The sequence below is a fragment of the Schistosoma haematobium genome, chromosome 1, assembly GCF_000699445.3.
Source record: "Schistosoma haematobium chromosome 1, whole genome shotgun sequence".
NCBI lineage: Eukaryota > Metazoa > Platyhelminthes > Trematoda > Strigeidida > Schistosomatidae > Schistosoma > Schistosoma haematobium.
In genome coordinates, this window is record NC_067196.1 from 39,761,350 (window position 1) to 39,904,615 (window position 143,266).

At 35.3% G+C, this 143,266-nt stretch overlaps 3 protein-coding genes across 6 annotated transcripts in view; 1 reads left to right on the forward strand and 2 right to left on the reverse strand.

The window, feature by feature from the left end:
* Positions 1–37,135: 37,135 nt before the first annotated feature.
* Positions 37,136–81,762, reverse strand: APAF1_1 (wD repeat domain; the record flags this gene model as incomplete). 2 transcript variants are annotated; one of them, XM_035732079.2, is made up of 20 exons in its annotated part: positions 37,442–38,120; positions 42,394–42,557; positions 43,057–43,593; positions 46,902–47,159; positions 48,961–49,314; positions 50,936–51,355; positions 51,453–51,644; positions 52,405–52,551; positions 53,299–53,784; positions 56,232–56,661; positions 57,592–57,680; positions 58,757–59,042; positions 61,248–61,691; positions 62,591–62,856; positions 63,615–63,791; positions 67,390–67,485; positions 68,857–69,171; positions 70,759–71,186; positions 78,712–79,058; positions 80,725–81,019. In XM_035732079.2, coding segments are annotated over 20 exons (6,408 nt in total), but the record flags the coding sequence as incomplete, so codon positions are not given. The 2 variants fall into 2 exon arrangements, with proteins under 2 accessions (XP_051074025.1, XP_035588882.2); XM_051218188.1 differs by having other exon boundaries at positions 37,136–38,120; positions 78,712–81,762.
* Positions 81,763–94,704: 12,942 nt separating this feature from the next.
* CBR3_1 (Carbonyl reductase [NADPH] 3) lies at positions 94,705–115,133 on the reverse strand. Of its 2 annotated transcripts, none has more exons than XM_051218190.1 (13): positions 114,608–115,133; positions 114,464–114,576; positions 114,306–114,431; positions 112,459–112,597; positions 107,526–107,589; positions 99,391–103,623; positions 99,249–99,342; positions 99,037–99,218; positions 98,888–99,000; positions 98,590–98,855; positions 98,220–98,541; positions 96,536–96,599; positions 94,705–95,707 (listed from the first exon to the last, which is right to left on the reverse strand). In XM_051218190.1, the coding sequence occupies exons 6-10, from the start codon at positions 99,403–99,405 to the stop codon at positions 98,726–98,728; spliced, it is 534 nt and encodes a 177-aa protein (XP_051074027.1). In that variant the 5' UTR covers positions 99,406–103,623; positions 107,526–107,589; positions 112,459–112,597; positions 114,306–114,431; positions 114,464–114,576; positions 114,608–115,133; the 3' UTR covers positions 94,705–95,707; positions 96,536–96,599; positions 98,220–98,541; positions 98,590–98,725. The 2 variants fall into 2 exon arrangements, with proteins under 2 accessions (XP_051074027.1, XP_051074026.1); XM_051218189.1 differs by adding an exon at positions 114,209–114,264 and having other exon boundaries at positions 98,220–98,358; positions 98,730–98,855; positions 99,391–107,371; positions 114,311–114,431; positions 114,464–115,133.
* Positions 115,134–131,445: 16,312 nt separating this feature from the next.
* The window catches only part of CBR3_3 (Carbonyl reductase [NADPH] 3), a 24,249-nt gene continuing 12,428 nt past the window's right edge, over positions 131,446–143,266 (forward strand). The window contains exons 1-6 of one of the 2 annotated variants that reach the window (XM_051218191.1): positions 131,446–131,503; positions 136,819–136,859; positions 136,908–137,001; positions 137,032–137,213; positions 137,245–137,357; positions 137,390–137,515. In XM_051218191.1, coding sequence (XP_051074028.1) covers positions 136,845–136,859; positions 136,908–137,001; positions 137,032–137,213; positions 137,245–137,357; positions 137,390–137,515 — 530 coding nt within the window. In that variant the 5' untranslated portion in view covers positions 131,446–131,503; positions 136,819–136,844. Of the gene's footprint in view, positions 131,504–136,818; positions 136,860–136,907; positions 137,358–137,389; positions 137,516–143,266 lie in introns of both variants that reach the window. The other variant, XM_051218192.1, reaches the window with a different exon arrangement.

A 143,266-nucleotide genomic window follows, 5' to 3' on the forward strand; every position in this document is an offset into this window, starting at 1 on the left:
AAGATCAGTTTCAATCATAAACGGTTTTTTCGATTGACTACACAAAGAAAATCATTTTCTGCTTTTCTGCTTAACCGTAAGTGTAGTGCAAAAAAATAAACATTTTTATAAATGAGTAGCAAATAAATAACTAAACAAAATGAAAATAAACTATATCTCGTCCCGATAATGTCAGAACTATCGTAAATAAAACTAAACATTTTATGTAGCTTTAATATTCAAGCTATATATGTTGAACATCAAGATATGAACTCGTACTAAACGTCTACCAATGAGACTGACATGCTTATCTACCCATCGATTCCTCCATGTAACATAAAAGTATATTTAAGATAACATGCACTTTATGCTTTAGCTGTCACAATAATGACATATATATATATATATATATATATATATATATATATATATATATATATATATATATATAGTAGCAATAATCTGATTATGAAACAAAGTACAGTGAATCATGAACAAAAAGTGACAGTGTAAACCAAAAATAGTTTACACAAAAATGCATGATACTAGTAGATTAAAATGACGTTTAGCGATCATCCACGACCATCAGGCGCTTCAAATAAGCGTTTCATACATAAACAACCCAGTAAGCTATTACTTAATAGTATTCATGTTACAAATGGGATAAATATCCATACGTTTTAATTTGTTATTAGCCTCTAGCTTGAATTCATAGTGAACTTTAGGCTACAGACAAACGTTTTTTTGAATGACATATTTTTGAAATAATTGTGTTTCTGTTTCACGTTAATCTTGTTCAAACGTCGCATTTAAATCAAAATTTCCGTTAACAAGTAAGGAGAAGTGATAAGATCCACACCTTATAAACCCATTCAAAATCCAAGAAATACGTGACAATTTGCAAAGAAAAGGGAACTATACCTTAGAGAATAATTATCAATACTATTTTAATGGTACTCAAAACATAATTTCAGAAATGATTATTTACAAATAGCTTTAAAAAATTGTGTACATAGATAACATATAAGTCATCAGTGAACAAGCCTTTTAAAATGAATGCTTTCTACATTGACAAATGGTTAAACTCCTCTATAGTATCTCGTGATCAAGGTACATTGTATCGTCAAAAGTTAAATCATATAAAATGTTATGTACAGTGGGAAAAACTGCTTATACCTAACTAATTTAAAAGATGGTTATATCAGGTAATTCGAAGTTAAATAAGGTACTTGGAGTTTAGAATAAACTGTTTTACTCTGTAACTAACATGGTGGTAATATAATCTAAAATTTAATTTTTCATACAGTGCGAATGTACACATGCACTATTTCGAGCTTATAAAAAAATAAACCTAGTTAAGAATGGCAGATTTCACAGCTCCAGGCAGAATGCCAGATAACTCTCTATTTCAAAATGTTTATATAACTGGTAGCTCTACACCGATAATTCTGAATAGTTGTCACGTTCTGTTGTTTATCAGTTAAAGTTTATAAATCAGGATCAATAAACTAAGAGCTTGAGATTATTCACTAGAATCCAAAGTGTCACATTTGATTGCACCTAGGGATAAAAACTTCTCATTAACTCTAGATTCTATTGAACACTCAAATGATGAACCCCTAGACATGTGCTTTAGCTAGTTAGAAATACTTTTCGCAAATCATGTAAGATAATTCGACTCAATGTTTTAAGATTAAATGACATTTAAAACATTCAACACAACTGTAAATCAGCGTAACACTATGACAGCTGATTTTTCAAAATTTAGATATCAGAAACCATTTGTTGTTGTTTTTGCCTTTTGGTCTGTAGTTAACAGTATGGCAAATGTTTACAGTTAAAGTTGAAGTAAATAGTGAATAAGCCTAGTTTTATTATAACAAACGATTAGAATATAAATTTTGCCGTTACACATACATTAATTCACATTTATAACTTCACATCAGCTTACTTCCTTGATTTTTCAAAATAATATTAACATAAAATCAATAAACGTAATAAATTAGTCCTCAATTTGTTGACATTACACACGGTTGGTTAGTATTCGATGAATGATGGACTAAGTTAGGTCTTTGACTATAAACAGATTATTATTATAATTGTTGATGAAAACAAAACTGAAATATTTTATCAATTAAAAAGCATTGGATTCAATAAAGCTATTTTAATGAAACAAAATGTATTAAACATTTTACTTACGCTTGTTACTCCCAAAAATGCATAGGCCGACGACCAGCATTCTCCAACACACTCACACTGTCCTGGGCCTTCCTTTCTAGTTCTATATAATTTTTGTTCATTCTTCTCATGTCTGTCTCCATTTCTCGGCGTATTGTGCACTTTGGTCTTCCTCTCCTCCTTTGACCTTCAGGATTCTATGTGAGAGCTTGTCTTGTGTGTGTCCCATCAACTTCCAACTCTTCTTCTCAATTTCTTCCTCCACTGGAATCTGCTTTGTTCTCTCCCACAGTAGGTTGTTGCTGATAGTGTCTGACCAATGGATCCGAAATATTTTGCATAGACAACCGTTGATAAACACTTGTATCTCCTGGATGATGTATTTCATGGTTGTCCAAGTTTCTGCCCCATACAGTAGAACTGTCTTGACATTTGTATTGAGACTCTTGAGTTAAGTGTTGGTTGAGAGTTGTTTTGAGTTCCAGATGTTGTTCAGTTTTGGATATGCTGCTCTTGCTTTTCTGATCCGCGCCTTCACATCTGCATGAGATCCGCCGTGTTCGTCAATGATAGTGCTTAGGTATGTAATTTTTTTTACATTGAAAACTAACTCGCTAAAAAGCGCTAACCAGAAAATATAATTCAAACCATTTAAGCTCTACCCTGAGGAGTTAGAAGGTCTTCATTTACTAGCGTTATGACGTCTCATGACGAAAGTCGAATTCTTTCAGAAGTCACGACGATGAAGCCCCATCTAACAACTAGAACAATCATCAATTTAGGTACATGGAATGTTCGTAAAATGCGGGATATCGGGAGAGTCATCCAAGTTACTGCAGAAATGAAAAGATATAACCTGGAGGTGCTTAAGAAATGTATTCAAACTAATATAAAAACTTTATTCTTTAGTATAAAATACATCTAACTAAATTTCTTTTCAATCAATTATTCATTCAATCTCATCTAAATAATTTATTATCCTGTTAACAACATTTTTATTACTGAACTTGTATCTACTGTATTTAGATGAATATCATGGTTGTAAAATCCTACGTTACGACTTTTGATTAAATGTACCTAATCGTCTGTTTACTAATCAACATAAATAGTGCAATTTATCATTGTGATATAGACTGGTTAACCCTCAATAAGTCAATTCACTTTAATGTAGTAAATAGTTAAACAGAATATTTGTATTACTATCTACAAGATGAATATGTGTGAAATAATTAGCGTTTGATTAATCATGTTAACATTCACTTATCGTATTAGATTTCTCTAGTAAACACTGAAAGCTTGTATCGTACAATAATATCGTAATGATACTTTGATTAAAAAATATCTATTTGATAAGAGAATATTACCACGAAAGAATATTTTGTTGTGAAGTTATATTTAGAAACTTTCATGGATTAAATAGAAGTAAATAACCCCTTCTGGTTAGAAATGATAATGTCAGATACGTTTTAAATAATTAAAGTTTGTCTGAATTTCGAAAAGTTTATTTTCGAGATGCTAGATGCATAAGAATAGCTTTATATAGAAGTCCAAATAAATATCTGTTCTATAAACCATGGAAATGTTCAAATATTTACAAAAACAATTATGTAAGCCTCTCTTAAAGCTATTCTTTGAATTCCTTGTGTATTATAACGTACATCAACTGACATAAAATATTACATACATGGCAAATAACTTTCAGTTTTTTTTCAAATCGACCAGTGAGTGAACTTATCTGAAACAAATGACAAATCGTTCTAACAATGTTTTTATTTTGAAACAGAAAAATTATGAATTTTGTTTACCATAACAACACGTTTTCAAAATAATTATCTTCTCAACAGTACCGTAGATTAGATATATGCTTTAAATTATAACTATTGATAAGGTTCGAGATGAAATTATAATGCTCTAGTGTCAAGACAGTGCTTATTAGGTCTGCCATTATGAAAGAATCACATTTTTTTCAAAAAGCAAGTATAGCATTATGTTGTTTAGATGGTCTGACGGTTAACTCTACAACAACAAGCGTGAAAATCATAGCATTGATTATATATGAGTTTGCTGGTATATACTACAAATTTTTTTCCAACTCAAACTAAATAGTTTTCTAATGTTGTAAGATTTCTCCTGATTTTTTAATTGATCACAGATTACGATGACAATCATTTACAAGTTTCTTCATGAGCTGTAAAATGAAGAAGTTAGAAAGATCATTTCTAACCCAGTTTATCTGTCATATGAAATTTATCCCGCGTACAGTAATAATATAACAACACAACGATTAGAAGAACAAATAACTTTAATGCATTCATCCTACTACATCTTTTGTTTGTTGTCGTTATATACTTGATTATATATACAAGTGAAAGTGTGCTTTGAACGAGTTACATCAATTAATGTGTATATGGTTAACTTATAAAATATTGCAATAGTTAATTATGTAGTTAAGTAATAAGTATACTATAATTAAACAAGCAAATTACTCAACAAAGTGTTTTTTATTGTATTAAAAACATTTATACCTCGTTAGTTTTTGCCTCTATCTAACTCGTTTTCTCTCCTCATAACTAATTTTAATAGACGACTATTAAAATCAAAATAGGGGTTTGTGGGGATTGTAGTAGTTTTAATAGTTAAATTCACAAGTCGACTTAAGATAAATTACCATTAGAAACCTAGAAGCACTGAACGTCTGTTTCGTCTCATGCTAAGACGAAACGGCCGTCTACTGCTTAAAAGTTTTTGATGGTGGTCTATCTTAGAATGACTCATGAATTAGACTTTTAAAATAATTAATATTTTAATCCATTCATAAATCCACCAAAGAATACGTCATCCAGTACTATAAATTCAATTACAGGAAGTTCAAGCAAACTTATTTATCTTTTTCATCAACACAATTACACAACAGTATAGCTTAAAGTATGTAGATAGAATTTCCTAGAGTTTAATTCACAAGATGATAGTGTGAATTGTAAATAAGATATCACTAGGTGGCTAGGATAGTTAGTCCAAGTAGGATGTATGGTAAGGCCTTCTTTTCTATTGAGAGAAGTAGGATTAAGCATCATATGGAACGCTTCAGCTACTCTCCTTTCTTTGTAATTGTAAAAGCCTTTTTGCAGTATTTTGATATTTTTGAAATCAATTTGGTAGGCGTTGAAAATCGCATGAACTGGTATTGCCGATTTAATTTGAAGTTTATCTAGTTCAACGGGATTGTTAGGAGGTTTCTTTGTGTACCTAATATGTTCTTTGGCTCTAGTCAATATTTCGCGAGATGACTCTCCAATATAGAAGGCATCACAATCCATACAACCTAATTTGTGGATGCAGTTCTATGTAGATATAAAAGGGATTTTATCTTTTAAACGAAATAAAGTATTTCGACGTTTGTTCGTTGTTTTGTAATATACTTTAATTCTGTGTTGTTTTATGATCCTTTGGAGTTCTTTTGTTGTGCCATGACGGTATGGTAGAACTGCAGTACCAATCCATGACATTTCAATCGAATTATTATTATAACGCACTGAACCGTCTTGTTTTAATATACTTCTGATAATCTTCATAGGAAAATTAATAAATTGTAAGATACTTGTATAGCATCTCGTTAAAAGTGTATAGATTCGAATTTAAGCACAGTTTTAAGGATCTCATGATTAGACTGATGATCAGCGGACATCTGCCAGAAAGAGTATTGTCGTTCTCCCCAACAATTCTCTAACGATTAAAAATAACGTCAAATCAGAAACAAGTCAACTTTTGAAAGAGCTAAAATCAGTCATTGGTGTCTCGCTTTGGTTTGCTCTGCATCCCAAATCACGTAATGTTTCACGGTTTTATTACTTACTTAGGCCTGTTACTCCCAATAGAGCAGAGGCCGACGACCAGCATTCTCCAACACACTCACACTGTCCTGGGCCTTCCTTTCTAGGTCTATATAATTTTTGTTCATTCTTCTCATGTCTGTCTCCATTTCTCGGCGTAATGACTTCTTTAGTCTTCCTCTCCTCCTTTGACCTTCAGGATTCCATGTGAGAGCTTGCATTGTGGCGCAGTTGGATGCTTTCCTCAATGTGTGTCCTATCAACTTCCAACTCTTCTTCTCAATTTCTTCCTCCACTGGAATCTGCTTTGTTCTCTCCCACAGTAGGTTGTTGCTGATAGTGTCTGACCAATGGATCCGAAATATTTTGCATAGACAACCGTTGATAAACACTTGTATCTCCTGGATGATGTATTTCATGGTTGTCCAAGTTTCTGCCCCATACAGTAGAACTGTCTTGACATTTGTATTGAGACTCTTGAGTTAAGTGTTGGTTGAGAGTTGTTTTGAGTTCCAGATGTTGTTCAGTTTTGGATATGCTGCTCTTGCTTTTCTGATCCGCGCCTTCACATCTGCATGAGATCCACCGTGCTCATCAATGATACTCCCCACTTATGTGAAGGTTTGTACAACCTCCAAAACCTCTCCGTCAAGTGTAGTTGGATTGTTGCATGCTGTGTTGTATCGGAGAACCTTGCTTTTCCCTTTGTGTATATTGAGACCTACTGCTGCTGAGGCTGCTGTCACACTGTTCGTCTTCTCCTGCATTTGTTGTTGCGTTTGGGATAGAAGGGCCAGATCATCTGCGAAGTCTAGATCGTCCAACTGCATCCTAGATGTCCATTGTATCCCATGCTTCCCCACAGATGTTGACGTCTTCATGATCCAGTCGATCACCAGGAGAAAGAGAAAGGGTGAGAGTAAGCAGCCTTGCCTGACACTGGCCTTTACTTCGAAGGAGTTTGTCAACTGTCTTCCATGCACAATTTTGCAGTTTAATCCAACATGGGAATTCCGTATGATATTGACTATCTTCTGAAGTATGCCGTAATGTCGAAGAAGCTCCACCTGGGGTCCCTCCGGGGGCTACTGCCGGTCCCAAGCCCGGATAAAGGAGGAGGGTTGGACATGCGGTTAGCGTCCTCATCCCGTAGAAAACCAAATCGCGGATGGCGTGATCGTGGATGCACACTGCTGAGGTGTCCCATACTAGGACGAAACGGCCTTCCAGTGCTTCCAGGTTTTCCGTGGTAGTCTAGCTCCAATTGATTCATGGTTTCGACCAGTGAAATCCTACTTCTCTCAATAGAAAAAAAGGCCTTACCATACATCCTACTTGGACTATCTATCCTAGCCACCTAGTGATATCTTATTTACAATTCACACTATCATCTCACAAATTAATCTCTATACTTTCTCACCATAAAGATCACAAAATTTTTCATCCTTAAATAGAACACACACATACACACGAATTTACACTTATGAATCACCTTGGCCGAAATGACATGATATTAACTTGTTCAGACCTGTTTTTTGATTGATCACATATTATTCTTATTGTTCCGTTATACTATTTAAACTTGGATTACATTTAATTTGGTTATTTATTCTCTGAAGAAGTGGCTTACATTAAGTCACGAAACGTCAAAAAATCTAATTTTTCTACTCATTGGAATATTACAAATATACTTATTTAAAACTCAGTCAGTGTTTGTCGTCATCAGTCTCAAGAACTGTAAATCGTAGGCAAGTCTTTTTTTAAAAAAAAATCTTTTTTTTTCATACACCTTAAAAATTATCTTGTTTTTCCATGTAGTCCTAGTTAATTTACTTTTAGTTTAAGTAATAATCTTCTAAAACAAATGAATCACTTTTTTTTCTACCATTCATCTACCACTAGTCTTTTTCTGTCATTCACTTTTAAAAGTAACATTTCATTTGTTCAACGTGTCCTTAAAATATTTTACAAATCTTAATAATTACGTAATATGTTTTTTCTAATGAAAGACATTAAATCATGTGACATACTAAACAGACATTACTCGTTTTCTGCTTTGTTCACAAAATCTTCAAAAAATCCTCTCTTTTAAAATAAAAACAAAAAATACTTCATGTTAAACCTAGTTACCCTCAATTTTACAATTAGCCAAGTAAATCTTTGTAAAGATATCCCTATACTCAGAGAGGGTTTTTTTTCTGGAGATTCTAGTTATTTATTAATTGAATTCATGCGTTGATTGAAGCTAGACTACCACAGAAAACATGAAAGCATTGTATGGCCGTTTCATCTTTGTATGGGACTTCTCAGCAGTGAGCATCTATGATCCCGCCTCTTGAGATTCAAACCCAGAACCTATCAGTTTCGCGCGCAAACGCTTAACTATTAGACCAATGAGCCGGCATTCCAATACATTGATCAGGATTCAAACAAAACTTTATGTTTTTTGCACTAGATTTTCCAAGTGTTGGTCAGTAATTAGATAACCATAGTGAAGAGTTTAGCATATATATATATAAACTCGATGATATATATAGAAAAGTTAGTCTTTCAATAAAAAAAACCTGATTAACATATGTCACAAATATCCGTAGAAAGTCAATGATTTGTAACGAACTTCTTGTATAGTAATGTTTTTTTTCGATCGGACAACCCTTATCAAAAGAACCTACTTACTCCTGTTACTCCTCATGAAGGAGCATAGGCCGCTTACCAGCACTTCTGGTTAGCGTTTTCTTAGCGAGTTAGTTTTCTACGGGATGGGGTTGCTAACCCCATGCCCAACCCTTCTCCTTTACCCGGGCTTGGGACCGCCAATAACTCTGGATGAGCTACAGGTGGAGTTTTACCAAAAGAAACAGATTAGTTATTAGTAATAAAAGGTTCATATAATACATTCAAAAACATTGAAACAGATTAGTAAGTGATTTTGTTGTAGAAATATAAACAATTTATTTGCTTACATTTAATTTTGAAAGAAAATTTTCATAACACATCAGTCATTCAATAAATCTCTATGATACATGTCAATGCCTTGAAATCATTCAAGATAATAGACAAACATCCAAGCTAAAATCTCCTTAACTTGCGAGATAACTATAAACCTATCTCTTCTTCGGAAGAACATGCATTTTATAATAAGTCAGAAAAATTATATATAACTCTTCTTTTCATTTGATAACATGTTTATGTAGTTTTTAGATTCCTTTCTGAATTAATAACTTTATTTTAACTAGTTAAACCTCGATTACGATATATCCGTTTGGCATAATATCGTTTTGGCATTATAGCCTATGTCAGTTCGTGATGAAAACCTCAAATCTAATTCCTAACCTTAATCATCAACTGTAAATGATAATTTTAATTCCTCACACCAATTCATAACCCTCATTTGGTCCTAGTTATTAGATGGATACTCTCAAGGTCAGTTTAGCATCACTCAAAGGTCGTCCATAAATTATAGTCTGATCGGATTTACTTCTTGTTTACCAAACTATATCATGTTTTTAAGAAAACAAAAAATGTATAATTGAATGGTTTAGGAAGTGAAAGAATTTTCTCACTTAAGCTATATCTTTAAACATTAGTAATAACTAGATTTTTTGCTTCATATAGCATACATCTAAGTAGTTTTGATGATTTCAACTAAAAGTATGGTACATAGTATTTTATGTCACTTTTAATTATGATATATCTTCAATCATTTTTTTCAAGTAATACAATATCTATATAACCTTTACATATACAGAAGGAATAAAATTACATTTTTTGTAAACTACATCAAAAAGTTTATTTTCTAGGAACTATGTAACGAACTTTGTGTTGACAAAGTGATTATTCAAAAAAAAAAACAATCAATATTAATTAAATAAATTAACCTTTTAACAGTTTTCTTTTTGAAATTAACTTGTTCTATTATAAATGTAAATGAATTAGGCTTAAATTAATGATAAAAAGTTTCCATTTATTCTTTTAGTGAACTAGAAAAAAAGATTATTTTATTCCTTATATCAATATCAACTATACAACTATTAGATCTGTCCTATCTATTAGTCATTACAACAAAACAGGTGATACCAATGTAATAGGGAAATTTCCTAAAAACACAATTTCTTCTTTTTAAAGTGTAATTTTACATTTTACTGTGTCGAGAATCTTGCAGACGGCTAAAGATCGAAATGCTAGAGCTTTGTATCCAAAAGAATTATGTTCAGTCACTCCTTTTGCCCTGGCCAAATTTGGGGCCAACTAGTTAATAATCAATTTTATAATATGGTGATGTAATTTGATTAATGTTCATTTCTATGTCCCAAATTTATCATTATTATTATTATCTTAACCATTGTTATTATTATTACACTTGATAACATTTTTGAGGGATTTATTCAGCATTCACCCCTATCTACTATATCTGGCCTAAGTCATAATATTCAATATATTACGTAATTTCATACACATAGTTCCCCTTATCATTTTGAAATGAGCAAGAACAAACATTCTAGAAGAATAGCGTGAATTCATTTTTATTTATACGAATATGTCTTCAATATAACTTCCAATCAAACTCTTTCATGTAAGCAATATAAACCCATTATGTAATTATGATGTTTAAATATCACAGGTTGTAGGCAGCTGACGAGAACCAACAAAATAAAAATGAATTCATGCTATTCTGCTAGAATGTTTGTTCTTGCTCTTTTCAATATTACGTAATTTCCCATTTTTATTCCATTATTTTCTCTCTCACTCCATGTCAACCATATTTATTCTGATCATTATTTATCTCATAATTTCATTTCGTCTATAAACTGATTCAAGTTAACACTTCATATTAGTCAACCCCAACATTAACGATTTGCTCTGCTTTTATATAACAAACAATAATTCTTGATTCACATATTACAATTTCTAAATGATGTACTCTGCCTTCAAACTGGTCAATTTTATGGATTATTAATTTGGGTATATAATTGTAGAACCTGATGAGAAATTCATTGAAAAGAATATTCTTTGTTCATATGAATTGTGTTTTAAATAAATAACTGTCAATAAAAATAATCAATTTTTTCTGATCATAGATAATCGATAAAAGAATTTCATCCCAATGATTTTGATTGTGAAATCAATAAAAGTAGATTAAATTAAAGATAAATGATGTAAAATTTATTATGAAAATAAATCATTACTCTTAAATCTTCTAATCTAAAAAATAAAAACGTTACTTTTTTCTAGAATCTGTATTGACATATAGAATTTAAATTAAGATGAATGAACATCCATGTATTAAAGCAATACATTTTAAATAACTGAAAAATTAGCCTGTAATATTAGAGATAAGCGATTTACTTATCTACTAAACTGACAAATATTTAACTGATTACCATTATTACACTCGAGGGAATAGCTGTTTCTTCAATTTATAAAACCGTATCATAGTTACTGTGAGTGATGGGAATTTTTGATTACCTTATTTTCAAAAAAATGATTGGAATTTGGACAAAAAATATGAAAACTTAATTCTAAAGTGTTTTTAAAAATAAATATGTTGATAACCCTATCTTTTGAACTAATGGGAAATACATAAAGGATTCTTAAAGTAACCTCAAATGCAATTGGGCAGTTTCTCGTATATTATATAAGCACACTTTTTCGGTAGACCATCTATTATTTGTAAAGTTAACATCTTAATTCGCCTATAACAATTTCAAGCTAAAATTGTTCTACATTGATATATTAAGAAATCTAAGAAACAAAAAATCAAAGGGAATTATAACCACAGCGTTTTCTGCCGACTATCTTCAACCCCCCAATATCATAGTACATAGAACACACGACGTCAAATCATTTTGTTTAATAGCTATACTGTGAATTTGTCAGTAATATTTAGGGCTGGATAAATATGATATCGATCACTACACAGTAATAAGTCAATACATATATCACAAACCTATATGAGGTCAGTTGCACCACAAATAGCTTAGCAGTGACATCTTAGAATGTCATGCCGAATGGAGCAGGTTACCATCCCATACGAAGTATTGGCTATCTCGATGTCTCGTTACACTATGCTAACAAATATCAACTACCACGAAACCTAGATACAGAGTTCACTGGGTACTACGTTCAACCACTTACCACTGAATCTACAGAAAAGTATAAATGACCAACCATTTATGCATATGAGATAACTAAAAATAACTTTATGAGATATATTTATATTAATTTATTTGTTCACACTTTAAATGGTGGTTACCAGTGGTATTTAAGATGAGCACTTTTTAGATTTGTCAAATAAAAGAATCTAGATCTTAAGATTAATTTTCACGTTGAAACCTAAACACATTTGTCATCACAACAAACCTGATCATATTAATGACTACGGCGATAAAATACAATTGCTACTAACCTGTCCTACGGGAATGAAATTCAATTGTTAGCTATACCTTTAGGCTTACCCGTTATTGATATTCAACGATTCTACATAGAACATAATCACTTTGTTTCTATAGGCCATATTAATACATCTGGTAAACAACCTACATGTCAACAAAGATCAACAAAATGAATTCCTGAATTTGAACAACAAAATGATACAAATCTATATAAACAATAATGAAATCTAAGTTCATTTGTTGTTTGTTTATTATCTTTATAAGAAAAAAAACCTTAGCCAAAAGGCATTATGAAATATAAACAAACAAAACAAAAATTGACTTTATGTTTATATATTATCCTATAGAACTAAAATTTCAAAATAAATAACAGATAAATGCATGCCAGAGAACAAAAAAGAAGGAGGAAAGATTTATGTAAAAGAAACTAAAGTACTGTTGAAATAGAACTAAAGATGTTGGGAAAAATTGATTTATAATTATATGCAATAAAAAATTCTTGTTTAAATACTAAAAAAATAGTCTGTTTTAAAAATATATGGTCTTTTTAAGCAAAGATGAATAATGGCTAGCAGTGGAATTTAGGACGCACGTTTCGCCCTGCGTCTGAGTCCCAGAGTGAACATCAGATCTGAGATGCAGGTACATCCAGCTGACGAGTCCCGAATAAGACGAAATACTCATTCTGTATTCCACTGCTAACAACTATTCATTTTTGCTTAAAACGCTTGTAACTTAAGGCTATATCGAAGCAATCTGCGAAATATGCACATATGCCAACATGAGACTGATCAATTTCAGTCCTGAATATCAATGGGAAGATACAAGTAAAATAACACCAAGTGAATTTATATAGTCTTTCATTAAAAGTATCTTCTAATAATGCATTCTTTATCAACATAAACATATTTTTCACAACTAATATTAGCTAAGTGGGAGAAAAAATAGGATGTGATCATCATTATCATTTTAGAATTCTGAATGAGAATAAAACTCCTTTGATAATGAAGATGAATAGAGTAATTATGCGATTTAAAAGAATATATTATTCATCAAATTGGTTGAAGTAACCTACTAGGAAATTCGTTTATTCACTAGTAACTATTAAGAGAGTTAGAAATATATTGTCAACTTGTTCAAATATTATTAAAATTTAAACATGGATTAAAATGTCAGTGATGGTTTACCAATGAAAACATACTACAATTATAAGTTATTACAAATCCTAAATTGTTAAAACGTTTCTATAACCTAATTCTGAATAGACATTTAAAAAAAAATAAAGATGGTTTTAACAATTAACCGTTAGTAAACCATGTGATGATTTCAATAGAGATTGAGGTTTGAATGACCAATAGGCTTTAATTAATAATAAATGAGTCTAAAAATTCAATTATGAACTGTTTACTTTATCTAACTAATCAGATATACATATGTAGTAGAACTAAAATATCCATTAGAAAGAATAATTCTTAGTATTGAATCTCTATTTGTAAGTATTAGGATACAATAGTCATACAGTCAGATACATAGTGTATGATTTTTCTATTGCTTTCCATGTCTAGTGAGCTTCTGTTTATTTAAATAATAATAACAGCAACTCAAAACTCGACTTCGAAGGATATTGTTTTACCAGGAACTATGAAACGTGACCATTAAGGGTAGGAGATACTCGTAAGCTACTAGTATTTGACCACAGATGTCTCAGAAATGCTGCTAGCATCTTCTGGGATCACTGGGTACATAATAGTGAGGTTAGACGCAGGGTATTAGGGAATGATAGTAAATCAATTGATGAGGTTGAAAATCTTCATCGACTGAGTTGGTTGGGCCAGCTGCTACATATACCTGAACACCGATTACCACGGCGCTCAATGCTGACTAGTTTTGGGGATGGTTGTAACAAAGTTAGGGGCGGCCAAACCAAAACGTGGCATCAGTGCTTGAAGTCAATAACTTGTAGTCTGAGCCATGTTGGTAGATGCAGATTACTTGGTTGGGGTCCGCGTGACTATCGTAACCAATGGCTGAAGACTCTTTGTCTTCACTTAAACCATGGGATTAAAATCGCTTGATGTCTTTCTTTCTATACTATGTCTTTATACACAATCTTTGTTTTATATATTACCACCACTGAATTAACTACTTCTATGAATTCGGTGTTCATATTGATGTGCTAATGAATTGTGGCATCTTAGATAGATGCATATATATGTGCCTGGTCCCACGTTGTAGCCGAGTGACTGATGTTTATTCGTTGTCAACAGAGTTAATACTTATATATATATATACGACCATACAAATTAATAATCAATTCGTTGAAAAAATATCTCTTCACTGAACTTCTCGTTTTTGATATTTCAGTAAGAGAGAGATATTTTCAAACATATTGCTAAGATTTCTATTTGAAAATAATCATAATAAAACTTTTTTATTGCCAAGTAAACGATAGAATTATGTTGAAATGACTTTTTTTTAAAAAAGTAAAATTTAAATGAATTTCATCGGAGTTAACTAAATTGTAAATCTTCATTATATCAGTAAGACGCCTGTAAGTTCATTTATATCTAAAATGTTATCATAAAGTATTAACAACAATTCAGTTATTTTAGCTAATAATTTCATATTACTAAAATGCAGTAAATATATTAACAAAGTAATAACTGTTCAACACCAACAACAACAAATAAACAAACAACCAGACAACCAAACATTATTGAAAATAAAACTTGTGAAATGAAGATATTTCTAGGACGAGATATCTACATGGATTCCATCATAAATTCAAAGAAAAAAATAAAGAAAGAAAGAAATGCATCTTGGAAGATATAAAATACAGTCTGTTTCTTTAATTTTTCGAAGAACAAAAACATGTAGCAGATTGAATTTTAAAATATTTTTTAGTAGACAAGCTTTTTTTCCCAAAATATTATTATCTAAGAAATTTAACTTTCTATTTTTGTAGATTGAAACTCACAATGACAAAATGTATTTAGAGGTAGGTGCAGGTACAAAACAACTGACGAGTCTCAAATAAGACGTAACTCACGTCCCAGATTCTACTGCTAGCCACTGTTCATATTTTCTTATAAAGCTTGTGAGTTAAGGTAATATCGAGGCAATACGCACAGTATGCACATATGCCAATAACAGATTGATCAATTGCAGTCTTAAACCTCAATGGTAAGATTCAAGCAAAACAGTACCTAGTGAATTTGTATTTAGAGTATTTATATGAAAGGTAAATAGAGAGAAATAAATCGTCTTTTACATCAGTGGTATTAACTATTTTAGTAAGAGAAATCTAGATGTTTGAATGTACTTGTCTTATTTAAATAAAAGTTAGTATGTTCATAATCTACTCTGCTTTGCCCAGAGTCATTTTGATATTATAAACTCAACATTCAATGGCAACAGGAGAAAAATGTTCTTTGGACTAAAATCATATCTGTAATAATGAAATTGTAAACAAGATGCTACTTAAACAAATGGAAAATGAATCAGTACCCTTCTAAGATAACCTCTAAATATGTTTACGAATTTACATGTACGTGTGGAAGCACATAAGGAGTGCTGAAAGAAGGACATATACAAGGTTTTCGAAATATATTTCCTGGAAGTTGTGTATGAAAAGTAAAATATTAATATGCGCGATCACTGGACATTTAGTGGATGTTAAATACTACATGAATATCGCAAAAACATTTAAGTTATTAACTGTCAGTGAACATCACTCTTGTTATATTTTGTACCGGCCATTGTCATCGAGTGGTTTTGAGCTGTCCTTTCTATACAAAAATAAAGTGTGATAATGCGGTGTAAGCTTCTTATGCAGACAGACATATGTTGTATGTAGCAGGATCTGGAAATGAAATGCTTACCAACAAAAGATTGAAATAAAGAGAAGAGAAAGAAGAACAGAAGAAAATAGGAAAAAAAACAAGATTGGAAGTATGATGGCGTATGTAATGTACAACTCAAAGAAAGATATGTAAATGATGTTTTTAATGAATGATTTTGCTAGTTTACAAAGGCACTAAGTTTTCGTTCACTACAATGTATATATATATATATATATATATTGTTTATTCTATTTGTTTTTATTGTTGTTTCGAAAACTGATTACGGCACATAAAACCTTAATAGCAATACTACTAGTGTAACTTAAGGTCGTTTACAGATAATGGAAAACCTTGAAATTTATTGAATTCATGTTGTTCTATAATTCTTGTTCTTCTCACTTTATCACACTTTATCAAGGGATCGAAGTTTACTATAATTCGAAACGTCCTAGTTCATTACAACTAATTAACATACTTGCTGATGAAAGTAACAAACATTTTTCAGAACATTACATGTTTATTACGATTCCTCAAAATCACAAAAATAGATTTATTTCAAATATACTCTTGTAATATTTGGCTCAATTTGACCTCATCTTTGGTTAGCAGTATAGTGGTCGTTCTTATAAAGTTTTCCCAATGAAATAAACATTGTGATCATTAGTAAAACGGCCTTTTTCAGTCTGATCATGATATACCAGACTCTTTACTTCAAATGAAACATTAATTTTTATATAGTTAGATTTTCAGACTTAGTCCAAATTAATATTTCGGATGCATAAAAATAAAATCCTGGTTCCGGTAACCAACTTTTATCATAGATAATTACTTATATTATGATCTTTCTTTGAAAAGAAACCTTTTTAGTGCTACTTTTTATCAATCTGTTATATAATTACACAGAATAGCTCATGAAACTATCTCTTATATACCCAAAAATATTGTGATTTGTCACATAGCATTTTCATCCTATTTGGAATGGTTTCTGAAACTACTCAGTCATTCGAATAAATTACAATAAATCTCTTCAAATTTGAGATGGTGAATGTTTGTAGCTCAGGTAGATGATCTTGATGGAGTTTTGTTCTCTAAGTTGGATGGTTTGGTCGTAGAGCTTTCATTGTTCTTCTAAATGTTCTGCACTGTATTAAATATCTTTTGGTAAGTGAATTTGATACACAACAAACGAGATGTCAACTTACTGAATAAATGGAAGAGCAACTAATATAATGACCTAAGTTAAGTGGGGTATACTTTATGAATACTACTTTTTAAGCAATTTATTCAAATTAGAATAGTATGTGAAAACTTTACTATTAACAACTTCAGTATGATGAGGTTGACAATCTACTTACAAATAAGAGATGCTAAGCTTTGAATTTAGCTTTAATAATACATGTTATAACGGATTATATTTTATGTCGCCTTTTAAAATAGTTACCAAAGTTGGATCATACTACTAAATGACTCTAAAACGAAATAAATAAGGAGATAATTTATAAATATTTCTATTGTTAAAGTCCCAGACATAAATTCGTCTTTTCTATTCTATGGTGAAATTGAAAAAAATATCATAGAAAAATGTATGTGAAACGAATATGAATATTATCAACTGTCATATTATTATGATTGATTTAATGGTCGAATTAATTCTTAATATTGATTTCATTGTCGCCTTTAAAAAAAAATAGGACTTCCTTTACTCATCAAAACTCTCTATGACATTTCCCGTACAGTAATTTTCATCGTAATATTTTCCATATATTTTAAAAACTTGTCTAAACCCAATAATAAAATACTATGAATTTTGAAGGAATATGAATAGATATAATAAATACACGAGATTAAATAACAAATATAAACATTCACAATTGTCATCAGAGAATTACTATTTCACAATAGACCCGGTTGAACTCCACTGGTCACTGCTTCTCGCTAGAACTCCAGAATATACACCATGAAGCCAGTCACTAGTGTGCATATATTGATTAGTATCAGAAGGGGTTTTGTGGAAGCTGTATTAATCGTGAATGCGCACTGCCGAGAAGTCCCACAATAGAACGAAACGGCCGTCGAGTGATTCCAGGTTTTCCATGGTAGTCTAGCTTCAGTTAACTCATGATCTCAACTATTAAAATTACTACAATCTCCACAAAACCTGTTTACTGTGTAAACATGTAGAAGAGAAATTTAACATCTCTACTATGAACATAGGTTAACTCTATAGAACTCACATATGAATTCTTCTTTTTGTCACCCAAATTTTTTTAATCTCATTTATTGTTACTTACTTTGATAATAAGAAACAGATTAAAGTCCAAAAAATAAATAAGTTTTACTTCCTAAAACGTCCATGTTTCATCACACTGATAATTCACTTTTCTATCTATCTATCTATCTATCTATAAATCCATCTATATTTCTAATTCAGTTAGACGGTTGATGGAAGTATTTAATTTTCTAACAATAAACCATGTTACATGTCAGTAATTATTCTGCATGATTAAATTAAAATTCATTAAAATATCAACAAAAATAAATAAATTTATTATTTGCATAATATTGAAAGTTCAAAAGTTCTAATATCAATACAATAGTTAATATTCATTATATTAAAACAAATTAATCTTTAAATTAATTTTATTGTTTAATCATCTGCATAAAGTACATTTATTTTCATCATAGAATTTTCTTAATTTTAATTTATCACTAAGGAAAAATATTCATCATCAAAAAAGAAAAAAACTTATTTTTTTTTGGTTGTTGTTGTTGTTGTTTTTTATTGATTTGCGGTAATAATTTAATAAATAAAATTACCAGTACTAATTATTCTTAAATTATTTATAGAAATGTATTATGATCTATTTGATTCATCAATAATATTCAATTAAATGTCAATTATCAATAATCAATGTGTTTATAGATTAATTTATCTCATAAAAACAATCATTAATTAATGATAAGTAACTGTATACGATTGGTAAATTTACTCAAATTTTGACTTGTACAATTTAAGTATCAGTTATACTTTTGTGTAAGTCACTTTTGTTTGTAAACAACAACAAAAAAACGTCCATCCTTAATGATGTGTAGAAAACATATACATATATCATAATATGGAATGGTATATAGTTTGGAAAGACATTTCATTACAATCTAATTTTAATGATACAATAAAACTGGAACATTTGAGATTTGACAAAGTATGATATCATGATTACTTAATGTACAAGGATATCTGAATAAATGAGAGAAGAAAAAAGAAATTATTTATAAATCTAATATTTTCACTAGTATTTTGACTAAAATCAATTTCTGGTGAAAATATAACATCTATAAATTCACTTCGTATTTGATTGAGATCATGAACCGATTGATTTTAGACCACCATTAGAAACCTGGAAGCACTGGACGGCCGTTTCGTCTTGTTGTGGGGCTCCTGACTTCGTATTGTTAACTTGAATCTTCCCGTTGATGTTTGGGATTGCAATTGATCATTCTCTTATTAGCATAAGTGCATATTGTGCGTATTGCCCCGATATAGCCTTAATCACCTGTTGCCTCCACCTTTGCTTATAATAACATATATAGTTACTTGCAATTTATTTACATAAACATTGGCATTTGAATTCTATATTTTGGTTACAGATTCACAACTTTCGAGAGATTAGAACTCACCTAACAATATATCTTATGGAAGGGGATTCCAGATACTCATTTGAGCCTAAGCAGTCATCATATTCAGTTGAATAATCCTCTAAATCACAGTGAAGTTTACTTTTATTTTTAATCTGATAGGATAAAATCAACTTTATAAGGTATGATTATGAAATAATGTGAAAATCATAAAGTTGATTAGAGTTTTAATTCAGTTTATATCCAAACATTAGTGGTTTATGACAGTCAACATAAGAAGTTTGAAACCATACTGCCCCTTGATGTGTCAGATAAGAAGGAAACTATAAGTTTATCTGTTTCTCGTATTGATTTATTTCAGCTTAGTCGAATTCTGTTGGAATGAGATCACTTATGCTAATATGATTATATACTAGTGTTTTAAGTCGTATGTGTTTTAAAATAGATTGTATACTAATCAACTGCTTCCTTTCTAATTGTACAATTTTTTAGGCATGGCATTCACTAAATAAAATATATTGGAAATCTAGTTTGCATTTGAATCCTGAACTTAAAATGATACTTCATTAAGTAGGTTACTCATTGTCAAAAATCTTGAATGTTACTGCAACTATAAATTTTATTTCTATTGCAACGTTTACTACTGATGTTGACAGATATAAGTAGTATGTATCACTAGCCAAAAGTGAAATGTCTGGCGGCAAAAGATCAAGAAGATCGAATGAAAGAGAACGAGAACAGAGAATGATTGGTGTGGAAACGAAAAAAAAATAAAGTTTAAAACTATTGATTGACATTTTACGAATGAAGAATTTTCTGTACTGTTCTCAGACCTTACTAAAAGATTCTGTAATTTTGTGTTGAAATACATTTGGTTGTCCCCATTTGTGTTCTCGTTCACTACAAATTTTCACCCAAAAGCTTACATAATTGATCTCGTTCATTGAGTGAATTATGGAATTACTAACTTACAGATATTAAATTGTTGTGTTTCAGAGAGTTAACAAGTTGAAATTTTCTCATTTATAACTATAGTTATCTAGAACAACAATTTGACTTATCACTTTAAGCGCAATTTCTGTATAATATATTTCTATAATTATTATTTGATTGAAATTCGATAATATATTATCAATCTGGATATCATATCCAATATTACTCCTGTCAAATAAGAAACTGTTTTATCTATACATTGTTTATTTGTAACTAAGTATTCTCTATGAAAATATGAGAGAAATCCGATGATTATTTACATATTAAAAACTTTACCATTTAAAATATACAAAGTATTATACAACATTGAATATTAGATGTTGATTCGAAATCGGTCTATAAAAAGTTTAGCATATAAGCATATCGTATATTCATACTTCGTTGAAGTATTTCTAGGAGATATTTTTATCTACTAAACAAAAAGAATGAATTTCAATGGTTGAGATCATGAGTCAATAGAAGTTAGACTACCATAGAAAACATGGAATCACTGGACGGCCGTTTCGTTCTATTGTGGAACAACTCAGCAGTGCGCATCCACGATCCGGCCTCTCGAGATTCGAGTCCAGGAACTATCGGTCTGACGCGCGAACGCTTGATCTCTAGACCAACAGCCGTTCAGTGCTTCCAGGTTTTCCATGGTGGTCTAGCTTCAGTTGACTCGTGATGTCAACAGTTAAAATTACTATAATATCCACATTAACCCCTTCTGATACTAATCAATATATGCACGCTAGTGACTAGCTTCAAGAGGTATTTCCTGGAGTTCTAGTGAGAAGCAATGACCAGTGGAGTTCAACCGGGTCTGTTGTGAAATAGTAACTCACTGATGACAATGGTAGATGTGTAGCTCAATTTCGTAAATTAGTTGAAGTTAGATATTAACACCATTGGATCCTGGCTGAGTGGTTCAGAGATTAAGCGTTCGCGTGCCAAACCGATAGTTACTGGGTTCAAATTTCGATAGGCGGGATCGTGGATGCACTCTGCTGAGGAGTCCCAAAATAGGACGAAACGGCCATTTAGTACTTTCAGGTTTTCCATAATGGTCTATCTTCAATTGACTCATGATCTCAACTATTGAAAAAACAAGTGAACTCTATAATAAAGTTCACTATCACATATATCATTCAAAAAATTTCCATTTCAAGTAATTTGTTCTAACATTTCTGATAATACTGTAAACAATAGAGTTAATATTAATTGTATCTAAATAAACAACTTGAGTCTCGATAAGATTACTCTAGAAAATCTGTAACAGAGTTATTTTGAGAACATAATAAACCAAGTAAAATGAGTTCGAATATGTTGTGAATATACCAGATTTATTGATAGAGACACTTAAAAAATACAAAAGATATTAAATTTTATTTATTAAAATTTGAACAACTGTAATTAGACAGTACATTTTTAAAATATGTACCAATTGATATTGCTATAAAGTCATTTACAATATTTGATGATGGCTAGTGATAGAATGGAGTAAACTAGAATATGTGACATAGAATAATTCATTATAACAAATTAGAGTACTAAAATCAATTTCTTATCATGTTCATCTTTTAAAATGAAATTAGAATCAGCCTATATCACATTTACTATTAATTAATCAAAAAATTATACAAATGAAAATATACTGAAGAAGTAGTCTTTACATGACATTATTCTCTAAGAATGTACTCATATCAAATACCAGTCATCTCCACTCTGCGTCGTTTCTCTTCTCTCTATTCCATTCGCTTTATATACAAAATATATGTATTCACGAATCCATTCTCGTTATTCGACTTATTTAATTCCGTTATTGACTAAGGTGATTTAAGTCGATGATTATATACGAGAATAGGCGACATATATACTTTAATAACAAACATTCATTACGATATTCTCGGAGTCAGATCCTCGGGCCACTAAAGTAGAGAGCCCTTTCGAAAACATCATCCGATCTAAACGACGACAAAGTAAAGAGCCCCACAGTATCTCATCTATTTCATTTCGAATATTATCGTTATCATTACTATTACTATTATTATTATTATATGTCTATCAATAGTATTACTAAAAAATAAAAAAAGAAAAGAAAAAATTGGTCAGCTGTCAGTTTATATTCAATAGATTTTATTTTATATGACTATTAAACATTTTCTCTAAATTTTTTTCTATTTTCCTCATTATAATACATAGAATCAATAACTCAATAAAATGTTTGTTACCAAGGAAGAAATTAACTAAATCAATGAAAATGTTGAATTATTAATGTAACATTTAATTTTCTTTTTATTTATTTAATATTATTATATTTTATCAATTTTAAAGTATCTTATGAAATACTATTTTAAGATATAATTTAATGAATGAACTAATAGACATAGACTTCTTATTATATATAATAAACTAATATTGTTTTCATTAATTTAATACAATATCGATTTTTGTAAACATTATTAATATTTTAAAAGTTATAGTATACAAATATTTGTCTAGACACCTTAGTAAATAAAAACCGATATTGATCATTTCCTTTTTTTGGTTCTATACGATTGAACATTTATTAAAACAAAACAAAACAAAAATTAATGAGTTACTTTATAAATTGAAAAGTTTGTTTGATTAGTCATATGGAAATTTTTGAATAGATTTTAATGAAATGAATTTTTTAATTTAATTATTAAATTTTTCATGGTTGAGATCAATTGAAGCTAAAGCGTCATGGAAAATCTGGAAGCAATAGATAGCTGTTTAGATCTATTGTGGGATACATTAACAGTGTGCGTCCACGATCTCACCTCGTGAGATTTCAGGTTTTTCATGATGGTCTAGCTTCAATTGACTCGTGATTTTAACCATTAAAATTATTATAATATTCATTAAACTCTTACTGATATTACAATTGTGTTCAAACTTAGACATTTATAGATAAATTGATTAGACGTAGGTAAGAAAACTAAACAAACGAAAATATAGATGAAATCTTGAATATTTCGTTTATTTTAAAATTACAGAAAAGTGATTTTGATAAATAGACTTTTTGTGGCCCGGGGATCTGACTCCTATTTAGATCGTATGGATGTTTGCTATCGCCTATTCTCGCATATCATCGTCGACTTGAATCGCGTTAGTCAATAACGGAATTAAATAAGTTGAATAACGAGAATTGACTTATGAATACATATATCTTGTACACGAAGCGAATGAAACAGAGCAAAGCAAAATGACACGTATGGAAGATGGCTGGGAAGCCAACTCCATTTTAATCAAGCGTTACTAAATGTTTATAGTCAGACAAAATAAAGCTACAGACATGTGATTAATGGGATAAGAAGGGCACACACATATACGCTCATATAAAAACAGTCAAGACTGATAAGCGAATAATTGACAAGGTCAAAATATGACTCAAGTAGAATAAATGGAATGGAATGTCCGAAAGCTAGAATAAGGTATTTGGGCTTAAAATAATAACTGACACTACAGACTCTTAAATTATATCTATTTCTATTGCTCAAAGTCATATCAAAAGAAATGGATATGAATTAAAAATTATTCACCTACGCCTTATCTGATTGAAATTAAGTAACAAGAACAAAAATGGATCATGAAGTATACTCTACTGTCAACATGCTTTTTTAGTTATTGTAATCACTTAAATCTAAGCCAATTTTCAAGGTTTATAATACATTTCATACAGTCTATAAAAAATGTGTTCATAAAATTAATAGATTATCCACTTAGCCTTATATATTCTAATCTGTTTTAAATGAACTTATCACTATGGTAATAACACAAAAACATTGTAGTGAACAAGAACATAAGTGGGGACAATTGAATGTATTGGACAAGAAATTACAGAACATTTCAATAAAATCTGAGAACCATATAGTAAATCGTTAATTTGCAAAATACTAATCCATCATATCAAACTTGACTGTTCCTGATGTAAACATCATTCCATTGTCTCAGATTTCATTGTTCATATCAATTGCATTCTGTTCCCGTTCTTTCATCTTTGACCTTCTACTCAAATACATTCTATGCCTGACCACCGTTATATACTACTTGTGTGGATATAAGTAACCCACACCACAATATCAGGGAAATACCAATAAAAATCTGTCACTAATAAATTTTTAATAATCTAATAGTTTCAATAATGAAAAGATATAATAAATAAACTTAAATATTGAAAATTGATTACTGTTTAATTAAAACCAGCGTTAATAATATTAATAATAATTACAGTGGAAGTTCTTGGCAATATTTCAATTAACTAATCAGCTAAATAAGCCTAAAGCAAAGTAACGAATAGAAAGATACTCTAACTTCAATGATTGACCTGTAAAGAGAACAGACGATTACGATTTTTTTTATCAATCTTAAACTATATGGGTAAATTTTAATCTAGTTGTGAAGTATCTTTCAAAAACTATTTCCATAAGGTTTAAGTAATGCATGTAAGGTGATTGACTCATTCTTACGTATTATTGAATAATTCATTTTCGTAATCCTTTTGAAATGTGTGAACTGTTGGATATTTTTAAAACTTAAAAGAGTATCTAAATTTTATTTATCTAGAATACTGCTTTAATAATATATAGAAAACCTATCTAATAAATTTGTTTAATCCAATATGCTTTACTAACTGATTTTAACATCAAAGTATAACCGGATTAGTTATGGATTACCCTTAAATATCAATCATCGGCAGTCCAACTGTCAGTATGGTTGCATTCTTTGAAACTTAGTCTAGTGTACATTCAGAATGGTAAAATCTTAAATAGTTCTAAACTAAATTGTATCTGTCGTACACTAACTCACTAATTATTACTTTGAACCATGATTTGAATATAATGTATTTATTATACACTAAAATTTTTTTTTAAATGACTTTTTCTAGAATTCATTTTTTAGTCATTTGTCAGTGTTTGTATTCTGTATTTTTTACAGTGTTACATTCATTCAATTGGATGATTTCATTTTAATACCATTTCACTTTTGAAAGATATCGTTATAGTTTAATTCAAACAGTAATGAACATCTTAAACTTAGTTATTACTTACTTAAGCCTATTAACCCTCATGGAGGAGTATAGGCCGCCCAACAGCACTCACCATCCAACTGTGTCCTGGGCAATCCTTTAAAGTTGCTTCCAGTTGCTATTCATCCTTTATATATCTGCTTTTGATTCTCGACACAGTGTGTTTTTTGGCCTTTCTCTTTTCCGTTTCCCTTCAAGAATCCAAGTTAGCGCTTGCATCGTGATGTAGGTTCTATGTACTTCCAGAGTTTCAGAATTATTATATAATACCTGGACTAGTTTTTTCTACCCACTTTACTGTTTAACCCAAAGAGATGATTTTCATTGTTGAACAGAACTAACCTCATTAATATGCGATATAATGATCTTCATAGCGTTGTCCTAACTCATATTTGATTTAAAATAAATAATAAAGTAAAAACACATACGAGTAAGGAATAAAACGGTTACTTACTGATGGCAATGGACGCTGATCAAACGTTTTTAACTACTAATGTAGCGGCACCAACCTAAAATAAAACTTGTCTTCGACCGAGTTACCTATTTATGTTTTTGCGAAGTTTAAGCACATTGTTTAACTCAAAATCGCCTCAACGGTAGAGTAAAATATGAATTATATAAATAGTCACCTAATAGACATGAATAAACAGCATACATCATATGACAAGATTTTATATACTTTCATGATTATTATTTGTCAAAGATCCAGTAGATTTTCCGAACAGTTGTTATCAAATAATTTCCAAGAACCAGTTTTTCAAATGCATTGAATTATTCATAAATATTTTATCAAGTTCTTCATAATACTTTGTTATCTTTCTGATATACTGCTTTAAATTTCACATGAGACGAATCGGGTCTTCAGTAGAACTGATGATAATGCACATAAATTATTAGTTAGTGAAATGTCCTAGAAAAAACTTCATAATCTTATCGGGTTACTCCTTACTAACAAAACCTCAGATTAAAAATTAGCTCCAGATAATAACTTTCTAAATAAAGTAGTTTAAAGCTGATGCCCCGAAACGCAAACCTATTAAACAAAATGTGCTAATATTCATGGTTAATGATTTGTTATTGTAGCGGTCAACAAACTGTCTAATTGTTTCTCTTCATCATTTACCTTATATAAAATACTGTTGGCCAAAGAAAAATACCTCTGTTACTAAGCTCCTTGGCTTTTTTAAATTTCTTAAACGGGTATTCTCTTTCGTTTTTTAATAGTTAAAATCATGAGTCGATTCAAGATAGACCATCATAGAAAACTTGAAAGCACTGGACGGCTGTCTCATTCGAGTATGGAATTCTTCAATAGTGTTCATTCATGATCCCGCCTCGCGAGATTCGAACCCAGGATCTATCTGTCTTACGTGCGAACGCTTAACCTCCAAACCACTCAGCCGGCATCCAATGGTGTTAATACTTAACTTCAACTAATCCATGAAATTGAACGACATATCTTCCGTTTTTTATCAATTTATTTAAATATATATATTAATACATATTAGGGTAGATTCTTTTGAAATGTAAAAAATATTTAACATTTAACTAAACCGGTAAACTAATCTTTTGTTTGTTCACTTAATACTTATATATCAGTTTGATAAATGTCAATAAATAAATAAACTAAATATCAACAATGTTGTTTGTCAAGTATTTACCATCAAAACTACTAAATATAAATAGAAATAAATATTACCTACATATATATATACCAAGTCTTACTGACTTCACTGGTTGATATCTTCTTTTTGTTGAGAAATATGAAAACGAATCATGCTGTCAAAATATTCATCATTCATAATAATAATAATAATAATAATAAAAGTAATAATAAAAGAACTCATTACAATTAAAATTTCAGTGTATATAATCAATAATGTAGTGCTAGAATTTTTTTCTTTTTTTCAGTTCCTTGAAAAACTACTTCTTTCTTCTTCTTTTTTCTTTTTTTTGTTTGTCATTCAATAAACGTCATTTAAACATTTATCTTTCTCATTAATCTACAAGTGACTAACCAATAATATCAACAAAATCCTTTTGTTTTTTCTGGCTTTTTTTCTAAAATATTATTTTAAGAACTGACTAACTATATAAAATTTGTTTTAAAAAAATATTTTGACAAAAAAAATGAGAGAAAAAGTAATAAAAAGAAAAATACAAATAAATTACATATCATGGAGAATAAAAAAGAGAATTAAATAGAATTTCGGCCATTACATAATATTTCACAATTTAAAATGTCTTAAGTTGTTAAATATAATTAACTTCTTTTTATGTCATGAGGGGTTTTTGTGGAAATTTTAGAAATTTCACTAGTTGAAATCATGCGTCACTTGAAGTTAGACCACTATGAAAAACCTGGAAGCACTGGATGGTCGTTTCGTCTTATTGTAGGACTCTTCAGCAGTGCGCATCCATTATCCCGCTCCCTGTGGGATTCAAACTCAGGACCTAACGGTCTCGCGCGCAAGCTCTTAACCATTAGACCATTGAGCAGGCACCCATGTATTTAAAAAAATGGTCATAATGTAAATATTCTTTGGAATAAATTGAATTACGTATGTTATACGGTATATTTTTAAAAAAGGTTAATTTAGATTGATGATAAGCAAAAATTATGTATGAACTTTTATAATCACTAAGTCGTTATTCCAGTAGTTACGATGATACTAATATTTGCTTTGTCTAATTTTGTAAGTAATTTCAATATCTCATTTGTTCTGTTTGATTGTGATAAAGTAAATGAAGTTTACTAATTATTTTTTTGCTTATGACAGTTCTATCGTATGGAGCCAAAATCTGGAGAACTTGTAAGGTTTTTTACTATGTCACGCCAATATGTTATCCTAAGTTTTGTGCAGATTAATTAAATTATTCATCTCAAGTCGTAATTATTCGTTTACGAGCTTGACTATTTTTATATGAGCGCGTGTGTGTATGTATTTAACTTATTTTTGTCTGGTTATAAATAGTGAGTAACGTTAAATTGATTTTGTATTGTTTGTTTGAATTTTCCCATTGATGTTTAGGACTGCGATTGATTAGTCTCTTAATGGCATATGTGCATCCTGTACGGATTGTCTCGATATTTCCTTAAGTTACAGGCATTATAAGCAGAGTTGGATAATAGCTAGCACTGGAATACAGGATGCGCATTTTTTTCTACTTGGGACTTGTCAGCTGGGTGTACCTGCATCTCAGAGTTAATGTTCACTCCGGGACATGAACTTTTTTTAAGTGAAGTGTGTACGTTCGTTTCTTTTGATTCTCTTCAATTCCACGTTCCTCATTTTTAATGTCTATCTGATTAAACAAATGTATGGAATAAATTAATTCAGCCAAATCCATATTTGACTTCTTATTACTGATGTCGCACAAACGTGGTTCGCCTAGGTGCAGTATACGGAATTAAACGGAAGATTTATGTTCTTGACACATTAGTTTATACAAATCGCAGCCAGTTCAACAATCGACAAACTAATTCAATTTTCAACAAAAATGTACAGGTATTTATAAACAGCCATCAACGTAATATACTCCAGATCCGTCAACCAGACACCATCAGTAACAGCTTACTCTGGCGGAAAAAAAACCAATGTCCAGCTAAATAGGAAATTGGGAAGAGATGCTAGAGGTGGACAAGGTACTTTACGGAGATTATCAAACTGTATCACAAAGCAAGTCGTAATATAGAATCCTGAAGGTAAAAGTAAAAGAGTCAGACAAAAGAACACATGCATCCGAAAATTGGAGGTAGACATCGAAACCATATGTAACACTTGTGAACCACAGAAAATGAGAACCCAAAACGAAGTTGTCTGGATAGCCATCATAGGTGGTCTATGCTCCTTGAGGGCCAAATTTTGTTGGTAGCTTCCGCCTATTCCATTAATAAACCTTGTTCGTTGATCCTCTTAATGGAAGCAAAACAGGCATTTAATTGACTATATGAAACTTTTTCACTTATTTCCGAAGGCGGTCTACTTGAATATCTGGGCTACCTGTTCCTGCCATCTGGATATTTCAGCAAGTTATCTGTCTTTTCACAAAGACCGAAATAGCATGAATTCATTTTATTTCGTTGGTTCTTGTCAGCTGACTTTTCTCTTTTCAAAATGATATAGGGAACTTGTTTGTTTCAACAGATCATTATGTTAATTAACCTACTCAGGTGCGTTTGTGAAAAGTTTGCGACCCTTAGCTGTACAGGTTAGGAAAGAGCACAATCACAAACATTGTGGTGACTGGCAATATATATCGAAAAGAATGTACATTATTCAGATGTCGATTCCTAAACTGCTAACATATAAGTGGCGATCACTCAATATTTGTTATCAGAATCGATCAAGAAATAAGAAACGGAAACTTGTTGAAATACTTTACGCTGAGAATTCTATATTGTAGCAAAAATATTATAATAATAATAATAATATTATTATTATTATTATATTTATTATTATTACTTGTATATATATAAATTGGCAGAGAGACAAAATGTTTACTTCAATCCGCTTGTGTATACTAAACCTGAGTGAACACATGATAAACATTTGTGATATATATATATATATATATCTTCGTTTAGCGTTCAATCATATGATCCTAAAGTGTCTTTCATGAATTACAATTAGAAGCAATTCTGTATAGAGAAACATACAGCAACAATAAAAAGAAAATTCCTGAAAGATATATGCTCAAAATGTTTTCATTACTTTTTTCCCAAATAGTCATTTAATAAAATAAATTAATTGACTAAACACATTAAACACTTGAAGAAGGTATATTATTTTCTGACTAGATATAAAAAATCAATTTTTTTTTATATTCAGATTTTATTAAACAATGTCATTTTAATACGTTTATTTATTTCAATGGTTAAGATCATGAGTCAGTTGAAGCTAGACCACCATGGAAAACCTTGAAGCACTAGATGGCTGTCTCGTCCTACTATGGGACTCCTCAGCGGTGCGCATCCACGACCTCGCCCCCCTTGAGATTTCAATCCAGGACCTACTGGTTTTGCGCGCGAGCACTTAACCACTAGACCACTGAGCCGGTATCACACGGTGTTAATGTCTAACTACAACTAATCCACGAATTTGAGCGACACACCCACTATTGTCCTCAGTGAGTTACTATCTCAAAACAGACCTGGTTGAACTCCATTTGAACACATAAATATTGGTACAAGGGGGCACCAGATACATATGTGCCACGTTTGATAAATGTATGAAAACAATTTTAAAAAATGGTAATCAAGGATCATTGAACATGTGCCTAAATGGCTTCAAAATCAAGGTGTGTCAAATGATCCGATCAATGTGGGAGTTCGAGAACCAGGTCCATCGATAGCGAAACATATACTTGAAACGGAGCACAAAATTGACATTAATACAGTTTTTAGAACGTTGTATAGAAATTGTCAAGGACGAATTCTCAAGTTTATTGAAGCCTTGGCTATTCATAAATTTAAACCCCCCTTATGTGTACAAAAACAATTTGTCGTAACCTTGAATTTACCTAAGTAATCCTTAAGTCATTCTACGGCATAAGATAACGTGACAATTCCTTATTCTTTCTCTCCCCTTTGTTATTTTTTTACTTGAACTTTCATTTAAAATGCCCTGACAAGTATATGTGTGACCAGATTGTTCGAAATGTATGGCGCAAATACATCACATTTTCAGATCAACTCTGTCTTCTCATTGTTCTGTCGAAATTTATAAAAGGGACTACTTGCTTTAAAATCTAATGATATGTAAAATCTGATATTTTTTACAATGTGTACTTACTGTCTATATATTACTTTTTAAATATAAATAAAAATAGAAACAAATAATAGAATCTATTTAAAAGTGTGACAGTAATGGTTGCATTGTATATTTCATGTTTTCTTTTAATACATTTATGCTAACCAGCATACAATTTACTACAAACCAATCTTAGATATTCATTTGGTGTTGTTTTACTTGTGTCTTCCCATTGTTATTTAAGACTACAATTGATCAGTCTCATGTTGGCATATGTGCATCCTGTGCGGATTGTCTCGATATAGCCTTAAGTCACAAGCTTTTTAAGCTAGCAGCGGAATCCAGGACATGCGTTTCTTCCTATTTGGAACTCGTCAGCTGGATGTACCTGCATCCCAGAGTTGAAGTTCACTCTGGGACTCGAACCTAGCACCATTCGCTTCAAACGCCATCGCGTTATCTACTTAGCTACTGAGTCCTGATAGCCACTTGCTTGTGCAGTTTCAGATATGCTTAAAGAAGACTTAAGCTTTGCCAATGATGCTAATATGATTATCTAAATACAAAAAAACATCCTACAATTAATAAATAAAACAAAATAACACAGTATAATGTTTTATAGAATGTGTTACATCGTTAAGTGGGCATACAAATACTTCTACAAGGATTTACAAATAGTTTATAACTACTAGACTTGATTTAAATTACAATGCTAACTCGAGAACTAATGAATTATTCTGATCTGTCAAAGTAATATGCCTACAAATACTACTGATTAGTCAAGCCTTAAATAATATAGCAAATGATTAAATCAATAGAACATTCTTGTTTTAAAACAAGGAAATAAGCCCATTAAGTCATTAAAAAAAAGAATGAAGGCATTTCAATGAAGAAAATTCTCTTGTTGTAGATGCCATTTTCTCAAAATGTAATTTTACAAGTGGGTAGTCTATCATAAATAGACAGGCATTACATCCTTAAACAAATTTACCATAAACATAGACAAACATTTTCAAGTATCGAATTGAAGAGTCTATAAAAAATGAAGAGCTGTCATATTATTTTATGAAATCGTCAAAAAAAATTACCAAATATTTTCAAGTGTTAAGTATAAATAGTTTATAAATAGAAGTATATTACTTCATTTAATAAAATTATTGGAAATAACATTATTAAAAGTTTTCATTTATTGAATAGAACGGTAGTAATGCATCATTTAACAACTACAATATATTAAACGTTTAAGTTATATCATCATCTCAGAGATAATAAGAAATAATAATTTATAAAAGAAAAGTAAATAAAAACAGTCCCCTTTACGTAGAAGATGAATTATCAGACGATAACTGGTACTTACGATAAGTAAAAATTACAAGGAGTAAAAGAAGTATGTAAGTATAAACGATTGAACACAGATGTTTCATCTACATAAATCGTGTTTGAACTAGGGGAATCATTATATATACGGACAAGGACAAAGTGGAAATCTATTCTCGACAATTCCCTGAGTGATGCTCTTGGCGGATAAAACAATTAGAAGATCAGCTGAATAAAAAGTCTTTCTTTGATATCTTTGATGCTGTGTTGCCTTTAAATTGAATGTTTGAGAAGAAAACTTTCAGTAGTTTAAAAATCCCCATAGAATATTCAAAAAAGAAGAATATTTGAGCGAACAATTGTTTTCAATAACTTCATCATCAGGCTCTACAGTTATAAGTCCATAATTATAATAATTTACGACGGCCAAAATTAAGGCATGTATTAATGAATTCGACAATGTTACGTGTTAAAAATGGTGAACGTTTGCATCTGTTACGATATATATATACTTTAAAATTGTATTTGCAAATTATTTGTAAATTATTATAATTATGGACTTATAACTGTAGAGCCTGATGATGAAGTTATTGAAAACAATTGTTCGCTCAAATATTCTTCTTTTTTGAAAAAAATCTTTCTTTAGAAATTTGTGGATATAACAATTTGACGTTTTGGATTTTGGTTACTACCAGTAGACCTAGGTAAGAGATCATTCATCTATGTCATCACCCGATTTATTCAATTTATCATCTACCATGTCATCTGGCTCTTGAGAATGGAGAGTACATTCAGTTTGTCGTTTAATTTCTGGGAGTTTGTATACTGTCCCTTCCATGTAGGCTTTTTGTAAACCGATCATTGTTGAGATCTCTTTGGTCTTTATTTCAACAACACACTAAGAAAATGAAATTACACGTTCAACCCTGGCTCCACTGATAACGTGACAGACTACTGGCACTTATTTAACTCATGTAATACATTTCTTCACATAAGATGAAGGTATCATGCATATATCTCTCATGGAAATAGAATCTGTAGATTAGTGCTCCAACAAGTGTTCCCCAGACTAACTATAAAACAGTCTGTTGGAAGGAAAATCAGTGAAGATTCCATTGCAACCCCAAATATTTGTCCATATAAATCATCACTGAATCTAAATCACAACCTGAAAGAGCAGGATAAGAGTAGCTCTTCTAAGTAGTTTTGGGACTCCGATATATATTTTACTAAGATCAAAAGTTGTATAGAAAACAAATCGTATTTTCGAGCGGGACATTTGTGAATAGAAAAGTGACATTTAACGATATCATTTTTATATCCTCATACATCGACGTTGGAAGAGCAGATAAATGATCAACGTAGTCTTTTCGACCCATAAGAACGATCCCAGTAACTTGTCTGAGTGAAGTAGTAGTAAATCCTCATATTTTACAGGATCATAATAACGATATTTGTTTTTTATACGAGTCTTCGTCGAAGATTTCTTAATTATCCTTCGATAGAAACGACTGAAGAGGATCCATTAAAGCTAATCGAAGTTCTCATCAGAGACGGATTGGAGTGAATGTTTATTTTAAAAGATCTTGAAATTGTTTTGAGATTTCAATCAAAGTGCTTCATGATATTGGATCGAGAGAGCATTTATTCGCAGTGAACTTTCATCAATCATCATGTTGATAAACTCATTATGATATCCTAATTTGTATCACCGAGTTCATACTAATATATTTGCTTAGAATTTAGAAAAGTGAAAAAAAACATCATTTATCGCTATATCCAATGCACTATATAAAGTCCTAAAGTTTTCGTTATGATTCAGCTAACCTAAAATCCAAAATCCTTCAAACAATAAAAAAGGAAATCCTTAGTGATGACGAAGACTTTGCACTAGTACTTAGTGAGAGAAAATTATAACTTCCTATAGTCGAAATTTTATTATTGTTGTTCATGTAGAATATACCCAAGTACACTAAGCTTGAAATAGTTCATTTATTTTGAAAGTAATGATTCATCTAAAGCAGCAATTATAAAATCTATTTCAAGATTTGACAGATAACTCCCATTTAAACATTAAAATTAAAACACGAAGTTCAGCGAAGGGATCTCTTTTCAACGAATTTATTATCAAGCTGTACAATCGTATAGATATGAAAATCTTTTTTGTTGTTTGTAAAAGTACTAATTCCGTGAGGAAATGTGAAAACAATTAACCATGACGTAATAAAAAGATTGTAATACAAGATTACGTAATAGGCATAGTAACAATAGATTTAGTGAATATAATAAGATGATTAAAATGTTTTTGAAGTTAGACATTAACACCGTTGGATGCCGGCTCAGTGGTCTAATAGTGCTTCTTTTGCACGCATAGTTTTGGTTTAAGCTCCTGGATGGTAAGAGCTTCGGCTATTTTTAAGAGTTGGATACGAAGAAATCTGGGTAGATTTGAACGAATCACATAAACAACCTTAAAGTCAATTTGTGGATCTGTAGAATGGTTATAGTCGATTAGGTGTTCAAGTATAGAACTCCTAACTGCTTTCCTTCCACCCTTGTAGAACCAAGCTGGGATATGTTCCCGTATCCGAGTTGAAAGCCAGCGCTGGCTACGGCCAATGTACCTTGCTCCACAAGAGCAGGTGAACTGGTAGATGCACATGGAGGCGACCAGACGCGGAAGCTTACCTTTTATGGATACATAAAATAAGTTTCTACCAGTGAAGGTTATTCGCAGTTCAGCCGCGTTAAATGTTCTTCTAATCGTTGTTGTTAGATGATTTTTGATTACGTCTGATGTTCGATCACCTTTGAATTCCAGATTTATATAAAGGTTTTCCTTCGGGACGGAACAACTAAATTTCTTGTTGTAACTACTTCTATTCATATTCTTTTCTATGAGACGTTCTGGTTAATCATTTTTCGTCAAGGTTTTCTTGAGGAATGCGAGTTCTTCGTTAAAGCATTCCGTACTGCATATCTGATGTAATCGATAACATAAAGAATGGATGAGGTTTCTCTTTTTACTTAACGGAACCCAGCTATAGAAGTTGGTTAGCTGGCCATTCCATGTTTATTTTCTAAAGACGGATCCTTTTAAAGAACCATTACTCCTTCTCGTCAGACGTACATCGAGAAAAGGAATTGATTGGTCGTGCGCCCTTTCTAACGTGAAATCTATGGAAGGGTGGCATAAGTTAAAGGTGTGTAAAATATCATCTAAATCAATATTATATTATTTCAAGATTTAATTGCTTTGCAGAAATTCATCAGCCTACAACATACCAGAACAATATCTTATTAGTAAGTCGGAAATCTAGACGTGAAGTAGTATAAATTTATCAGTTTGTGAGTTTTGCATCCGAAGATAAAACAAATGGGACATACTTTGATATTGATAACACAGACTACTTGCAAGTAGTGTGCTTTAAACGATGAAATTCACCTCAGTCATGCCAAGGAATGAAATGTAAATTCCACTCGAGTTGTGGAATACTGTAGTCAACTATTATTTGAATGATGAATAACTCTTCATATTGCATCACACTATAAACATTTTCACGAATAAATAGTCCAGGAGATGACTCATTCCCCAAATAACTTGGATGGACATAACAGTGTATTAGGAGAAAAACAATGATGCAAGCTATTTTATCCTTCCATATAACTATATATACGAATGTGCAGCTTAAGTAACTGATTTCGACAAAAAGAAAATTTTCTTCGCTGAATTCTATTTTTCCTATTATTCATTATTTACATGACTAAAGTTATTCTGTGATAGCTAATAATATTGAGGTCAACGAAGTGATCAATATAAAATTGAGACAGGACAACTGTCCGGTGCCCTTTAGATTCCAGTATTTATTGCCTTGTGGTGAAACTATCAAATTTCTACAAAACCACCTAGCTAAATAAAAAGCACAAGGATATGCAGAATTGCTTACACATAGACACTAATCAAGGAACAGGTACAAGACCCATAAGTCTTTGTGTGAATACATTATCTCTACAACAGAATTGTCATCAAATTTTCACGTATTTCAAACCTCAGTCACTTCTTTATCCTACGCCACCGTTATTCCATAATTCCATCTATCCTATCTTAATAATAAATTGTCTAAAATACAGAATGATGATAATTTTATCAGGAAAATTCTAACACATTATTATTGAAATTCTATTTTATTTAACAAAGGTTGAAGAATAATGCATATATATATATACATAGTGAAACAAATCTACATGTACAAAAATCTTCAAACAAATAAATACACGAGTAAACAGAGACAACGACTAGCACTTACATTTGAAAAGCCGACAAATAATTATGATAAAACAAAATTATATCGACCACAATTTTGTATACACATATAAACAAAATAATACTTAGAACACACAGTAAACAGACTATATAAATATGATCATCATGGATTGATACGAGAAAATGAAACAAAATAAATCATCAATGTTTTATGAAAATAGACTAAAACAAAGAACCAATTGGATCAAATATGTATAATGTGCCTGTATTAGAATCGACTGTTACAATAGTAGGCGGAAGATCAATTGATGAAACTGTACCATAATTTTTATCATTAGAATTTAACTCCAATAAGCGACTTGGACTAACCATTAAAGGTGGTGATGTCCCAGTTAAATTGCATGCACCAGAAGAAAGAACTCTTAATACACGACATTGTTGTATTTCGAACTTTGGAGGATTTAAAGTGGGTAACTTATCTTGAACACTAACACGTCTCATTAAATGAACAGGACTGTTTGTATTATCTGAAGAATCATTAGAATCATTGTTTGGTAGATCAAATTGTTGGGTAGATTCAAACGGCCAAACACATAAACGATCAGACAGGCCAGCTAATAATCGTCCATCTGGTGACCATGTCAATTTATGTAACCATGTTGATCCATAACCAGCAGCTGTTGAGTAGTAATCAGGTCGTTTATTAAATAGACGATTGTCGTTAAGATAACCACTTCGAGATGAGAAACGTTGCACCGGATCAGGACTTGGAATATACATTGTAGGTTTTTGATTATGATAGACACCACATAGATGTAAATCATGGATTAAGGGTCGTCCTAAATATGAAATTTTTTCGTTACTAACAGTTTTAGGAATATGTGCTAGTTGACTGCATAATCTAAAATATGAAAAAGAGAAAAATTAGTTATCATTTGGCCTAGAAAAAGTGTAAGTAAATTTAACTGAGTCGAAAGTCAGTCATTCAGCTACAACGTAAGACCAGGCACATATATGTGCATCTATCTAAGATGCCACAATTCATTAGCACATCAATATGAACACCGAATTCATAGAAGTAGTTAATTCAGTGGTGGTAATATATAAAAGAAAGATTGCGTAAAAAGATATAGTATAGAAAGAAAGACATCAAGCGATTTTAATCCCATGGTTTAAATGAACCCACAACATTGTGATCGATTCTGAGCCATGTCAACAACAGTCTCCAACCATTGGTCAAGATAGTCGCGCAGATCCCAACCAAGTAGTCTGCATCTACCAACATGGCTCAGACTACAAGTTATTGACTTCAAGCATTGATGCCACGTTTTGGTTTGGCCGCCCCTAACTTTCTTCCAACCATCCCGAACACTGGTTAGCCTTGCGCGTCGTGGTAATCGGTGTTCAGGTATGCGTAACATGTGGCCCAACCATTTTGGTCGATGAAGATTCACAACCTCATCAATTGATTTACCATCATTCCCTAATACACTGCGTCTAGTCTCACTATTGTGTACTCAATGATCCCAGAAGATGCAAGCAATATTTCTAAGATATCTGTGATCAAATACTAGTAGCTTACGATTATCTCTTAGCCTTAATGGTCACGTTACACAGCCGCAAATAAGAACAGAACGAACTGCTGAGCCGTATATTCGTCCCTTTAGTGATAGACCGATATCTCGCCTTCACCATAGGTGACGAGTTTTCCGAATCCATGCTGAGATTTCGTCAGACACCAAACCATTACGACTGGTCAGACTTCCAAGATAAGTGAAGTTGTCAACGCGTTTGACTACTTCACTCCCTATCCTTAGTCCAGGTGTTGACGCAGAACAGTCAGTCCTGAAACAACAACTTGTATTTAGAGGGAGAAAAGCGCATTCCAAACATTCTGGCATTCTTGCTTAGTGCTAGTAGAAGACTGAATTTTATCAGCGTCTTCATTAAACAGAACTATGTCATCTGCATATTCTAAGTCCATAAGTGGACCTCCTGGAAGGAGATCAATACCCGAGAATTCAGTAGACGAGAATGTTATTTCCATCACTATGTCTATGATGCAGTTGAACAAAGATAGAGAAAGTGGACAGCCTTGACGGACACCACTCGAAGTTACAAAAGCAGATGACAGTTCGCCATAAGCTCTGAATCGACTGGTAGTGTTCGAGTAGAGAGCCTTCACAAGGTTTATGTACTTCTGGGGTATGCCTTTCAATGACAGACACTGCCACAGAATCTCGCGGTCTACGGAGTCAAATGCTGCTTTTAAGTCAAGAAAGATCACCATTGTCGGACGTCGATAAGTATGTCTGTGTTCTAGAACCTGACGAATGGTGAATATGTGATCGATGCAGCCACGAACAGGTCTGAAACCAGCTTGGTTCTCTCGTGTTTGCAGTTCACGAGTCTTAGTTAGGCGTCTGATAATTATCGAGGCTAGTATTTAAGATACCATATTAGTTAAACTAATCCCTCTATGGTTGTCACAGGATGATTTTAACCCTCTCTTATATATTGGGACGATAAGTGATTGCGACCAGTCAGATGGAATAACGTCTAACTCCCAGATCTTAGCTAAATATTAGTCAACCTAACAACTTAAATTGGACCACCATCCCTAAAGACCTCTGGAGTCAGTCCATCTGGACCAGCTGCCTTTCCTCGTTTCAGATTAGCTATAGCCTTTTGAACTTCAGCTAGAGTGGAAGGACCTTCTTCAATATTCCATTCACACTGTCTGGGAATGCAGGGTAGTAGTAGAATAGCTGAAGGTCAGCTGAACTGTTCTCTGAAATGTTCCTCTCACCGTTCTGAACGTCTGGGCTGAGAGTAGACAAGAGTTTTGTCCTTTTCCGAGATAGTCTCATTTACACTCGGCTTTTTAGTCCCAGTTTCTTTTGAGTCTGAAGAGCTATCTTGTGTTGCCTACAGCCGCTGCCTTTTCCTTCTCTTTTGCTTTCGATGCCCACCACTGCTCACGGTCGTTCCCTAGACTTTTGCTTAACCTAGATCTGATTTGTTGTCGCTCTTCATCGTGTTCAGAGCCTGGTGGGATGAGTTTACGAGAATCCATGAGTGCAACAGACCTAGAAGAAATCCATTGGTTTTTGTAATCCTTTGATTTAAATCACTGATAGATGTCACTGCTGTTTCCACAGCTGTTTGTATATCTTTCCAAGCAACATCTGGGTCAACCTCGTTTTCAGAATTACCTAAGTGTGACCTCAGTTGTTCCTGGAACCTACTTTTGGTTTTCTCGCTACTCAATTGAGTTCTAATGGGTCTTTTAAGTGTGGAGTTTTGCGTCCAGTGAGGCGCAAGCAGATGCGTGCCCGTATTAGAGCATGGTCGGAGTCTAAGCAGGTACTCCGGAATGAGCGACAATCTTCTACCGACCCTCTCCAACGATGACTGATGGCAATATGGTCTATTTGAGTCCATCGTTAGCTTAGTGTAGAGAGTTGCCATGTTACACGATGTCTCTCCTTATTCTTAAAATCTGTGTTTGCTAAAAATAAACGATTGTCTGAGCACAGTTGCAGCAGACGATCACCATTATCTGTTCGTTGTGCCGGAATACTAAAATATCCACCTAAATGTCTTTCTGTTTGGTTTAAACTACCTATCTGGGCATTAAAGTCACCTGCTACAAGTACCATGTCTGAGCGTTTAGCTTTCTGAACTTATTCAGAAAGCTTTCTGTAAAATTCATCTTTCACTTCATCTGAGCTGCAGTCGGTGGGAGCGTAGGCAGAAACGACGAAAATGTACCTGAAAAGGAAATTGGATTAGAGGTGGTCTTAGTGACCTGAGAGCGTGACCGCAGTGCCCAAGGGACAACTGCTTGAGGTCGGTCACACACGACCATTTTATGGGTAATTTTTGTGTTAGCTCCGTACTTATTGAGACTTTACCGCCGGAGACGGATATCCGTGGGATTAGGCGGGGTGTGTATTTTTAGGGTCGACCTTTTCTAACCCCACCCCTCCTTGTGGGAAGGCAGCATCGCTGTCATGCTGATTGTCTGAAGGAAACACCTTACTGCCATCAAACCTCTGTACAGTCAGCAGTATGTCTTCGCCTTCGGACCATGAGTTTGTTGCCTTTAGTCATACTGCTCTTCAACCAACGTGTTTGACATGGTTAGGACCTTGAGGAACAGTTTTTCCAGCCAGTATAGCTCGGCTGCTTCATCACGATAGGCAAGCCCGACCACCACGTCAATGTAGTAACAACGCTCGAAAGAAAACAGAAAAAAAAATAAATATGAGTATATGCATGTGATAAACTATCACCAATTTTGCTAAATAATAATCGATATCAGCTGTCGAACAGAACCACGAATTAGGTAGAAAAGGTATTGAACTACTGGATCTTCAAGTACTAAAACAACGATTACCGGTATCTTACAACAAAAAACAATGTCCCTTAAAGACATCTAGGATATATTACCGATGTTAAAGGTAAAAGTCATCTTTATCTTCAGATTAAATTCCTTTTCTATCAAGAAATAATTTTCTCTTTAGAATTAGATTTTATAGATTGTGAAAGGTGAAAATAAGTTCAATTTGAAAGATTATCGTTAAAAACCAATTTGAGCAGCAACAAAAAAAATTTGTTAAAAATTTTATGTGAATCAACAGGGTTTGTTATTCAGAATTTATACCAACAGAAACGATCTTAGATGAGTTTACTGGAAATGTCTATAAATTAATATAATTGGTAAATAAAATAATCACTTATTTATCATTGTATCAAAGAATTCTGATAGTGTAATCCTAAAACGATGTAAAGATATATATGACATACTCGAAAAACGACAGCCAATCCAATCAATTGGAATCTTTAACTCCGTTGGTTCAGGAAGAAATATTGACAATTTTGTCCAAACGTTTATAACATAAAACTATATATTTACTGTATGTGAATTTTTCACATAGAAACGTGTCATTTTATTGGATACAAAATATATTATTTTGGCTAGTGATACCAGTACATTAGTAGGTTAAGGAAAATAATTAAATCTCATGAATAGTAATTACTTGGCCGTGGGATAGCATTGTATTTCATTTATCAATATATATGCTATTCATTCACTTTAATAACTAAAATCTCAATCAAAACTCATAACCACATAGTAAAGATGAAAAATTTAGCCACACAAAACTTACATTTGAGCTGTCAATCGCCAAACACGTAAAGTACCTTCATCATCACCGGTTACCATAATTAGTTCATCATCTAATTCAACCACTGGTTGGAAAGCCACAGAACGGACACACATTGGATGCATACCTGTGTCAAAAGCCAGTGTGCCGGAAGGTAAAAGCCATACCTTGATAAAACAAAAAAATTATAGAGAAATCATACAAATAATCTGTAGGCAGAATACACAAGATCTTTAAAAAATCTCTCACTTATTACAAAACATTTAAAATTACAATGAATTTTGGAAATGAAACACATAAGACATTTTCTTTAACAAATTTTCTCAAACGATTTTGTGCAAAAGATATTGTGACATGCTTACGAAGGATGTTTACTAAAAAACGATTGACAGGATTTAAGAAGTCAGGAACAAGACAGTAGTATGATCGTCTACTGGTGACGTTAGCCAGCTTCAAAGATTAAAATGACGGAAGTTAGCTTTAAACCAATCACACAATAAGTGATCTTGTATTATTAATCAAAACCTTTGAAGACTAGTTTTGTCGCCCCGTTTTTTGGTATACAGCAGGATGTCAGTGAAACGATGAAATGATAAAAGATGAATTCAATGAACCTGATAGAATAATTTAGAGAATGTATGCAACTCAAATGATAAAAAAACTAACTTTTGCAGTTTTGTCTGCTGATCCAGTTACAAGCCAGTGGCCACTTAGACTAATATCAGCGTTTGTTATAGTCATTGGTGTATGAGCATCTAAATCCAATTTCCATCGGTCACTCTCAACACCAGATTTGTTTTCTTCATTGACGGTAACTGATCTATTATCACCTGGAAGAAATAATTCACGACCAAAAACTCGACCATCACGTCCAGAGGTAAACCAGACTAGCATTTTATTTTCTTTCTTATCAAGTGACGATCGTCGTTTAAGACTTCGTGTCCGATAATCACATACGAAAGGATGCTGAGAACGTTCAATCAAACGACATGTAGACCAAGTAACAACTGAATTATTGTTGTTCGGGAAAGCATCATTCATGTAACCTGTTTGAACATCTGACTTTATTTTTTGATCATGAACTGAACCGTTTAAAGATTGTATATCACTGTGATTTTTTGGAAAACATTCTGTAGGGTAAATATTTACACAAGGTATAGTGGGATTCGATATTTTATGACAAGCGTCAGAGAGGTACCATGCCTAAAACATTAGCAACAAAATGCATGATGCAACTATACATTAATTATTATTGTTATTCTGAATTGCATACTGATTTTAAAAATAAAAATTTAATTTGTAAGCAGTAAACCGATATCCATATTGTCAAGTAAAACGTGTATGTATTTTAAAGTTTTCAGTTCTATCCGTTTTGTGTAAGAATTTCTTTGAATCTAATAAGTTAAATGTAATTTAAAGACACCCTAAAATGTTTATGAAAATCTAATACAGGCTTTTTGATGTCTGGATAGTTTAGCATCCTGTTGTAAATAATGAAACATTATTTTCTTCCATAAGATTTATCTTAAAAAAAGCATACTTTAACATTATTCTATCTTCATTATGGAATTTGGATAAATTTTGTCAAACAAGAGAGAAATAATGCCAGGTATTTAGTAAGCCTTCATTATTGATAGTTATTTAAATAGCACCGACTTTTCATGAAAAGTACAAAAACTTACAATCAAAGCAAAACTCGGATAGTCTAGTGATAGTAACGATGGTTGTCTACATAATCTACTAATCGATCACTAACATCGTGTTATTAAAATCTAAATGCTGATTAAATTTTATCCCAATGAACTATAATGTAGCGGAATAACTAATATGATCTTTGACTATAAGATTTTGAGAGATATGAGCGTCAAATCTCATGAAGAAATAATGTCTTCCTAAAAGTTAATAGAGTATTACACCGATAAGTGTTGATAAACAGTAAGTATAGATTAAGGAGTCTTGATATCCTTTATTGATACGTCATGCTAAGTTAGATACAAACAAGTGCGATGACTGACACAAAAACATTTATCAAATCATTTATAAATTTGGTCGTTTATAGACTTCATATTATTTGGAAATAGACTAAATTGCATAAACTGACGGACTATTCGAAACCAAAGGGAAATATGCATTTCATCATAGTTTGAGTACTTAACAGTAGTTCCCACTCATCAACAGATAGGGGATGAAACTCAGGATCTTTGGATAGCTCTACAAGAATGATAACACTTAGCATATGACTCAGTAATCAGTAGTTTCCATTCCCAAGTTCGGTCGATTTATGATAGCGTGCTATCTCCAATCGATGTCATCATTCACTATTTGTTTAACTCCAAAAATCATGACTTCCCGCTAAACCTCAGAAAATTCATTTCTTGATGAATAAATAACTATGTTAGATGGATTTCTGAGAAAATCATTGCAGTAGACTAGACAACCCTTATGGAAAAAGTTCAAAAATAGAAAATGAACAAGAACTGAAGTTCAATAATCAAATGACCTAGTTACTTATCTAGAAACTAAACACCAAAAACAATTATGTAACCATATATTAGAATAGAACTAAACGTTGAAATTTGTAAAACGGTCAACAACAAAACAGTTCACCTGATTTATGTGAAGAAGTGAAAAAAAAGGAGAATTGATTTATAACTCAATAATAGGAGATCTATCATATGACTGATTAAGTAAACAATTAGATTTTTTAGATTATGACATTGTCAGATTTATATCTTATTTAGATTGAATAATTGGTACGTACAATTCAAATAAAGTACTGTAAAATAACAATTGAATGAATATTCGAAGTGAATACACAAATTAAAGTATTCAGATTAAGATAAACATAAAATTTAAACACTAAATTTGGAAAAAAAATAGCACAATTATAAATCTTTAAATATTTTGTATTGTATATAAATTTCACTGAAATAAAGTAGTTGAATAGTTTACCTACTCAACAAATTAATTGAATACAAGCAAAAGCAATTACAATCAATTTATTCTAAGTAAGTTAGGAGAATAACACCTGACAGATAGATCATAGAAATTACTGACATATAAAGCATATATTACTATAATTGAACATGGTAGTTTTTAATTCCAGTTATTTGTTCAAACGAAATTAAATGGAGTGGATTTTACAAACTTTTAACCTATTGGTTAACTCTGTCTCCATTCTACTTTGTTTTTCATTATTATTATTGACCCAAAATGAGGCCGAGGGTGGAAAGAGTTAGCTCTCCCTCTCGAAATGCTATCACATGGCCACGCGTATATAAGCTCTGGCAGGGAAGTCCTACTCACTGTCTTCTCACGAGGGGTTTTGTTTACGAAGTCGAGAGGACGAAAAGCGAATGTCTGGCGCTTTAACCAGACTAGTAGACACGGAGGGTCTACGTAAGGGGGTTGGGAAGCCCTAATGCCAAACCTATGGTGCACATGGGAACCAGGATCCTGAAGGAACAAAGGCGTATGAACCAATTATTAGTCACCGGCCACCATGGGACTGCATCTCCTGACGTTGCTCCACTGCCTTGTGGATCAGACCTTTAGGTCGAAGGCTCCGAGTGTATCCCTTTAAGAAAACCAACTGCTTCGGTATAGGCATCCGGGCTGTATCACAGCCCACACACAAATCAAGTGACTTGTGTGGTGTATATGCATTCGGTGCCCCTTTGTACTAATATTTATGTTCTCAAATAAATAATAAATAAATAATAATTTTGATTATTACATAATTTTACATTATGTAAACTGTTAGTTTAAAAAACTTTGATCGAATTCGTAACAGATTCGATTAATGATTTTTTAAATTTTTATCAGTAAGATTAATATAAAATGAAAATCTATTGTTTTCTATGATAATAAACACGAGCTAACCTATATATTAATACAAAAATATAATCTCGTCAACAGCAGAAAAAGGTTCTTAATAAACTAACCATTTTATTCATACACTAAATTTATTATTAGTCGATAAGTATGGATTGAAATATTCAAACCTTAGGAAAATTACATTCACACAGAGTTAAATAATCAAAAATGAAATCTCCATTACAGGATATCTTGATAAGAGACTATATAAAGAAAGTGATAATATTATTGAGTCACGCTTTATGGGACTAAGTTGGCTAGCTCGCCTTTTTAACCTCGCTTCGTTTTCCACTTTTACAACGACAATCTCCGTTTCGCATCACTTCCACATATATACGCTCTTGATTCGCCTCTGTAATCGCTTGCGCGCGTGTATTAACATTTTTGCTCGAATTTACTTGATGTGATGCTGCTTATGGCTTAGTGATCTGAGCTATTAGATAATAAGCTGTTGTCGGCACTTCGTGTTGCCTTCTCAATTCATACACCGTTTGAATTTATTTAATAACGATTATCAGTGTGATTGATATATAAAGTCTAAGGAATTATCTCGAAGCGAATCCACTACAATATAATGGATATTAAAAAGTTTTAGAAAATAATGAAAACAATAATAAAGATAAAATTATCATTACTTTTACACATCCACTTTCATAGACACCAACCACAATTAAAACTTTACAATCCTTTGAATCAATTGACTCGGTACAATCTTCATGCATCCACGTATGAAGATGTAGAATACGATCGTATAGTGTAGAAAATGACAATGAAGATGATGAGTATTTCTTTTCTTCATTATTTGTTTTATTTAAATTGTGATCAGAAGCCAATAGGTAATAACGTTTTACTATCCCATATAATTGTGAATCATCAAAATGAAGCGAGTATACCTTTTATTAACATTAAAAAAACGTTTTTCAGAGAAAAATGAACAAAAACGGCAAGTATCATACTTGTTCTATTCACCTTGAATACTGTCATTGTGATAAATATAAATGGATTTCTAGTAACTTGATACAGATTAGGTGGAAGAAAAAGAAAAAGCTACTTATTATATTTTGAAAGTAAATTCTTGTCATTAATTTAGATTAAAATTACAAATGTTGTGATCTAATCGCAGATTAGATATATTCAAATAATTCGATAAATCAGTGAATGAATCTCCAATAATTTAATAAATAATTCATTGATTCAATTTTTACTTTTTTTCAACGCCGGAGAACTAGGATTAGTGTTTTCTACGCGCCCAATGGTGACACCGAGGCTAAAAGATGAATTACCTAGAATGACCACCTCGTTTTGTATTTATCAGTTAGACTGCTTCTGTGGAGCAAGTTATATTGGTCGAAGTTCTAGGAATTTACATTTCTGTGCTCGCGAACACCTCCCAGCGTGGCTAAGCAAAGGTCTGGTGAAGAAAGTGAACAGCTCGATATTGGCCCATTTAGCATAAGCTGGTCATAATGCCAGCATAAACCAATGCTTTTCAATTATTTATAGGGTCAGCAATTTTTTGACAAAGCTTTTCAAACTTAAGTCATTCAAACGGCTGAAGCTGTATCCATCCGGATGAAGAGACCGAAGCTATGCGTACAAAAGAAATTTCTTCAGCCGCTCCTCCTCCCCTGGTCAACCTCAAAGCCAACTGAATTACGTAATTTAACTATTGTAATTACGACATTTCGTAGTCAAATGTAATTGTCTCTGTTATCTTTATTAACAAACCTTTGTGTTATTATTAGTATTATTACCATTGGTTAAACATCATTATTAATCTCCCCAATATATGATTCATTCACTTCGCATTCATCCCTCCATATTACATCTTACAAATAATTTGTTATACAATACAGTCTTCTATTAAAAATTAAACATTCGTCCTATCTGACCCATATTTATTCTGATCATGGATCTCAAAATTTTCACTTAGATCAGCTAAGTTAATTCTAGTTAACATTCCATGTGAGTCATATCAACACTAACAATTTTATTTGACAATCCTAAATTCACATGCTTTAAACGATGTACTTTGACCTTGACCTGGTCATTTTTCGGACTAGTAATTTGTAGAACCCGAAGAGAATTTATCGAAAACAATATTCTTCGTTCAAGTATTAGTCCTTACAATGAATTATTTTAATAATCTGATGACATTTAATTATAAACGATTATTTTGTATTGCTAAAAATGATCGTTTATTTCGTTAGACGGATAATTTCGATGCCGTCTAATATCACTATGATTGTTTAGAATTATTCGAATTGAATTGTAAAGTAGATCTACGTTAATATCGACTGAATGATGTCCAATCATACGCTCACTAATATTCGTACGAACAGCTCTAAAATAGAGTGGAATAATCAAAAAATCACTACGAAATACGATGAGAAATCCACAAAGTAGTAAGTTAACATTTAAATAATCTCAAATAGACTTTTTAAAAAGTTGAAACTCGTATAATTGCGAAAAGTAAAACATTATAAATTCTACAGTATCTAGAACATTGAAGAATTGACGTGAATTATAACGATTTCTTTACGATTTTCAATACTCGCAACTACGATAAATGTTAATAAAAAAATGAGTAAATTTTATTTCGTAGTTAGATTATTTTAAAGATTATCCTACATAGTAATAATAATAATAATAATAATAATAATAATGATAATAATAATAATAATAATTACTTACAATAACATTCCCTGTATTAAAGCCAATAGCTACCCAATTACCATCATTCCAAAATGATACAGCAGTGGCAACTCCATACATTGAACTTGATAATCCTGTAGACAATATCCAATGTTTAAAAGGTAGTGGTTTCTTTGAACTCTCTATTGATGAACTAGGTTCATGATTATTTTCCAATGAATTCTTATGATTTTGATGATCAATAGATTCACAGGAATCAACTTCTATATATGTATGCTGAACTTGTGGATTCCAGTATGATGACTGACTAGGTCGAATAGTAATCTCTTGGAATGAACAAGTTTCATTATTATTATTACCATTATTGTTCAATTGTTTTGGTCGAAATAGAAACTAAATTTTTTTTTAAAAAGAAAAATAATAACGACATAATATTACTAGAAAAGATTTACTTCATGTATCATCGATTGACGATAAATAGAACAAACAAGTTAATAAAAGATACAATTGATCTAATCGGTTTAATTTTACTACTTAATGTAGAGCTAAAATAACGAATATGATTCAATCCAACATAGTCAGAAACAATTTTATAGTAGATGAGAAGCAAACTCTATGTGTGAATATTAACTGGGTATGCAAATGAATTAATAACTCACTAGTCGAGTAAATAAGCGTTTAAATAAATCAATCAGGTCATTCTATTTAATGCGCATCTACAAGTACACATAGATATATATACCTAAAATTTTAAACAATACTGATAATTATTTAAAGTTGAAGATTGCCAAAAATTCAGTAAAATTGTAATAGACAATTACAAATTGATAAATAGAAATATCTAAACTCAATTATAACTTCATTCACTGACATAATCATGATAAACATAACAACATAAAACTTTTGAGTAATTGAAGTGAACAAATTGTATGAAATCGGATAAAGTTTGTAAAAATATTAAGAATGAAAACAAAATATTGATTCACACTATGAGATTCAAATAAATTTGAACATTCAGTTGAATATTATAACAGTCATCTAATTTATACAATTTTAGCAAAAAAAATAAACTGGAACCATAGCGATATTTAATACTGAAACTAATTCACTATAAAAACCTTTTGGTTTTAACAGATACTAAAATAGACTAATGTAACTGTTATGTCTTGACATATGAGGTTCAATACAGGCCTACAATACTTGTGGAATTAGGAACCAATGAGCTACTCTAATACGACTGGTTTGTCGATAACTGTGACTAGTACATAACACTTTAACACAACCATCAAAACAGAAAGAGGAACTGTACGAAAACTTGATATTCGAGTTAGAACAAGTATAACGAAAAGAAGTGGTACATCTCCGTGCATACATTAACAAAAACATAACATTTAAGAATATAAAAGTTTAGCGGACTGAAGCTAACGATAACCAATTAGAAAAAGGTAAAGGCCATGTGGGTATTAAATTAAATAAAAGGCACTAGTAAGCATTGTTTCTAGTGGGATCTGAGCATCTTATCCGCTTAGCAGTATCTAGGTAATTCAACCGGATGTTTTAAAACTAACACCACTGTATATATGAATGTATACCTCATATAGCAGTTTAATCGTTTTAAGCATATAAGTCCAGATACCATACGGTACCGGAAAATTCGCCACACCAAAGCTAACCATTAGATAAAAAATTTCAAGTTGCAGCTTAACTACAGCTAGAAAATCGAATGGCATCGCCATCTGTCACACCTGAAATTATTAGGACATGAGTGTTTAGACGAATAATTTATGTCATATTTATAATAAATATTATCTAAAAAAGGAAACATAAACAAATTATATCCAGTTGGTACGAAATAAATAAGAATGTCCACTCAAAATCTTAAGTCCGAAGTGTATGCCGCATGTCATATATATATTAGTGATAATGTATACAAATACAAAGGAAATGGTGACTATAAATATGACAAAATTGGGTGATACAAATTTATGGATTAGGAATGTAAGGGGAATATCACCTGCAAATCAGCAGAATGTCGACGACGTCCGACAACTAATAACGAACCATATTCACCAAACCAAACAGAAAACACTTGGGTCCAAAGCCCGTGTACAGCAATTGGATTTTGTATATTTGAAGAATTTGAATGCCTCTGAGATGATAAGCCGGAGCCAAAAGGATACGGCCAGACAGGACCAGTTGGGGTTGGAGTTGTAGGGGTCGGCAAACAAGCGGCGCCAACATCCCAACGTTTTATTACACCATCAACAGATGCTGTAAGCAATCCAATAGGTAAACAACTTTTATTGACATGAAAATCAAAATAATCTCCATCAGAAAATTGTTTGAAATCATCTGGAAGTAAACGTATAGCTGTGACCCAGGAAGCATGCACACTCAATTCTACTAATTTACAACCGTCACGAACACGCCATATCTAAAACAAGAGTAATAATGAAGTGACATAATCGGTTAAAACGATACAGATATTTAGTATATCAATTATTATAATGAAATTACGACAAAAAACGTACAAGAACACGTCCACTAGCGGTTCCACCAGCTAAAATGCATTGGCCTTCAATAATACGTGCATCCATCGACAATACTGTAGACGCACACGAACACAACAAATGTAAGCGAGGGAAGCTATTACGACACAATGTCTCGTTTTCCAATATTCTTGATTCAGAAAATTGAAACTCTGTATTAGGCAAGCACCAAATCTGAGAAGAAAAAAGCAGACATTTAATGAGTGTAAAAAAAATGTATGAGAATCAAGTGAACAATCTAACATAACAGTTTTCGAAATTCCTTAATCAAGTCCACAGTAACTCATGAGGTGAGAGTTACATCTAATATGTACTGTGTTTAAGAGATAACGATAATCAACAGCTGATCTAGAATAAAGTAGAAGCCAATACTGGCAATTAAAAATCTGAAGTACAGAACTTCAAATTCAGATGAACAACGTGGAAAGTTTCACAAATGTCTCACTATGTATGTTTTCTAACACAATATTTCTTTAGAGTAAAATAAACCAGTGTAACAGCAACACCAGAAGGAAACATTATTTTAAAATTTTTTAAAAATAATATCTTTAGATGTCTCATAAATTCAACTATTAAATTACTACAATCTCCCGAACCCCCCCCCCCATTCTGATAAAAAAAATATCTGTCTGCAAAACCACTTACAAGCTTATTAGCTTAAAATTACGACATTTAAACAAGAAACCGTGAACTAAAATACGCTTTGTAGACAAAAATGCTAACAATAGGATATCCACTTTATTTTCATTCATACCATTCGTGATACAACATCCATCAAAACCACTCTCCCCTCTAGATAAAAAGTTTATCTGCTACAACGTCAATAAGAGACGCAGGAAACAATCGAAATCTGATGACGCTTCACATCAGGAATGATTAAGTACCATTCACATACAGGGAAAATAAACATCAAGTTTTCATATACTAGACTCACCAAAACTTGAGTAGATAAAGATGCAGCAAAAAATATTGGTGCATTATTCATGTCGTTTGGGTTACCATGATTTGTAAAAGATGGTAAAAATATAACGCAAGATGCAGCTGGTCCAACTCCAACTTCTACTGTGTTCGCATCAAACAACTAAGACAACAAGATGATAAATATAAATATTTATTTAAATGATCTTTCAGGAAAAAGAAGTAGGTAATTAGTTTCTTCCCAGACAGTAGCAGAAAGTATTTGATTAGGACGGAAAAAATGAAATAAGTGTCAAATGGACAACACACACTAATTCTGTTTAAAGTGCTGAAGATGGATGAACCAAGACAATATACCGGTACGTGAGATTAACTGCTAAACTGATTCATGTTGGTAGATACAAACTATCTAAACAGGGACCACACAATAACCGTTAACGGTGGTTGGACACGTTAGACGATGACTCAGGATTGGCTATAATTGAACAAATTATTCATTATATACCTCTACTTACTAAATTCTAGTATTCAGTTTCATAGGTTACTTGCGCTTCGATCAATTAACACCTTGATCACAATATCATTTCATTTTTTTAAAAAAAATGAAGAAACAGAGATCTTTAAGAAATAATATCCCCCATTAAATCAACCCTTCTTGAAAGGTATACAAGGGACATTGAAATCTTCAGTTAATCCAGTATACCCAAAATCTTATTTGTAAATTGTAAGAATGAATAAACATATGACTTTTATACATCAGTGGATCAATGTGATTAACTAAACTCATTAACAATCTCATTCTGTCTCTCAGTAAGTGTTCGGAATGTAAAGATTTGAAATCTGTAAACATCCACATGTTACAAAGCAAAAGCCAGAAATAAATTAAATAGTTGACCATCAATCTATTTACCTGCAACCGTTCATATTCTTCAAATACATCAATTGAAAATCTTTGAGATAAGAATTTTGTGACAAAGTCTATAGATAATTTGGTCGAAATACAGGAAATCCAACAGATTATTTCCAGATTGTAAAACCATATAAATCCATCAGATAAACAAACAGCAATAATATTTCCATTTTCTGAAACAGAAGCGAGATGCACTTTTGAATTAGAATCAGTACATAACTGTGGATACCAGTGGTCTGAAGGAAGACAGGGGAGCCTTAATTCTCTGGAACAATCAAGTCGTAATTTACCACCACTTCCACGTTTCAAGTGATAGACATTTGGTAGTTTTGGTGTAGTTTTTATGTAGGTACTTGATTCAATTCCATCTACACGATGTGACACAGAATCAAGACAACCTTCACCGGTCATAATTAAAAGGTCTAAGGAAGAATTTGCGGCTATACACTGAAGTTGATATGTTGACTCAGAAGAAATTTGATTGGGCTAAATAAATCAACAAACAAACAAAACATATACACAATTTATAATAGCACATACAGTCACTAAGGTTATTCACTGGTAAAATATATCTATTAGTTCAATCTGATAAAAAATTTGAATAGCTGCAGGAAGTATTCAGAAACTCAATTATTAAACTGGTTTACTCTAAGCTAAATTACACAAAAAAAGTTCACGGAAGAACACAGAAACAGATAAAATAAGGTAACTTCAACTTTCATTACGCAAGAAAGAAATCGTTAATAACTTTGCAGTAAAAGTGCATGCGTAAATCAATTAATGATGGGAATACTTGAGAATGACATTTGAATTTTCGGAAGAAAAACTTTTTTCTTTATTCTTCTAGATCAACATGCTGGAACTTATAATGTTATAACATGTTTTTGTATCTAAATCCGACCATATTAATTTTATCCATTGATTGTACTTTCGTTCACTCGACAATCAATGATCGAAAATTATCTTCCCATAAAATAGACATTTCAATGATGCCTCAGATATTATTATGACTTTACTCCGCTTAATTATCACGTGATACGATCACCAATCAGAACACGACTTATATGACCCTGACACTGTGTCAAACTAATGACACATAAACCAGTACGAGCAGCCTGGAGTCAACTCTGAGTCTTTATTGGTTCTTCTCACCCAACCCTGTCCATTTGAACCCAGAACACAAATCTCAGCTCCCACTGTATGAATCATGTATTTCACACATACGCAGTTTACATACAAGCAAATCAGACCGCATCATACAACAAAATAGAAAATAACAATTACTCAAGATCAAGGCAGAAGTGGCTGTGAGTGTGAGACTGTCATTAATAAATTAGGAATAGTAAATCGTATAAAAGTAGTCTATAGATCAAAAGAAAGCTTATGATGAAAGAAAATATGAATATACATACAATATAGTTGCCTAATAGCTATCCAATAGGAATACATGTAATAATAGTCCATAAATAATTCCTAGAGGTTACCACCTTGTTGTCATGGACAAATAAGCATCTTCTTCGTGAATATTTTTAATTGTTCAATCCGTGTCAAAATGAACAAAATATTAACCTATGTCCTATATCCTAGAATCGATGAGTTTCAAAGACCACTGAATCCTATATAGTTGTTTTTTCATCGATTTTTTGTCTTACGTTTTTCCGTCGAAATGTTCGTGTGTTTTGAAGGTACTTTCAGTCACGAACTATAGTTAGCAGGAAAATTACTGACAACCAGAGAGCACTAAACAGCCATTTTTCCCCGATTCGGGAATCGCCAACAGTGTAAAAAAACATTTCACAAAAAGTTATAATTAAGTGCTCCAGTTTTTGTTAGTCATTCAGTTCAGTAGTCAGTTAATTTAGAGTCTCGTAAACAACGTTTGCCCACAGTGGAATAGTAACATTTTGTATTATTAATTATTCAACAATTTAATTAAACTGCTCATACAATCACATGAAAGCATTCAACTAATGACCGTTCAATAGCAAAGTTATCAGAATTAAAGTGAATATGATTATTATTTTCCAATAACCTAAATGACTTAATTTATTTTAATTGTTTATTACGATCGTTAATTACTAACTGGAATAAAAATATTTGTTTAACAAGAACAATTAATTGAGTTAGAATGTTATAGGTTGTTTTAGAAAAACCAACACAGTACATCATGTCAACAAACAGTGATGAGTTACAAGAATCATAATCTAAACTGAATGATGAATTATGATAAACTGAACCTAGTTTATAATGAATAATGATACAACTAATATTCTTACAAGATAAATATTATACACGCCATTTTATTTATGTCAAGTTAATAAATTATAATTACAGAGGTTTAAACAACCAACATGTTGCTAAGTAACTGAAAGATAAAAAATTTGCCTAAACTTTAACTTAAACACTCATTTCAATACTATTGAGTATCATAGTAACACATAATCTATGGAAAAATAACAACAAAAAATAATCGATGAATAACGTCCTGTGATTCTGAATCAATATATATTTTAACAACATAAAATGCCAATATTTCTGTAGAAATTCTGAGAAAATTCGAAAGAAAGAAAAACGGACTTTTCTGTTTCCTTTCGTTTTTGTAGATTTGCAATTCCAGAGAAAAAATAATGCAGCATAAATTAAATTTTATGTTGTCAATTATCACCTCAAACCTCGATTACTAATGGACACACAGTGAAGTAAGAGTAATAATAGGATATTTTTTAAAATAATTTATCTGCGTAGTTTGAAATCATTCAGCAAAACAAGGAAACCCTATCAACCAGTGAGTAATCAGTAAATAAAATCAAATTTGATATCTAAACGTTTTAATTTAACATGAATGAATGACAATTTTATTTACATAAGCTTCGGGAAATACTATGACAATGAACATTCTGAAAACAATAACAAGATAAAATAAAACAACAAACCTGAGAAGTTATAGGTAATGTTGTAGATTGTGCATTATCAACACGAGCCAATTCAGTTAGTCGAGGTAAGTCAGCTAATACAGTAGGTGTTGGAACATCGATAGGTGAAGAATCATAAACTGGTGAAACAATAGTTGAACGCTTTCGACGTCTAATTGTCCCTTCAGTAGATACTTCCGAGTCGTTTGATTCCAAATAGATGTTGATATTTTCTCTAGTTGAATATTGACTGCTGTGTTTCGAATCAATAAAGCCATTATTTATGCTAACATCATCATCATCACTGCCAATAGCATCTAAATTACAACTATCTCTATGATTTCCATAATAGTCGAAATGAAATGTACCATTTTCATGGTTTGAAACAATTTTATCGTATGGATAAAATTCTTCACCTGAAATTTGCTCAGCAACAGGAAGTGTTGAAATTCTATATAATGATAAGAATAAGACCAGTAATAAATAATAATAGATAAAGCTAAAATGGAAAAAATTTAAAATATGAAAGCACCAAACAACCACAAATTATGAAATTTATGCATAGAAATAATTTTTCTCAATGTTAAGAAACAAACCTATGACTATGATGCTAGTTATTGCTAGTGTTAAGTAAAACTTGACAATCATACTTAAGTAATTTACTGATAGAAGAAAGTGAATTATTTCCAAAAATACTTTGAATTTGTAATATGTAATTATCATGTTTGTTGCCTAGCAAACCACCATAAGTGGGTTGGCATCAATATATATATATATATATATATATATATATATATATATATATATATATATATAAACACCCTTATATCACCAATATCATCACGCGCTCACTAGTTATGAACTTCAAGATACGATTTCTGAAGAAGTGATGAGAAGCTAAGACCAGTAGAGTTTAACTATGTCGGGTGTGAGACAGTTATCTACCATAAACACTGGGAAACGATCTCGCAATATCGCGGGTTGATTGAAGTCTTTTTCGTAAATGAACATCATTTAGACGATATGATACGATCTGGATCCAGTCATTGACCAGACACCATAAATCATAGTACAGAGATCAAGATATCCTAATGGAAACTATTTCCTAACAAGATGAATTTATTACTTCTGGTACAGATAGATAGTAATATAATCAAACCAACAATAACGGGAATCATTATCAATAAGTATGAAGCAGAAAAATTCATGGGAATAAATAGCAATTTCGATCAGTCATTACATTTATATAAATGAAGAGTATCTGATGTGTTCATTTTTCTTTTTAAAAAAGATAATCCAAGCGAAATGTTCGCATTAATACTGAAATATCAATACAGTTGAAATTCATTAATATAGTGTAAGAGGAAAACACCGAACCTACACTAAACTACCATTGGATCCACAGGTTAAACATTCTGTATTATTCGATAAGAAGCTTAGAAATTTCACTTCAATTTCAGGTGAATATACCTAAACAAAGAAAAGAAAGAATACGAAGAGAAACAACAGAGATAAAGCTGAAGAGGTAATTGGAACTGCATACATAAAATGAAAAGTAACAGGAACACTAAAAACAAACACGAAAATATCAAGAGTAATACTTTGTAAATATCATTCTGAAAGTCTATTCCTAACTAAAGGAAATAGGATGTGAGAAATCCGTTGTTTAGTCACAAAACAATGCTTAAATTTATATGCTAAGGTGTTATACTGAAATGATGAAAAATAATTTATGTTAAAAAATCATGGTGTTTAGCGGAGCAATCCCTTAGTGATCAATATACTAAACTTCCAAACATTAAGTCATGAATTCGAAATCCTCTTCGATATGAGCACCATGATATTATCAATAATCTTTACACAAACAGTATGGTATAGACCAGTACATAAACTTGCAGTTGGTAAATAAGTTACATGAAGTTTAAACTTTAATTTGCAATGTAGACAATATAGACAAACAATAGACTTATATACAAATTCAAAACTTAAATGGATCCATTAAAGTTATGACTATATCAATCTCCTTGCATAGTTAGTTATAAGGTATCTAGAAGTGGTATTACACTACTAAATACAAAACAACTGCCATCTGAGCAATGATTCTAAATTTACATCTTTGGAAACTTTTCAAAAGTATTTAAAAAATTGGGACGCGTAAGGAACCGATATTTAGAATTATGAAATTTTATTAACATAGTATACTCGCTTAGATTCCTTTTATAAATCCAAATATTATCATAAGACTTCTTGAGGAATAAATGAAATAAGTCATCATAAGAAAGCAGATACAAAGTGTAGAGAGCCAAGAAGTACACCTATCTCCAAGAAACCAAAGTAATTTGAAAATCCGATTATTACCAAAGTCCAGACACAAAATCTACCTACTGTTAGTGAGCTTTTCTTGGGCTACAAGCTATTGTTTGTTTATTTATTTATTTATTTATTTATTAATTAATTAATTAATTTATTTATTTATTTATTATTATTATTATTATTATTATTATTATTATTAATATTTAAATAGACACTTAAACTAGTTTACTTACTTGATGCAATGCAACTTCATAGCCTGAATTAGCATCCAAAAGAAGAACTCGACCATCACTAGTTGAAGCTAGATATCGTTTGCGATAACGGTTATGATATAAATAACGTGAATCATTAGCTAAATCCTCCTGATTGTCTGTACTTACAGTATCCGTCGAATCATCTGTTGGGACATTTGTAAAAGCTGAAGATATGGTATATGGTACCTCAATAGCCAAACATGTGACAGCTTGAAATCCTGTTGGAATGGCCCATAATAATTGAGAAGCAGCAATGTGACTGTTACTATAGCATGGAAAATAAGAAAACGAAAAAAATGTAGCAGAAATTCGCTTTAAATTTACCAAGAAATTATGAAACATGCATAAAAGAATCTGAAATTATCAATAAGTTATGTAAAATTGTGAATTAGTAAGTACCAAGTAACCTACAATATCATAGTGTTGCAAGGCCTGACTTCATTTCATATAAAATAAACTATAACAATTTCATTAGAACAAAAGCACATAAAAACAATTATATGGAATACTCAACTGTAAACTTTGAAGTACCAGATAGTCTGTTCCTTATCATAAAGAAAAAGTTACCTTTTACTTCAATTTCCACAATAAATCCAACGTTATAACAGTATTTAAGTTCAGGTCTATGCATAAATGAATGATAGTTTTAACATAAAAAATAGATCTAAAGAACAGGATCTTGTGATTTAATAAATAAGACTTGTTTTATGTAGTTTTGTAAAACTTATTTTTTTCGCGGGCGATAGAATTTACTAAACAGAGTATACCATAAGAATTCTCATGAATAACATTTGTTTGGAAATGTAGCACATCAAACTGAAATAGTCTAGTGTCAGGTTTCAACCAAGCATACGTGTTCAACTACATTAATTCTTTAAACACTTACAGCTTAGTAAGGGAGTATGCTTACATCATACTAGTTAGAAAGGATTAGTTGATTTAATAACCGTATTTGGATCACCATAGAATTAGCATAGAGTTAGTCAGACTCTAGTCATCTACGTTGCTTGATAATTATTTTAAAATCAAAAAATTATCCTTCCTAATTAGAGAGAATTTCAGTCTCACATATTAGTACAAGTTATCGATTTTGGTCAACGAATTTTGACATAAAATCTCACTGGTTAACGAGGTGATAAATAAAAATGAAGGCCATACTTTATCATGAAACAAAAGATAAGACAAAATATAGGCTGAACTCATTTACTAAAAAATAAGAAAATTCAGGGGACTAAACAAGTTTATGCATAAAAGTTGATCTAATTAGTTCCTGCTTAAATAAGCTGTGGAAATTAATTCCGCTAGAACATTAGATTTTGTAACAGACTAGGATGGCTTAGACGATTATAAAAAAATAAAAGCATTGAATGTCTATCTCTCTTTAGATCCAAACTTTTCAGTAGTGACAAGGTAGTAGATCCCTACTTATTATTATTATTATCACTGCTTAAATTTTCCTGTTGGTTTCCACTAGCTGTAACCAATGCATGTTTGTCCCACAATAGTGAGGTAATTTGAGTCAATGATCAGATTTTGAAACCTCCCGTCACTTCACCATATCATATTACTGCGTTCATCTATCGATCAGGGTTCCTTACATTCATTTCAACAACATAGAACTCGTTCATTAAACTCTTTCACAACATACTGTAATGTATGTGTCTATATGTGAATTGGTGGTACAACTGCAAACTTTTAAAAGTTGGAAACTATAAACATTAAAACAATCACAAATACTGAGTTTCCAAAATATATTCTACTCTAGTAAGAAACAGACTAGATAATGATCAAAGACAAAACCTGTAGACAATTTTTCAACACAGTTTTCTTTAGAGCAACATATATAGCGAATAATATTGTTTTCGATTAGATCCTCATTAGGCTTTACTCTAATACACTGCATATTAGAGTAAAGCCTGATGAGGATCAAATCGAAAACAATATTGTTCGCTTATATATGTTGTTCTAAATTTACAGTTTTCTTTACCAGCAACTAAAATTACAAACGGCTTTTTTAAAAAAAGACGTTCACTAATCAATGAAATACACATGTTAAATAATTTCTAGGAAATTCAAGACACCATCATATTGATTTGTTTAAAAAGTTAATATGAAAACAATGAACAAAGATTATGTAAAAAGCAGAACCTAAGCTCATAAAATTCTTCAAAAACTTTAAGTTTTAAGTATGTTTTTCAACATCAAACAGATTCAACTAGATTACTTTTGTTTATAGTTGTCTTGCAGACTATTTATTACAAGTCCTAGTTTACGCACAATATTCCTCATATTAATTCTCACTCTCCAGACGCATACACTTACAAAATAAGTAGTCTTGATATTTGCCAACAAATTCATTTTTGCCAAATCTTAATTAACCGGTTTTAAATGTGTTATACACAAAACAGATCAACACCTCCAATTTTCAAGTAAGTTTATTGCAGTATAAAAAGATGGATTTAGAACTTACCACCAAAACCAATAATACTTAAATGCTCTAACTATTGATAAAGTCTTAGACACTTCTTCTTTGGATGAGGGATTCATTTTTAAAACAGATTGATGACGCTCAGTCAATAACTGGAAAGCTTGCTGAAATACAGGGTTGTCTTGGGAAAGGCCAAGTCCCAGCTGCAGTAAGTCTATGCCTTTAGGTGATGTGGTATTGTAACTGGAATGATCAGGTATATTAATTGAATTTGACCTGATATTTCTTGAAAACAAATTTCGCCGTGATTCAACAGGACTTATACATCTAGAATCAGGTCTGAAGTTGGGAGGAGACAGATCCAAGTTGGCCACAGAACTTCTACGAGATCCTTGGCATGGAGATCTAGACCGTTCACAGTCCTGAACAATAGTTGGATCAATTATATAGTAAGCGTTTGTTTGAATAAAACGAAGATAAGCCAACCTAAAAGTTTTCGAAATAAATTACATTTAAATTATATTATAATTTGGTCAGTAAAAGAGACTAACTGTTTAAAAGGAAGTAAACTAATGTTACGATTTCCACTTTGCAATGCTGGTAGAATTTCATCGACCAAGCCCACAATGTATCTGGTAACTAAATAACTAAGTTAATAACTTCAGAGTTTAGATTATCCTAAAACCAACTAGGGAATGATAAATAGTAAGATTTCATGCTTTGATTTAGATATCAGGCACACGTATGTGTACCAAACCTTCGGATGGAGCTATTTTGTAGAGTAAAGACACTTTCCGATTTCAAAACCTGAAGTATGGGAAATGGGATTCCAACCATTCGAGTCAATACTTCGAAGCTGAACATTTAAATCAACTAACACTAAACGACTTAAGAGAAGTTTCAAAGTAGTATACTACAACATCTACTACTCTGAAAGTGGGAAATATGGATTCTAACCGAACTGTGTTATAGAAGCACTATGTAGATACCTTCCTGATGAGTTCCAATAAGCATGAAACGTAGGTTCAGAGTTCTCAGTAGACTCGTTCGAACCTACTAAGAGTAGGTTCGGACAGATATATGTTGCTAGCTAAAAATCGATGTATTCATAGTTTCTTGCTATTCGAAAAAAAGCTTTCAGTAAAACTGATAATTGTGGACCAATGTGATGCGGTGGATGAATCATTCACTTTTACGTGGGAAAACGTTTTTGGATCATCAACATCAGACAATAAATATCTCAGTCATCCGACAACCAATAGTGACTAATTTTAGTTATTAAAGCCAGATTTTGAATTAACTCTTAAAATAAATACCACACAACATCTAATAAAAAGGATGAATAACTTCATTACAACAAAAAGCTGGTTTCAATAAAAAATTACCATTCAGCCATTCGATTCAATGTGACAAAAACAGCACGATAACGTTGAAAGTCTGCAATCACGGGTGTCGTACCAATAATTTTCAGCCGACCACGAAGAAAATCTAAGTTAATTAACAAATCAACTAACTTATCCAATTGAGCAGCCTTAAACAAATGTTCAGTGGCATTATTCCAGAAATAAATATGTTCCCAAGAAGATACAAGTTTTAACCAACGACCCCCACAAAAAGTGAAATAGTTCTGTATAAATTTGGCATGATAGTTCTACAAATGTATTTTTAAAACAAACTAAGGTTAGTGGTCTGGTAATAAATATAAATAAAATGCATTTTAAAAACTAATTTGAACATACTATAAAAATATAGCTGAAATAACAAATCAAAACTTTCCACATTATATATATGACGTACTAGAAAAAAAGTGAGTGAAACGCAATACACAAATTTGAGAATTAGATATCGTAGTTTGAGAATATACAAGACAAGGTTAAACTAAACTAGGATTTCAATGCTGATGCAGTGAAAACCAAGCTTATTAACTTTTTGATGCCCGTAAACCTATGTAAAGGTAAATTTCTTATATCATACAGTATCGTTTCCAATCAATGGATTTCAAATGAACTGAATTAATTTACACAGAAAATCTATAAGTATCCATGTCTATCAATTGCTACTAGCAGTAGGCTTACCTAGTGAATACATAAGAATAAAATAAAAACAAGGGACGAAGTATACTAACAAAACCGAATCATACAATTAACTAGGATTAAACAGTCAAGCCGTAAATTCCATAAAGGTCAGTCGGCTAACAAAATCTGTCTGCATTTCTCCCATAATTTTTAAACCTACCGTTTAAGCAATTAAATTAGTCCGGCTAATAAAAATTAAATAATCAAAAAAGATTATGTTATGCCCTGAATACGAAAGATGTTACATCTTATCACACAGTTTCAAATCTTACAATCCCATTATTCAATATCAGGCATTCATACCAATAAATGATACACGAAAATAGTAACTTACTGCTTGCTCAACAGGATCGATACATGATTTCAAAAGATCTAGCTGTATACCATGTATTGTGTAGCCACAATTTCCTACTTTATATATCCAATGCCTAACAGTTAAAGAATAACGAGTGTAGATAGAAAGAATCCTCTCAGCCTTGTCCTCAGGTATTGCCCACAGGATCCCACAAACCTGGAACATGTAAAATACACAGCATAATATCAGGTTAGTACAAATAATAGGAACGCCATGACGAATAAATGAAAAAAATAGACGAAAAAGCTGATAGGTTTTCTTTCAAGTCATTAAAAAAGTAATAAGATTCTTAAAGTTAACCTTCGCGCACCTAGTTAAGACGAAGCTTCTTTATATTGGTTAACCTTGAGTCACAAGTTAATAACTATCTTTGCTGTTATTTCTTTAGCAGAATAAATAGTTTCTCGGGCTTCATCGAAATAGATGTCACTGTTATCTCTTATTAAAACCTAAAGTAAAGCCATTTTGAATATACACTCGATGCTTTGGTCTTTAACTTCATCTGTAAATATTCTAAAGTTACCGCCGGTCCCAAGCCCAGGTAAAGGAGGAGAGTTAGGAGTATGGTCAATAACCCCATGTGGTAGAAAACGACATTGCTAAAAAGACGCTAACCAGAAAAAAAAGGTTTAAGCCATTTATACTCTACCCTACGAGTTGAAGGAAGAACTATGACGCCTCATGATGAAAGAGAAGATTCTTCGGAAGTCATGAGGCCAATGCCTCTTCCAACAACCAGAACAACGATTAACACAGGTACATGGAATGTCCGGACAATGAGGTACACCGGGAGGACCAGTCAATGAGAAGATACATAATGGAGGTTCACGGAATAGAAGAAACTCATTGAACCCAAGCTGAAAGAAAGGAAAAGCGTCGGGATACATTGTGCTGTATTATGGTCATGAAGAAGAAAATGCGCCGCACACACAGGGAGGTGCTCTGATACTGTTCGAGGAAGTGAGAAACGCACTTATGGGATGAGAATCCCATGGATTCAGAATCACCAAAGCATCTTTCAAAACAAGGAAGGGTGGAATCACAATGAATACTACCCAGTGTTATGCACCCACTAATTATAGCAACGACAACGATAAAGATCGGTTTTACGAGAGGCTGTAATCGATCATAGCGAAGTGCTCAGGAAAGAACTTGACCATCCTGATGGATGACATAAACTCCAAAGTCGCAATGGACAACAAGGAATATGAAGATATCATAGGGCGATATGGACTGACTGGGAGAAATGAACGAGAATGGTGAAAGATTTGTATTCGATAAAATGGCTATAGGCGACACAATATTCTCACACAAACGCATACACAAAGCTACATGGGTTTCACTGGATCACAATACAGAGAACCAGGAGAGGAGTTGACAGAGCTTCGGATCACCATCTGGTGGTTGCCAAGATAAAACTGAAGCAAAAGAAGCATTGGACAACTGGACAAACAGCATTACAAAGGTTCAATACAGCCTTCCTTCGAGATACTGACAAACTCAACCAATTCAGAACAGTTCCCAAGCCCTACATGATCTAGTGAAAGAAGAGGAAATTACGATGGAGGATAACTGGAAAGGCATCAAAGAAGCACTGACTTCTTTCTTCTGGCGGTCGACTGGATTATGAAGACCTCGATATCTGAGGGGAAGCACAGAATACAATGGACAACTGGGAATCAATTAGAAGCTTTGGACTTTGTAGATGGCCCGTCTCCTCTATCACACACACACGAACAAATGCATATCAAGACAACTAACGCACCAGAAGCCCCTACATTGGTAGGTCTCAAAATACACAAGAGAAACAGCAAGACCCTCAAACACAACACGAAGAACACCAACCCAGGCACAACTGATAGACAAACTCTGGGAGAAGTGGAAACTTTCACGTATCTGGGTAGCATCATCAATGAACTTGGAGGATCTGATGTAAAGTCAAAGACTGGCAAGGTAAGGACAGCATTCCTACAGTTGAACAACATATGGAACTCAAAACAACTGTCAACCAATATCAAAGTCAGAATTTTCAATACGTACGTCAAGGGAGTTCTGTTTTACGGAGCTGAAACGTGGAGAACTACCACAACCATCATGAACAAGTATTTATAAATAATTGTCTACGCATGATACTAAATGTTCGTTGACCAGATACTACTGTGGTGCATGCTACTTGTGTTCACAGATAAAAGTAGTGTGTAAAACCAATAGAAAGTGGAGTGCATACCTGCAGGAGATCGGGAAGATTAAATTGAAGAGAACAGAAAGGGAAATAGAAAGTAACTGTAATAACAACAGAATTGAGAGAATTATGAAGCTTGTAAAAAACAACTGATGGAAGATGTGCAAATTATGTATTTAATGTATGATTTTTATATTTTGCAAAAGTACTCTGCAGTTTTGTATTAAAAAATAAATTGATCTTCCCCCACCCCTGTGTTCCATGTGCACTACACCATCAGAAACAAACTACCGTGGCAGAGAACAAATCAGCTTCCAGGTGAAGAGGAAGTTTGAAAAAGACGACGAAAGTGGATAGGAAAAACATTTGGGAATCATCAAACTGCATCACGAGGCAAGTACTAACTTGTAATCCTGAAGGGAAGTGGAAAAGATGAAGGCCAAAGAATATGCTGCACCGAGAATTAAAAGCAGACATGAAAATGATGAGTAGCAACTGGAATAACAACTTGAAAGGACTGCCCAGGACATAGTTCGATGGAGAATACTGGTGGGAGGCCTATACTCCTCCGCGAGGTATAACAAGAGTAAGTAGGTAAATAAGGAAGCTTCAGTCTTTGAGTTGAACACAAAAAACTTCTAATTACCCTATCTTTAGTTATTTAAAGCAATTATAAAAACAAGAATTACTACATGATTGAGACGTAGATAATTCAAAGATAACGGACTGAACGTTTAGGCAAATCAAATCGAAGACAAGGATAAATTCAATCAATTCCCAAAACTCAGTGATCGGAAACAAAAGTATGAGAAATAGCTGGAAATCGTAGGTCTAGGAGTAAATCTAATTCTTTTTATCAGTTATAATCAAGGACGCTGGTAAGTCTCCTGATTTATAGGGTAGTAAAAATCCGTATTTGATAACTTATATAGAAGATTTATCATGTCTCAAACTTGATTTGCAAGCTTTCTACTGTAAATCGAGTACATATAGGACAGACGTAGATGAATAGATACTAAATAATGAAAAATATAACAGGATGTGAATGACTCCCACTTTCATGGACTACGAAATTCATTGTTTTACGAATACTGTGCTGAGATTGCTTCCTAGAGGGCGATGGAGAACCTTCTGATTTAATAACCCAAATTAATAGGCACCAAATCAGAGAAACAAAATTTGTAGCCGGAAAAACAGTTAGTAGTCACACACGCTTGAATGCTCATGCGGACTAACATTTACTGTCCAGTCTTATCAGTCCCTTAATCTGTAATTTTTTAACAATCGTCGATTCAAATAAACTTACAAATAAGCTAGGTTGAGTTTTAAAACACTCTCTAAGTCGATTTTGTTTGGGTTTAGATATTTGTCGCTAAGGTTTTCGACGATGTACATTATTCAGTCTGTTCAGTCATAGAAAAACGGAGAGATATGTATTTAAGAAAAAACTCTGAAATAGCATGTAACCCTAATTTAACACTATCGATATTTAGTTACCACTTGGTAACACAATCCACAAATTTATTCCACTATAACTATGACAAGATGCTAATACGATACACTAAGACTTACTTTTGGTGTCAGAACAATGCCTGGGTCAAATATTACCAAACGTCGGTAGTATGCTTGATATTCGGGTGACAGAAGTGATATGCTTTTATCAAAAGCCTTGAGAAAAGAAAGGATGAAAAAAGAGCTACATTAGAAATATCGAAATGTGAAGATTTGATCAAAACGACCAACTTTTCACAAATTAAACGTAAATGGATTTCTATTGAGAAATGGTCCATTTACGTTATGACATTCGAACGCTTAAAACATATATGCTATATATGACTTTAGACTCGCACATACACTAACGTGTTCGAAGGGATAAAAATCAAATGTTTTATCTTTTACAATGGATAGGTCACCAAGTAGTGGACAATGTAATGCGTGTTAAGTCCTTAGTCCTGATCGAATCCTATCTATCAAGTTGCAATGTAACCATTAGTTGAAATGACTCGACATTACGCGCACTATGTTGGGATGTAAGATGGTGACTGACATGTTAGGTGACATGGAATTGAATCCTCCAAGGAGTATCAGTTCCCTTAATACTACAGGCACACCTTGCTCACGAGTGCTAAATAGCACGAAACCTAGGTTAAGGATTTCCTGTCGACTACTTTCAACCTCCCTACATGGTGTGGTTTGAGCATCTTTAAGATATTCAGAATTCCAATTATAATTTTCTTGAAACTTATCGGACTACATGGTGAAACCGTAAAATTGTTTCATTTCAAATTGGCTAGGAAATCACAGACATTTTTCAGTTTCTTCGGCATCCAATATTTCTGAAACTTTGTGACCGGGTCTCGATGAGAATTAACATCCAACAAACTTCCGCATTTTTGTCGACATTAATAAACAAAAGTTAACAGTATTCACTTAGGACGATGTATCGCCGGAATATCTAACCCATTTTAAATTATGGAAATATGCATAACCATCCCTTATTTACATAAGAGGTGTAATTCAAGGAGGTTCTTCTGATAAACTCCAGTGGTGCGCTGTCACGCAAACTCCATATAAAGAATGATGATAAACTTCAGTAATCACAGTCCTATCAGATAAAATAAAACAATTTCATGTGTTCGGACAAAAGTACTTCTTAGTACACAGTCTGTTATTGCTGTTGGTTTTGTAATCCAGTTCAAGCTAAAAACACAATATTGATAATATTTATAAGTCATTTTCAAATTTTTAATAAATCCACGAAGTTCAGCAGTGTGAAGCATTCAAGATTCAGCAAACTATAAAATATAACTACATGAACGTCGATAACCAATGCTTGATATACATGCCTCGTTAACAACTATTTGCATGATAATTAAAGGCGAACAGAATTTGAAAATGGGACGTTTTGAAAGATGTATGGAATATAATTCGACTTGTAAGTGCAATTTCTCTCTTTCCTAAAAGTATTAAATCCTAAAATGTGTGGTAATTACCAAAAACTTTATAGATAATAAAAAAGCTAACATACAAACACTTTACCTGAAATACAGAATCATAACCATAGGCACTAGGACGTTTAATAGCCACCCAATCAAGAAATTTAGATCCGGTTCTATTTACACTGATAATATAATCAGAAAGACGATGAACTTGATTGTATAAGAGGCTTCCTAACAAACTAACAGCAAAAGGTAATCCATATGTCATTTGACTGATAGCAGGTAAGGAAATGTCAGAATCTTTTACATTTTGAGATGATTTGCTAGACGAGATAAATTGTTCCATTGAATATCCAGTCCACATAGACAAAAGACTAGCAACTTCATCTTCAGATAAGTCATTGTGCAAATGTAGCTAGATGGTAGGACAGAAATCTCAATTAGCATATCACAAAAAGTAACAAAGTTTTACAAAAACAAACCAAATATTATTCATTTACATAAGTCGTGGTGCATCGACTGATCTAACGATAATTCCCACCATAGATGTATAACAACTAGATAAAACAACACAAAAAAGTAGTTTGTTTTGTTTAGGTTCGAAGCCTGTCATAAAAGTAACCTTTAGAAGTGTAAGATGTAATAGCCATTATGCTACCGCAGAGCCGCTGAACCGATTCACAATATGAGATCGCCACTTATACAAGCCATTGGTATTCCACCTGATTTGAGAATAAGTTGGAAAAAAAACAGGGGCGATCAAACCAAGACATAGACTAGTCTATGGGAACATTAACTGTTGGTCTGAGTCATGCTGGCAGATACAGACTACCTGGTTGGGGTCCGCAAGATAACTATGACCAGTGGTTCAAGACTTTAGGTGACATGGATCAGAATCGTCCACAATCACGCAGATGCATTTATTGTTTATTTTCCTTTCGTTCTTAAATTGCAGTATCCCTTCATAAATACCCTTCCACTCTCTTTTTAAAATACACTTAACATTTGATCGCTTTTATTGTAATTGCTACTACATTATCCCGATCTCTTTGGCTACATACCTTGTTAATTTCAGCTCATCGTGCTGTGGTATGGCAACTTCGACCAATGCACAGCTGTCTCAATATATCTGACTACATTTCCAAGTTCTTCTTTCGTTATAATCACAACCATAACTAGTGGATGTTGTTGCTGATAATGCACATACAACTTTACAGTCATCTATATTTTTATTGTTACTTGTGTCGCTTGAATAATTATCTCCGAAAATAGTGCATTCTAATATTGATGAAAAATGGTCCGGGTATATAAGGCCTGTTTTTAATAATATAGTCACAGAGGATGAAAACATTTGCTAGTTGGTTTAGTAACTCAGGAATTCAGCTAATAGCCTTTCTTGTAAGTCACAACATTAACCACCACCCTGTCTAGGAGGTAAACATAATTACAAATTAGACACGAAATATGTGTACTACACAAATATATCGATTTTTACGGTCACTTATTTACTTCCCGAGTCTTTACAAGGTATTCTCTAGTAAACAGCCAGAACGATCGATTAGTGTTCATTGGATTGATGCTGAAATATCTAAGTGACTTTATACCACTTCCATCAATATGAAACAGCCTAATCAAAACCCAACTTCGTTAAGATACTTTGTACATCCTGCTATGGAAGTCTCTATCAAAGATATTATTGTTGCCTCATTTCATATGAGAATTTTCGGTCAACCACAAGTTTATTTCTGACAATCAGCTTAATCTTATCAATGAACTTTCAAACCAAAATCATCAGTATATAAGATAAAACTACATTAAGTATGCCGCCTATATGAACAAAAAGGGGTAGTAAGTAATTTTAGAGAAGCATTTCAAGAAATGATAAACGCCAACTGTTTAGTTTATCATTCATCAGAAAACATGAAAGCATGAATGAACTTAATTTTTATAGTGAATAGCTGGATATTAAAAGCAGAAGTACAGCTAGGTTTAAAAATCTTACTTTATCTACAGGAGTTTCTACTCGCTCCAAAATATCTAAATCCCGTGAAGTAACCAAAAAGGCACCAGGCAAATTGGAAAGTACTCGTCCAACTTCAATATCCCATACATCATCGAGAATAATCAGCAGCAAGGAAGTAATTAGATTACCATTCTCATCCGGGCCCCAAGATGTGCGTTGCTGCTTACGAATTAAAGATCTTCTAAGTCTTTCAAGACTATCATCTAATGTTAGTGAATGACTAGTTGGAAAGTGAAGGGACTCTGACAGATTGTGGTTCGTATTTGCATCGTGAACATGACCCCCCAGTTGACTTACTCTATATGCTAATCGATCAACTAATTGTATGATGTTCTGTTTAGGATATGAGACGGTATCAGAATTTAAAGTATTGACAAAAAGTGGCCCAACATGCATCCAGATCACACCTAAAATAAAAGGTTGATTGATTGGACGATTAGCTCATTTCATTAGCAGTAAAAGATTTGCCAACATATTTTGCCAAAAATATAGATAATCAAACATCAACGACAGTAGAAATAAAACCCGACCAAAGCTGCTACCTTGACGCGGTGGTCGAGCTTGCCTATCGTGATGACCCAACCGAGCTACATTGGCTGGAACATATGTTCCTGTAGGTTCTACCATGCCAGGCAGATCGATTGGAGAACGGTAAGACTAAAAGCAGCAACTCAAGGTTTGAGGGCGAAGTCGTGCTGCTGACTGTAGAGGGGTGTGACAGTAGTAAGGTGTTTCCCTCAGACAACCAGCAACTACAGCGATGTTGCCTTCCCACAAGGAGGGGTGGGGTTAGAAAAGGTCGACCCTCAAAATGTCACACCTCACCTTACCTCACGGATTCCCGTCTCCGGCGGTAAGGCCCTTTGAAGAACAGAGCTAACACATTAAAAACCTTCCACGAAAAGGCCGTGCACGACCGGCCTCAGGCAGTTGTCCTTTGGGCTCTGCGATCACGCTTCCAGGTCGTTAAGACCAACACATCCAATTTCCTCTTCAGGTTCCTCAAGAAATACCCTTCCACGGTGTGGGCAGCCGGGAAGTGATATCAGCCCTCATACCCGTAACAGCACACGAGACCAAGTTGGTCACATTCAAATCCCTCCTACACCTCCGAATACCTCTCTTATCTCCCCGACTAACCCTCCTCACGTCTCTTTATCACTTCGCACCGCTAGGGCAAACGATTCGAGTACGCGGAACGCTATTCCCGGTCTCCTGAAACCACGCTCTAAACTACACGTAGGAGCTTTCAACGTCCGAACACTGTGCCAAATAGGACAACAGGCTTCCTTAGCTAGGACTTTAGAATCTCGCACCATCGATGTGTGCTGCGTCTCCGAAACGCGTATACAGGATCCGAGTAGCGTCACTCATTTGACCTCACCATGCCAAAATAAAGAACCGACTCGATTCACACTTCGTGTATCTGGAAGCCCTGATTCTGCTTCCCGTGGCCTCGCCGGCGTAGGTATAGCATTGAGTCCTAGGGCAGAACTAGCTCTCTTAAACTGGATCCCAGTAGACAGTCGTTTGTGCGCTGTCCGACTAAACGGAACAGTAAAGACTCGGAAAGATAGGGACACTCGTCGTTGCCTCTTCGTCGTCTCTGCCTATTCTCCCACTGACTGCAGCGCAGATGATGTAAAAGATGAGTTTTACAGAAAGCTCTCCAACCTTCTCCGAAAAACTGGGCGCTCTGATGTAGTAATAGTGGCTGGTGACTTTAATGCTGAAGTAGGTAAACTACGCGATAAGGAAAGACACCTGGGTGGATCTTATAGCATCGTGGCTCAAAGAACAGATAATGGCGACCGTCTGTTGCAGCTATGCTCAGATAGCCGCCAGTTTCTTGAAAATACTAACCTTAAGCATAAGGAAAAACATCTTTGAACATGGCGACCCCCTAATTCGTCCCAACGTTGGACCCAAATAGATCACATCGCTATCAGCCACCGATGGAGGGGCTCGATAGAAGACTGTCGCTCATTCTGAAGCACATGTTTAGATTCAGATCGTGCTCCAGTGCCAGCGCGTATTTGCCTGCGTCTTACTGGACGTAGGAAAGACGCTGCAAGGAAACCTCTTAGGGGTCCTCTAATGATAGTCAAGCTAAGAGTATATTTCAGAAACAACTAGGAAAACAGTTAGGCAGCCATGTGTGATGCCCACCCCGAGGCAGCATGGAGTGATGTCCGAAAAGCTGTGGAAACAGCAGTGATATTTGCTAGTAAGGTCAACCACAAGGTTAGGGAGAAACACTGGATCTCAGCAGCATCTACCGCACTCATTCCATCTAGCTCTGAACATAATGAAGAGCGGAGTCGGCTTAAGCGCAAACTAACAAGAAGTCTACGCAATGATCGTGAACAGTGGTGGGTAGAGAAAGCAAGAGAGATGGAAAAGGCAGCGGCAATAAGTAATAGCGGACAATTGTTCAGACTTGTTAAGGAAACTGGTATTAGGAAACCGACTGTTAGCGAAACACTCTCAGGGAAAGATGGACATACTAATCATTCTCAATCTAGGAAATTGGATCGATGGACAGAACACTTTAGGGATCAATTCAACTGGCCTTGAGCCACACTTCGGTTTCCCACCATCTCCAGTCAACCTGAATGGCAAGTTAATGTAGGTCCTCCGACTCTTTATGAAGTTGAAAAAGCTATCGGAAATCTGAAGCGAGGAAGAGCAGTAGGCCCTGACATTTTTACTCCTGAGATTTTCAAGGATAGTGGTTCAGTATTAGCAGTGAGATTAACTGAGGTCTTAGGTAGAATTTGGGAACTTGACGTAATCCCATCTTATTGGTCTCAATCACTGATTGTGCCAGTCTATAAGAAAGGACAAAAGTCCTCTTCTGACAATCACAGAGGAATCAGTTTGACTAATATAGTGTCTAAAATATTAGCTCCAATAATACTTCGACGCCTAACCAAAGCTCGTAAAGAACAGACTAGAGAAAATCAGGCTGGTTTTCGACCTGGACGTGGTTGTATAAATCAGATATTCATACTACGTCAGGTTCTAGAACACAGACACACATTCAGACGCCCCACAATGGTAGTATTTCTCGACCTTAAGGCGGCATTCGACTCTGTTGATCTTAAAGTTCTATGGCAGTGTTTGTCACTGAAAGGAGTACCAAAGAAGTACATTAACCTTATAAAGGCTCTCTACTCGAACACAACTGGTAGAGTGAGAGCTTATGGCGAACTGTCATCAGAATTGATTACCTCAAGTGGTGTTCGTCAGGGCTGTCCACTCTCTCCATTCTTGTTCAACTTTGTCGTCGACGTACTTTTAGAGATAACACTTTCCTCGTCTAGATTTCCAGGGGTCGAACTTCTACCGGGAGGTTCACTTGTTGACTTAGAATATGCTGATGACATAGTTTTATTTGGTGAAGACGCTGACAAAATGCAGAGTCTTCTGACCACTCTCAGCAACAATGCAAGCATGTTCGGCATGCGATTCTCCCCCTCCAAATGCAAAATGTTGTTTCAAGATTGGGTTGCATTGACACCCGACCTAATGATAGGGAGTGAAGTAATTGAGCGTGTCGATCGCTTCACTTATCTTGGAAGTCTCATCAGCCCTTGTGGTCTGGTGTGTGACGAAATCTCAGCACGGATACAGAAGGCTCGACTAGCTTTTGCCAACTTGCGTCATTTATGGCATAGGCGAGATATCCGTCTATCAACCAAAGGACGTGTTTACTGCGCAACAGTTCGTTCCGTCCTACTTTATGACAGTGAAACATGGCCGGTAAGAGTAGAGGATATTCGTACGTTACTAGTATTTGATCATAGGTGTCTTCGAAGCATTGCTCGTATATCCTGGGACCATCGAGTAAGTAATGCAGTTGTTAGGAAACGGGTACTAGGTAAGGATGGCAAATCAATTGACGAAGTAGTGAAACTTCATCAGTTGAGATGGCTGGGACACGTGTTACGTATACCCAACGACCGACTGCCTCGACGTGCTATGTTCAGTGGTATAGGAGTAGGTTGGAAGAAAGCTAGGGGCGGCCAGACCAAAACATGGCACAAGTCCATGAAGTCACTGACAAGTGAGCTGAGTCATGTTGATAGGTGTGGACTACCTGGTTGGGGACCGCGAGATGATAGCAACCGATGGTTAGAGACCCTGAATGACATGGCTCAAAGTCGTTTGCAATGGCGCAGGTGCATACACTCTTTGTGTTCTCCCAAATTCTAATCTTCTGAATTCTTTATGTCCCTTTCTTTTTTCTCTTTCCAAATTTATTCACTGGATTATACTCCTTGAATAACATCTTCAAAGCCTAATTTTTCTGATTACAGCTTATAATTTCACTACATCTAGCACTACGGGATTTCAATAGACCACTGCATCTCTGTGCTAATGTGGTGTGGCGACTCGAACTGATGTACGTACGTACGAAGTTCTACGTTGTTACTGACTGACTGACTGAGAAATAAAACATACACATGGAACACATCTGAGACACTAGTGGAAAGCTTGGTGTCAGCGAGACAATCTTCGAAGTTGATAGCACAAGTATCAACACCTAAGGGTGTATTGAACACTAGTTAGAGCACTTAGAGACATTTCAACTTGTTTATTGGTTGAGCAACGTCGGCCGAATTGTCTTATGCTTCCTTGACAGTAACGACACAAAGCATAAGTCTGTTAAAAATTTCGACTTATCTACTTATTTATTTGAACACATAAATATTGGAACAAGAGGGCACCAAGTATATATGCGCCACACAATACAATGAAAATTCAAAGAGAAAAAAACAATAACGAACAGATTAGTGTAAGGTAGTGTGATAATAATAATGATAATAATAATAATAATAATAATAATAATAATAATAATAATAATAATAATAATAATAATAATAATAGGGGAAACGGAAAGGTACAATCAGAAGAAATCTTTCAGTTACGGAAGACACAACCACTTTTTATGAAGAAAGTAAAAGAAGGTTACAACAGGATCGCCACTGACTTCTATTCTGAGCCATATCTGATAACGTCTCTAGCCACTGTGTTGCACCATCTCTCGGACCTCAGACAGGGAATCGTGAAGGACCAACACACGCCAGCCCCTTGCAGCTTTCTTTCATACCACGACACCATGTCATACAAATGCCCTGGTATGGCCGAGAGTGGGGTGAGCCCGCTCTCCCTCTCGAAATGCTCTCACATGGCCACGCGTATATAGCCTCTTCCAGGGAAGTCCTACTCACTGCCTTCTCGTGGCGGGGGTGTTGTTTACGAAAATGAGAGGACGAAAAGCGAATGTCCGGTGCTTTAACCGGATTCCAAACCAATGGTGCACATGGGCTCCAGTATCCTAAGGGGACAAATGGCGTATGAACCAATTGTTGGTCACCGGCTTACATGGGACTGCATCTCCTTACGATGCTTCACTGCCTTGTGGATCAGACCTTCCGGTCAAAGGCTGGGGGTTTGGCCCTCTAAGAAAACCATCTGCTTCGGTCTGGGCACCCGGGCAGTATCACAACCCACACACAAATATAATGAAAATGATTATATTTACTAAAAATTTCGACTTTTGAAGCGTCACAAGTCACCAAACGACCTATCCCAGATCCACTATAAGGATGGTGGCGAACTTTTAATCAGTGAACCGACTGAGACATTCGGAGATCTGGAAAGTAGAGTCTTCCATTACCTTGAAATGAAGCGATAGTATTATTCATCTTTAAAAATGGCCTTCGTAATTTATGCAAGTTATAGAAGCATTAGTATCTCTATTTGGTTCTAAAATATAGGCTTCTGTCATTTTCCGTATAATGTGCAAGGAACAAGCCGTTGATTACGTCACCAATCCTCCATTAAATACTGGAACCTCGTCAAACTTACCGCAATCCAACAGTCGTCGTGCTTTTTGATATCAAAAGTGCCTTACATTTGTTGAACGGGATCCTACTTTGTAACAATCTGTTACAGAAAAAAGTACCTGAGAAGTTTGACATTTTAAACACTCTGTACATAGACGCTTCAGCTGGAACGAAAGCATTCAGACATCCATCTCCTGTGTTTTAGTTTAGCAGTTTATGACATTGTGAGTCTTCATCGACTGAAGTGGTTGGGACATGTTTTACGTATGCCTAATAACCGTCTGTCTGGAGATGTAATGTTTAGGTTGGGAGAAAGTTAGGAATGACCAAGTTCAACACACGACATCAGTTTATGAAGCCATTGGTTTTTTATTAAAGCCACATTGGTAGATGCAAACTACTTTGTTGGAGTCCTTAAGATAACTACCATTTGTGGTTGGAGACATCAGGCGACATGGCCCACAACCACGCAGATGCATTCATTTCTTATCTTCTTCTAGATATTGAGTTCCTGTATTCCTTCAGACATATCTTCTGGTTCCTTGTTCACGAATTATATTCTCACTGATCAGTTTTTATTACTACCATTGCTATCGTAATTACTTCGAAACCTTTGAAATCATCACACTAATTGCATCTTGTGCTAACGTGGTAAGGTAACGCGGGTCAACGTACATTCTTCTCAAGCTCAATGTTGATTATGATTGGTTGAAGTGGGACTATGCAGGGTCGCTTAATCTCACCATAGACAGAATTCTGGAAACAGCTCTAATGTAAGTAGGTAGTGATGGGAGGTGTTACCTGGAGAAAAAACTTTCCGAATTTGAGTATGCAGATGACATCATCTGATTGAGATTACACTATAAGCTACGAAAATCGCAATTGATCAGTTAGCAATCAGTTTCTGTAATCATGGCACGTATTTGCACCGTCTAAATGCAAAGCACTACTGTAAGGGTGGTTGGAGCCTATCTGCCCTCACGCTTGCGATGAAGCGTTAGATATAGTTAGGTAGTTGTATGAGTGTTGCTGATGGAGTGACTGATGTGACCAGTCTACCTAAAGTGAAAGCCAGATCAGATTATGACAAACTGGGCTATTGTTGAAGCCGTCGTGATGTTAGTCTGTCAGTAAAGGGTCTAGTTTACGATATTTCAGCGACAGCAATTCTGTTTCATGCTTTTGATACCTATGGCTTCTGAGATGATGGTATTTGGTGACTATCTATGGTCGATCATTATTTCCCTGAAGGATTTATTACATCCGGTAGCAACACCACGTTTGTACTAATAAGGCTCGATAATTTGTGTTCGACAGCAGTGACAACAGTCCAAAACCGACTGCATTAGCTTCATTATGTTCTATAAATGTCACTCTAGAGACTTCTACATAATTTCCTACTTATGGAAGTTGGGTGAAAAAAAAACAGAAAAGCAATCAGTTTGTGACATAGCACCGTGGCCTGAAATAGCTGTGCAGGACTGGTATCATGATTCCCTGGCCGGGATCACAGAGATCGTGCCACTAAGAGACCTGAGACACTATTGTTTCAGTCTGGGTACCCGGGTAGTATCACAGCCCACACACAAATCAAGTGACTTGAGTGGCGCATATGTATTAGGTGCCTTTTTGTACTAATATATTTGTGTTCAAATAAATAAATAATTTAATATGATTCAGAAAGGGAAAGAGTGGCAATGTTATCATAGTATTTTACTACATTCCTCATAAACGTGAGACGAACCCTATTGAATGAAAGTATTTCATGGCCGTATCTCTGATTGACCTGCATCTTTTATTTGGTACCAAATCTATTCACTCATTAATTATTTTGTTTTTATCTCCTCTATTGCTTCGAAATATTACCGCTTCATTTATATGGCGAATTTCTTGATGGCCTATTGTACCACGATTTGTGGCTGAATAAGTAAACATAACATACGAATGAAACGCATTCATTACTTGTAAGACTATCAAGAAACCTATAGCTCTATAGAATTAATGATCAAGGGTCTATATAGAATTTTTTATTAGAACTAAAAAATTTAGAACACAATTTAGTGAAATGTGAACATACCTCCTGGAAAACAGTCAGCAAGAAGAGTTGGTTCTTGACGCAGAACACTGGCTGATAAAACTGACTTGCCTGACCCAGGAGACCCATGAATCAATAGCCAAGCATTAGTAGGAGGAGGATTGAGATTACTCATAACTTTTGAGCAGTCTTGAAATCGCGGTGCAATATCTATTTCAGCTAACTTATCTGCAGGTATTTTATCAACTCTGAAGTGGTCAGCTAACGCTCGTAATTTGTTGGAAAGAGCACTCACTAGATCCGGACGATTAATGTAGCGAGAAGGCTTATCTGGAACTGCCCCTTCAAGTAGTAATTCTCTTAAATCTGACAGGCTATGCTCTTTTTTCCTGTAAATAGAAGACCGGACCCAATTACACGTTACTGACAGAAAGACAAAAGACAATATCTATGATAGAGTTTGTATTTTACGCTAAAAAAGGAAAAATTTAGACTAGCAATACACAGAACGGTAAAAAGCTACTAATTCATATTACAAATAACCGCTAAAACAAAATCCCCATGTTTATAATCACCCTTGTAGCTATAGTCAGTTTATCAAGCAACATAGATTATGTTAAATTTCTGGAGGATATCACTACGTAGTACCTTAGTAGCATTGTTTTATTTGAATAACCAAAGTTATTGAACTAAAATAACTTATTTCGATTATGAGCATATTCCATTCCTATTTAATTTTAAAAAAGCTTCCTATATACTTTCTGTACGTTTGAAAGATTGCTGTTGGAATAATTAAAAAAAAAGACTAACTGTGTAGCAATAACCGAAAACTGTTGCCACAGTCCTTAACTTGACTGATGATACACTGATAAATACTTTCCCTTGTACACAACAATTGGAAATTCCTCAGAATTTATGACAGTGTTTAAATCAAGTAGTAATATTTTTGCCTAATAAGACTACAGCGCATGTACCCTCGAAAAGAAAGGATTGCTGGACGAATTCATCCTATGAAATTAGATAACAACCTCATCAGAGTGACATCTATGACAACTGGTTAAAATATCAGGAGAAACAGATACATCTGGCTCATACTTCCTATCAGCTTTTACACAACCAAAGGATGAAAATGTTTTTGACATTAGACAAATAGACAAGAACTCGAAGGAGATACTGCTAAATAGTATAGTTGTCATTCAAACAAAACAAAGCCCTTCTGAAAATTGAAGAGCAACCAACTAAAACTTACAACATAACGACGATTGTCCAACTTAAGATCTTACCTTATTTTCACTAAAAACAGGTTTGGAAGACAAGTGTTAACATTTGTATCAGGTTGAGAGTAGAAATAAAAAACTAAGTTAAATTAGCTCATACTTGGGTTTGAACCACACTAGGTGAAAGGGGTAATGATAATGCCAGACCGCCTAAATAAAGTAGGTGGGGCGGGGTCTCAACATAGGACTTGACGGCTGAAAGTCGAGTGTATAAATCACTGTGCAACGGTTAAGGTTGTTGAGATTATTCGAAGTATATACTATCATTAACATAGACCAAACTGATTTAAATCACCATCTACGCAAACAATTGTGCAAGACTCCTGACTTATACCAAACTTGTCTTTTCATCCTCAGTGCAACTATTTTGGATAAGCTGGGGTGTTACAACACCAAACTATTCTAGAGTATTCTTTGTATGCAGGATTACTGCTATATAGATACAGAAAACCAGCAGATATATTTGGAGTGGTATTTTTGAAGGCAGTGTGAATACATAATACAGATCAACACCAAAAAAAACCCAGCTTCTGACGCCAAATAACAACAACTGTTCGGCAAAGTAATCATACACTTTGATCAGACAAAAATAAACAAATGAAGCTACCAAACAACTCTGTGATTTCCAGCTTTAGGAAAATGGACGACTATGACGTCGGGAGAAAATCACCCTATTTACTAAGCGAAGTTCATCAACAAACGGAATAATAGTCATCACCAGGATCTGGTAGCAAGGCTGTGCATACTTGATCACACATGCGTTGAGTGTACAACTTACCTAGTTGGAGAAGGTGCAATATGCTTACGGATCTCGGCTGCTAAAAATGAACCTTCAGAATCCAGAGCCACTAAAAAGTCATCGAATGCCCCAGATGGACGTAAGCGTACTAATTCGAGGATTTTTCTAGACTTGTTTTGTGCTGTCTTCTCTAATCCGATGAGCTCTATTTCATTATGAGATATCCAATTTTTCGAGAAGAGATAATCCAGGATAGCGTCTGGATCAAGAGATTGGATTATCATTGGGCCACAAACTCGCAAAGCATGGGCCTTATCCGGATCCATAGATAACTTCACAAATTTCCGTGTTTTTTCATACAGTCTTTGAAATTCTTTACAAATTCCTGGCAATGTCTCCAATCTTTCTTCTCACTCATACAATCAAGAATCGCATAATGTTCATTTGAGCATCCAGTACGAGCAATCATTGAAAAAACTGGATCTTCATCATTATCGTCAACAGAAATATCTTCGGTCACTTTTTGTTTGGGAGCAGAATAGTCGTGATGACTCATAAAACTAAAATCCTTAAACCGCGCCTGGAGTTCCTGTTCGAAGGCCAAGGTCATGCATGCCGACCAATTAGAAATGAACAATCCACAATAGCACATTCTTTTCAAAGTATAAACAAAATGATTTATTCATATTCATCGTTTTTGTTTTGCAGTGATGTTTATTTCATGAAATTTTATCAGCAAAGTATTCGTATTTGTTATGGAATATGTGAAATCGATCCTATCTTGGATCGTTTATTATTAACCTATTATTCAAAACTAAGCCATCTTCACTTAACGTCATCTTAAAGTCACCCAAGCACCCAAGTAATTGTAATAAGGTAGTCGTTTGCATTACTAGCAGCAGACAGGGAAAATTCCAAGTGCATACTCGCTTGCATCATACGGTCTCCATTTCATTTCATTGCAAATATATCTACTAACTCCCTCGTTCTTGACTTCTGGCTTGACTGTCTTTGGAATCCTCTCTTGTAAAGTTTCGATATACAATAGCGTAGTCGAAATCTGACATCTTCAGTGGTGAAGCAAACGACAAACTGTGAGTCAGTCCCGTGTCTTAACATCAAAAATACAAATATATTTTAACATATGGTGTCACCATTTCTATATTCCTAGATTTTTTCACGAATTTATGACTTTTTTCACTTGTCAAAACACTTACTTAAACTGTTTAGAATTAAGGCACTTACGTCTCATATCTTACAACTGATGTATTTTTTTGGAAAACAATAGAGGAGCATGGTTATCTTGTACAGAAGTAGATCTTCACAAGCACGGCGTGACGAACTAACATGCACAGTTCCCCTTAGTAGTTAAACATTATTGGGCGAGTTCAAAAGGCACGACACAGTGCTTTTTCTAGTTATGTTTCTGAACCTTGTGACACTTCAAGAAACGCTATCCTTAAACATGGACACCTAACCGATCGACATAGGTAAGATCAGCCCTTCTACAAAATCGACTCGCAACCAAGCCAGGAAGCTGGGATGTCGAACGAGAAAGAAGTTACATATCTCTGTAACACTCTCACTCGTCTTCCTAACCTTCAGCATTATCGCGGACAATCCAAAACTCAAAAAACCTCATCACACAAAATGAGCTGTGTTTCTAGGCCGCGAGAAAGAGATTACCTAAACTGATGGCAATACCGCAATACCGTTGATAAATCTTCTGGAAATTGCATGAAATCCTTCAGCTTTACTAATCTTTATAACTCCTTCACACAAAAGCCTTCGGAAGTCTTGACCGTCGGCACCCGTTAGTGGCGCCTATGGCCGATGGAAGTAGCCGTCTGTTATACATCGCTGATGTGATGATGAAAGATCGCCATCTCACCGCCTTCCGTGAAGAAGTTAGTATTGTGCGCGCGAATAGCTTTGATCGTTTCAATTTACAGGCGATAAACGGAAGACCGATCGAAATACCCGGTAGAAGGTACGCTTGCCCCACAGTTGATTCACGCACACCCACTCTCTGGATTTTAGTTGTTGTATACTTCTCTGTGTCAATCATTGGTACAGACCTTCTACAACGCCATAAGCAATTGGAGGTTAGTAGACGGAAATACAGTATCATCTGTTTGTGGAGCCTTATATTCTGATTGTAGGTTGTGCCCTGTCAGAATCATACATATAACTGATCCTTCCTTCCAATCAATACTCGATGAGCACTTCATACTAAGCAAGCACACTCAAGATTATAACACATCACACCATAACGACAGTAAAACTCCCATTTTCGAAAGAACTTCGATCATCTCATGATGAGTTAAGACTGAAAAAACAACTTTGAGTGCCTTGTTGATATAGGAATCATCAGCCCACCAAAACGTCGTTATATATGATCCCTTAAAAGAATGGCACTAACCGGTGACTAATAGAAGTTTATCGATAGCCAGCGAAACTTAATTCAAAGTGGTAATAAAATTCTGTTGATCAAGCTGCAATACTGCTCCTAGTTTAAATGAATCGACATTGCGTGAACCACTTTGAGATGTAAGGTGATTATTGGAAGCAGTCGATAGGAAACCCTGGACCTACGTTTTGTGCTATTAGGGACTCATCAGGAATGTGTGATTGTAATATTCAGTGAACTGATGCGCGTATAATAATTCAACTAGTTCTAATAATCACACAGACGCAAACGTTCACCACTCTTAACATACAACATCGTCAAATTAATTAGTGCATGCCTTATTTTATGGCCTTCGTAAATATTACAATAATTATAGATTTATAACTGTAGAGCCTGATGATAAAATGAGTGAAAACAAGTGTTCCCTCAAATCTTCTTCATTTTCAAATATTCCTACGAGAATCTTTATACTGCTGACAAAATATATGTGAATTACCCACAAGCATCGAAACGTAGGTTATCTGTGGCGGTTAAGGAAGGGAAAGGAAGAGGAAGTGCTCCGATAGAGTTGGTAACAGTCAGTAACTGTGTCTAAAGTCAATAGTGACGATCAAAAGAATATGGAAGCTGTCGTGTTAAAACCAAGATTCGAAAAATGCACATAAACTGAGGGAAACTTTTACAAGTGTTAAGAGAATGTAATCACAATAATGAACAAAGTGAATGTTACCAGTTTATGAAAACAGTGAGGGAATATTACATGATATCAACTATGCGTTAGACTGTGTGCTCAACGGTTATTAGAAATGTAACTGGCTACTGCATATTAGCAACAAGTAGTATAGATAATACTGAATAAATAAGTGGAGTGAGAAGAGAACAGCAAAGAATGCATGAGCACAATTGAGTGGTAATGAAAACGTAGTGATCATTTACATTGATTCAGAAACACAAGAAATACATACCCTTTTCATTCAGTCAATAACAGACACTCTAGATTAGGCCGCATTGTCCCCCACGGTTGATCTTTTCAAAGAGTTGTATAATAAATAAACTAGAATGTGTTTTCATAAATATATCTCTTCCATAGATAAAATGATATCAAGCTTATAATACGCATTTTAATGTACGAAGGAGGATTTCCTACTACGTATACACAGAACGAAAAGTAACAGCATACATATGTCTAACCGGTTGAGTGCATGGTAGCTTCGTTCAAGCCTATTTCCATTTATTTTTGACGGATCAGACCATATTATTCAGAAGTCATGGGACAAATCATTAATTGTCATCCTGCTAATCATTTTTCTGCTTATTCTTGCAATTAAATGTAACTTTCTATCCATGTACGTAAATATGTGTGCAGTAGACGCCCAACTTCGAGATCAACAAGCTGGATTCCGTAAGGATCGATCGTGCACAAACCGAATCGCCACACTACGGATCATCGTTGAACAATCAATTGAGTGGAACTCAACACTGTACATCAACTTCATCGATTATGATAAGGCATTTGACAGTTTGAGTAGGAGAACGTTATGGAAACTTCTTCGACACTATGGTGTATTTAAGAAAATCGTCAATATCATCAGGGATTCATACTACGGACTACACTGCAAATACAACACAGAGTTCCTGAGAAGGTTGTCAATATTATCCGAAACTCATACGACGGACTGCAGTGCAGGGTCGTGCACGGAGGACAGCTGACAGATGCATTCCAAGTAAGGACCGGAGTCAGACAAGGCTGTCTACTCTCCCCCTTCCTCTATCTTCTGGTGATCAACTGGATTATGAAGAACTCAATTTCTGAGGGAGAACACCGAATACAATGGACAGCTCAGAACCAATTAGACGATTTGGACTTCGCAGATGACCTTTATCTCCTGTCGCATACACATGAACAAATGCAGATAAAGACAGCCAGTGTAGTAGCAGTCTCCGCATCAGTAGGCCTCAAAATACACAAGAGGAAAACCAAGGTGCTCAAATTCAAAGCGGAGAACAGCAATCCAATCACTCTTGATGGAGAAACTCTGGAAGATGTAGAATCCTTCACATATCTGGGAAGCATCATCGATGAACAAGGAGGTTCAGATGCAGACGTAAAAGCGACAATTGGCAAAGCAAGGGCCGCATTGCTACAATTGAAGAACATATGGAACTCAAAACAACTTTCAACTAATATCAAAGTGAGAATCTTCAATACGAACGTCGAGACAGTTCTACTGTACGGAGCTGAAATGTGGAGAACTACTACAACCACCATCAAGAAGGTACAAGTATTTATAAATGGTTGTCTACACAAGATACTCAACATCCATTGGCCGGATACCATCAGCAACAGCCTTCTGTGGGAGAGAACAAATCAGCTTCCAGCTGAAAAAGAAATTAGGAAAAGACGATGGAAATGGATAGGACATACATTACGCAAATCGTCAAACTGCATCACGATGCAAACCCTAACTTGGAATCCTGAAGGGAAGCGGAAAAGAGGGATGCCAAAGAACACATTGCGTCGGATAATAGAAGCAGATATGAAAAGGTTGGATAATGACTGGAAGGAGCTGGAACGGATTGCCCAGGACAGGGTTAGATGGAGAATGCTGGTGAGCGACCTATGTTCCTTCACGAGGAGTAACAGGCGTAAGTAAGTAAGTTATCTGTGGTTATGACTGCTTACCACTTTCCAGATTCATGATCTGCTTGAAATATACATGAGTTCTTATAAAGAATAGTACCGTAATTTAGCCGACATGGCTAAACTTACATACTATACGTATCATTAGCTTTCTTAGTTCGCATGGCTTCTTTGCTGATATGGATGTCTGAAAAAGTTTTCCTCGAAATATTTTGTATCAGACTTTTAATATCGTGTTTCTCAAATAGGAATAATCTAAACATAAAATAAAAAATTATATCAGAAATATATACTTAACTAGAGTCAGATGTTCTACTATTAGTGTGAAAATTACTAACTTCATTTTCGCTCACAGAACAAGAATATACCGTTCTGTGTCTTGTTCACCTGTATACAAGTTGCTTGTTGGAAATAGTGAAAAATGATGTATGCGTATTAAATCAAATAATTGAATACAATTATTTTAGGTATTACTCACAGATAAAAAGTATAATGAATTCAACTGGTTATCATCACACTTCTTGGTGTCAGTTTCCTGCTTTTGTCTAAAAATTGATTCAATTTCCTGTTAACCTAAGGAAAGCACTAAATGCTTCTAAATAACTGGTTATACGTCAATTCTCTGAGCAGAAAAATTTGGTTATCGGGTTAATAGCTGATATAACACAGCAAACGAGATCCTCAAGAAAAATATCCAAATCTTTCACGTGATTGTTCGTTGAGAAGTAGTCAAACTCATGTTCCTTAATTCCTTCATAGTGCTGATAGAATTCTGTTGATCAAGCTGCAAAATTGCAGATTTTATGGAATACCAAAGATCCACAAAAATAATACTCCACTAAGACCAGTGGTAGACTATACAAATTCACCGACTTACAATCTAGCTAAATATTTAGCTAAGATTCTCAAACCATATGAAAAACGGATTAATCATGGAATTAAAAACTCTATGGAACTCAAGAATTTAATTGATACCATCAATATAGAAGAAGACGAAATACTGGCAAGTTTTGATGTATCTTCCTTATTCACTAATGTACCTATCAGTCGAGCTATGGATATTATCAATGATTGTTTGGAATCTGATTTAGATTTGAATTTACGATGCCCATTAGATCCATCAGAGGTTATAAAATGCTTAGAATTATGTTTAAGATCTACCTTATTCATATTTCGAGGTCAACTTTACAGACAGAAAGAGGGTATAGCAATGGGCTCACCAGTTTCTCCGATTGTAGCGAATTTATTCATGCATTCCCTAGAAACTAGTGCAATCGCAAAAAGTTTATTTCCACCAAAGCTATGGTTAAGGTATGTATACGATATTTTTGTTATCAATAAACGGGATGGTATGGAAGAACTATTTAACAATGTAAACAACATTTCTGAAAACATTAAACTAACTAAGGAATTACAATCAGTTGACCACAAACTAGCATTCCTAGATTGTTTGGTTGAACGTCGACACAATAATAAGAAGTTAAAAATAAATGTTTACAGAAAATCAACACATTCTGAGAGATACTTGGATTTTAATTCAGCCCATTCACAGAGCACGAAAATTAATGTAGTAAAAAATCTAATGAACAGAAGCACTAAGATTGTTACAGACAAGGAAGACCAACGAACCGAATTAAATAAAGTATTTTCTACTCTTAGGGATAACAACTACCCAAAAAGGTTTTTAAAGAAGATTATTAAAAATGAAAGAAAAACTAAACTAGAAAGTATACGAAAAGAATGGAAGTACACCGTAATCATACCTTACCGTAGTGAAACATCAGAAGAAATCAAACGGATTCTAAACAAACATGATATAAGAGTATATTTTAGGGCGAGTAACACATTAAGATCGACGTTAGTGAAAGTTAAGGACAAGTTATCAAAGGAAGAACAACAAAACATTGTGTATGAAATTCACTGTCATGACTGTAATGCTACCTATGTTGGAGAAACATCCAGGCAATTGAATGTAAGATTGAAGGAACACAAACAATGCTTGAAAAATGTTCCAAAATCCTCGGTCGATTTAAAGAAACTTGAAAATAAGTCAGCGATAGCGTTACATGCGTTAGAAACAGGACACAAAATTAATTTTGAAGGGACCAAAATACTTCAGAAAGGTTTTAACATCCACAAAGAAAGATTGACAGCAGAAGCGCTGCATATATGGGCGAACAAGAACAGCCTGAACCGAAAAGGTGGTATTCAACTGGCAACTACATGACAAATTTCGTTTGACAAGTAAATTTGGAACCTATCTCTTGTTTAAACCTCTTTTTTAATATCACATGCATCGTTATTATTTTGAAAGAATTCAATGAGTTTTTAAACAATACAATTTATGTTTTGACATGTACATCGATGTTTCATTATCAATTTTTCATCCTTGAACTTGAACTTTATTTATTCCTTTATCTCTCACACATACATACATACCTACACACTCACACACATACGATTTGTTACTCAGTTAAGTAGTTGATTTCTTCACATGATTTCTAGTTAACTGACTCTTTTTATCCTGTTTTACAAAAAATCAACATCCAAATATGATTGGTTTAACGCAGTATAATCCTGATTGTTAAAAAGCTATATATTTCTTTGTTAATTTTGATTTTGATTATTACCCTGAAGAAGTCCAGACAAGTTAGCTGGACAAAACGTTGGAATTAGTTAAATTTCAATCGCTGAGAATATTTCAAATATAATCTTCATATATAATGACTTCTCTATACTCGGCTCTCAATTACTGTCAAACTATTCGTTCTAATATTGACGAATATTCGTATAAAAGTGCTTCTAGTTTAAATGAATCAACATTGCGTGAACTACCTTGAGGTGTAAGGTGGTGATTGGAAGCAGTCTATAGGAAACACTGGACCTACGTTTCGTGCAATTTGACACTCATCAGCAAGGTGTACCTCTAGTCTTGAGGAAACTGATGCTCCCTGGAGGATCCAATGTCGTTTCACCCAACATACCAGTCACCACCTTACATTTCAACAAAATCCGCGTAATGTCGAGTCATTTCGACTAGTGGTTACATTGCAACTTGATCGATAGAATTCGATCAGGACTAAGGATTCAACATGCATGACATTGATCACCACTCACTGACCATTCCGAAGTAAGGCGAAACATAGGTTCAGGGTTCCCGTATACTACTTCAAACCACCAACTCAGGTCCAAACTTCAATTATTCATAGTTTGTGAACTTAATGGTAAAATCGTGGCAGGGTGCTTTTAAGGAAATTAAGGAGTTTTCCGAAACAGAATCCTAAGTCTTTAGTAGTTAGCTATTAATATCTTTTTGATTGCGTGGTTCATGCGAATTAGATCGGTTTTTTGTATTTTTCGTCACATGGTGATACCAACTGAAAAAAACTATAAAAACTAGAGTGCACTGGACAGTCATTTTGTCTTAATCTGGGTCTTACATGAAATGAAGTATGTTTGTACAGAAACCAAGTAATCACTAGCGACTAACTTTAAGATGAAATATCTAAATTCTGATGAAGAGCCATGAATGGTGGCTCTCAATTATGTCATACGTGAGACAGAAACTGCCATTTCTATCACATGTGCGTCGAACTTCAAAGTGAACTAACCGAAGTTGGAAACACATGTAAGTGGAATTTGATTAAGTGTATTTAAGCTAGCCGACTCAAATCTAGACCTAGCGGTCGGTGGTTCAGTTCTTGATGCAGTTATGGATTTACACAGCGTGGAAGATTTATACTAGAACGAGGCAGTTGTTTATCACTCTAGGTTTTATGCGTCCTGGAATAAATGTCACTAGCCGACGAAAACTACCTTGCACTTCGTTATCGAATTGCTCGTTTCTTTAGTCGTAACGGCAATGGCTGGACTTTCAGTTACGAAACAATTCAAATGAAGTAAAATATCAGTATGAAAGTTTGATAATCAGAGGTAGTCGGATTGATGAGCTAACTAAAGATACCCAGAATGATCGGATTTCAAAACGAAAGCAACACGATGAGCACAAATAAACGCGTTTTGTTTGGGATTCGTAATACTCGCGGTACGAAATACAAAGGAACCATCAACCAGTATAAATAGCACATGACCTCAATTATATGCCGGATTCATGTCACTGCAATTATAAACAGAGATACAAGTTATGTCGAGAAATAATAAGTGATGAGAATGGAACATTATAAACAAAAACGAAAAGCCCCGAAACTGGATGAACCCAGAGCACGGCATTTTTTGGCTTTTCCTTTTGCACACAACACTAATCGACCAGTGTAATGACATTAAACAAACATTTGATCAAAACTCGATATCTGTATAGAAGCGTCACGTGAACAGAGCAACATGCATTTTATAAACATTGGTATTTATACTATCCTTAAGGGAAATAGTTTGTTAAGTGAAGGAATGCATACTTCCCGAATGAAACAGTAACTGAAAAGTAATAATCAACACAATCTGAATTAGTTAATATCACCAAGCAGAAAAACTGAAATCTTTATTTCTCCAGTAAAAGTAGACTAGATATTTCAAATAAATGAGAATCATACAAAGTACTAATTAGTTCAGTTCATATTAATATGTACTTTAGTTTATCTATTTAGGTTAAAAAATCAACGTATGAAAAATGTCATGTTTTTCCAGTCCGTGATGATTATTAAATAATTTTTAAGGTCAGGTTTAGAGGATTTATTCTAAAGACAATTTGATAAAGTGGTAAGAAGTTAATACGGGATTACATGAATAGTGAACACTGGTTTACATTGTGTTGTGTGTTAATCCGATAGTCACGAGAAATCTATAATTCAGGTCAAGTATCTCCTATATATCAATTAACTAATCAATTATGAGGTCATATTCTCACACAACAGTCACTATTAACTAAATCGTGAATGATTGAAATCGAGTGATAAAAGTACAAATCAATATTACCTCTGAACAAGCGAGTTATTTATTTCTACCCTCCTAGTTAGAATTGTTAATTCGCAATAGTATGTTCTTTATAGATAGTATGTAAACCTGAGATTTACAATGGGGAGAACATAAAAATACAGTGATACAAATATCTACTAACTAAACAAACAAAACACAAATGATAATAAACTGCAAAATAGTTACAGAGGTTTTAGCATTGCCAGTAAACGTCACACTGTACCAGTACGTTTATTTCATACTTTGATTCTGAGAAAATTCCAGAATTTTGTTATTCTTTCTGATGTCTTCCGATCAATGTCTCTCATGCGGATCTAACAGAGAAGATCTTGCAAATCAATGAAGAGCATACTACTGCGAATTGACAATTCTAACTAGGAGGATAGAAATAAATAAATCGCTTGTTCAGAGGTAATATTGATTTGTACTTTTATCACTCGATTTCAATCATTCACGATTTAGTTAATAGTGACTGCTGTGTGAGAATATGACCTCATAATTGATTCTATAACTTAAATAAATAAACTAAAATACATATTAATATGAGCTGAACCAATTAGTACTTTGTATGATTCTCATTTATTTGAAATATCTAATTTACTTTTACTGGAGAAATAAAGATTTCAGCTTTTCTGCTTGGTGATATTAACTAATTCAGATTGTGTTGATTATTACTTTTCAGTTACTGTTTTATTCACAAAGCTATACGGACTAATCTAGAGGGTCTGTTATTGACTGAATGAAAAGGGTATGTACTTCTTGTGTTTCTGAATCAATGTAAATGATCACTACGTTTTCATTACCACTCAATTGTGCTCATGCTTTCTTCGCTGTTCTCTTCTCACTCCACTTATTTATTCAGTATCATTTATACTACTTGTTGCTAATATGCAGTAGCCAGTTACATTTCTAATAACCGTTGAGCACACAGTCTAACGCATAGTTGATATCATGTAATATTCCCTCACTGTTTTCATAAACTGGTAACATTCACTTTGTTCATTATTGTGATTACATTCTCTTAACACTTGTAAAAGTTTCCCTCAGTTTATGTGAATTTTTCGAATCTTGGTTTTAACATGACAGCTTCCATATTCTTTTGATCGTCACTATTGACTTTAGACACAGTTACTGACTGTTACCTACTCTATCGGAGCACTTCCTCTTCCTTTCCCTTCCTTAACCGCCACAGATAACCTAAGTTTCGATGCTTGTGGGTAATTCACATATATTTTGTCAGCAGTATAAAGATTCCTGTAGGAATATTTGAAAATGAAGAAGATTTGAGGGAACACTTGTTTTCACTCATTTTATCATCAGGCTCTACAGTTATAAATCTATAATTATTGTAATATTTACGAAGGCCATAAAATAAGGCATGCACTAATTAATTTGACGATGTTGTATGTTAAGAGTGGTGAACGTTTGCGTCTGTGTGATTATTAGAACTAGTTGAATTATTATACGCGCATCAGTTCACTGAATATTACAATCACACATTCCTGATGAGTCCCTAATAGCACAAAACGTAGGTCCAGGGTTTCCTATCGACTGCTTCCAATAATCACCTTACATCTCAAAGTGGTTCACGCAATGTCGATTCATTTAAACTAGGAGCAGTATTGCAGCTTGATCAACAGAATTTTATTACCACTTTGAGTTAAGTTTCGCTGACAACTGATTTAAACCTTTTTCAACATAAAGCTATTTATCTCGTCTCTGAATGGGTATGGTGATGTAAACAGGCTTTTTCAGTGACAATAATGTCATAGGTCTCACAGTACAGTGAGGTTTCTATAGATTTATGAATTTTTCAGGATGACCATTCTTCATCACTGTTTTGTTTGTACCACTACGACCAATCTTATTTAATCGGCCTTATATTATATCCCATTTGCATTAAACTAGGAAATGCCATAACTAAATGCTGACCTTGGTTTTTCAAAGATCGATCGTCTGACTGAATTATTTGTTATTCTACTTTTAAGTGTCTAAGAAAGGAACCTGGTTGTTTACCTCCACTTCATATGGAAGCCTGATGTCGTTTTAATGAGTGCTAAGTTTATGCAATAAAAAGTTCATACGCTCCTTTTTCTCACAGATAACAAAGCTGTCATCCACATATCTCTTATAAAGTGATATCAAGTCTTCAGACAGGTTTTCACTATGTGCCTTAGAATGTCAGTTAATAATGGCCCCAATGGACTACCCGTAGCAACCCTCACGATACGGCGAAGATATTAACCTTCAACTATGAACTGGACTTTTTCAGCGTATAATAGTGACAAATCTTTAAGAATTTTTAAGTGAACAGGTAATGTAAAGTCTTCATCTAAAATATCAATAGTCTTTTTTAGATGTACATTTCTAATCAAGGAATTCATGTCAAAAGAACACACATTTATCGATTAATATTGATTTCACCTTAAATAATCCACTAACAGAAAAGAATCTTTCAAAAGATACGTGATGACAAGATGTGGTCAGTGAACAAAGCATTGATGGAGAATGTTCATCCTAAAAAAATCATAAATCTATAGAAAGGTCAGAGTATGGTGAGACCTACGACATTATTAGCGCTGATTAAGCCTGTTTACATCACCATACCCATTCAGAGACGAGACAAATAGCTTTGTGTTGAACCACTTTCAAATCAGTTATCAGTAAAACGTACTATAAAGCAAAAGTCATTATTGTTAGAGAAACAAGGTCTGTGCTTCAATGAAAACCTAAACGGGATGCAAACGGTTGCATTACAACCCACTGTGTTTGATAATTTTATATGTTTGTGACCACATGCATACGGAAGAGAAGTATTGTTTTACTAGTCAGGGTACCTGAATATGTACCTAAATGCTCGCTTAACTAATGAAATCACATAACCCAAGGGATTTCATAATCAAACTGACACTTTTTGAACGACTGTTAGATAGAGTATTGACATTATCAAATCATTTGACTTGAAATTATGTGAATAATTAATCTTATTGTGTAAGTCATTTTGAAATGGCTTCAGTATACTGTTCGAATAAATAGACTCAGTACATGTCAAGGTGTATGGTGACACGTATATTCAGTGACTTTTGTAACGACAAAATAAAAACCACATTTTTACTCTGATGTATCACACTTTATATGTAAACACATTTACATTCAATATCTATTGCTTCTCTGTATCAATGTTAAAAAACGGATATTATTGTTTGGTTATATACATATACTGATATACTACCACGTTGGTTAAAATATAAACACACTCTCCGCCGTCTGTTCTTCTGCTTTATTGGACACGGTCTTTGATTGAAGATTATAATAGTGTTATAACAACCTTTTAGACCTTCCCACACTACGTTCGATTTTTGGCCCGGATCATTATTAAATAATACTATTGGATTCAATCTTTCTCATTACGACGTTGTTGCCACCACGTGCAGAGGAATCTTCGTTAATCAAGTGAACTCATTTGTGGTTGTTATCTCAGAGAGCAGCTTACAAGTAACATTCATTTCATAACAAGTGTTGTCATTTTTTGTTTAATATACCACTTATATTGTAACTGTAATTTGTTGCCTTTTGCTTTACTAATAGACAGACACTTAGGGTTGTAGTTTCAACTCTTTTTTGGTATATTATTGGTAAGCTTGCGTATTGTTTTATCTTAAATAAGCTCTTTTGCTGGGATCCACCACAGGTGTTTGGGAAGTCCACAATGAGTCTCAGTAAGATATCATGCTTCCTCAAGGATCTAATGAATTTGATAGACGAACTAAGATATGACTTTTTTATTGACAGTTTGGTGGGCATGATAATACCCTATCTAGAAGATGTTCTTTAAGCACCAGTTTGATCATGAAATCCCTCATACTGTCCCAAAATTCAATCTTGTTAACTTTCACATAGTTTTCATCTAAATAAACAAACGGTATAGCAGTGGGATTCCCTGTGTCTTTGATTGTTGATAACTTATTCATATCTCATATAAAATCGCATATATCTACTAGTGAAATTAGAACACGCATTTAACACAGATATGTGGGTGATCGAATTGTCATAATTGAAAAGACTTTCTTAAGAAACGTTTCTAAACAGATGAACGCATTCTCAGCTCACATTAGGTTATCAAGTCAAACATTGCCAACCATAAATAAAATACGATACTCTAGGATGTAATACCAGATGTAATCGACCGTAACATCCATGTAGATCATGAATCATATATATACCCCACTAATCTCATTCCGTTCAACAAATATTCTTAAAATCAATCTTCTAGAAAAACTGAAACATTCATACTACTCTCCATTGTAGAGTAACGAAAGTTCGCTTGATAAATGCTGCTCGAAATCACCTAGTGACATAATATAATGAAGAACGGTGAGTGAACATTTCATCAAATAAAATAAAACTTGTGCAGAAATCTATTTCAATTCAGAATAAACTATTACAAGTCACCTGTTCATAACAATTCGCCATCGTCATATATTTCATTGGAGGCGGACTCAAACATAAACCACCCACTCTCAGCTTCAACTCAAAGTAAAACACCAGTTGTCTCACTAAACAGTTTGCACACAGTAAACATTTTCAACATTCATTACTTGAAAACACGTTAGAATCATATGAACAGACCAAAATAAAATACATGCACAAAACAAACATTCCAGTAAATTAAATGAAACCGAAGAAGCTATGTTCTGAATAACAACACATGGTACAGCCGAACATCACAGAATAGCAACAACGATAACAATATTAATAATAATAATGATAATAATAATAAGGTAGAAATCGCTTCTATTCGTAAACAGATTAGACTAAGAAACAGAATGATTCACATCTGAAATCTAATAAAACAAGTGGGTAACATCTCGTACGTTGATAAGAAAGTTCAGCAATAACATTCTGTTCATATATCTGGGTAGAATAAAATTTATGTGAAGATCATTTGGACCATTTGACCACCTTCCTTTCGTAGACGAATTGATTAATTGGCTCTTTTGAGCCAATCGGTAATGTGGCCAAATAGAACGGTGTATCAGCACCTAAAAACGTCAAGAGAAGCACAACATTTTGCTTAAGTGATCAGCTACAAAGACTCATGAGTGATGTAATTTTCCTAACCACCCTATTGACTGCGGTGAACCCAATCCGACATGAAGTTCTTACTGACATACGTCGGCTGGTAAAGGAATAGTACACATTTTTGACGAAAATTGATTCATCGAATAATCAGAAATAACATTGCAATTACTTACATATGCTTTAATATAAGTTCACATCACTTCTACCTGAGTACATTTTTCACATTCCTTATGAAATCTGATCTCATACCTGACCCTAGCTTATAAAATTGTAATCTCTGTTCAAGTGATTTTATCAATGAAATGTAGAGATGAAACGAGTTTAGTATATCGTGACTTCCATTGTGTGGTTTCACGAAAAACAAACCAGTATCAAATGGGGGTTTATTTGAAAATCTACAGGTATTCGATCACAATGATCACGTACTTCATACCTAAAGTTCAAGGGAATATTCGGGTTTCATGAAAAATCTTGAAAACAATTTCGCAACACAAAGTAAATAAATTCTTTATGAATTTAGACTAAAGATCAAGGAACATTTATGGGATATTATTAAAGACCGAACATAATTTCTTCTTATTATATTCGACTGCACTTGTTTTAGTGCCCATTTCCCCTTCACGTTACAGTCAATCATCACATTCGACAGTTGAAAACCAAATGTTAGACAATAGTACGCTCTCCTGATCCTCAGCTGTTCCCGAACTCAACAAAATAGTGGTCAAATGATTCTGTCAAAACAACTGACTTTTCAGATAATACATATATATATAAGGATATAGACTCACCTTCATCCGTTGTCTTCACACCTTTATGGTCAGTCATATCAGTGTCAACAAAACCAGGACAACACTGTCGAAATGATGAAAACGCGAAGATAATGTAATAGAATCTAATTGAACAAAACTATCAAATGTTATGTTAAAATTAAAACCATTCACTTCCAAGCAATCACAAACTCTCAAATAATCACTTTAACAATACCACTCACGAAATTAATTACTCTTAGCCTTCAACAACTGAGACAATTACCTTCCCTAGGCACCGACTCAACTATTATAGCAAATACAAACCAAGTTCATGGCACCCTAAACAACCTCGATTATTCCAGTTGAAGTCTAGCTGAAATATTTCTAAGTTACAGTAGGTTTTTAAACCATGGAGCAGTGGAAAATTAGTCACACTCATCCAGTAATGGTGTACCTAATACAGAGATATTGAGATGCCGAAGACATTTCTGGTGAAGCTTGCTTCAAAAAGAGCAGTACTGTAAACAAATTAAAGGTAGTTTTAGTTTGAAGAAACGATAATTATTACTATCCAATAAACAATGTGTAGCACTCGAGTGAGGATTTCATTCATTACATGAGCGAATACCTGACATTTCAGTTTACTTTTCAGAGTGAGTTACTTGAAGTATAATGATAAATGTGTACGAATATTCGGCAATATTAAACCGAATAGTTTGACAGAAATTTGGCGCCGAGTATAGAGAAGATATTATATGCGAAAATTATATTTGAGATCATCTAAGCGGCTGAAATCTAAATAACTCCAGACAAGTTTGCTGGACGAAACGTTGGAATTGTTTAAATTTCAATCACTGAGATTATTTCAAATATAATTTTCAGATACTATGAAAGTAACAACACAATAATACTTAGGTCATTTCAGCATAATTTCCAAGGAAGTGAATCAAAATAACTGTGCTTCCCAATCATTGCAATCAACCGACCATAATTTTAATCAAAATAACTATTCTTGAAAACAGAGTGACTTTCATTCCACTAGGACCGAAAGCATATACCACACCATGGATCCTACGGCTTAGAAAATTTTAAGTTAATAACAATCGCATATGAATAGTGTGTTGTGTACTACTTTTAGCATACATCAGGACTTGAAAGTAGAGTTTTTACCGACAGAAGGGGAAAATGGAGAGAAGAGAAAGGAAAGCAGAAATCAATCGAAATACCAACAGTCATGAAGGAACGATGAAGTTTGTATGGGACAACTTAAGAAAGATGGACAAATAGTGTATTTTCATATTTTACAAATACAGTGTGTGATCCTGCATAAGACAAACATTTTGTCCACCCTCCAAGAATTTGTTAATTATGATAGGGCTTAAACACAGTTTCTGTCTAATTCTTTCTGATATTCAGTGCAACAACGTAATCTGACTGAGTGATCGCGGTATAAAAGGAGTGGTTAACGGGAAACATGACCTTCAATACTTGCTGTACAACAAAGAACATGTGTCTAACTTTATAACATGAAACAACAAGAACGCCGTATATTCATTATGTACAAAATATAAGTAAATCGAACTACAACTCCGTGCACACACCGCATAATCCAACTGTTACAACAAATACTACTCTTAGTTTTGTTATAAGTCTAATCCTATAATTAAAACGATTTATACAACAGGAAACACAAATCGTCACAATATCGACAAAACAAACTAACTGAATTTATCACAATCCCTCTTGGATCATCTTTCAGCATTTCACCAAAAATAAATGAAGCCTTTGTAAGGCCTATTTTAGACACCGCATACGCACTTGACACCCAACCTTTCTCAGAATAAGTACCATCCTCAGCAGACCTAATAATAAATTCAAAGCAAAAGCAATTATATTTGAGACAAACAGAAAGAACTATATGTTACATGAAACCTTAAACTCCTGTAGTTTCACGAATCTGAAACTAACCATACCACCAAAGAAATTCACAAAAGTAGTATATAAACGCGACACGAATTGTTGCCTTCCAAATTTCAAAGATATGACTAAACACATTTTGTGTAGAAAAGACACCTCGTAAATTAACTACTTACCTTCCAAAAAATTTAACAATGTCGGAAAACTTGTAGAAGATACATTTCACAACAGCAATCAATTCGAGTTATAAAATTATGGAATCAAATCAAATCGGTTATAGTACTCAACACCAACCTCAATGAAAAAATTAATTTACCTTACAAACTCCGCCATAAGTTCTTTTAATTCAAAAAGATTCATTTGGCCGACAAATTTTTCGTACAGATCGTCACTAAGTTTCATCAGATTGAACAAAGAAAGAGTAGAAGATACGTTGACGACTCTAAAAAGTAGGAACTAATTCTTCTAGCTCACCTGGCATTTTCAGCCAGTAAAGGAATGAACTCTTCCGTGAAATCGACAGTCGAAGTGAAGTTAGTGTTAACAGTGACTCGTGCTTGCTCGCCAAGTGACTCTGGAGTGTCAGCCTATAAAGACATATGAGATTTTAAGAACAAAACAACTTTAAAGGCAATCCCAGCATTATTCACTGCAATGTTGATTCCATTAGGATAGTTTCTCTCTACAAATGTTAGGAACGCTTTTCGACTATCTCGATCAGTTATATCTAGTTGATGAAATTTAACATCCAGGCCCTTGTTACTGAGCTTCTCCACAGCTTCCTGACCAAGCTCAACATTTCGAGCTGTTAAATTATCAACCAACAACTTCTTACCTGTTAGATAAATATCCCACTCTCCTGACGTCCCATAAAATTCTGCAAGCTTTTCAACAATGCTATATCCAATGCCTTTGTTTGACCCAGTTACCTAAAGAGGAGTAATAAATTTTTTGTAAGATGAGTAAACTCATCATACGAATGCCAGTTTCATGATAGCACCAAAATACGGATAAAATACCGTCGTGTACTGAATCCGTCGACTAGCAAACGTACTGAATGAGAACTAAATCTGTTAAGCAATATGTTGACAATTTATCAGGGCAATATCTGAACACTTTACACGCCTACACTAATTGAATCTCAACTACCAATCATAATGATGCTTGCAATCGGTAGTTTTCTAGTACATGCGATAGAACATCTTTCTGATTGGAAAATACAGAATCATTACCTAGAAAGCTGGCATGAACAATGCGATACAACCAATAATCCCGTTATTCGTTAACCAATAATTTATTAACGATAAGTCGTGTCCTTATTGAATGAGTTGACGCCAATAATCACTCAAATAAAATAAGTGCTTAATGATGTAATTATTGGTTCAAATGTGCTCGTGTTTGGATCCTTCTGAGCTCTGTGGTTTTAAAACACAGAAACGCGTTTCTATGTATTTGCTCCAGACATTATCCTCTTTTAGTGACTTCTATAAAGAAGCCGAGATTACTTATGTTTAAATAATTGGATTAAATGGAGGCATTGGATATAGCATTGTTGAAAAGCTTGCAGAATTTTATGGGACATCAGGAGAGTGGGATATTTATCTAACAGGTAAGAAGGTATTAGTTGATCATTTAAAGGCTCGAAATGTTGAGATTGGTCAGGAAGCTGTGGAGAAGCTCGATAACAAAGGTTTGTTTGTGAAATTCCATCAACTAGATACAACGGAACTTTACCTGTGGCCCTTCTAGGATTAATGCCGATCCCAAACCTGGGTGAAGGAGGAGGATTGAGCATACGGACAACGATCACATCCCATTGAAATCAACCTTGCTAAAAAGAACGCAGACCAGAATAAGCAATTTAAACCACTTAAGCTCTGCTCACCTAGTTGAATAAAAAAATTATGACGCCTCATGATAAAAGCCGTAATTCTTCGGAAGTCATGAGGCCGATGCCTCTTCTAGCAAGCAGAACAACAATTAATGTAGCTATACAGAATGTCCGGACAGTGTGGGAGACAGGAATGACCAGTCGAATAGCTACAGAAACGACTAGATTCAACTTGTCCGTGCTCGGAATCAGTGAAACCCGTTGGAACTAAGCTGGACAGAAATGGACAAATTCAAGAGCGATGCTGCTGTACTCTGGTCATGAAAGACTCAGCACACTCTCCACTTCCAGATCAACATGCTGGATTCCGTAAGGATCGGTCATGCACAGACCAAATTGGGACACTATGGATCATTGTTGAACGATCACTTGAGTGGAACTCGTTACCATTCATCAACTTTTTTGAACAAAAGATGGCATTTGACTGCGTGGATAGGAGAACCTCACGGAGCTGAAACGTGGAGAACTTCCACAACCATAGTCAAAAAGTACACGTTTTTATAAACAATTGTCAACGTATGACACCGAATGTCCGTTGGTCGGGTATCATCAGCAACAGCCTTCTGTGAGAGAGAATGAACTAGCTTCTACCTGGAGAGGAAAGTAGAAAACGACGTTGGAAGTGGATAGGACACACATTGGGGAAATCATCAAACTGCACCACGAAGCAAGAGCTAACTTGGAATCCTGAATAAAAATGGAGAAGAGGAACACCAAAGAACACACTGCACCGAGAATTAGAATCAGACATGAAAAGGATGAATAGCAACTGGAAAGGGCTGGAAAGGACTTCCCAGGATAAAGTTGTATGGAGGATGGTGAGGAGAGGCCTACTCTCCTCCACGAGGGGTTACAGGCGTAAGTAAGTAAGCAAGATGTAACGGATCAGGATAGCTGAAAAACGATGCATCGAATGTAGCTAGGCTTCGTATTAAAAATTCACCGGTTTCATGAATACTTAGCAATTATGTAAGTTCTATCTGTGATTATATGGTAAACACATTTTTTTCTTATTCACATCAATAAATGAATTTCCTGTTGATCACTATAAATTATTTTCCTCCTACTTCACATTTTCACTTGTTTTGACCTGATATAGTGTGGAGTGATGAATCACATGTACACATCTCTACTCTCTAATACTCGTCACAATCTATCTCGGTTTGAGAAACGTGATTATCATTTCTAGTCTTTACTTACCGAGGTGACTCGTAAGCCATTGCTGTTATATCATGCGATTTATAAAATTTTTAGATATCTGTATAATATGCATTCTGTATAATGAGATAGAAGTTTGAACATTGTCTTAGTTGATTAAAACTATTAAATATAATTAAAGTTATTTCTATAGCACAGAGTTTGCTGCTGTAATTTTACGCAACGAACTTAATTTGACACTTTAACTTCTTTGTAACTGGCTGTTCAATAACATCGTTTTAACAACAATTGTTTGAACGTATGCCATTCATTTAATTCACTCACTTCTAAACTGACTAGTTTGAAAATTTCTGCTCTTCATTTGTAGTTTGCTCAACTGAAATCAGTGACCATATAGAACTCAGATGCTGATTTTCAACTTTTATCAGGTAAAGCAGCTAATCTGGCTTACCAATGATATCTTCCTATTTAAATGTAGTGAGTGTGAATATAAACATCATGTCCTGTGTATACGTTACAGCTTCAAAACCAACTCAACTAAAATGATTTTGACAAAGAGACCTCATTAAAAAGCGAGGAACAGAAGCTTTGAGGTCATGATGATCCATTTGAAAATGAGTGGTCTCTGTTAAATATCTGTCATTGGATTATAACAACGTAGTTGTGTTGAGAGCAACGTTTCAATCCTTGACAGTGTTGAATGGAATTCGAACTAGTCACTCATGGTTCCTATGTAGCTTCCTTCGAATTTCAAAAAAATGTGATTTAAAGTAAAAATAAATTTTATTATATCCAAATGGATTTTTAAATGGCTACATAATTTTCGCATTTGTATCCTAAAAATGAACATGCAGTTGTAATAAAAATGTTTATAAGATATAAGTTCAATTACTGTTCATAGGACTGAGATTCCTAGGTTTCTAAAGTAAATAAGTAATAAAGTAGGCATTTCTATACACTATATTACTCAAGTTATATACTATGTGACAAAATAATGTCTTAAATATTCGTTGCTGATGATCACTAATTTTAACGCAATCGAGTGTCTTAGTAACATCATAAATGTTTTTTAAAGACAATGTGCATTATCGATGCAGCAAACAATTTTTGTGTTTTGAAATATGCACCGTCGATTCAGAATTCGAGTTTGAGAAGTAATATCATGGTAATTCTCGAACGTACTAAGTTATAAGACGCCGGAAATAACTTATAAGACTTACAATGGACACATAAAGTATTTTGGAAATGCCTAAGAGAATGTCAGTTATTTATATTTTTCTTGAACTTCTCCATATTGTACTTAGTCTGTGCAGTTGAAATGTCATGATAACTAATGATGAGAGATTTAATTCTGAAAAGTTTTAACGAATTCTCACATTTGATTTGGTCCAAGAAAAAAAAGTACTGGAAGTTTGTACGTGAAGCAATCATTCACATAAGAAATTCGGTATGATCAACTGACACAATAAAAATGTGAACAATCTCATTAAAACAAATGGGTGATAGGTTAATTGGTTGACTCCTCCAATTACTATTTATTATAAAATTATTCCAGAAAATATGTGAAAGGTACGATTTTGTGTGAAGTGAAAAATTGGTGACTTTGGATCAGAATCATTCGTGTTGATTTAGTGTTGCCAGACTTTTATAATTATAATCAGCAATAAATCTCTTGATGACAAACTTTAAGGATAAAGTGATACATCGATCCCTATACAACAATCCACTGTTATGTTATTAATAACTGATGTCAGAAGCTGGTTAACATTTTAAATAATACAAACATACATAATACGAAGAGTTGACTATAATGACTTGTTCAACAAATTATTTCTGATATCAATTATCGTTAGACGTCAGATGAAATTGGTTCGAGTGTACATGAACAGTGAACACCGGTTTACATTGTGTTGTGTGTTAATCCGATAGTCACGTGAAATCTATAATTCAGGTCAATTATCTCCTATATATCAATTAACTAATCAATTATGAGGTCATATTCTCACACAACAGTCACTATTAACTAAATCGTGAATGATTGAAATCGAGTGATAAAAGTACAAATCAATATTACCTCTGAACAAGCGAGTTATTTATTTCTACCCTCCTAGTTAGAATTGTTAATTCGCAATAGTATGTTCTTTATAGATAGTATGTAAACCTGAGATTTACAATGGGGAGAACATAAAAATACAGTGATACAAATATCTACTAACTAAACAAACAAAACACAAATGATAATAAACTGCAAAATAGTTACAGAGGTTTTAGCATTGCCAGTAAACGTCACACTGTACCAGTACGTTTATTTCATACTTTGATTCTGAGAAAATTCCAGAATTTTGTTATTCTTTCTGATGTCTTCCGATCAATGTCTCTCATGCGGATCTAACAGAGAAGATCTTGCAAATCAATGAAGAGCATACTACTGCGAATTGACAATTCTAACTAGGAGGATAGAAATAAATAAATCGCTTGTTCAGAGGTAATATTGATTTGTACTTTTATCACTCGATTTCAATCATTCACGATTTAGTTAATAGTGACTGCTGTGTGAGAATATGACCTCATAATTGATTCTATAACTTAAATAGATAAATTAAAGTACATATTAATATGAACTGAACTAATTAGTACTTTGTATGATTCTCATTTATTTGAAATATCTAGTCTACTTTTACTGGAGCAATAAAGATTTCAGTTTTTCTGCTTGGTGATATTAACTAATTCAGATTGTGTTGATTATTACTTTTCAGTTACTGTTTCATTCGGGAAGTATGCATTCCTTCACTTAACAAACCATTTCCCGTGATACAGTGCATAGTCAAGGGCTTAGATAATATTACTGGATGTATTCTCCCACTCTAAATCTCAACCCCCAGATTTTCCAGCTTGTAAACAAGCGGTAGGGTGTCACTGCAATAAAACTGATGTCATTTCGCGATTATCTCACACTTAATTCGTAATTTTGACAAAACTTTTCCTTAACTCCTGATATCTAACCCTAACTGTTTTCATCATAGTTTATATTGATTGGCGACGAAAACAACCCTAACTCACAACGCTAGCCCAACTTCTGATACGTAAACTTAAGACTTTTCGTTTGCGTTAAAAAAATAATTCAACACGCGGCAGATTACTTATCATATTAAAATCACTATTGCACTTTAACTCCGTTGCTTTCCAACTAGGCACTGTTTTCTGATTGAGTGACCAATCACTTAAGGTCATCGGTATGGCATATTTTTAATCATCATTTTAACTTCAAAACTCAAATTAACTAGTTTTCGTCTACCTACAGCACTTCACCGACACTCAAGTTGTTATGCCATATGACCCGTCAAACAATACGTCACAAAACCACCAATCAGAATGCCGACTTCTACAACTTTGTCTCTGTGCCAAACCAATAACACGTCAGCCAGCACGAGCAGCCTTAAATCAACTCTGGAACTCTATTGTTCCTCTTCACAGTCGCTACTCGCCTACTCCGGCCCGTTCAGTCCAAACACAAATAAGTCTCCGCCATATGAATCGTATATTTCAGATATACGTGGTTTATACACAAATAGACCAGACCGCATAACACCATAAAATGAAAAATAATTACTATGCGAGATCAAGCCAAAAGTGGTTATGAGTATAGGAGGTTGTAACTAATAGATTGTGAATAAATTAATAATGGTAAGCCGCATAACAGTAGCCAATAGGAATATTTATAGCAGTTGTAGTATATTTATTCATCGTTCCGACGTAATATAGGTGTGTTTTGATCTAACTTGTCAAGCCTTTCAATCAACTTGTTAAACAGTCATTCAAACAGTGACAATGTGTACATCTTTGTATCATGATCATCATGTCTGTATGAACATGTATGTTTGATCACGTGTTACAGCCTACACATATATCCCTCTTACTAGCTTAAATCACTCGATTAATCATTTGCTTTTCTATGTATATTTACTTGCATCTCACCAATTTATTCAACTCCTAATTCGCCTATGTATTTTCTCTCTCACATTAGTATTTCTGCTAGGATTCGCTGTGAGCTTGTGGCTCAGTGATCTGCGCTGTTCAGTAACAAACTGTAGTCGACACCTCGTATTGTCATCCAAAATTGATACACCGTCGGGATTTATTTAATAATGAAAATCAGGACTTTTGATACACGAAGCCTTAGGAGTTATCTCTAAGACAATCCATTACATACTCATATAAGCATCAAACTTTCTCTGGATAAAGTAGTTTGATTTTTGTGTGATCGTTCTTGGATAAACAATTGCCACAACGGAGCGAATGTCAAGCAAAGTTAAACTTTTGAAACTGTTTTATCTGAAGTTATTGCTTATATGGAGAGGAACACTACCTTCTACAAGTGGATAACACGACAATCATTTTCCCAGTTAGCAACTAGTCGAACTGTAAACAAATAATGGGTAGTTATGCATAGCCATACTCATATATAAGTAATAACAACAGCGTATCATCACAAACACATAAACAGTGAGTAGAGATTATTTTGTGAACCATGCTTACAATGAACATCATACTTTTCTTTAGGTTGATATAAAAATCTTAACATTGTTGAAGATTAAATACAACAGACATCAACCTTCAAATCTTTCCGAGTTATGTTAAAAACTTTTGATTGGCGAGGGATTAATGGATATCATATGAGACACTTCATAAGACATTAACAAGGGCGGAAACCCGATAACTGACCTAGCGCCTGACAACTAAAAACTCTAAGTCACTCGGATGAGGGTTCATTGGAATATGTTGGAAAACTTGGGATACTTGGTAAATTCATAGGTACTCAGATAATGTTTTACAGACACGATCAATTAAGAAACTCGATTTATACTACAAATCCAAACATCAATATGGTTACAAACAACAATATCACAAAGCAACTGTAGATCAGTTTTCAATTTTACTTGGATGTTGTGAACCGTAATAACTAAGTATACTACTGAGCATGAGTAACAGACAATGTACATTCATGTATATATCATACATAAGTTACTGCATAACCAAATCAAACTTGAAAGTAAAACCAAGGCAACGAACTATGTAGGAACCCCACTAATCTCATCCCGTTCAACAAATATTCTTAAAATCAATCTTCTTGAAAAACTGAAACATTCATACTACTCTCCATTGTAGAATAACAAAAGTTCGTTTGATAAATGCTGCTCGAAATCACCTAGTGACATAATATAATGAAGAACGGTGAGTGAACATTTCATCAAATAAAATAAAACTTGTGCAGAAATCTATTTCAACTCAGAATAAACTATTACAAGTCACCTGTTCATAACAATTCGCCATCGTCATATATTTCATTGGAGGCGGACTCAAACATAAACCACCCACTCTCAGCTTCAACTCAAAGTAAAACACCAGTTGTCTCACTAAACAGTTTGCACACAGTAAACATTTTCAACATTCATTACTTGAAAACACGTTAGAATCATATGAACAGACCAAAATAAAATACATGCACAAAACAAACATTCCAGTAAATTAAATGAAACCGAAGAAGCTATGTCCTGAATAACAACACATGGTACAGCCGAACATCACAGAATAGCAACAACGATAAGAATATTAATAATAATAATAATAATAATAATAATAATAATAAGGTAGACATCGCTTCTATTCGTAAACAGATTAGACTAAGAAACAGAATGATTCACATCTGAAATCTAATAAAACAAGTGGGTAACATAACGTACGTTGATAAGAAAGTTCAGCAATAACATTCTGCTAATACACCTGTGCAGAATAAAATTTATGTGGAGATCATTTGGACCATTTAACCACTCTTCTTTCATATACGAACTGATTGATAGGTTTGTTTGATCCTAAAGGTAGTGTGGCCAAATAGAACGGTGTGTCAGCACCTAAAGGAGTAAAACAGATTTAGTCCGCAGCATTGCGATAAATCCTGCCTTGTCCCCTGCTTACCAAGAACAACGACCGGCTATATATATATATATATATATATATATATATATATATATATATATATATATATATACAAGGATATACACTCACCTTCATCCGTTGTCTTCACACCTTTATGGTCAGTCATATCAGTGTCAACAAAACCAGGACAACACTGTCGAAATGATGAAAACGCGAAGATAAAGTATCAGAATCTAACTGAACAAAACTATCAAATGTTATGTTAAAATTAAAACCATTCACTTCCAAGCAATCATAAACTCTCAAATCATCACTTTAACAATACCACTCACGAAATTAATTACTATTAGCCTTCGACAAACGAGACAATTACATTTCCTAGGCAGTCGCTCAGTGACAACGTAGAACTTCGTACGTACGTACATCAGTTCGAGTTGCCACACCATATTAGCACAGAGATGCAGTTGTCGATTCAAATTCCGTAGTGGTAGAGGTAGTAAGAGTATAAGCAGTAATCGGAAAGATTAGGGTTTGGAGATGTTATTTAAAGAGTATAATCCAGTGAAGTAAAGTTGGAAAGAGAAAAAAAGAGACAAGGAGGAATCAGGAGATTAGAATTTGGAAGAACACAAAGAGTGTATGCACCTGCGCCATTGCAAACGACTTTGAGCCATGTCATTCGGGGTCTCTAACCATCGGTTGCTATCATCTCGCGGTCCCCAACCAAGTAGTCTACACCTACCGATATATGACTCAGTCTACTTGTCAGTGACTTCATGGACTTGTGCCATGTTTTGGTCTGGCCGAACCTAGCTTTCTTCCAATCTACTTCTATACAACAAAACATCGCACATCGAGGCAGTCGGTCGTTCGGCATACGTAACACATGTCCCAGCCATCTCAACTGATGAAGTTTCACTACGGCAGCCCTGACGAACACCACTTGAGGTAATCAATTCTGATGACAGTTCGCCATAAGCTCTCACTCGACCAGTTGTGCTCGAGTAGAGAGCCTTTACAAGGTTAATGTACTTCTTTGATACTCCTTTCAGTGACAAACACTGCCATAAAACCTTACGATCAACAGAGTCGAATGCTGCCTTAAGGTCGAGAAATACTACCATTGTGGGGCATCTGAATGTGTGTTATAGAACCTGACGTATTGTGAATACCTGATCTATACAACCACGTCCAGGTCGAAAACCAGCCTGATTTTCTCCAGTCTGTTCTTCACGAGCTTTAGTTAAGCGTCGAAGTATTATTGAAGCTAATATTTTAGACACTATATTAGTCAAACTGATTCCTCTGTGATTGTCACAAGAGGACTTTTGTCCTTTCTTATAGACTGGCACAATCAGTGATTGAGACCAGTCAGATGGGATTACGTCCAGTTCCCAAATTCTATCTAAGACCTCAGTTAATCTCACTGCTAATACTGAACCACCATCCTTAAGAATCTCAGGAGTAAACCTGTCAGGTCCTGCTGCTCTTCCTCGCTTCAGATTTCCTGTGGCTTTTCCAACTTCGTAAACAGTTGGACGACCTACATTAACTTGCCATTCAGGTTGACTGGAGATCGTGGGAAACCGAAGTGTGGCTGAAGGGCCATCGACCCAATCTCCTGGATCGAGAACTTATATGTCCATCTTTCTCTGAGTGTTTCGCTAACAGTCGGTTTCCTAATACCGGTTTCCTTAACAAGTCTGAACAATTATCTGCTATTACCTATTGCCGCTGCCTTTTCCATCTCTCTTGCTTTCGCTACCCACCACTGTTCACGATCATTGCGTAGACTTCTTGTCAGCTTGCGCTTAAGTCGACTCCGCTTTTCATTATGCTCAGAGCCAGGTGGAATGAGTTTCCGAGCATCTATCAGTGCGATAGATGCTGCTGAGATCCAGCGACAGTCTTCTATCGAGCCCCTCCATCGGTGGCTGATAGCGATGTGATCTATTTGGGTCCAACGTTGGGACGAATTAGGGGTCGCCATGTTCAAAGATGTTTTCCTTATGCTTAAGGTTAGTATTTTCAAGAAACTGGCGGCTATCTGAGCATAGCTGCAACAGACGGTCGCCATTATCTGTTCTTTGAGCCACGATGCTATAAGATCCACCCAGGTGTCTTTCCTTATCGCGTAGTTTACCTACTTCAGCATTAAAGTCACCAGCCACTATTACTACATCAGAGCGCCCAGTTTTTCGGAGAAGGTTGGAGAGCTTTCTGTAAAACTCATCTTTTACATCATCTGCGCTGCAGTCAGTGGGAGAATAGGCAGAGACGACGAAGAGGCAACGACGAGTGTCCCTATCTTTCCGAGTCTTTACTGTTCCGTTTAGTGGTGAGGAGGGTTAGTCATGGAGATAAGAGAGGTATTCGGAGGTGTAGGAGGGATTTGAATGTGACCAACTTGGTCTCGTGTGCTGTTACGGGTATGAGGGCTGATATCACTTCCCGGCTGCCCACACCGTGGAAGGGTATTTCTTGAGGAACCTGAAAAGGAAATAGGATAAGTGTTGGTCTTAACGACCTGGGAAGGCAGCATCGCTGTAGTTGCTGGTTGTCTGAGGGAAACACCTTACTACTGTCACACCCCTCTACAGTCAGCAGCACGACTTCGCCCTCAAACCTTGAGTTGCTGCTTTTAGTCTTACCGTTCTCCAATCGACCTGCCTGGCATGGTAGAACCTACAGGAACATACGTTCCAGCCAATGTAGCTCGGTTGGGTCATCACGATAAGCAAGCCCGACCACCGCGTCAAGGTAGCAGCCACGGTCGGAACATTTCCTAGGCACCGACCTAACTATTATAACAAATACAAACCAAATAAGAACTTTCGTCTAAATTTGATGGAATAGCTTCACAGTATTTAGTTAATGTGAGACATTAAAGAGGAAGAATGCATTTGTGAAATCTCAGCGGAAGAATTCCAAGTAAATCCAACGTTTCGCCTGGCAATCTGGTCCAAGCTTTTTCAAGGAAAATATAATCAAACATCAAAATTATCGAATATAAATAGGTACATGGTTCTCCGGTTTACTGTATACCGAATAAGTCGTCCAATCAACATTTATTTTTATTCATTTATTTCAACACATAAATATTGGTACAAGAAGGCACCAAATATGTATGCGTCACACCATATTTGTGTGTGGGGGCTGTGATACTGTCCGGGTGCCCAGACCGAAGCAGGTGGTTTTCACACAAGGCCACACCCCGAGCCTTCGACCTAAAGGTCTGATCCACAAGGCAGTGGAGCATCGTGAGGAGATGCAGTCCCATGGTAGCCGGTGACCAACGATTGGTTCATATGCCATTTGTTCCTGCAGGATACTGGAGCCCATGTGCACCATTGGTTTGGGATCCGGTTGAAGCGCCGGACATTCGCTTTTCGTCCTCTCATTTTCGTAAACAACACCCCCGCCACGAGAAGGCAGTGAGTAGGACTTCCCTGGAAGAGGCTATATACGCGTGGCCGTGTGAGAGCATTTCGAGAGGGAGGGCGGGCCCACTCCACTCTCGGCCATACCAGGGCATTTGGGGGCCCAATCAACATTAACAATGTTTAAAGTAAGTATTTACATTAGTGTGTAAGAGACATGTGGTGTGAAACGAAGTGTTAAGATAACAGATTGTGTGTATACGTAGGTGAGAAGAAATTTCACTCACTATATATTGTCTTCGGTCGATGAATATTAAGAAAACATATAATTTTTGTATATGATATGAATCGAAAATGTCACAGCATGAATTAAATGATGATAAATAAACAAGATAAAATAATGAATTCAAAGAGGAAGAATGTATTCGTAATTGAAAGTTTGTGTTATTTTAATGTTCCAGTCAATTGTTTAACATATTCAGATAAGATAACTGATTTGAACCGTTAAATGTAATATCTGATAATTAGTTCATACGATATAGATAGAGTGGAATAAGGTTTACTTACTAATTACTAGTTGCCATGGGACAGCTAGTTGTATTTCATCTCTCTTATTAATACCGTTTGGATTAGCCCATATGTGTAGGGCTTCGGCTGTTAGTCTCTCTTTGTAAGAATTAAAGCCTTTTTGAAGGGTTCTTGTGCCATTGAAATAAATTGTATGACTCGATTCTATAGTGTAATGCTATCGCTGATTTGTTCTCGGGTTTCCTTACCCTAACTGAAGATTTAGGAATGTGCTTTAAGCATAGTTTGTGTTCCTTCATTCTCACATTCAGTTGCCTTGATGTTCCACCTATATATGTGGCATTACAGTCACTATATTTGATTTCATAAACACAATTCTGTTGTTTCTCCTTATGTATTGAATCTTTGATTCTTACTAGTTTTGATCTTAGAGTATTGTTTGTTCGAAAGAATGTTCTTATATTTTGAAAAGTTAGAATCCTTCTGATCTCTTCTGAAATATCTTTACGATATGGGATCACAACTGTATTAATCCATTCTTTCTGCTTAACTCTTTTTTTAATATCGTTTTGTCCTTCATTCTTAGTTATTCTTTTAATAAAATCCTTCGGATAATCATTCATCATTGAAGTGGATATAATTAAATTCATTTCCACTTCTATATCATTTGGTTCAGTGACAAGATTTTTAACTCTGGTGATCAAATTTTTGGCTACTGTTACTTTGGTAGAGTGTGGATAATAAAGCAGTATGATGAGTGACAGTGGTCTTGAGTGCTGTTAGAGGTACCACCATCGAATTAACTACTTCTATTAATCCGGTATTCATCTTGCTGTGCTAATGTGGTATGGCAACTTGGACCGATGCATATATGTGCATGGTCCCACGTTGTAGCTGATTGACTGACTGTAATGAGTGACATTCTTGATATGGCTTCATATAGTATAGAACACTATTTCAACAATCCTTGTCTGTCGTAGTGGTCAGAATCACGTTTAAATTTGGAAACTGATGACAAGAACCATGGATTATCTACTCAACATCAACTATTGTAAACACTACTCATATTTACTTTGTATAAATATATATGAGGACTAGTACGATGTGCACAGAAATAAACACGAATCATCACAATATTGACAAAACAAACTAACCGAATTTATCACAACCCCTCTTGGATCATCTTTCAGCATATCACCGAAAATAAACGAAGCCTTTGTAAGACCCATTTTGGATACTCCATAGGCATTTGAAGGCCAACCTTTCTCAGAATAAGTGCCATCCTCAGCAGATCTAATGATATATTTTACAAGGAAATAGTTGCTCAATAAATAAAGTAGAAAGCAAATACTATTTTAAGTCTCGTCTATACAGTGATGTTTCGGAATAGTGGTGCCAATCATTTGCAAGTGTAAATATATTTAAGAATTAGAATAATGAAGATGGCTGCTTCTAAGTACAGATCAGAAGCTACATACATAGACTGCCGTAAACAGAAGTTTACACTTTTTAGTCCGTGAAGTGGTGATATAGTTAAGAAATGCTCGGTTTTTGAACTCTGTATTACGGATCCAAATCAAGCTTCGGTCATTTCCGACTATTTAGCCGAGTAATATCACAAAAATGTGTAGTTTGAAGTAAAGCACATATATCTATATCCAATAGAAAAAAGCAAACATGAAAAGATCTCCCATTTACAAAGTAAGCCTATGCGACTGGTGGACAGCTGCACTTACCTACACTTTGCAACTCTTTGGGAAAATCATGCCCCAGGTTCTTACAGAGCTAAAATACAAAATACAGGTTTTCCATCAATCCACATATATTAAGTGAACCTGGCTTTATCCAAACGATTGAGTTCTTTCGAAAATATACATTAAATGAAATGAGGCTTAGATAATTTGACACTGGAATACAATGAATCTTATATCCTCAAAGTTCATCGATTGAAATCCTGTGGTATTTCGTAGTATGTTAAAAAATATATACACCTTACAGACCAATTTTTCGAATGAGCCGAGTAGAGTACTACGCGGAAACACTAGTCGCCTAGAGTAACCTACATTCTGCCTGAACATTTAAGCAGCAAGCAGTTAGAATCACCCTACAGTCTATTCACAACATATTTTGTTGATTCTACTATGTATATATTCTAGGACAACAAAGACCATCTAGCTTGGCGATATTAGTCATTAAAGAGGAGTACCTTACAGCAGGTAGACCTTATTATATTTAACAGCATAATTTAATTCTAAAAACTGATGCGTTAACCATTGCTAAAAGTACATCTGTGGTGTGGTAAGGACTTGAGAATGAATTATCTAAAGCAATATAATTCGATTATTTAGGCAAACTATGTTGATAAATGACCAGCTTGACCATTAGTCCAAGAAACTCGAGCCGACTGGAAACACTGGATGCAGCCTGGATAGACCTGTGTTAACATCACTGATTGTGAAGCTAGGAAGCGGGCGAATGAGTCCACCAAGGAGCATCAGTCGCCCCTTCGATTACAGGCACGCCATGTTGATCATTCCCACGTAGCAAGAAACCTAGGTCCAGGGTTTCCTGTCGACCACCTCCAAATACCACATTACACCTCAATATAGTTCAAGCAATGTAGATTTGTCTAGACTAGTAAGTAAACTGTGACTTGACCAATAAAATTTGATCAGCAGAAAGAAGGATTTAACATATTTGGGACCAGTCACTACTAACCCAATCTCCCAATTTCGGGGAAAATTTGACCCATTTTGGGGAAGCGGCTACAGAAAATTTTGAGGAAATGGCGCTTAAACCCTAAAAGTTTCCCAGATCTGGGGAAAATCCACAATACTTCCCATAAACCCTGGAGAATTCCCCAAACTTGGGGGGTTGGGCAGTGTTGAATTAACTGAAACATACTTTTTGAAATCATACGTTACATGCAGTGTAGCAAAAAAACCAGTTGCATTACTGAACTAGAATGTTTAATTTGAGATGTATTTCAGTAAAGATATACCTTACAAACTCCACCATAAGTTTTTTCAACTCCGAAAGGTTCATAGGGCCAACAAATTTTTCGTAAAGATCACTACTGAGTTTCTTTAACATGAACAGAGAGAGAGTAGCAGAGATATTAACGACTCTAAAGAGTATGAACTGGTCCTAATAGAGTACCTGGCATTTTCAGCTAGTAAAGGAATGAACTCTTCCGTGAAATCGACAGTTGAAGTAAAGTTGGTGTTCACCAAACTACGTGCTTGATTGCCAAATGAAACCAAACAGTTAGCCTACGGAAATATATTAAAGTAATAAAACGACTTTGTGGGCAATTCCAGCATTATTAACTGCAACGTTGATTCCATTGGGATAGTTTCTCTCTACAAATGTTAGGAACGCTTTTCGACTATCTCGATCCGTTATATCTAGCTGATGGAATTTAACATCCAGGCCCTTGTTATTGAGCTTTTTAACAGCTTCCTGACCAAGTCCAATATTACGAGCTGCTAAGTTATTAGTTGATATACGGTCACCTGTTAGACACACATCCCATTCTCCTGTAGGGCGGTATAATTTCAAAAGTTTTTCAACGATACTAAACCCGATACCTTTATTTGACCCAGTTACCTAAATTAATTAAATATAACCTCCTTAGTGTTATAAAACTCATCAAACAAATGCCAGTTTCATGTCGATAAGATACGGCCAACCAACCAGCGACTGCTCAAATGGCCTTCAGTTACATTTTGGAAAGGACAAGAAACTGGGTGGGTATGCGTTACAATTAACTCCTGGTGTTTCCGCGGCATTTAGGTGTTATCGTGGTATTTCTTAAAATCGTTAGAAATAGACAGTTACGAAGGTTTACTTACCAGGAGTTCATTTTTCATAAACACTTCTCAGTACTTAATGGTGGAATGATCATTCCATCATTTAATACGGTCGACCGTATTATCATTGAGATGATTTCTTGATGGATAACAACTGGGATTTTGTATTCATGCGGAACGTTCTTGTTTTTGAAGTCTCTAACCTAATTTGTCATCGATATACGATATGAAACACGACTTCACCGTCGAGCTGATACTTATAATAGTGACAAAATTGATGGACGACATGGAGTCTTAAATGAATATAATTGTGCTTCTGCTATCCACAGCCACAGAAAACCTACATTACTACCAGAATCGCTTATGCCATGAAGTAAATTCTTGATAGTCGAAGCTGAGTCGTATGTGAGTAACTTTTGGCTTCATTCAGACGCATATGTGTTTAAACGAATTCCAGATTTCATGTGACCTAAAAGTGCATTATATACCCAGAATCTAAGTTTGTCAGTACGTAAACTGGTAATGAAGACAAATTCAAGGCTACGTTCGCAGATTATCGGGCAGATCATCAGTCCCTATCAAGGCCAAGGACGACCAACTCTCATCAGTCAGTCGTACGCCATGAACTGGCCCATGAGATGTTGGTCACACTTCAGCTTGTACCTATTCTAATATATTTCTGTACTAACGCCCTTTGTGTTATACGGTATTCAAAGCAGCAATAGTACCTTGATACGACGGAGGAGTAAACCACGTTAAGCGCTGGCTGCGAGGTGTGACTTCGAAGTTAGCTGCTGGTCTCAGCATTCCCGTCTAACTCAAGTAAGCCCTCGATCATTCGATATAGATCATCTACGTTAATGACCTACAATCGACCCAAATCGAGCTAGAGAATAACGGAATAAAATGATTCAAACACGAGAATGAAGTTTGAATACATACATTTCGTACACTCATTGATCTGAACGGACAATCAGGGAAACGAAGTGGAGGAAGTAAAGGGGAGAGAGCGTAGTGAAACAAAATGATGAGCAGTGGAGGTGAGTGAGCCAAATCAATTAAATCAAGCGTGACTATGGTGTTTGTATGAGCTCTAGATTCCTTTGTACTTAATTGTCCGCTTGATTTCTAATTCTAAATACAATACGTTCGTTCGTGCTTACCTAGCTCTATTCGGCTGAAATTCCAATTTCAAGGATCCCTGTTCGCATAATAATTCAACTATGTTTAAATATGTCAGTGACTTGATATTTATGGTCAGAATAAAAATAAATTGCAGACACGTGCTGAATAGAGAAGGCATTTAACACACATACGACCATTTAAAAAGCATACAGAATTGATCAGCCAATAAGTGATAAGGCAAAATTGTGGCTTAACAATAATGAGTAGGTTTACCTGTTCAGAAGCTAGAATAACTCATGTGGGTTTGGCATAGTACCGGCCATTACAAAGTCCACGTGTAGGAAGTAGCACAATAATTTCAAAAAACATTTCGAAAATGACACTGAAAAGTATGTGTATATCGTTAACAATAGGTAGCGAAAAATCATGCGTAAAGAAATAATAAGACTTTATTTATCCTGAAGAACAAAGATACCCCAATAAATAATCCGATTCAGGATTCTTAAAAAGTATACATTTATTATATCAAAGGTGCTAGAGTATTAGCAACAGATTCCCGGTCTTGTCACTCCAGTCCAAATATTATAATTATTCACAAACAGTTTTTTGGTAAATTGGTGTTGTGAAGAAGCCCTTTTGACTCTCTTCAGCAATGCAGTTCTACTCAAGTTCCAATAATGTTTGCATGATATTCGTTGTATTTAAATGAGCCTAGACGAATATTGAGTTGACTCTGGAGAAAGACGAGAGAAAAATTAAGGAAAGAAACATGAAATCTGTAAGTAATTTATCATGTTATTGAAAACATAAGAAGAATAAACGGTAATGTGTGTATTACCGAATGAACAAAAATAAATAAATAAACAGTAAGATCTTACGGTAGGATAAGTTTGTACAGTAATGATTTAGAATGATTGCAAGGAATAATCGTTAAATATACACTTATATGGGTCATACATGCGTGATGAACATAAAATGAATATGAAAGGTTAATTTTTTTAAGCGTAACACAAGATATTGTGTAGAAGGGAAAGAGAGAAAAAGAAGAGGAAGAACAAAAGGGGAAAAGAATAGCGAATGTTTCAGGAGGAACAGTCATGATAACAACAATAATGATAATAATTGTAATGACAAATATGAATATGTGCGGATCTCGAATATTAGGTGAAAGGATGGAAAACAAAATAAAATAAACGAGCAATATTTCAAAGGTCCTACTCTTTTTTTCAACCAATTACAGAGATATTGGACCTTGTTTGTATCAATCGTTGGTATACACACTAATATCTATTAGGTGGCACAAATCACTTCAAAGAGATAGTCATCAAGTGAACTTCTGGATCGAGCTATTGTTTCAGTGCAACGGAAGTTTTCTGGGAATCTGTTTCACACGGCTGAATAGCGAATAACAAAGAAAGTCTAATTTAAGTTTGTTCAGGTTCTCAGAGTTGGTAAAATACTTTCTTTATTACACATGTCGTGGGGTGATATCATAAAGTACAAAGGGATGGATGTCATTTATAAGCTGGTAGATAAAGACAAGGTTTAGTTTAACAAGCTTGATCCAGAAAGGCCCTTACCGGAGCTGTTGACATCTTCGGATTTGAGCTAGGATAAAAGTGGGTTCCGTATGCCAAATGAAGAAAGTTTTAAAGGAAAAAGGTTGTATGAGAAACCGTCAAAGGCCTTATTGAAATCAAAGTACATATTTACCACTGGTTGACCAACAACTTTTCTCTAGGTGATTTGATCACGAAATTTCAAGTGCTATGTGGAGTGTGAGCGTTTGCTCATAAACCCATGTTGGGATAGACTAATCAGGCTAGCCAAAAGTAAAAATGATAATAACTGTTTGTGGATGACTTTTTCCATGGTTCTTGATAGCACAGACGTCACGTTAATGGGCCTATAGTTAGTAATATCACTACGTGACCCTGTTTTGAATCTAGAGGTGTTAAGATATGTTTATCGCGCAGATGGATAGGCTCTATGTTTTATAGATAAGTTGAACAGTTTTAAGTAGAATAGTGAAAATTCACTGCTGTATTTCGCGAAAGATGCAGGAATCCCATCATTGCCACTGTTATTAGACATTTTCAGGGTATTTATGGCCTGCTTGGTATTGATGGCTGTGAAATCGACTGTAGACAGATGTTTAGATGTCAATATTGGAAGCCTATTGATAGGCGTTAAGGTTTTTGTGTTGTAGCCTCTTCGATGAATTGCTTACAAATAGTAACAAGGCCGTATAAAATGCTATCGTCAATTATGAAGAATCTGGTTGTGTCAAGATAATCCGATTTCACGCGTGATTTGGAAAGCCGGGGTATTAAAAAGTCTGTGTTTTTACTACCTTAAACTTTATTCTCTATAATCGTGAGATACTACTGTTGAGATGAATCATTTCTGTCAACCAAGTTAGGTATGCTCTGTAGAGCACATACTTCATTATGCTTGTGATAGCGGTGCTTCAATTTTCTCAACTTTCTCTTACAGGTCTTAAAAGTATTCCGGTCCCTATTAACTTAAAAATCATGTGTCCGATGAATGGAACAGTGTAACCAAGGCAATACGTCAGATTACTGTAGAAGTAGGAAAACGCAGTGCCGATATCATTTGTTATGAAATAAGATCCTCATGATCAGCATAGAAAAAAGGTTCAATTGCGCTTCTAAGTTTGTTGGTCAAACTGCCTGCTCTGGTACATTGTTCCAGGTTTAGAGTTCAATGGTGTGGTGTTTGAAGAATAAATAAAGCTCAATACGACTCCATGATCACCCATAGAAACTTCATGACTGACGTGTCATGAGACAGAATCGATGTTGATTGTAAATATTAACCAAGTATATTGTCCCTCCTAGTCGGCTTTCGGACTTCTTAGATCCATCGACAAAGTTCTGTGGCTACAACAGGCTTGTTATATCTATCTAGTGGCCAAGTCGATATCCATATAATGTTCAGCGGATTTAAACCACCTCCGATGATCTTAAACGTATGTGGTTGGGGGAAAATATGTTAGTTAACAAGTTAGTATCAGTATACATACATCCAATCAGTAGATATTTTTGCGGTCCACAATCTACGGTAATCCAAGTGGAGTCATCTATAGCATCAATATATTTGAAACGACCGAACTGCCAGTATTCTGTTTGAACGCAGGACTGAAGAACACAAACCCACTAGAATAGGCCAGACTAAGTTCTTCTGAATAGCTTACAAAGCGTTTTTGAGACACTCGTATTAAATTATATCAAAGCACAAACTCCGTGCTCAATTTAAACGCTTCGTAAGTCATACAGAAGAACGTAGCCTGGCCAATTCTAATGAATTTTGGCTCGTCAGTTCCGCGTTCAAACCGATTACTGGCAGTTCGATCCTTACAGTTCTCAAACGGTACAGCCTGTGCTATCCAGTCAGAAGTTTCTCTAACGCAAAGTAACGTGCTGATAATCAATAAAAATATTCCCAACAAAATGGGATCAAATATCTATCTTCAGAGATTCCAGCAGTTCTCCCAATTAGACAGTCAAATGGTTAACAGTCACACACTGAATCACACCGTGACCTTGAGCTTAGTCAAACACGACCTTACTGCCAATAGTTCGGCAATATGCAATAGAAAATTAGGTAACAAAAGATAAGTCTTTGATCAAAATCACGTAATAAAAGCTCAGACGAAGAAGACTGTAGGACAAAAGGTGTGGTAGGAAGAAGAAACAAATAAATGACAGTACTATCCAACAAAAAGGCTGCGGAGGGATTTTCATTGTTCTCTTTCTGTCGCATTAGTCATTCTCAAACTTACAAGGTTGGATGTTCAAAGGGACATAGAATAATAATAATAATTTATTCTCAACTAATAGTTTGTTACATGAAGCATCCCAGCTTATAGGCAAGATCGAATTGTCACAAAAGATACAATTTTCACTGTAGTAAATTACTCAGCTAGGTTGACACTTTATAAGATATGAATGTAGGTGGTTTTAGTAAGAATCTTATTGACCTCATGTGCACTCTCAAAAAAACTTTCAACATATCCATTTTCTTAAATTGAAGGCTATGATCTCCATTAGTGCACCTATTTATTTCATTAAATTAATGAACTTAGAACACTGTGGTTGACTTTCCGTGGTGTAACTGCCTAATCTTCGTGACACCATTGCCTACACTGATTTGGTTCACTGTGTTATCCATGGCAATTGTTCCGCAGCAACCTTTCACAATCAAATCAGAATTGACCGCCGGAATAATACTCTTGATTCTATGGTGAAAGAGTTACAGTGGTCACACCCGCATGGACAAGTTATGCAATTTTGAAACTGTTCCTGTACCAACTTTCTGTCCTCCAACATGTTTAACCAAATATTCAACCCTCACTGTTTCACAGTTTAATGTAATAATGGTGAGGTTTAATTAATTTTCGCCGGAGGTTCAATATTATCCTAAATCACTGTAAATCCTCCTACTGTAAAGGGTTTTTGGAAATTGATACGAAGTTTTTCAGTAGCAGTTTATTTGCAGACGACATGAACAGCAGCAAGGGAAATAATAAGTACTGTTTGACAGTCAAATACGTAATTATGAGAGGACGAGTGTTTCAGGTAGTCAGTATCAGGATGTATCATAAACATAAGAACGTGGACTGACACGCATTCGATCATATACACTCACTCACGAGTACGTAAATACATACAGAGATATGGATGAATTACTAGAGGCTAAAACAACAGTCTGTCTGAAAAGCAAGTAAATTCAGAGGCTAAGTTAATTCCAAAAAGTAGAAAGCTGCACTATATGTTCCCATATCCAGATAAACCTGATCTTAGGTTTTTAAATAGATACTAGGTTCATCTAATTATTGGCGTTATTGGAACCTAAACCACAAAATTTTATTTCATTTTAAAAAAACTGAGCTTTTATCAGGTTCGAAGAAGTAGGCGTGCGATATACATACAACATTTAACATGGAGAGAAATTCAGAGATGGTGAACATGGGAAAATTTAATCGTTATTTTATGGTTCAACTATGCAGGCGGGGTCATCCTTTGTAACGACTTCCTTTTCACATTAAATATGTGGATGTATTCTCATTTCAGTTGTGCTCTTCAATAGTCCTAAACACCAGATAGTTGGGTTTTCAGATGAAGTTAGTACAGACAAGGATGTGACTTCTATATAAGATTACATAGATTTAATTGTCAAATCACGGCAACTCCACAATTTTGGGGTTAGATTTACTAGCCTATCAGCGAAAATAAACCCACTTAATCCCAACCCAATTATAACAATTTTACACATTCTTCCTCCTTATAAAAACACGATTATCAACTCCATACATATTTGCTGTCGCTTAAAACGCAGTTCGTCTACAATATCATCTTTCTTAAATAAATAAATCTTGTGGAGATCGCTTAATAAAAAGACGGTTTCGAAAACAGTGTAATGGAAGTGATTTTTATGAAATCTTTTTAATATCCGACATCAAATACATGTAAAATTGCGATCGGAAGACTAATTTACCGTATTTCGTATCTCATTCAATTTCACAAATAAAGTCGAAATCATATTTTCCACTTATTTATTGTTGGGAAGGTTAACTAGATAATAATTACTTCAAACTCATTTCATTCATTGTGTTTCAATACAAAGAAGCACCGGGTGAGTCAATCGTCAAGAAATCACCTGCATGGTATATACATCCAGTAAATTCATCCAACATACTTTGAATAGGTAGGATAATATTAAATCGTAAAAATACCTCGGGTTTGAAAAAAGAGTATGTAGCAATTTTCATATCCGAAATTGTTAACTCTAGAAGAACTGAAATAAAAACACTTGTACCTACCCTTGAGAACTATATTATTATATCCGACCTCAAACAAAACAGTTTTGGGCCAAACAAATCTTGTGACCAAATAGAGATTTATTCAGCACAATCACAAATAGAACAAATATTTCACCTTATCTGGAATATGTTGCCAGTAAACATCTGGTCAAGTTATACAATAACCCATTTTAAATCTCCCTCAAGTCGCCTTATAGGAGTTTCTCACAAGCTCAATGGAACTTACCTAAGCCGTGGTGCATTTAACGACAAGCTATCCAACATATAAACTTTTAAATAAATAACCAACTGGCGCCTACTGGCTTTGTCATAAACCGCAAATGTTCAACCCCCAAATAACGTTTGTAATTTCGCAGCTTACACGTTGCGCCCCTAACACCGTGCTTAATTTTTTTTAAATTGAAGTGGTGTTTTTTCTCCTCCGGTAAAAAATTAGTTTTGATTGTTTTCTGGGGTGTAATGGCTTTGTTTACACCTACTTATGTAGAATTTACAGTTATATTTAGATGGAATTCTTAGCCTTTTTCAATGTTTGTCACTTATAAGGATTACAAAAAACTCCTTCTGGAAACCGGTATTTTATCTAGCGTTTAAACAGGTTTTTCGGGTTGCCCTCTTTGTGTGCTTACTTAAAAGTTTTAGTGGTGTGCACAAAACGTTTTTTGATAGACGCACACTCTTCTTTCCATTTGAGGATGAAACGCAAGATGGCAAATGCAAATAGTGGTATCAGGACGTGAGTACCAGACTCCTGCGGGATGAATATAAATGGTGCTGCAATCTAGCGTCGCTCCAGCTTTGGAAGGCCGCTGCTTTGCAACGAGCGTCGTAATGAGTGCCGCTTTAAATCCGGATGAAACCATTAAAGTGGCCCCCCATGACGTAGTTGATGACGAATACATAGATGCAGGCATGATTGCTAGTGAAATGAAGAAGCATGCGGAGAAGAAGCAAATTTCAGAGAGCCCTAAAGTATTCAATTAAGATACCCGTATCAACGCAAAATGGACTACACAAGAACAAAGCTTAAACTTTGCAGAACACTTGATTAAGAAATAGAACAAAGTCAATGATCAGCCCACAACAGCACCTAAAAGAGTAAGGAAAAAAGCGAGACGTGCACATCTTTTGCTAAATCGGATAGCAAAGATGAGAAATGTTAAGGGGATAAAATCTCGATGCTTGTGAAGTCAGGTCACACAGAGAGTCACTTTTTCATAAGAGAGTGTTGCGAAAAAAAGTAAGGTCCTAACACGACCCAAATCATGTTATGTCCTTGCCAAACGAGCCGTCGTGGGAATCGGTATTCGAAAGCTTTGCGGAATTGAGCTGGGAATGAGTCTCTAAAGTGTGTAGGCAATTCGTCTCCTAAAAGTCAAATTTGCTCCCATTGAGGGAAGATACTTAATATTAAGAAATTCATACAGACTTACTGGGTCTGAAAAATAAGCCAATCAAGATCTCAGCCTTGTTGATTGTGTCAAGAAACAATTGGCAGTGCTGACGGAACGATGAATACATCTTATACTTGAGGGTCTTCACATTGTAAAAGTTTGGTTGAAAACGACCTTAAAACCGCTCTGCTTGATAAATGAAAGTGCTTCACAGGATTAGAGGTATGTTACAAAATACTCTCATCCTATCAAATGAAATAGCGCAGCTCAAAAAAGGCGGCGGATGTGACAAACCCTGACGTTAATGTTATCTTAGGAATATGGTAAACGTCAGATTCGTATAATAGGGAAATTCACTTGCCTGGTTTATTATTTCGTAGGACTGATAGACCAAATCTTAAATAAGGTGGGATTATTCTGTACATGAAAGCACCTTAATAATATGAGCTGTCGAGACGGTGACACAAGACTAAGTGATACGTCTCCATGGTCAAATGTGTGTCCACATTTGTTTACCCACACTGGTATCAGTGATAGCATATCGTGTCATTTCACTAATAAATTTTTTTCTTATCACAGCAAACGAAGAAGTCGTTCATCGTGTTTAATATAACGTTTATCTCGGCAAGATTTATTTTGTAGGTGATTTTTGTATTTATCTTTTGGTTCATGTGGAGTGAAATGAAGTAACTGGGTTGCCTCATGAGTAGCATTGAAACCAGTGGGCTCAAAACTAGCGTCCTACTTGAATATATGGGATACCTTATTCTACCACATAGATATTTCGACAATTTATTTGTTCTTGTTCCTTTGATCATCTCAAAAACTACTCAGACCCGTATATGAAAAGCTTAAGACATATCTATTTACTAAGTACAGAGAAGAACAGTCAGAGACATTATCGTGTCTGGCAATATACATCGAAAAAAACACTAGTCGTATGTCGATTCCTGACCTGCTTACTTTCATCAATAGGCGAAGTGAACTATATTCAATTCCTATCAAGTTTATACATGTATCGTAATTGTTGTGTGATCACAATTCAATAAATTTGGTCAAACGTTTCAGACGGTGAATGTTTAGTATCATTAAAAGGTTTCACGATTTACGGTCAGGATCGGTCACGCAATAGGAAAAATGTGGCGGCAGTGTAAATACATTTGTATTTATGAAGTGGTGTCGATCTACTTTTGCATGTTTGGAGGTTTCAAACGACTGCATAGAATTTTAAACTTTAGATGCTGTTCAAAATATGTGAACAAGTGCAGTTACGTCTTTGTTGCCAACGTTTATGTACTAAACATAATCTGAAATATCTGTTTTTGTTGATGAATTCACTGGATTTGCTATCGTTACCTTCAATGGTCCGCTTCCAATTATATGTGGTGATTTAATTTATGTGATTGTAAGTTTTTTTCATCACTAGGTCACCATATTGTAGCCGATTTTCCCACTCGTATGTATGTGCATTTAGACTATGTTTTCACTAGTGATGTGGGAATGTATGTGACCAGTAAACATGCTCCTTTATTTTGTTTTGGTTATCGTGCTACTCGTGTTCTACCTTAAGTATATGGCAAGCTTGGAACCTACAACCTCACGTCAAACAAAAAAGTTTAAAACATGAAAATATTCAAGGACCGAAAAGTATGTTTCGTACGAAAAACTGGGATTAATTCACAAACGACTAATGCAAAGACACTGTTGATGTTGTCACTTGTGATCTTAAATCCTGTCTAAATATTTATTGTTCAATCAAAACAATTTTGTGAGTTTTGATCGACTAACATCGCAAAATCATAGCACTTAAAGTAGCAGAACCAAAGAATCTACAAGAAAAAGAAATTTCATTTAAAGTTCAAAAGTTAAGTAGTCTGATAAACCAAGAGAGTTGACGGCTGGATTCGATGCTTTAACAGAAGCTAACGTACTTGCTTTCACCTGTTACAACTCGTGGAGGAGCATAGGCCGCTAACCAGTGTCCTCCATGTAAATCTGTCCTGGAAAATCCCTGAGAGTTCTTCCCAGTTGTTATCGATTCTTTTGATATCTGCTTTCAAGTTTTAATGCAGTATGTTCTAAGGACTTCCGTTTTCCGTTTCCCTTCAGTATTCTAAGTTAGCTCTTGCTTCGTGATACACCTTGATGATTTTCGAAATGTATATTCTATCCGCTTCGAGAGTGGAAGAGCTAGAAATGACATCGTGAAAACTGCAAGAGAAGGGAATATGAGACAAACATATGACACAACAAGAAAACTGCTATGGCAATCTAGAAAACCAGAGATAACGGTCAAGGACAAACAAGGTAAGCCAATCACTGAGATTCAGAAACAAATGGACAGATAGATAGGACACTTTGAGAAACTCTTGAATAGGCTAGGTGCATTGAATCAACAGAACATCGAAACAGCAAATAAGACCGGAGAAATCAGGATGGCCATCAGGCAAGTCAAGATGAAGAATATAAAGGGACTAAAGGACATAATAGATGAAGCACTGAGGTCTGATGAAAGTAACCGCGAAGACACTTCACGTTCTACTCCGGAAGGCATGAAAGGAAGAAAAAGGGCCGACAGAAAGGAGATCTGAACAAACGTGAGAACTACAGAGGCACCACACTATATCGGTACCAGGAAACGTTTTCCACAAAGTGTTGCTGGACAGGATGAAAGACTCAGCAGACCCTCAACTTCCAGATCAGTAAGCTGGATTCCGTAAGGATCAGTCATGCACAAACCAAATTGGGACACTATGGATCATTGTTGAACTATCACTTGGGTGGAACTCGTCACTATTCATCAACTTTTTTGAACACAAGATGGTATTTGACTGCGTGGATAGGAGAACCTCACGGAGCTGAAACGTGGAGAACTTCCACAACCATAATCAAAAAGTACACGTTTTTATAAACAATTGTCAACGTATGACACCGAATGTCCGTTGGTCGGGTATCATCAGCAAAAGCCTTCTATGGGAGAGCATAAACTAGCTTCTACCTGGAGAGGAAAGTAGAAAACGACGTTGGAAGTGGATAGGACACACATTGGGGAAATCATCAAACTGCACCACGAAGCAAGAGCTAACTTGGAATCCTGAATAAAAATGGAGAAGAGGAACACCAAAGAACACACTGCACCGAGAATTAGAATCAGACATGAAAAGAATGAATAGCAAGTGGAAAGGACTGGAAAGGATTTCCCAGGATAAAGTTGTATGGAGGATGGTGAGGAGAGGCCTACTCTCCTCCACGAGGGGTTTCAGGCGTAAGTAAGCAGATAAGTAATTTTGATACTTTCGTTTTGTTTTGTAAAGGAAACTTCCTTAAATACTCAGGGCGGAGAATCCTGTATTGTGCGAAACATTCATTATTGTATAAGGCCATTGGTAATAACAATCAGCCTTACGGTAGGTGATTTTAATGCATCTTTTATTAATTATTGTGTAGCGGCAAATAAATCCCTAAAATAAATAGCTCCTTAGGTCTTCGACATTGAGTGCTGACCATATTAGTTTTAATGAACTCACCTAGCAGAAGGCGCTCGGTCATGTCGCCGCACCAGATCACGAGTGGGAACGCCGTGCTCAAAATCCCATGTAATCGCTAGCCAGTCTAGATCAATCAATCCTCGATATATTGATAGCATATCAAATATATCTTCGAACCTCCTCGCTTCTGTCTTTTGATTTCACTTGATGGATACGATTCAAATTAGAAAGTGTTACTGGTTAAAGCGTTGTCAAACTCCAAACACCTGTGGCATCTGCAACTGAAATTTAGAAGTAGGGCGACGAAAAACATCGTCTATCGAAAAAACTACTGAAGACTCCAATCTCTCCACCTTTATTTTGGAAATCTTACCAAATATGATTTGCAAAACTCCTCTTTTGTCTTGGACCCTGTCTTTACGTACGGTGATGATAACAGTCAGACAACGTCCTTTCCACTCTGATCGGAGTAGTGGTCATGCTGTCAATTTAGTCGAGTTTGTTGCTGATATGGTCTGAAAAGCAGTTGCACCGACCGATCCTCACTTGTGGAAGAATTAGTGTGGGAGTATGATCTTGATTTATTATATCTCTCATAATCCTCTTCATTCCAACAGATGTCTTTCACATTTCATTATTAGATCACTATATTCAAAGGCCTGTATCCGTACCCAAAGAAAGAGTAGCGCGCTCCGAAAAATCAATCAGTTAATGTAAAATCGTCCCAAAGATAGTGGATATTGGAAGAGGATATTCATCTAGGATAGAAGGTCGTGAAAACTTTTCAGCAGTCAGGATAGCTAAACTGGAACTCCTTATAAGGGAAAATGAAACTTTAAACATTTATGGAGTCTTTCAGAAGAAACCTAGATGCTCACTTTGATCCTATGGGTACTGAAAGTGTTTCCCCATGAACACAGCCACTACTAACGACTCGTTTTACCACACAGTTTCAGAATGAATGTAACAAGGACCACAATTTTTACGATCTTGACGAGTAAATAACTTTACGAACCGGAAGTTGCGTCCTGTCGTCATTTGCCATTTGTGATCTAAAGAATCTGTTGTGAGCTTTACGTTCGGTAGATTACAATTCTTTTTGCATTTTACCCAACCTAATGTTTAACTGTGGTTTTGCCTCAGCTTATTATTCTGTTTCCCAGTTTTTCACGTCAAGGCTAGTTTCAGTTTATCCCAACTTCTTGTACCATCCGTTTTTATTCGCGTTTAGTGTACTGTTTTTTTGTTTTACGGTCGTAGACTTTTTCTAGAATCCATATGACCATTTACGTCATTAAGGTCGTGAAGAATTCAAGCAATCGACCCGGTTGCTATTTCTCTGTTACATCTGGCATGCAATGTGACAATTGCAAAGGTTAGTTCCATGAAGCGTATACAGACCTTAAAGTAACTGCTCACAACAGGCTCAGTAAGTTGGATCATAAATGGGTGTGTGTCACTTGCAACACGAATGCGGAAGTTTTGCTGAGCAACATCATTCTCTTGACAGGTCTGCGGAATAAGTTGCCAGCAAACTTGAAAAAAGATCATCCGAAAAACGGTTTTACAATCAATGACGCGCAATGTAAACAAGAAAGGGGATCTAAAAATCACTAATATCGATGGAGCATGTAATAGCACTAGTGAAGACATGCTGAAACTCAGCACCATCACAATATCGACGGTACCAGACTGCCTCAGTAGACTTGGGTCTCCTTGCACACGATCCATGAATGCAACGGTGATTCCTAAAAACTCTGTGAGTGATTGGAACCTCGTTAACAAAGTTAAAGAGGTCCGGGCGTCACCGTCTAAGGAGCTGAATATTGTGGTGAAATCAGCTGGTGATTTGGCCTAACAGTTTGCCTTCAAGAATGTCCAACCGGAAACGCGCTACGAATCACAAGCAACAAGGTCCTCAGCATGAACGTACCTGAAGACCCTGAAAAAAACAATAACGGTTCGCAATGATTCTTTCATAATCTTGGACATTATATACAGGCCTGACCTTCCCCTCAGTTTGCAGAACAAGCATGGTAGGATGCTCTTGGAAGTGTTAAACAACAACCTTGAACTTCCCGAAATAGAGCCTTTGACGATCACACAGCTCACCCGAGAAAGCAACAAAATCACACAACACTACTTCGTGTAAAACTCACTAACGCTACCGACGTAGAGGATATCCTGCTGGTTAGTCACTTACTGAACTCAGGTGCGAACGTAAGAACACTGCCTGATATACCGTATTTTGAGGGCGATCTCCTCCGGACCATCCCTAAGGAATCTTGAGGGAAGTTTTTCCGCGAAAGAAGTATCATTGTGAAGGTGTACTGGGAAACACGAACCCTGACCACACCAACTCTGTTATGCGGAAATGGAAATTCATCAACCACACAGTGACTCAACAATTGGGGGAGACTAACCAAGAAGGACGGAGATTCTAGACCCCGACTGATGAAGATAACCTTCCCATCCTCCCATATGGCGGCTGCAACTCTGAAAACATTTCGTGCCAACAGACGTCCGTCGCCAATGTGTATCTATGTGCATTCGGATAGGCCACATGACGCCATGATCAAGTGTAAAGTCAAATGGGAGCTGATCATTCCACTTGTGAGCTGTTTAGATAAGGAAAAACGTGGAAAGGACAGGGACTATCTACTTGGAAAGCCTTTTATAGGTAGGCTACCTGTTCAATCTTGTAAGGCTCATACAGACAAACATGAAGGAGAAGTTAACGCGTTCTAAATTGAAGGCTTAAACTGCTTATACATGAACGCTGAAAGTTTACTGAATAAAAGGGATGAGCTTCATGAACTCATCAATGCTAATAATGCTAAGCTGGTAGGAATATCTGAAACTTGGATATCTTCTCAGTTTACGGACTAGCGGCTAGGAATACACGGGATATCTTTGTTTCTCAATGACAGAAAAGCAGGAATCGGGGACGGAGTGGCCTTATATTTACGATCCTGCCTGGCGGTACATCTAGTGCATGCCCAAGAGTTCGTCGATCTTGATGAATCCGTATGGTGCTCAGTAGGATTGTCTACCACCTCAAGGTTTCTGGTTGGAGTCACCTACAGGAAGCTTATTGCTGACATCCAGTACGACAATCGTATGATGAAAGTATTGTTCAGCTCTAATTCTATCGGATTCACTCATATCCTGATTCTAGGGGACTTCAATCTTCCTAATGTCAAGTTCGCGGAACATATGTATATTGGAGGTGAAAGCTCTACTGAAACTTGGTTTTTCAACCTCATGGAGGATCTGGGATTATGGAAAATGTGAAGTCGGCAACTCACTGGAGAAACACTCAGGCACCGTCGTGCTTAGACTGGGTATTTACAAACGAAGAATTCCTAACTGGCAATCTTGGGCCTTGGGGAAAGGCGATCATGCCATCAAAGATTTTAATTTTGTCATCAAAAATGAGCTAAGATACCCCACCAACAATAGGCGCCGAAATTTCAAACGGTTGGGTGTGTCAGCTTTACGGGACAATCTGCTGTATGTGGATTAGGAAGTCTACCCTCAACTTGGCGTAGGTGCTCACTGAGATTCCTTACTTTACACGATCTTGTGTGCTACAGGGTAGTTTGTTCCTCAAGTGATCCCCAAAATCCACAAGCAGCCTACAGTCAACAAGAACCTCACTCTTCGTTTGCTAAACCGCAAAAGACAACTTGGGCGACTTCCCTCTTAAAGGACCCCAAGTTGAAGAAGATTTAAGAGTACTGGTACCCTAGGATTTGAAGTCTTACGCTAACTGTGACAAAAAATGCCTTTCGAGCAAACCTTGCACTGGCAACATTGAGGAGCATTTTCGGCCAGTTTGACGGAAGAACTCTTCACATAATCTTCAACCGTTTTATTTGTTGGAGTAAGGAAACATATTATTTCCTTCCTCACTTCAAAAGGATAAGGACACTCTGTAACATATCCAACGGCGAGCCACGAAATCAGTTCGGGTACTCAAATTCAAACTCTATGAAGAGTGCCTCCAATCACTAAAATTTTACCCGTTAGAGTACAGGCGTATTAAAAGTGACCTTCCTATGGAGTTTCAACACTTCTGAACATCCTCTTAAATACCTATTTAAGTTTAGCTCCAACACAAACCTAACGGGAAAACCCAGTAAATGGAGACAGAATTCAGCAGAACGGACTGTAGGCACAACTTCTACTGCCTAAGAGTAGTCAAATGCTGTAATTTGCTGCCGGATGAGCTAGCTCGAGCGACTTTCCAGGAGTCCATTGTGAGCAAACTTGACATATTCTTAAGGACTTACTATGACTTACCAATTTCTTTTTCCTCTTTTATCATTAATATACCTAGGTTCCTGCCTGAAGGTATTGATGATTCACTGCTACTAGACACAGAATCTCGTGAAGCGAAAGCTTCTTCTATTCTTTCCACAACCATTTCAACCATTTGGATAACCTTGCCTATCGAAATTTGGAGTTTGAATGTCTTAATGTTTTAAGGTCAGGGTCACTGTTATCGAGTGGTTGTCTGTTTCGACGACATAGTACGTTCATGTTAGTGTTTATGTCTTCATTGATATTCAATCACTTATTCCTGATGCGATTTCAGCTAGTCTCTCTGATACATACATCCTTGGGTAGTACAAGCAGACGGAATCGGGCAAATAATGAAGTTTGTTGAATACTTGGGAGATTTCTTAAGAAAAGTTGGTGAATTTGGGAGAAGATGCACTAAACTAACTCCTTTTTCCAGGGATAAAATAGTGCGGGCTTTCATATGGACATTACCATTTAAGGAAAATATCTTGAAGTTGACACCTTAACCTTTGCTTAAGCTCTTATCAAATATCCTGAATGCTTTCTAAATAGTTTAATTTTCGCAGTCTGCATATTTTTCGCCGACATTAACATTGGTTAATCTACGACCGCCTATATACCATAGGTGTCCTGTGTAGTTGACATTATTTAAAAAATAACATATGAGAAAAGCCGTTTATTCACATGAATTAGATTTACAGTCTCCAAGACTATTTATATCCAGATTACAATCGAACATTTCAACTGATAAGAGTTTTTCATCATTAATGGTTGTCTTCTGTAATCTAAAGGGAGAAATAGTCTGGATTGTACAGGTTTTACTGAATAAATATATTTACTAGGGATGGCTCTTATGTAGACTTACTTGTTAAATCTAATTTTATTTAGTGCACTAGACCTAATTGAAAATATCGGTCTATGTTTAAGAAACGCCTATCTATAAAAAATGGCAACAATATAAACATAGAATTCAACGATCCATCGGTTGTCAATATGGGGCACTGTTTGTCACTTGAACTCTGAAACAGGACAACAATCAACACGTTGAGGGGTTTTTGTAAAATGTTCGTTACAAGGTAAGAATTACAATGATATTATTCAGGGCTAATTCCTGTGCCTGAAAAATGAAAAGCAAAAGTTAATGGTGAGGATTGTGACTTATGTTACCTTTCTATCTACAATAACACTTATTCTCTTAATCTCTCATGTAGTAAAAGTGACCTGTCGAGGTAGAACCCTAAACTTCGGGAAGATCTTTCTCACTAACATTGGACGTTGAGAGTTTCCATGCTAATGGACCATGTGAATAGGTCACAAAAAGAATTCTCACTTTCTACACTGTCGTAGAATTGAAACTTTTTTGGCAGCTTCCGTCAACTTAAACTTGGTCTCTAAATCTGGTTTCACTATATCATATAAAATAGTCATAACTTATTATTAGTTGGTTACTCATCAGCCTAGTTATTATTGACATTCAAAAAGTAAAGCAATTACAAACTAAATCAGTTGACAATTAGATTTATCTCGAGTATCTCATTGTTGAAGACATCTAACGCTTCCAATTCTTCTTCAGGGAACCGTAAAATAGATAATCCCCTGCCGATTTCCTTTGATCATCACATATAGTTGTTTTTAATAGCAATATCACCTGTCTCATATTCACTAGCATTTCAGCAACGATGGTTCGAAGTCTTTTTATATTTACATTCATTTTTTGGTAAGCCATGAGACTGAAAATAGCTTTAAACCAAGCTTTTTCATCCCAAATTGCTCTGTTACTTAGCACCGAAGTACCTTGTGATGGCAATAACGGCTTTGTTTGAACTTATACAAAGTTTTAGAAATAACAGGCTTACTTCCCGATTGGAGAGTCTGGAGTTTCTGACAACCTAAGCTTAAAGTATTCAGCTTGACCGTACCCAGCCTACATTTCTGCGACATTCAAGTTGAAGGGATCATACAAGTAGTCAGGTTTTCTCTTCACTGTGTTTCTGCGAACAACGGACAGAAATAACGCACTTGCCGTTTGGATTTATCTGTGTGTTGGGGTAGTGTGTTCGCATCATGCTAGTTATTGTATCCAACGGCTGGACCAAAACAGACGCAGAACTGAAGTCATCTACAGGAAAATGATCAGTGATTTTTAGAAAAGTAAAATAGTCCAGAACCGAACTTTTAATAGTCAGCCAACTGTCGTCCGTATCCACCTTGTTCACTACCTAGACATGCGGGCAAATGCACTTTTTAACAAAAGAACAGATCGAGCAAAAAAAATTTCAATTAGTTTTTTGTCATAGCTTTACGCTAATATATATGATTTAAAATAATGAAATAATGCATTTTTGATTAATAAGCCGCTTGGTCGCTACAGCGAGGATCTCTTTCTTAACCAATTCATTCTTTCAGTCAGTAACAACGTAGAACTTCGTACGTACGTACATCAGTTCGAGTTGCCACACCACATTAGCACAGAGATGCAGTTGTCGATTCAAATTCCGTAGTGGTAGAGGTAGTAAGAGTATAAGCAGTAATCGGAAAGATTAGGGTTTGGAGATGTTATTTAAAGAGTATAATCCAGTGAAGTAAAGTTGGAAAGAGAAAAAAAGAGACAAGGAGGAATCAGGAGATTAGAATTTGGAAGAACACAAAGAGTGTATGCACCTGCGCCATTGCAAACGACTTTGAGCCATGTCATTCAGGGTCTCTAACCATCGGTTGCTATCATCTCGCGGTCCCCAACCAAGTAGTCTACACCTACCGATATATGACTCAGTCTACTTGTCAGTGACTTCATGGACTTGTGCCATGTTTTGGTCTGGCCGAACCTAGCTTTCTTCCAATCTACTTCTATACAGCAAAACATCGCACATCGAGGCAGTCGGTCGTTCGGCATACGTAACACATGTCCCAGCCATCTCAACTGATGAAGTTTCACTACGGCAGCCCTGACGAACACCACTTGAGGTAATCAATTCTGATGACAGTTCGCCATAAGCTCTCACTCGACCAGTTGTGCTCGAGTAGACAGCCTTTACAAGGTTAATGTACTTCTTTGATACTCCTTTCAGTGACAAACACTGCCATAAAACCTTACGATCAACAGAGTCGAATGCTGCCTTAAGGTCGAGAAATACTACCATTGTGGGGCGTCTGAATGTGTGTCTGTGTTCTAGAACCTGACGTAGTGTGAATACCTGATCTATTCAACCACGTCCAGGTCGAAAACCAGCCTGATTTTCTCCAGTCTGTTCTTCACGAGCTTTAGTTAAGCGTCGAAGTATTATTGAAGCTAATATTTTAGACACTATATTAGTCAAACTGATTCCTCTGTGATTGTCACAAGAGGACTTTTGTCCTTTCTTATAGACTGGCACAATCAGTGATTGAGACCAATAAGATGGGATTACGTCCAGTTCCCAAATTCTATCTAAGACCTCAGTTAATCTCACTGCTAATACTGAACCACCATCCTTAAGAATCTCAGGAGTAAACCTGTCAGGTCCTGCTGCTCTTCCTCGCTTCAGATTTCCTGTGGCTTTTCCAACTTCGTAAACAGTTGGACGACCTACATTAACTTGCCATTCAGGTTGACTGGAGATCGTGGGAAACCGAAGTGTGGCTGAAGGGCCATCGACCCAATCTCCTGGATCGAGAACTTATATGTCCATCTTTCTCTGAGTGTTTCGCTAACAGTCGGTTTCCTAATACCGGTTTCCTTAACAAGTCTGAACAATTATCTGCTATTACCTATTGCCGCTGCCTTTTCCATCTCTCTTGCTTTCGCTACCCACCACTGTTCACGATCATTGCGTAGACTTCTTGTCAGCTTGCGCTTAAGTCGACTCCGCTTTTCATTATGCTCAGAGCCAGGTGGAATGAGTTTCCGAGCATCTATCAGTGCGATAGATGCTGCTGAGATCCAGCGACAGTCTTCTATCGAGCCCCTCCATCGGTGGCTGATAGCGATGTGATCTATTTGGGTCCAACGTTGGGACGAATTAGGGGTCGCCATGTTCAAAGATGTTTTCCTTATGCTTAAGGTTAGTATTTTCAAGAAACTGGCGGCTATCTGAGCATAGCTGCAACAGACGGTCGCCATTATCTGTTCTTTGAGCCACGATGCTATAAGATCCACCCAGGTGTCTTTCCTTATCGCGTAGTTTACCTACTTCAGCATTAAAGTCACCAGCCACTATTACTACATCAGAGCGCCCAGTTTTTCGGAGAAGGTTGGAGAGCTTTCTGTAAAACTCATCTTTTACATCATCTGCGCTGCAGTCAGTGGGAGAATAGGCAGAGACGACGAAGAGGCAACGACGAGTGTCCCTATCTTTCCGAGTCTTTACTGTTCCGTTTAGTCGGACAGCGCACAAACGACTGTCTACTGGGATCCAGTTTAAGAGAGCTAGTTCTGCCCTAGGACTCAATGCTATACCTACGCCGGCGAGGCCACGGGAAGCAGAATCAGGGCTTCCAGATACACGAAGTGTGAATCGAGTCGGTTCTTTATTTTGGCATGGTGAGGTCAAATGAGTGACGCTACTCGGATCCTGTATACGCGTTTCGGAGACGCAGCACACATCGATGGCGCGAGATTCTAAAGTCCTAGCTAAGGAAGCCTGTTGTCCTATTTGGCACAGTGTTCGGACGTTGAAAGCTCCTACGTGTAGTTTAGAGCGTGGTTTCAGGAGACCGGGAATAGCGTTCCGCGTACTCGAATCGTTTGCCCTAGCGGTGCGAAGTGATAAAGAGACGTGAGGAGGGTTAGTCGGGGAGATAAGAGAGGTATTCGGAGGTGTAGGAGGGATTTGAATGTGACCAACTTGGTCTCGTGTGCTGTTACGGGTATGAGGGCTGATATCACTTCCCGGCTGCCCACACCGTGGAAGGGTATTTCTTGAGGAACCTGAAGAGGAAATTGGATGTGTTGGTCTTAACGACCTGGAAGCGTGATCGCAGAGCCCAAAGGACAACTGCCTGAGGCCGGTCGTGCACGGCCTTTTCGTGGAAGGTTTTTAATGTGTTAGCTCTGTTCTTCAAAGGGCCTTACCGCCGGAGACGGGAATCCGTGAGGTAAGGTGAGGTGTGACATTTTGAGGGTCGACCTTTTCTAACCCCACCCCTCCTTGTGGGAAGGCAACATCGCTGTAGTTGCTGGTTGTCTGAGGGAAACACCTTACTACTGTCACACCCCTCTACAGTCAGCAGCACGACTTCGCCCTCAAACCTTGAGTTGCTGCTTTTAGTCTTACCGTTCTCCAATCGATCTGCCTGGCATGGTAGAACCTACAGGAACATATGTTCCAGCCAATGTAGCTCGGTTGGGTCATCACGATAGGCAAGCTCGACCACCGCGTCAAGGTAGCAGCTTCGGTCGGGAATTCGTTCTTCAGTCTGCCGCAGGAGAGTTTACTTGTTGCTAGTATTGAAACGTTAGTTAACTATGATTCTAAATGATGTCAACCTAGTATCTTTCTAAATATTAACCTACTTAATAGGATCGTACTGTATTTTTCATGTCTTCTGTTTTCTAAAATTTCAGACCTTGTGATATTCTGAAAAAGTGTAATGAAACTGGCATTCGTGTGATTAGTTCACTCATCTTACAAACAATATATTACTCCTCTTTAGGTAACTGGGTCAAACAAAGGCATTGGATATAGCATTGTTGAAAAGCTTGCAGAATTTTATGGGACGTCAGGAGAGTGGGATATTTATCTAACAGGTAAGAAGTTGTTGGTTGATAATTTAACAGCTCGAAATGTTGAGCTTGGTCAGGAAGCTGTGGAGAAGCTCAGTAACAAGGGCCTGGATGTTAAATTTCATCAGCTAGATATAACTGATCGAGATAGTCGAAAAGCGTTCCTAACATTTGTAAAGAGAAACTATCCTAATGGAATCAACATTGCAGTGAATAATGCTGGATTTGCCTACAAAGTTTTTGTTTTTTATTTTATATTATTCAAAGGTTAACTCCACTGCTCCCTTTGGCGAGCAAGCACGAGTTACGGTGAACACCAACTTCACATCAACCATTGATTTCACGGAAGAGTTCATTCCTTTGTTAGCTAAACATGCTAGGTACTAATTTATACTAATTTATATTTTTACAGGGTTGTCAATGTATCTAGTTCTGTTTCTCTAACCAGTCTCAAGAAACTTAGTGATGATCTTTACGAAAAGTTCGTTAGTCCAATAAATCTTTTGGAACTTCGAAAGCTCGTCTCCGAGTTTGTAAAGTAAGTCATTTTATTCTAATTTAGGGAATAATAGATCAATAGCAAATAGTTCAACCAAGATTACCATAGTTACATCAAATAAATTTTCATATCTCTTGGGTGTAACTTTTTTGTATGTAATCCACAGTGGGTTGCTGGAATAACATCCTGATGAGATACCTTTATGTGTTTTTGTAATTGAAGAATGAATACAAAGTCATCAAACTCTTATCTCACAGTCGCATTACGTAATCGATTTGATGTGTAGTAGTAAAAGTAAAATATGATCGGTCGTTTAGCGTGGACAAACAGGCACTTAGCATACGGACTATTAAATATGTGACGTTCTTTCCTGTCATTGATGTCTACTCCGGACTTACTGAGCGTGACTACTTGTAGTTGTATTGAATAAAGTATTATCTAGTATAATCTGGTTCTCTATTCTGAGTCGTGAATCCTGATAACGTGACTAGCCTCTTTATCGTATTGACATGCCATTGTAGAATACGTAAGAGTGAAAAAAATTGAAACCGTACGTTATATCACTATTCACAACAAATCCCTGTAACTTACGGTGCATTTGTCACAGGATTTCCTGATTGTTAGCAAAACCAAAGGGATGTTCCATCCTTTGACTTCCTAGAGTTGAGAATTACTAACCTTCATGTTTCGCATCGATCCATAATGCGTCATAACTTGTCATTAAATTATAACGAATATGAAACTTTTATGATTGTTCATTATTTTAGTGATTTAAATTCCCCTTCAGTTGTTTTGTTTTAATTTTGATAGTGTTATAATCTCTTTTTTACGGTTATGACCCCAGCTTTTTCTATTGCTTAGTATTCTTGGACACCAAATCACTCGACAAGTCCCCAAATCAGAACACGATTGAACAGGAAAGAGATTATATTCCAAATAACAAGGTTAGATGGAAGCAAGAAGCCAGTAATAAGCACAATAGGGAAAAACATCAGTATATTTATAGTTTTTACATGAGAAGATTCTAGAGTATTCTCCAACTATCTACTGGTGCTGATTGGATAAGAATTAGCCAATCAGTGTGCACCAAAGCAATCGTGCATTGAGCATGCTTTAATCCGGTCTATGTCCCAGTAACACAGAGTTAACAAAAAGTGCCTCGTTTCAGTCATCTAATGATCCGTTTTTGAAAAGGTTTTGTTATGTTCCTTACGTTGACAACAATTATTTTTGTTCGGAGTTAACGTGACTTCGTAGTTCGTTGTTCAAATACTCACTTCCTTAGATTGGTCTGCGACGTTCTTGATTGGTAATTATATTCCTCTCCTTTATATTCTTACGACTTGTGTACTCCTGTTACTCCTCGTGGAGCATAGACTGCCCACCAGGTTTCTTCAACCGACTTTGGTCTGGGCTCTCCTTCCCACTTGTTTCCGATCGCAATTCGTTTTTTTATTGTCTGTCTCCAATTTCCTGCGCTATGTGTTCGTTGGTATTCTTTTCCAGTTGCCCTTAGGTTTCCAAAATCCCTTAACTCCCAGGGGAGAATGTAAATGGTTTAAATGGTTTTTTGATGGCTAGCGTTTTTTCATCATGGTTGTTTTTTACGGGATAGGTTTGCTGACGCTATGCCTAACCCTCCTATATCTGGACTTGGGACCGGCAACAACCCTAAAAGGGCTAACTAATTCTTTCTTCCCGTATCATATCTTTCAGTCAGTCAGTAACAACGTAGAACTTCGTACGTACGTACATCAGTTCGAGTTGCCATACCACATTAGCACAGAGATGAAGTTGTCGACTCAAATCCCGTAGTGGTAGAGGTCTCGACCGTCGTTGCTACCTTGACGTGGTGGTCGGGCTTGCCTATCGTGATGAACCAATCGGGTTAAACTGGCTGGAACACTCGTTCATCAAGGTTCTGCCATACCAGACAGGTCGGTTGAAGAACGTTAAGACTAAAAGCAACAAACCCAAGGTCCGAAGGTGAAGTCGTACTGCTGAGTGTACACAGGTGTGACAGTAGTAAGGTGCATCTCTCAGACAACCACCATGACAGCAATGCTGCCTTCCCACAAGGAGTGATGTAGTTAGAAAAGGTCGACCCTAGAAATGCACACCTTGTCTTATCCCATGGATATCCGTCTCTGGCGGTGAGGTCTAAACAAGTACGGAGCTAACACAAAAATTACTCACAGAAAGGTCGTGTATGACCGACCTCAAACAGTTGTCCCTTGGGCACTGCGGTCACATTCTCAGGTCATTAAGACCACCTCTAATCCAATTTCCTTTTCAAGTACCTCTAGAAGAACCCTTCCACGGTGTGGGCAACCGGGAAGTGAAAACCGCCCTCACATCTCTAACAGCACTCAAGACCACTGTATTCATAATCAACCTCTTTCTTCTGTCCCTATTATTCCTCCTACATCGACTTTCAACACTAAACTTATTATTTTGGCTTCCTCCTCAAGTATCACCATGGCCAACGATTCTAGTGCTCAAAACTCTGTCCCAGGTCTACTGAAACCTCGCTCCAAACTACACATTGGAGCCTTCAACGTACGCACCCTATGTCAAATCGGCCAGCAGGCGTCCTTGACTGAGATTCTAGAATCTCGTACGATTGATGTATGCTGTGTCTTCGAAACACGCATACAGGATCCTAATGTGGTCATTCACTTGACCTCACCTCCGCAAAACGGAGAGCCGACGAGATACACCCTCCGTGTATCTGATGACTCGAGGGTCAGCTCTCGTGGACTGGCAGGAGTAGGGATAGCACTAAGCATGAGGGCGGAACAAGCACTGTTAGAGTGGATCCCTGTTGACAGTCGTTTATGTGCTGTTCGGCTAAACGGCTCCGTAAGAACTCGGAAGGATAGGGACACACGTCGTTGCCTTTTTGTCGTTTCTGCCTACGCTCCCACCGACTGCAGCTCAGATGAAGTGAAAGATGAATTTTACAGAAAGCTTTCTGAATAAGTTCAGAAAGCTAAACGCTCAGACATGGTATTTGTAGCAGGTGACTTTAATGCCTAAGTAGGTAGCTTAAACCAAACAGAAAGACATTTAGGTGGGTATTTTAGTATTCCAGCTCAGCGAACAGATAATAGTGATCGTCTGCTGCAACTGTGCTCAGACAATCGTTTATTTTTAGCAAACACACATTTTAGGCATAAGGAGAGACATCGTGTAACATGGCAACTCTCTACACTAAGCTAACGATGGACTCAAATAGACCATATTGCCATCAGTCATCGTTGGAGAGGGTCGGTAGAAGATTGTCGCTCATTCCGGAGTACCTGCTTAGACTCCGACCATGCTCTAATACGGGCACGCATCTGCTTGCGCCTCACTGGACGCAAAACTCCACACTTAAAAGACCCATTAGAACTCAATTGAGTAGCGAGAAAACCAAAAGTAGGTTCCAGGAACAACTGAGGTCACACTTAGGTAATTCTGAAAACGAGGTTGACCCAGATGTTGCTTGGAAAGATATACAAACAGCTGTGGAAACAGCAGTGACATCTATCAGTGATTTAAATCAAAGGATTACAAAAACCAATGGATTTCTTCTAGGTCTGTTGCACTCATGGATTCTCGTAAACTCATCCCACCAGGCTCTGAACACGATGAAGAGCGACAACAAATCAGATCTAGGTTAAGCAAAAGTCTAGGGAACGACCGTGAGCAGTGGTGGGCATCGAAAGCAAAAGAGAAGGAAAAGGCAGCGGCTGTAGGCAACACAAGATAGCTCTTCAGACTCAAAAGAAACTGGGACTAAAAAGTCGAGTGTAAATGAGACTATCTCGGAAAAGGACAAAACTCTTGTCTACTCCCAGCCCAGACGTTCAGAACGGTGGGAGGAACACTTTAGAGAACAATTTAGCTGGTATTCATCTACTCTACAACTACCCACCATTCCCAGACAGCCTGAATGGAACATTGAAGTAGATCCCTCAACTCTAGCTGAAGTTCAAAAAGCTGTAGTCAATCTGAATCGGGGAAGAGTAGCTGGTTCAGATGGATCGGCTCCAGAGGTCTTTAGGGATGGTGGTCCAATTTAAGTTGTTAGGTTGACTAATATTTAGCTAAAATCTGGGAGTTGGACGTAATCCATCTAAATGGTCACAATCACTGATTATCCCAATATATAAGAAGGGGTGAAAATCATCCTGTGATAACCATAGAGGGATTAGTCTGACTAATATAGCATCTAAAATACTATCCTCAATAATTATCAGTCGTCTAACAAAGACTCGTGAACTAACTGCAAACACGAGAAAATCAGGCTGGCTTGAAACCTAGTTGTGGCTGTATCGATCATATATTCACCATTCGTCAGGTTCTAGGACACAGGCATACTTATCGGCGTCCGACAATGGTGATCTTTCTTGACTTAAAAGCAGCATTTAGCTCCGTAGACTGCGAGATTCTGTGGCAGCGTCTGTCATTGAAAGGAGTGCCTCAGAAGTACATAAACCTTGTGAAGGCTCTTTACTCGAATACTACAAGTCGAGTGAGAGCTTGTGGCGAACGGTCATCTGCTTTTGCAACCTCAAGTGGTGTCCGTCGGGGCTGTCCACTATCTTGACTTTTGTTCAAATTCGTCATAGATATACTGATGGAAATAACGCTCCGGGCATTGATCTCCTTCCAGGAGGTCCACTTATCGACTTAGAATACGCAGATGACATAGTCCTGTTTGGTGAAGAATCTGATAAAAATCCAGCGTCTTTTGGTAGCACTAAGCAACAATGCTAGAATGTTTGAAATGCGCTTCTCTCCCTCTAAATGCAAGCTGCTGCTTCAGGACTGGTCTGCGTCAACACCTGAACTAAGGATAGGGAGTGACGTAGCTGGACGCGTTGACAACGTCGTTTATCTGGGAATTCTGATCGGCTTTAATAGATTGATGTTTGACGACATCTCTGCACGGATTCGAAATTCTCGTTTCGCTATTGCCAACTTACATCACCCATGGCGAAGGCGAGATATCCGTCTATCAATTAAGGGACGAGTATACTGCGCGACAGTTCGTTCTGTTTTACTTTACGGCTGCGAAACGTGGTCATTAAGAGTAGAAGATACTCGTAAGCTACTAGTATTTGACCACAGATGCCTTAGAAATATTGCTGGGATTACCGGGTAAGTAATAGTGAGGTTAGACGTAGGGTATTAGGAAATGATGGTAAATCAATTGATGAGGTTGTGAATCTTCATCGACTGAAATGTTTGGGCCACGTGTTGCGTATGCCTGAACACCGATTACCACGACGCGCAAGGCTAACTGGTGTTGGGGATGGTTGTAAGAAAGTTAGCGGCGGCCAAACCAAAACGTGTCATCAGTGCTTGAAGTCACTAAATTCTGGTCTAAGCCATATTGGTAGATGCGGACTACTTGGTTGGGGTCCGCGTGACTATCGTAACCAATGGTTTGAGACTCTGGGTGACATGACTCAGAATCGATCACAATGGCATCGGTGTATACACTCTTTGTCTTCCCTTAAACCGTGAGATTAAAGTCGCTTTATATCTTTCTTTCAACGAACTAATTCTTTCTTCATGTACTATACCCTTATACACAGTCTTCCTTTTATACATCAATACCATTGTAGTAACTACTATGAATTTGTTATTCATCATGTTATACTAATGAGGTGTGGCAACTTGGACCGATGCATATATGTGTCTGGTCCTACGTTACAGCTGACTTACTGACTGAATCAGAGGTTTTCGTAAAGAAACTAGACGCAAACACTACCAAGAGACAAAAGGAACTGATGACCA

Coding starts and splice junctions, on each gene's coding strand:
- CBR3_1 (XM_051218189.1), bottom strand. Junction 99,219..99,248: donor GTGGGATATTTATCTAACAG/GTAAGAAGTTGT, acceptor ATAATTTAACAG/CTCGAAATGTTGAGCTTGGT. Junction 96,600..98,219: donor GAGGGATTGTGATAAATTCA/GTTAGTTTGTTT, acceptor TCATTTCGACAG/TGTTGTCCTGGTTTTGTTGA.